Source organism: Talpa occidentalis, unplaced genomic scaffold, assembly GCF_014898055.3.
Source record: "Talpa occidentalis isolate TD23 unplaced genomic scaffold, MPIMG_talOcc4v2.1 talOcc4.9, whole genome shotgun sequence".
Classification (NCBI taxonomy): Eukaryota; Metazoa; Chordata; class Mammalia; order Eulipotyphla; family Talpidae; genus Talpa; species Talpa occidentalis.
The window spans coordinates 71,931,564-72,064,833 of record NW_023605305.1 but is presented as its reverse complement, the minus strand read 5'-3'; the positions used below and the strand labels follow the sequence as shown (position 1 = coordinate 72,064,833).

The 133,270-nt window shown below is 42.9% G+C and overlaps 3 protein-coding genes and 1 pseudogene across 10 annotated transcripts in view; 3 read left to right on the top strand and 1 right to left on the bottom strand.

Annotated features, from left to right (window-relative positions):
• Positions 1-390, top strand: part of CBY3 (chibby family member 3) — a 4,807-nt gene extending 4,417 nt beyond the window's left edge. Inside the window, exon 3 of the mRNA XM_037500774.1 lies at positions 1-390. This exon is cut by the window's left edge and continues 266 nt beyond it. Coding sequence (XP_037356671.1) covers positions 1-390 — 390 coding nt within the window.
• Positions 391-29,441: 29,051 nt separating this feature from the next.
• On the top strand, positions 29,442-38,743 carry HNRNPH1 (heterogeneous nuclear ribonucleoprotein H1). Of its 6 annotated transcripts, none has more exons than XM_037500098.2 (14): positions 29,443-29,507; positions 29,988-30,121; positions 31,442-31,597; positions 31,806-31,949; positions 33,454-33,592; positions 34,532-34,710; positions 34,793-34,864; positions 34,921-35,054; positions 35,192-35,327; positions 35,672-35,731; positions 35,825-35,884; positions 36,546-36,638; positions 37,080-37,129; positions 37,718-37,757. In XM_037500098.2, the coding sequence occupies exons 2-13, from the start codon at positions 30,025-30,027 to the stop codon at positions 37,127-37,129; spliced, it is 1,320 nt and encodes a 439-aa protein (XP_037355995.1). In that variant the 5' UTR covers positions 29,443-29,507; positions 29,988-30,024; the 3' UTR covers positions 37,718-37,757. The 6 variants fall into 6 exon arrangements, with proteins under 6 accessions (XP_037355991.1, XP_037355990.1, XP_037355996.1 ...); XM_037500097.2 differs by having other exon boundaries at positions 35,825-35,914; XM_037500094.2 differs by lacking the exon at positions 37,080-37,129 and having other exon boundaries at positions 29,442-29,507; positions 37,718-38,743.
• RUFY1 (RUN and FYVE domain containing 1) lies at positions 38,197-105,338 on the bottom strand. 3 transcript variants are annotated; one of them, XM_037500092.2, is made up of 18 exons: positions 105,296-105,338; positions 92,341-92,514; positions 90,865-90,982; positions 86,336-86,437; positions 84,885-85,008; positions 67,998-68,059; positions 65,909-65,974; positions 62,811-62,880; positions 59,528-59,629; positions 58,390-58,506; positions 57,579-57,746; positions 52,193-52,290; positions 49,603-49,722; positions 48,813-48,942; positions 46,579-46,673; positions 44,004-44,052; positions 42,786-42,863; positions 38,197-41,649 (listed from the first exon to the last, which is right to left on the bottom strand). In XM_037500092.2, the coding sequence occupies exons 2-18, from the start codon at positions 92,498-92,500 to the stop codon at positions 41,506-41,508; spliced, it is 1,803 nt and encodes a 600-aa protein (XP_037355989.1). In that variant the 5' UTR covers positions 92,501-92,514; positions 105,296-105,338; the 3' UTR covers positions 38,197-41,505. The 3 variants fall into 3 exon arrangements, with proteins under 3 accessions (XP_037355989.1, XP_037355988.1, XP_037355987.1); XM_037500091.2 differs by lacking the exon at positions 105,296-105,338 and adding an exon at positions 101,601-101,715; XM_037500090.2 differs by lacking the exon at positions 105,296-105,338 and adding an exon at positions 92,710-92,883.
• LOC119235830 (osteoclast-stimulating factor 1-like) lies at positions 81,401-82,433 on the top strand (annotated as a pseudogene).
• Positions 105,339-133,270: the final 27,932 nt, after the last annotated feature.

Below are 133,270 nucleotides of genomic sequence, written 5' to 3'. Positions count from 1 at the left end.
CTGGACCACCGGACGCGCCAGGCCGAGCTGGGCCTCAACTACGGCGCACCGCGCACGCGTCTCAGCGATGAGGCCTTCGTGTTCCGCCGCGGCCAGTGGCGGGCGGAAGGGCAGCCGGGGCGCTCGCCCACCGTAGCGGGCTGGAAGACACAGCTGCAGCAGGCCAAGGGCCAGGTGCTACTGGAGGAGAACAACTACCTGAAGCTGCAGCAGGAACTGCTCATGGACATGCTGACCGAGACCACGGCGCGCATGCACCTGCTGGAGAAGGAGCTCGACACCGAAGCCAGCCCGCCCCCCGCAGCGCGCACCTGGCAGGGCAAGATGCGCAGGCGCCAAGGCGCGGGCGGCGTGCTCATGATCGAGTCGCGCGCTCTGGAGTCGCGGTGACGTAATAAAACCCTGCGGCGCCTGCGCACCTCACTCCTAGCCGCCCGTCGGGGTCCGTTCGTCCGGAGCGGCGGCGGCGGGCCTGCGGCGCGGAAGCTCAAGGGAGGGGCGCGCCGCGTGCCGTCGGGCGACGGCGGGAGGCTTGTGTTCGGCCCGCGGGGAGCGCGGAGAGCGCCTCAGGCAGCAGCCCGCAGCACCCTGGTCAGGGCTGCCAGGCTGTGGCCCTCTCGGCCCGAGCGAGTAGGGGCGAAGTCCGGGAGCCCGCGAAACCTGGGCGCTCAGGTCTGGAGGGTGCCCTGAGGCGGGCGGGGCGGGGTTTCGGTCTAAGTTCAGGTTGAGTGTATTTTGCGACCAGGAGCCTGTTCCCCCGAAAGAAGCTTTGAGCTCTGCCTCCCCTGCTGGCTGTGGGGCCTTAGGCGAGTAGCTTCTCGGTTACAAGCTTTTTTCCGAGGCATAGAATGAACGGCCTGTCTGACAAACAAGCACTCTCCAGAGCTAATCCTGTACACTGATTGAATTTGTTCGGCCCACGTTTAAGATTTTGTTTTAGTTGCCGACGTTGAAGAATTTACAAGCTTCACATTAAAAAATCCGTATTTCCTGCGCCCTCTAAAAAAAGCAACAACCCTGCTTCCTCGAAAAATGAAGGCTTGGCCGACCTGGACGTCATTCTGTTCAGCAGCACTTGCCTCCAAATCAACTGTGTCTAACCTCCTGGTCAGCTTTCCTAAATCCTTAGGTGTCTCTTTTGTGTCACGTATTAGATTGTTCTAGACCGGTATGGTGTTCTCTCCCGGAACATGGGGAGTCTGGTTTCTGCTCCCCATCTCACTCCCCCCACAACACACACAAGGTTTTATATTAGGTGCTAGAGGGAGTGTGTTGTACTTATGAGTGACGTGAATTCACAGCAAAGGTGAGGACACCGGTCCTGACAATCTACAACCTTTCCCATGGAATGTGGACAGGCCATTTCACCATACATCGCCCATAGGACTGGGGCCCATTTCCCTAGGGCCTTGTGCAATTTGTGAGACAATGTGGGTGTTCTGCCTCAGCCTAACTTGCTTTCAGGAGCTGACTAGGACCTACTAAAGTATGCCTTAATTTATTGAATCAGCAAAACGACACAAAGCATGTTATTAGGCTTCCAAATGTTTCTTTTCGGTAGTACTCTTACCCGTTAACAATTCTTACATTAATATACATTAAAATTTTTTAGGTAGTTATGATGGTGGCAAGGTATAGTCTTTTAAAATAACCAAGTAGGAAAATAAAAATATTCAGAAAAGGAAATGAAAAGGTAATCAATTAGCACACAAGAAAATAATCAAAAGAAGGTACTATTGCAGAAACCATACTGAGAAGTCAGACACACAAAGGATAGTGTATTGTATCTTTGTATGGATCCACTTATATGAAATATCCACATGAGGCAAAACAATAGAAACAGAGCAAAGTGGTGCTTACCAAGGGTTGGGGAATTCTGGAGAAGAGAGTAACCACTTAACAGGTGTCAGGTTTCCTTTAGGGTTATGAAAAATGTTTTAGAAATATAGCAGTGATGGTTGCGCAACACTGTGAATGTACTAAAAAGCCTCTTAATTATATACTTCAAAATGGCACATTTAGGGCCTCCCTGGTGGCGCAAGGGATTAAGACGAAACCTATGAAGCTGTCCACAGCCACTGCAGCATGAGTTCGATTCCCGCCCAGGGAGATAACCACATGGTGCAGCAGATCTCTCCTCTCAATTTGTCTCACAAATTGCACAAGGCCCTAGGGAAATGGGCCCCAGTCCTATGGGCGATGTATACTGCTCTGCTCAGCAGTATATTTCACTCAATCTGCCTATTCTGTTTCCCACTTGGTCTCTGGTGAATCCTCTCACCCCCCACACCTCTGGCCGTTGCCCCAGTTCTTCTATAAATAAATAAATAAACCTTTAAAAAAAAGTCACGTTTTATGTATATTTTTCCACAATAAATGGATACTTTTTTAAAGGAGGAAAATGCTTTACATAAAAACATGATGTAGGGCCTCCCCTGTGGTGCAGCGGGTTGAGTGTAGCGCTGTGAGGCTCACCGCAGTCTTTGAAGCGCAGGTTCGATTCCCAGCCAGCCAGGGAGATACCCACTTGGTGCAGCAGACCTCTCCTGTCTCACCTGCTACTCCCCTCGGCAGAGTTTTTGGTTGTTTGCCTGTTCTGCTCCCGGCTCTGTCTCTGGTGAATTCTCTCACCCTCCCATGCCTCTGGTCTGCACCCTGGTTCTTGTATAAATAAATCTTTTTTAAAAATGATGTAGGGCCTCCCGGTGGCGCAGCAATTGAGCGCTGGGTTGCGAAGCTGCCCGCAGCCTCTGCAGCGCCGGTTCGATCCCCGGCTGCTCCCCGGCCACCAGAGGAGGGTCCCACATGGCGCGCAGACCTCTCCTGCCGCCCGCTGCTCCCCTCAGCAGTGTTCTTCGGTCCTTCTGCCTGCTCTGCTCCCCACTCTGACTCCGGTGAATTCTCTCGCCCTCCCGCGCTTCTGACTGTACCCAGTGCTTGTATAAATAAATAAATAAATCTTAAAAAAAAAAAAAAAGTGGATGTCCTTGTTTTAAAAAAATAAAAATAAAAATAAAAATGATGTAAAAGCTGTATGTGGTGTGGGGAAATAGCAAGACTCATAAAAAATGCCTCCCTGGTGGCGCAGGCAGTTGAGTGTCGCACTGAGAGGCTGTCCGCAGCCTCTGCAGCACAGCTTTGATCCCAGCCGGCCGGCCCACGAGAGTCCCACATGGCACAGCAGACCTCTCCTGTCTCACCCACTGCTCCTCTCAGCAGTGTATTTCGTCAGTCTGCCTGTTCTGTTCCCAGCTCTGTCTCTGGTGAATCCTCTTACCCTCCTGCGCATCTGGCCTGTACCCTGGTTCTTGTATAAAAATAAATAAATCTTTAAAAAAAAGAAATGCCTAAAGTTTAGGGAATGTTGTTTTGGCCAAACTGCTTGAAAAATAGTTCTAGGATAAAGAAAATTGTGTGCCTACCAGACCAGCAGCAGGCAGGCAGGGAGCCCCATGCTTAAGGAAAGGCATCCATGTGGATAAAGAGCCCGGATTAAATGGGGCAGGAAGGTATTTTAAGATATTTGACTTCGTTCTTTCTATTCTGGAATTTCACCTGCTCACTGAGGCAGCCAAGCTCATTGCCCCAGGATGGGGGGATGTGATAGAGCAGAAAGCAGGAATAAAGGAGTCTTTGTGACTTCCACCTCCTGCAACTTTAAACCCTTTGGGGAACAGCTTTGCAAAAAAATATTTTTGGACTTGTGAAGGGAAGTCAAAAGTCTGTAGATTTATCTACAGTGAGAGGAAAGATGAAATGGGAGTAGATATCCTGGTAGGTCTACCATCTCGGGAAAAATCCCTTCTTGATCCTACATTCCCTTCCAGCTGCTGCCTTTCTCTGTTTCTTAGACCTAAACTCCAAAAAAGTTACTTATGTTCACTGTCTCCAATTCTTCCCTCTTAGCTCTTAATGCTCAGTTTTTGATTTCTCAGCCAGCCCCCCACCCTCCCCACTCTCCTCAGCCTTCTCTTGCAAGGGGGTCCTGAATAGGACTGAATAGTTTTTTTCTAACTGTCCATCCTCCTCTTGGTCCATCAGCAGCAATTCAAGCCATTAACCTCTCCTCCTCTTCTCAGCACTGTCTTCCTTTGGTTTCTACGGCTCCACATTCTTCTGATTTTCCTCATACCTCAGCTGTTCCATCTTAGCGTCTTACTGATTTCACTTTCTTCAGGTCTCTACTTGAATGTGACCTCTATAGTGAGGTCTTCCATAATGACTCTAAGAAAGTGTGCCCTGGGCCTCCCTGGTGACACAGGAGGTTAAGACACAGCACTATGAAGCTATCCGCAGCCACTGCTGACCCAAATGGTGCAGCAGACCTCACCTGTCTGGCTTGCTGCTCCCCTCAGCAGTATATTTCAGTAGATCTGCCTGTTCTGCTCCCCACTCTGTCTCTGGTAAATCCTCTCACCTCTCCCCCCAGTCTCTGGCCTGTACCCCAGCTCTGGTATGCATAAATAAATAAATCTTAAAAAAAAAAAAGCATGCCCCTCCCAAACAACTTATGCCCCTGTCCTGCCCTTGTTTTCTAGTGTCTGTCACCACTTTATAATGCTGCTGTATGTTTTATTTATCATCAGTCTTACCTCCCCCACCCCTGTAAATGTAAACTCCATAGGGGTTTTTTTTTTTGTTCTGTTCTCTCCTCAGTGTAGAAAAGTACTTAACATTTGTTAGGTACTATCCTATTATTTCTAGAATGAACAAAGGTCCACAAGAACCAGGCATTTGAATCCCATAGAAGCAGATTTCTGATCCCCTAGGAGCAGGGAAGTTATAGTAGATACTTTTGGAATTTTGAGTTACATCTGATCAATCCACCTCTGATTTAGCCCCAGCTATTGTAGATGGCTCTGTTTATACTGCCAGTATCTCATTTCAGGTGCTTATGTGAGTTTCTTTGCTACTTTTTTTTTTTTTCCTTCAGGTCTTTCCCCTAAGCCTCTGAAGATTTTTCCACCCACAGGACCTGGGAATGCAAAGGCAACCTTCTGCCATACGGGACAGATGTCAGAGTACCCTTTGTTGAATTTTCTTGCTGACTGTGTCAGTCTTCCCACTCCCTTCTACCAAACAAACTATCCACATTGTAAGTTCTAAACTCAGGCTGTGTTTTGGAGGGCAGAACAGATTCAAGCTAAGGCATTCAGTAGGAAGTAGCAGAAGAAGGCTGATTATAGGGATGGGGATCTAAAACTAGATCACTCTGGGCCTTCCTTGTGGCACAAGGGATTAAGAGAAGCTATCCGCAGTGCGTGTTTGATCCCCTGCCAGGGAGCTGCCCACATGGTGTAGCAGGCGTCTCCTGTCTCGCCGTCTGCTCCCCTCAGCAGTGTATTTCAATCTGCCTGTTCTGTTCCCCACTCTGTCTCTGGTGAATCCTTTCACCCCCCGTACCTCTGGCCTGTACCCCAGTTCTTGTATGCATAAATAAATAAATCTTAAAAAAAATAAAACTAGATCACTCACTTAAGACTCTACTTTTGGGGATCATTTCTGTAGTTTGGTAGTAAATCTAGGTCATTCACCATTCAGAAGGTGACAAAGCCCTCCCACTACTGTAGGTGAGTGGGATAATGATAACAACCCCTGGTGTCCTGAAGCAGATTTTTACCTTTGGTAGATTATAGTAAGATAGATGTTGAAGGAAAAGCTTAGTTTATGCAGTAGCTTTGGTACTTGGCAGATAAGGAGGCAGCTCTAATTACAAGGATTATGGAACTGGCGAACTTTTCTAAACTACCTTAGAAGCTTTGAAGAATGAAAGGCTCAAGTTAGCTCACTCAACTTGGAGCATGCTGTGAAAGCTAGAAAGTCTCTTAAGGCAACCTGTAAAGAAATCCTCACTTCTGTGACCAGGAGCAGAGCATGCTGAAAATGAGGCCCAAGGTGTAATCATAAGGGTAGCAGGACTGCAGAAAAGACCTGTGTATCCTCATGAGTTTTCCTGTATTAATTGGGCCTTTAAAGGGAATAAACTGGACCAGAGGCCTGGCATGGGGATGTATGGGTGTATATACTGAAGAACCTTGAGCCCCCAGAGTCCGTGGCACCCTTCTTGCCAGCAGCAGTTGATTCTTTCCCTTGATAAAGAACATCCTCAGTTTGCCTAAAGACCTGAGGTGAATAATTTATAAGATGATGCTAATCCTCAAGATCCATCTCCTTTCATGCCTCCAGACCAGTAACTAGGCTCAGCTCTCAGCATAGCCCAAGAAATGAAAGACAATCCCAAAATAGCTCAATCACCCATTAAGCTGCAGGACATGTCTAACAGCAGGACCTGGGAGAATGTGTGGGAGAGGACCCTGAAGCTACCACACAGGGGTACATGATGGGTAAGACTGGTTAGGGAGTTAATTGTTAGGGAGTGTTTCTCATCTCTCAAGATTGAAAGTCCTGCCAAGAACCCCTGCAGCTTGTCCTAGTGTGCCACTAGATGACTCCAAAACTTGGACATGATGGTGGCATAATTAATGAATTGCCTTGGCTGAACTTTAAAGAAGGGGCCCAACGCTCAAGGAATTGGAGGTGTTACAATGGGAGAGACCAGATGATTTGCCATTGACTCTTCTCAGGAGGTTACTCTCTTCGCCAAGGCACAAGGGAATGTGACAGGAGGCATTGGTATCATTGGCATCATTGTTGGTGGCTCTCCTCTGTTAGCCAGGGTTGGCAGCAGGAACTGCTGCCCTGGAACTAGGCTCCTTAGGGCCATTGGGGAGGATAAGATTTCAATCATTCTGGAGAGTGGTGATTACCCATCAGAAGCCAGAAGGAGGCTTTCTTACCATGCTTTGCTTCAAGATTCAAAAGACAGGGCAGGGGGTGAGGGCTTGCATCTCAAAGATGTGTGACAATGACTAGAATAGTGTTCATGGAAGCAAAATAGTTGGGCAGTCAAAGGAGGCAGAGAGTGAGTGGGAGAAAGGACGGAAGATGCACCAGGAAAGATTGGACAATCTTGCTGTTAAAACAGGGGGTCTGGGGGCCTCCCTGGTGGCGCCGGTGGTTGAGTGCAGAGCTGTGAAGCTGTCTGCAGCCTCTGCAGTGTGGGTTCGATCCCTGCCGGCAGCTGAGATACCCACACGGCACGGGAGACCTCTCCTGTCTTGCCTGCTGCTCCCCTCAGCAGTGTATTTCAGTCAGTCTGCCTGTTCTGTTCCCCACTCTGTCTCTGGTGAATCCTCTCACCCTCCCCCACATCTGGTCTGTACCCCAGTTCTTGTATGCATAAATATATAAATCTTAAAAAAAAAAGAAAACAAAACAAAAGGTCTGCACAGTGTTGGTCTGCATTTCCATTGTAATTGAAGGGAAGCTCTCACACTGTGGGGAGCCTTTGCTGTCCGGCAGTGGAGGGGGATGTCCTCAAATTTCTTGCAACAGGAACCCAGTTAGGTGGCACCAACCTTGAGTTCCAAATGGAACAATACATCTACAAAAGGAAAAGTGGAGGCCTCCATAGTATAAATCTGAAGAGAACCTGGGAGATGTTTCTGATGGTTGTTCCTGCCATTGTTGCCACTGAAATCCCTGATGTCTGTATTTTTCAGGAATACAGGCCAGCACGCTGTACTGAAGTTTGCTACCACTTCTGGGGCCACTCACGTATAATTGATTTATGGAAGATACCTATATAAATTGTTCTTTACTTCAGAAATGAAATAGAAACAAACTTAACATCTAATGGTTTACTTTGAAACATGCATATCTTTAAAATTTTAATATTGTGGCTAATGCTTTTATTATACTTGTGTTTGTTAATCTGAAATAGCTCATGTTATCTAACAGATAACTTTAATTTGGTTTAAGTTCCCAAAATCTCTTTTGGGAAAATAGAAGATTTACTAAATTTAAAAATGGGAATTCATTAACTATCTAAATGATTCTATTGAAATATTAATCACTGAACTTTTAGGCTTACTTTTGGCTTCTTATTGCAGACTAAAACAATTTAATGTCTAGAGTGAAATGTGTCTATGTTACCTAGAAAGACAATTGAAACACATGTAGTAAAAATTATGAAACTTACTTGTAAGTCTCCTATGTAAAAGAGATAATGATGTAACAGTTATTACAATCGCCTAGAATTATAATTACAATTAGACCTATATTTCACTAATTTAGAAATTAGGAAAGGTTTTAAGGGCTAGAAGTTCTAATTAAAGTATGAAATCAAAGCTAGTAAAAATAAGGGAAACAGGGCATCCCTGGTGGTGCAGGGGTTAAAGTCACAGCACTATCAAGCTATCACCAGCCACTATGGCATGAGTTCGATCAGGCCCAGGAGCTACCAGGGAACTACCCACATGGCACTGCAGACCTTTCCTAGCTCACCCACTGCTCCCCTCAGCAGTGTATTTCAGTGGATCCATGTGTGCTCTCCACTCTGTCTCTTGTGAATGCTCTCACCCCCACACCTCTGGCCTAGATCCCAGTTCTTGCATGAATAAATAAAATAAATCTTTAAAAAAAATAATAAGGGAAACAACTCTGCATGTAAAGAAAGCAGGGTGTGTGTGTATGTGCACACATGCTTGGTTAAAAAAAGGATAGTATAAGGAATGAAGATATTTTTGTGGATGGGAAAGAGAAATTTAGTCTCAAGATGAAATTGGTTATTTTGAAACGAGACTTTATAAGTAAATAGGAAAGTAAAAATGTGGAAGGTTGTGAGAGAGGAATCTTAGGGAAAGCTTCCAACTGCTACAAGGACAAAAGTATTCTTAAACTAGTCAGATTTTAATAACAAACTGTAAACTGTTTAAGTAACCTAAAGATTTGGCAGTCTTTTAACCTCAGGCTTGATTAACAGAAAAAATTTAGATTTGTTAGCACTGTGTTGAGTAGTTCTTTAAAATCTTTGTCAGGTTAGATAACTAAGTATGTTTTGTAGAAATCTAATGTGTTTTTAAGTCAATACCTATGACAAAACTTCTCTGAAAATCAAAATTCTAAACTAATTATTTGATTAAAAGGAGAGGAAATATGAAAGGTCTTAGAGGGACTCCTAAGGCATCCCATAGGAATTGTCCTCTCTCCTTACAGAAAGGAAATCAAATGTATGAATTAAGAGGTATGAAATAATTTTGCTAGATTTTTGGTTGAATAGGTTGTCTTTTTTTTTTTTTAATTTTTTTTTTTAATTTTTTTTTTAATTTTTTTTTTTTTAATAGAGGCATGCTTTATTTATTTATTTGTTTGTTTGTTTGTTTTGTTTATACATGCACTGGGTACAGTCAGAAGCGCGGGAGGGTGAGAGAATTCACCAAAGCCAGAGCGGGGAACAGAGCAGGCAGAAGGACCGAAGTACACTGCTGAGAGGAGCAGCGGGCGGCAGGAGAGGTCTGCGCGCCATGTGGGACCCTCCTCTGGTGGCCGGGGAGCAGCCGGGGATCAAACCGGCGCTGCAGAGGCCGCGGGCAGCTTCGCAACCCAGCGCTCAACCACTGCGCCACCGGGGAGGCCCTGAATAGGTTGTCTTTTTAGTTTCTAGTTTCTCATAGGAAAAGTGGTTGCCACATTGATTATTATTTTCCTATGTTATAAGTGATGATGGTCTCAAAAATAGCCCAACACATGGAATTACGACAAAGATAGATAAAGATGTAGGTTTGACTTATCTTTTACAGATTGTATCACTAGGTACAGAGAAGAGCGACAAGGGGTTAAGGATTTAGATCATAATAATAGTTAGGAAGGTAGACGTGATCCAACATATCTCTTGAGGAGAAGTACAGGTAAAAAATGCAAGATGCAGGGGCCTCCCTGGTGGCACAAGGGCACTGTGAAGCTATCTGCAGCCTCTGTAGCACTAGCTCAATCCCTGGCCAGAGAAGAGACCCACAAGGCACAGCAGACCTCTCCTGTCTCACCTGCTGCTCCCCTCAGCAGTGTATTTCAGTCAATCTGCCTGTTGTGTTCCCCACTCTGTCTCTGGTGAATCCTCTCACACGACCCCCCGCCCCCGCCCCCGCCCCCTCCCCCCCCCACATATACACTGGTTCTTTCCCAAAAAAATTTATATATTTATTTATTTATACAAGAACCAGGGTACAGGCCAGATGCGAGGGAGGGTGAGAGGATTCACCAGAGACAGAGCGAGGAATAGAACAGGCAGACTGACGAAATACACTGCTGAGGGGAGCAGCAGGCGCGACAGGAGAGGTCTGCTGCCCCATGTGGGACCCTTGCAGGCCGGCTAGGATCGAACTGTCGCTGTAGAGGCTGCGGGACAGCTTCACAGTGCTGCACTCAACCACCTGCGCCACCAGGGGAGGCCGTGTACCCCAGTTCTTGTACTTATATTATATCACATAAATAAATCTTAAAAAAAAAATCCCAGTAGTGTATGTAGCATGTGGGTAGGGGAAGTCAGTGTGGGTACAGATGAAAATTGTTTGGTCATAATTTGTTAATTATACAAGCTGGGTGATAGGTATGTGAACGATAATACTAATTTTGTGTACAGTTGCTATTTTCCAGAATAAAATTTTTTCAAAAGACAAGTTAAAAAGGAAGTCTGAATTTTCCATGTAACCACTGAAGAGACTTAATTAGAAATACAATATCTACCCACAAAGAAAACTCCCAGATGGTTTCATAGGTAAGCACTACCAAACTGTCAGGGAACAGATCATTCCAAGCTTAAGGAGCCAACTTTTCCAGAGAACAGAAAGAGAAAGTACATTCCTCAGCTCATGGCCTGTTTAACCTTGAGATCAAAACCAAGGAAGGACTGTATGAAAAAGAAAAGCCCAGGCCATCCTCACCAGGAAGGGAGAAACAATTAGAAGTCAATAATAAAAAATAAATGCGAACGCTTTTACAAGTTAATAGCAAACCAAATTCAACAGTTTATTAAAATGACAATGCAATCATCAGTTTGAGCTTATCTCAGAAATACAAAAGTGAATTAGTGTTGGAAAATCTCTAAATATACCATATGAAAGATTTAAGGAGAAAAAAACATGATAATCTCAAGAAATGGTTGATGAAATTCAACCTCTACCTCTAAAAGAAATTTTGCTAAAAGCTAAAAATAGGAATTTCTAGTTATACAGATGATATCCTTCAAAAACATACAATATTCATTGTTTTAAAATTTTTTGAGGCGCAGCAGATCTCTCCTGCTGCGCCCGCTGCTCCCCTCAGCAGTGTACTTCGTTGGTCTGCCTGTTCTGTTCCCTGCTCTGTCTCTGGTGAATCCTCTCACCCTCCCATGCTTCTGACCTGTACCCCAGTTCTTGTATAAATAAATAAATAAATCTTTAAATAAAAAAAAAAATAAAATTTTTTGAAAGATTTACTTATTTAGTCATACAAGAAGTGGAGTACAGGCCAGAGGTGTGGGGGGCGGGGGCGGTGAGAGGAATCACCAGAAACAGAGTTGGGGAACAGAACAGGTGGATTGACTGAAATACACTGCTGAAGGGAGCAGCAGGCGAGACAGCTGAGGTCTGCTGTGCCATGTGGGTCAGCTCCCTGGCTGGGGATCGAACTCTCACTGCAGTAGCAGCAGATAGCTTCATAGTGCTGCAACGTAATCCCTTGTGCCACCAGGGAGGCCCTGTTTTTATGAATAGCTAACTATATAAAGTATATACTCTGATGAGTTTTGACATGTACATACCTATAAATCATTACTACTATCAAGATAATTAACATATTCATCATTCCCAAAGCTTCATTGTGCCCTGAGTAATTCTTCCCTCCTTCTTGTACCCCAGCTCACCATTGATCTGTTCTTTCACTATTGTATAGTTTTAAGTTTCTAGAATTATTCTGCACATAAAACACTATAGTCTGTACTTAAAAAAAAAACTAGTTTTACTCTGCATAATTATTTTGATAGTTATTTATGTTGTTCACATCAACATTCCTTTTTATTACTGAGTAGTAGTATATTGGATGGAAATACCACAGTCTATCCATTCCCTGTTGATGGAAATTTGGGTTGTACCCAGTTTTGGGTTACTATAAATAAAATTGCTATGAAGATTGTGTATATGTCTTTATTTAGACATGGTTTTCATTTCTCTTGGGTATGTTTAAACTACTGAGGCAGTCAAACTACTAAATTACTAATGCAGTTGCACCATTTTACATTCCATAAGCAATATATAAGGGTTCCCATTGTTCTACATTCTCACTAATAGTTGTTATTTTCATTTAAAATTATGGGGGTGTCCCTGGTGGTGCAAGGGGTTCAGACGCAACCTATGAAGCTATCAGCAGCCACTGCAGCACAAGTTCGAACCCCGGCCAGGGAAGTGACCCACATGGTGCAGCAGACTTGCCTGCTCCTCCCCTCAGCAGTGTATTTCAGTCAATCCACCTGTTCTGGTCCCCACTCTGGTGAATCCTCTCACCCCCACAACTCTGGCCTATACCACAATTCTTGTATGTATAAGTAAATCTTTTTTAAAAGTCAATCAATAATAAAAAATTATTATGGGCCTCCCTGGTGGTGCAGGGGTTAAAGACAGCACTATCAAGCTATCGCCAGCTACTGCAGCACAAGTTCGATCCCCAGCCAGCCAGGGAGCAACCCACATGGCTCAGCAGACCTCTCCTGTCTCTCCTGCTGCTCCCATCAGCAGTGTATTTCATTCATTCTGCCTGTTCTGCTCCCCACTTTGTCTCTGGTGAATCCTCTCATCTCTCACAACTCTGGCTTACACCCCAATTCTTGTATGCATAAATAAATAAATCTAAAAAAATTATTATACCCATCCTAGTGGAAGAAATTTGAAATATCACCATCCATGCCCCTCTCAGACCACACCTACTGAGATTGCAGAAAAGTGGATCAAACTACCCTATATTGACTATATTTTTAAAGGATTGTGTACACAATTACATGTTTCCAAAGATAAAAATTATAAAACAGGTGCATATAGACTGCATAAGGCCTTCCTTGCACCCCATCATTTCTACTCTGGTAACAAGAAAACACATGAAAGAAAAACCACCTTACAGCAGTCTATCAATTACTTATAAAGTAAACATGAAGACGAGATTAAAAGCAAAAAGTAGTAAAGTTAACAAAAGCCACAGTAGGTCCTCCCTGGTGGTGCAGGGGTTGAAGACACAGTGCTATCAATCGCCAGCCACTGCAGCATGTTCTATCTGATGCCAGGAAGCTGACCCACATGGCGCAGCAGACCTCGCCTGTCTCACTCACTGCTCCCCTCAGCAGTGTATTTCCGTAGCTCCACCTGTTCTGCTCCCCAATTTGTCTCTGGTGAATACTCTTCCTGCACCTCTGGCCTGTACCATAGTTCTTGTATGCATAAATAAATAAATCTTTAAATGGGACCTCCCCAATGGCACAGCGGGTTGAGTGCAGTGCTGTGAAGCTGTCCCCACAGACACTGCAGTACGGGTTGGATTCCTGGCCGGCCAGGGAGATACCCACACGGTGTGCAGACTTGTCCTGTCTCACCTGCTGCTCCCCTCAGCAGTGCTTTTGGTCTGTCTGCCTGTTCTGCTCCTCGTTCTGTCTCTGGTAAATCCTCTCAACCTCCTGTGCCTCTGGCCTGTACCCCAGCTCTTGCATAAATAATCTAAAAAAAAACAAAACAAAACACGGGGAAGGCAGTAAAAAAAAGTTTAGGAATGTGTTCAAAGTAAAGGAATTATCAACTCAAAACAATGTTACACACATAGGTTGTTCTAAGTAAAATAAGTCAAACATAAAAAGATAAACACTGCGTGATCTCACATATGGAGTCTGAAAAAACTAAACTCAGAGAAACAGAACAGACTGGTGGTTATCAAAGGTGCGGGTGGGTAACATGGATAAAGACGTGGTCAAAAGGAACAAACGTCCAGTTGTAAGTTCTGGGGATATAATGTACTGCTCGGGGACTGTAATTAATAATACTGTATTGTATATTTGAAAGTTGCTAAGAGACCTAGATCTCAAAAGACCTCATCGCAAGAAAAACTGAAATAATGTGAGGTGATAGATGTTAACTCATTGTAGTCATTTGCTAATTAAACATATATCAGCTCGTATTGTACACCTTAACCTCACATAATGTGATATGTCAATGATAACTCAGAAAAGTGTGGGAAGAACTATCAAGTGCACAATATATGCAACTGGATTTTAAAATTGAAAAAAATGTTCACACTAAAAATATTTTATATGTTCTCATAAAATAAAGATAAAAATGTACAAGGGGCCTCCCTCGCGGTGCAGGAGGTTAAGTCTCAGCACTAATGAAGCTATCCCCAGTCACTGCAGGGCGAATGACATCCCCAAACCAGGGAGCTGACCCACATGGCACAGCAGACCTCTCCTGCTGCTCCACTCAGCAATGTGTTTCAGTACATCTGCCTGTTCTGCTCCCCACTGTCTCTGGTGAGTCCTTTCAAGCCCTCTCCCCCTCTTTGTCCTAAATCCCAGCTCTTGTATGCATAAATAAATAAAATAAATATTTTTTAAAAATTTATAAGAAATCTATAAAAAGAAAAATCTTGCACATAAGGTGGTATGCTCAATCTTGCCCATACTAACAAAAATGCAAAATAAAAATGCACTAAGATGATGTTTCTCTCTCATCAGATGAGCAAAAAAAAAAAAAAGAAAGAAGGGCTTGCAACATACTGGGTTTGGCAAGCCTCTGGGGAAGCGCTCACAAAAATTGCAGGGACTATGCAAAATAGCCTAACCCCTGCATGTGAAGATTTGACAACATTTAGCAAAAGTACATGGGCCTTTACGTTTAAACAAGAGATCCCATTTGCCAGCATCTTCCAAAGACACCCCTTCCCATAAATGGCCTTGAAATGAAGAACTTAGTAGTAGTTGTGAGTGGGTTCCTTAGAGTCTCCTTGTTCCCTTTAGGTCCTTCTCTTGAACGGGTCTCCTGGGTCCTTCTCTCTCTTTTTTTTTTTTTTTTTTAAGATTTTATTTATTTTTATACAAGAGCCGGGGTACAGGCCAGAGGCGCGGGAGAATGAGAGGATTCACCAGAGACAGAGTGGGGAGCAGAACAGGCAGACGACAGAAATACACTGCTGAGGGGAGCAGCGGGCGATTTAGGAGAGGTCTGCTGCGCCATGTGGGATTCTCGCCGGTCGGCTGGCCGGGATAGAGCCCGCACAATCACTATCGAGGCTGCGGACAGCTTCACAGCACCGTGCTCAACCCGCTGCGCCACCAGGGAGGCCCTGGGTCCTTCTCTTGAAAGGACATGACCTTGCTGTACACCTCTTTAGACCTCTGTCTCTTGGTGATATTCCAAGGCCCTCTAGGAGGCCATCCTGGGCGGGCTTCAGTAACCTTAGCGCAGGTGCAACTGGACAGAATCTCCCTTCAGACTTGTACTAGAGGAAGGAATCAAAACACAAAGGATAAAATCCTTTTTTCCTACTCTGGATGGTTCTGAAACACATTCATGAAGTGGCCCACTGTGTGGGGAGAAGCCAGGAGGGAAGTGTTGACTTTTCCTCCTGCCCTGGCCACTTACGTTCCTCTTAGTCACCTCCCAAATCAACTCCCTACAGACTCTGATTTCAGGGCACCCAGACTAACTCGGACATAGAACACGCATTCCAGCAAAGGAAAACAAACTTCTGAATATGTCTAACAGTAGATTTAATGTTTCAAGAGCAGACTTTAAAAGAAAGAGCAAAAATCCTTATCCTGCCCCAGAACAATAACCATAAAAGGAACTAGTGATTAACAAATTTCAACAGCTTTCAACGCACAAAGTAAGGAACCCTGAGCTGAACCAGCTCCCCAGCTCCAGCCCACTCGCTCATCTCTCGAAGGTTCGGGTGGAATCGTGCGGATAGGGTGCCCCCTGCTGGTCACGCACAACTCGAGGAGGGCTGTGTCTCTCGGAGGGAGGCTCCTGTGGGCAGGTAGGGTTCGGGATTGATTTGCATGTTCCTGCTCCCGAAAGTGCTTTGAGCTTCTGGGAGACTCCGCTCCCCGATGTGCCTTACCAGCCAAGACCCCAAGGCTGCCTCCCGAGCTGTAGTCCTAGACTGTGCCGACTCTAGCGTTCTTTTTGATTGGTCCCCTTGACCGTCCCACCGGTCAGGGTAGTGAAAGAGGCATTGAATGTGGATGTGGCTGCGAGTCCTGTTCCGCTTTGCCCATTCGCTGGATCTCTGAGCGTGCATGTCTCTGAGTGTGTTTCTTGGAGATTTGGGGTTGTTGAGAGGCCCCAAAGAGACAGAGATGGTGAAACACCCAGCAATGAGGTCTGGCCCTGAAATAGTAATTGAAACAATTGCCTGGAACTGCATATCCCCCCTACCCCCAAGCTGGGTCTCCCGTTTTGTGACTGTTCCTCCCAACAGTTGAAAGGTGCACTCAAACCACCTCTTCCCATACCACTCTGAATTACTTTGTACTGCCCTTGGGCCTGACCATGGACTTCCCTTTATCTTTTGTATAGCTGAGCATCATAGGGAAGCTTGATTTTACTCAGGCTTATTTGACTCAGTAGTAACACAAAAATTATTGTCAAATTTCTGGACCAAAACACTAGTCTTATTAGTTGATAGACTCGGGTCTGAATGGGGGGTACCAGGGTGAAGGGTGTAAAAGGTGAGTGACCAGTGAAACCATCTGGGCATGGATATTACTTTTGGAGATGTTTCTTTTGAAGCAAGGGCTTTGGTGCTCTTTGTGTGTTACTGAAAGACCAGGTTCTCTGAGGACGTTGCCTTATCTCCCAATTGATTGGTGAATTGAGCAGGTATTGACTGAAGTGAATAAAGACTAAATGAAACTTGGTTGTGCCACAAGCAGATGCTCTGTTTTCACTACAAAAGGCATTTCCTTTTTGATGTGTGTATATAAACAGAGACACTCTAACTAGCATGGTCATTCCTAGTGTATATTGATAATTTTGGTTCTTCCAGGCACACGGGATGGTTTCATTTTCTGGTCTCCTGGGAACAGGTTTGGTTTTGTGACCTATTTGTTTGATGAACCGTTGGCAGGAGCATATGTGTTATTTCTTGGCAGAAGCCTTTAAGGCTGCAATGTTGATTCAAGATGTTGGAAGCTCCATCAACCTGAGTCCTTAAGGGAGGGAGGCAAGATGCCACAGAGCCCCCTGAGCTGAGATGGCTGTACAGGATGAGCAGTGAGAAATCAAGTTGGTCATGTTAAGCCCTTAAGATTTTGAGTTGTTATTTCAGCATAACCTAGTCGATCCTGTCTAGTGCATTCTAAAAACTGCTGAAACAAAACAAGGTGCAAGCAAGCTAAGAAAGAGGGGCCTCCCTGGTGGTGCAAGTGTTCAAGACGCAACACTATGAAGCTATCTGCAGCCCCTGAGGGACGAGTTGGATCCCTCACCAGGGAGATGAACTCCACCCTCTGAGAAGGTGCTCTTTTTCCTAGTTCAGGGATAAATTCTGTCTTGTCTGAGCCAATCACAGCAGTCATCTCTCTGGCCACCACTGGCTGGCATAGAGCACGGAGACAGACGTGGAGATATTTGCTATGGGGCTTGTTAAAAAGAAACACAGATAATGAGCACCTCCCTGGTGGCACAAGGGGTTAAATCTCAGCACAATAAAGCAATCCATAGCCACTGCCGCACAATCCCTGGTCAGGGACCTGGCCCACATGGCACAGCAGACCTCTCCTGTCTCTCCCACTGCTCCCCTCAGCAGTGTATTTCAGTGCATCTGCCTGTTCTACTCCCCACTCTCTCTGGTGAATCCTTTCACCCCCACCCCCAACACACCTCTGGCCTATACCCCAGCTCTTGTTTGCATAAATAAAATAAATCCTTTTTTTTTTTTTTTTAAAGAAAGAAACACAGGTAAAGAAAGAAATTCAATTTGTTGCCCGGACCTTCCCCAAAAGAAACATCCAGATGGTTTCCACTGGACAGTTTCATTGAGAAGACAGAATCAGCAAATTCATACAAACACTTCTAGAAAATAGATGAGGGGAACACTGATGACTTTTCCAAGGCAAACACAAACCTGTATGGTAACCCAAAGAAGTCATTACAGAAAGAAAACTACAGACCAATAGCCCATTAAATATAGATCTAAAGATATAAGGATCTATAGGTCTCTACAAAATATCAGTAAACCAACCCTTCTACGCTACACAGTGCTTCTACTGTTGGTGGAAATGTAAATTGGTACAGCTGCTGGGGAAACCAGTACGGAAATTCCTCAAAAAATTAAAATTAAAAAGAGCATATTTCACATCCGGATATTTATCTAAAGAATGTTAAAACACTAATTCAAAAAGATATCTGCTGCACCTCTATGTCCAAGCATTATTCACAATGGCCAATACGTCGAAACAACCTAAATACCAACCAATGGATGAGGGAGAAAGAAGAGGTGGCATACATATGCAATGGAATATATTTGATCATTAAAAAAAAAAAAAGAAATCTTGGCATTTGTGACAACGTGTGTGGACCTTAAGGGTATTATGCTAAGGGAAATAAGTCCATCTGAGAAAGGCAAATGCTAAATAAATTAACTAGTGTAAGACAAAGAAAAAAAGCAAATGAGTAAATAAAACCAAACCAGAAACAGTTAACAGAGAGCAGACTGGTGCTTACCAGAGGGGAAGAAGTTGGGGGTAGGATGAAATGGGTAAAGGGAGGTCAATTTATTTTTTATTTTTTAAAGATTTGTATTTATGTATAGAAGAACTGGGGTGTAGGCCAGAGGTGCAGGGTGGTGAGAGGATTCACCAGAGACAGAGTGGGGAGCAGAACAGGCAGATCTACTGAAATACACTGCTGAGGGGAGCAGTGGGCAAAAGAAGAGAGGTCTGCTGTGCCAAGTGAGTTGGCTCTGTGGCCAGGGATCAAACTCATGTTGCAGTGGCTGCAGATAGCTTGATAATGCTGAGACTTAACCCCTTGTGTCGCCAGTGAGGCCCAAAGGGAGGTCAATTTATGATGATGGGTGGAAACTAGACTTTTGCTGGTGATCATGATGTGATGTTTACAGATGTCAAATTATAATGAACCTTACCTGAAACTTATATAATGTTACAAACCCGTGATAGCTCAAGAAAAAATCATTTTAAGGGCCTCCCTGGTGGCTCAGGGGTTAAAGACACAGCACTGTCAAGCTGTTGCCAGCCACTGCAACATGAGTTCAATCCCAGGCCATGGAGATAACCCATGTGGCACAGCAGACCTCTCTTGTCTCGTCGGCTCCTCCCCTCAGCAGTGTACTTCAGCCAGTTTGCCTGTTCTGCTCCCCACACTGTCTCTGGTGAATCCTCTCACCCCCTATACCTCCGGCCTACACCCTGTTCTTGAATACATAAATAAATAAATCTTTAAAAAATTATTTTTAAAAATGTTAGCAAACAGAATACGGTATTTTTTGCAGCACGAGTTCGATTCCCAGCCGGCCAGGGAGCTACCCACATGGCACAGCAGACCTCTCCTGACTCACCCGCTGCTCCCCTCAGCAGTGTATTTCAGTCAATCTGCCTGTTCTGTTCCCCACTCCATCTCTGGTGGATCCTCCCACCCCCCACGCCTGTGGCCTGTACCCCAGTTCTTGTATGCATAAATAAATAAATCCTTTTTTAAAAAAAGTCTCACCAAGCAATTATTTTATATAACTCTTACATCATTTTTCATTTTTGCACAATGTATGCATTTTCATTTTAGTTATATTCCCCATACAATTCTACCCCCCTTATTTTGACCCTAATCCCTCCTCCCCCCCTACCCTCGTAGTGTGTCTCTGGAATATTACTCAACAATCAAAAAAGATAAACTCATGCAATTTGCAGCAACATGGATGGAGCTGGAAGGGATCATGCTCAGCGAAATAAGCCAGAAAGAAAAAGAAAAATACCGGATGGTCTCACACATAGCAAGAATTTAGGAAACCTTAATAAGGGACCAGGAAAAAGACTAATTATAATAAAGAAATAATCAAAATCAACAAGAAACTATAAACCAGAATATGGTATTTTATAAAAAGATTATGACAAGTAGGATTTGTCCCAGGAATGCAAAGTTGTTTTATTTTTTTTTTTTTTTTTTTAATTTTTTTTTTTTTTTCCTTTTTTAATAGAGGCATGTTTCATTTTATTTATTTATTTGTTTGTTTGTTTATACATGCACTGGGCACAGTCAGAAGCGCGGGAGGGTGAGAGAATTCACCAGGGCCAGAGCGGGGAGCAGAGCAGGCAGAAGGACCGAAGCACACTGCTGAGGGGAGCAGCGGGCGGCAGGAGAGGTCTGCCGCCATGCGGGACCCTCCTCCGGTGGCCGGGGAGCAGCCGGGGATCGAACCGGCGCCCAGAGGCTGCGGGCAGCTTCGCAACCCAGCGCTCAACCGCTGCGCCACCGGGGAGGCCCGCAAAGTTGTTTTAATATTTGAAAGCCAGTTCATGCTTTTTTTCTGGCACTCTGTATATTTGCCAGCCTTGAAAATTGCACATCTGTAAATTCTTATTCAAATTCTTCCACACACTGCATGCAGAATGCAGAGTTCTTGCAATTTTAGAAAATTATATGAAAATCTCTCAGCAAGCTCTAAAGCAGCACCTCCTAATCAAATACATTGATTAATGATTCTGCAGCAGAATATAAAAGTCTCACCAAGGGCCTCCCTGGTGAGGGAGGGGTTAAGACGCAAACTATGACACAAACCGCAGCCACTGAAGCACGAGTTCAATCCCCAGCCGGCCAGGGAGCTACCCACATGGCACAGCAGATCTCCACTGATTCACCCGCTGCTCCCCTCAGCAGTGTATTTCAGTCAATCTGTTTGTTCTGTTCCCCACTCTGTCTCTGGTGGATCCTCCCACCCAGGTCAAGGAACTGACCCACATGGCACAGCAGACCTCTTCTGCAGCATGAGTTCCATCCCCAGTCAGCCAGGAGCTACCCACATGGCACCTCAGACCTCTCCTTTCTTGCCAGCTGCTCCCCTCAGTAGTGTATTTCAGTCAGTTTGCCTGTTCTGCTCCCCACTCTGTCTCTGGTGAATCCTCTCACCCTTGCACCTCTGGCCTGTAACCCCAGTTCTTGTATGCATAAATAAATAAATCTTTTATTAAAAAAAATCAAGGTAAAACAAGTTAGACAGTCTTAAATATTTATTTCATCAAAGAAGACACAATTGTACCCGAACAAATGCTCAACACCACTAATCATTAGGAAAATGCAAATCAAATCCCCAGTGTGGGCCTCCCTTGTGGCGTAAGGGGTTAAGTCTCAGCGCTATGAGGCTATCAGCAGCCACTGCTGCATAAGTTCAATCCCTGGCCAGGGAGCTAACACACATGGCATAACAGACCTCTCCTGTCTTGCCTACTGCTCCCCTCAGCAGCGTATTTCAGTATATCTGCCTGTTCTGCTCCCCACTCTGTCTCTGGTTAAACCCCCCCTCCCCCGCCGCTCCCCTGGCCTACACCCCAGCTCTTGTATGCAGAAATAAATAAAATAAATCTTTGAAAAAAAACCCCAGTGGCATGTCATTTTATTAGAATGGCTGCTATAATAAAAACAACAACAGAAAATAACAAATGCTGGTGAAGATGCAGAGAAATCAGAAGCATTGTGCATTGCTGGTAGAAATGGAAAATAATGCAGGATCTTTGAAAAAGTCTGAGGTTCTTCAAAAAGTTAAGCATAAAAAAAAGTTAAACATAGAATTACCATATATTTCAGAAATTCTACTCCAATAGGTAGTCAAATAGATGTTTGTACACAAAGTTCAAAGCAACATTTTTCACAAAGTGAAAAGGTGGAACTAAGTTATATGTTCAAAAAAAGATTGGAATGGATAAAGAAAATGTAGCAAATACATAAGACAAAATATTATTCAGCTTGAAAAAGAAAGTCTGGCATGTGATACAACATGAATAGACCTCGAAAACATTGTGTTAAGTGAAACAAAAAAACCACAAAAGAACACATGTTTTATGATTCCGTTTATACCAGGTACTTAGAAGAGACAAATTCTTCGGAAGGCAGAGCACAACAGAGGTTGCCAGAAGCCGGGGGAGGAGGACTGGGGAATTAGCGTTTAATGGGTAGCGTTCCGGTCGGCAAGAGGAAAACGGCCCGGAGAACACAGCACGACATTGTGGGTGTGCTCAACGTCACCGAACTGTCCACTTAAAAATGGATAAAATGGTAACTTTCTGTATATCTTACAATAATACAAAAGTTGTTTCAAGTAAGGCATGGCATTGTTCAGCAAGACGTTTGGCACACATCGTTAACGAGTTCAACCATGAGTGTGTGACCTGGTTGACACCGTGGGAAGAGCCAGGGCCGATGCCCCAAACCGCCGACTGCCGCCTTCCGCCTCTCAGGAAATACGCTGAGCGAACAGAAGAGGGCGTGCTGGGGTGCCCGGGGGCGCCTCGGGGGACCCACCCACCGCGTCAGGAGCAGGCGGGAGCAAGGCGGGAGCGGGCGGTGGGGATGCCTTTGTTTCCACGCACGCACTGTCTGAATTCGCAGAGTAGTTTAATGGTTTCAGAGCCCTTGTCTCATCAGGAGAGCGTTCCTATTTAACACAGCCGCGACTACGCAACTGGAAGGACAGAGTCAAGCTGCACAGGTTTGGGGACTTGAAATGGAGGCGGTGCTGGGGATGTGAGGACGCTGGGCTGTGGTCCTGACTGCTCCTAGTGATACTACCACTCAGGGAATTGTTACGTTTTATGTCTACTGGAAATGAGTGTTCAGCATCAAAACAATTGAAAATGAAATGAAATAGTTAAAATTAAGAAATAAAAGAATAAAAGATAAAATTCACTCAATTTCCCACCACCTACAGGAAGAGTAAATTCCTGTAAACATTTGGGATTATGTATTTTCAATATATATTTTTCCATGTGTGTCATTATACATATCTCAGAAACTAAGCCATACTGTTTGGGTTGCACAAATTGCTTTTTTATTTTTTTCACTCAATGAATATTGTAAAATGTTTCCAATCAAAAATATGCTTTTAAGTTACCATTTAAAATAGCTTGGAGGATTTAATTACATAAATCAGTTTTTCTCAACTATTTTTTCGTACTTGCACCTAGAAGAGCTTTTAGACAATTTTTTCTTTAATTCTCTCTTACATAAACTTTTAATACCATAGATATAGGTATCTTTTTATGTTTGAAAGCCACAGACCATTGTTAAGAACTAAAATGTATTTGCTCTTCTTATCCCCAAAACTCAAGAACCCCCCTCTACAGCCCTGTGTCCCAGCCACAAGTTCGATCCCCGGGAGGTACCCCCATGGCGGGCAGACCTCTTTTGTCTCGCCCACTGCTCCCCTCAGCAGTGTACTTCGGTCTATCTGCCTGTTCTGTTCCCCGCTCTGTCTCTGGTGAATCCTCTCACCCTCCCATGCCTCTGGCCTGTACCCCAGCTATTGTATACAAAAAATAAATATTTTTTTAAAAAAAGAATGCATGATAAAGATGTACTACAATTTATTCAATATACCATTAGACATTTAAGTTGCTATTAACATTTCAAAGTTAATCAAATAGCACAATCAATCATATATGAGAGCTTTCTCAAAGTTGTAAGAAGTAACTGTCACAAAAGAATTGTACTAGAATTAAAAATGGGAAAGATTTTTCCATGCATGAAATTGAGTGGGACCGAGACTGGGAGGACTGGGGAACTGGAAAAGCTGACATGGGACAGTGATTTTATTTTTTCTATATGCATACAAGAGCTGGGGTGTAGACCAGAGGTGCAGGTGAGAGGATTCACCAGAGACAGAGTGGGGAACAGAACAGGCAGACCTACTGAAATACACTGCTGGGGGAGCAGTTGATGAGGCAGGAGAGGTCTGCTGTGCCATAGAGGGCCAGGGATCAAACTTGTGCTACAGTAGCTGCCTATAGGTAGATAGTGCTGTGTCTCTAACCCCTACACCACCAGGGAGGCCCAGGGACAGTGATTTTAAACTATAGGAACAGAAGGAACAACACAACTCTCAGGAAAATAGAAGTGTTTTGCTGCAACATTGCTAAGCTAGCCACCCCCTAGAGTAAGATCCGGTTACAGGATAATTAGGGAACAGAAAAACAACCACCAGAAACTCCCCGACCTAGTGCCTTATCAATAGTCTGGCACATTGGGCAACAGGAAGTCTGACAGTATAGACAGGGTAGAGTAAACGGGCATCCTCCCTTGGACCCCCTCCTGTTGTCAGGAGTTCTTTCCTCTTGCTTCAATAAACCCACACTTGCTTGCTCTCACGTTTGGTGTAGCAGCTGTTATTCTTCAGCCTGGACCCAGGAACATCAATTTTCCTAACAAAATGGTTGCCTACAGGGCCTCCCCATGGCGCAGTGGGTTGAGTGCAGCACCTTGAGGCTGTCCACAGCCTCTGCAGTGCAGGTTCGATCCTGGCCGGCCAGGGAGATTCCCATATGGTGCGACAGACCTCTCCTGTCTTGCCCATGCTCCCCTCAGCAGTGTCTTTGGTCCGTCTGCCTGTTCTGCTCCCCGCTCTGTTTCTGGTGAATTCTCTCACCCTCCCGCACCTCTGACTGTACCCCAGCTCTTGTATAAATAAATCTTTAAAAAAAAACCAAACAAAATGGTTGCCTACAATGGCATGTGTGAAGTGTTTCTCAAATTATGAGGTGAAATAAGATCTTACCAAAGATCATTGTTTTCTAAAGTTTACCTATATAATGCTGTAATAAAAATTCTTTTAACTTAAATCTGTGCAAGTGGAATGTGTCTAAGATGATGCAGATGAATATTGTGCGTGTATGTGTATATATGTATGTATATATAGTGTATGAACTTGGAGGTTTTACATGTAGATGTATGCGTATATATATACAATTACATATACAGATATGGTGCTTTGGTGGTCTTTCTAGATACACTATTTTTTCTTGCTTGGATGCATGTATTGTTAAAAAAATTTTTATTGTTCTTTACATCATTATTCCTTTTTTTTTTTTTTAACAATGTTTGCTTTCTTTTGTCAGGTGTAGTCCCCAGAGAATTTCCACCAACAATTCACCCCTGCACCATCACCATAGTCCCTTGTGCTCTTCCCGCCTTCGCTTTGGTCTCTTTACTTCTCACTCCCCTTTAGAATGTCTCTCATTTATAGTTGTCTCTTTATTGTTTTTTTTTTAAAGATTTATTTATTTATATAAGAACCGGGGTACAGGCCAGATGTGCAGGAGGGTGAGAGGATTCACCAGAGACAGAGCGGGGAACAGAACAGGCAGACTGAGGAAATACACTGCTGAGGGGAGCAGCGGGTGAGACAGGAGAGGTCTGCTGCCCTACGTGGGTTTTTTCATGGCTGGCTGGGATCGAATCTGAGCTGCAGAGGCTGTGGACAACTTCACAGTGCGGCACTCAACCGCCTGCGCAACCAGGGAGGTCCTGTTGTTTGGTTTTGTTGTGTTTTTTTTTATCGCTACTATTTTTTTCCCTTGGTCCCTCATTTGGTTCCCCTATATTCCTCCTATTAAGTGAAACCATCCTATATTTTTCTTTTTCCTTTTGACTTATTTCACTAAGCATGGTCCCTTCTAGTTCCACTGGATGTATATTTTGAAGACTTTCAATATATGTTGCAAATAGCTTTCCAAAGTGTACCAGTTGATATGCCAGCTACAATGTTAAGTGGATGGTAATTCCTTACATCCTTTCTAGTTCTGTTCATTAGTCTTTTTAATGGTCATTAGTTTGAAAATTAGTGGCAAAGTCATTGCATTGTTGTTATTTAATTCACATTTCTTTGGGTTACCACCAAGGGGATATTTTTGTTGTGTATGTATCATTTGCATGTCTTTTGCAAATCCTGTTCTTTGAAGCTGTATGGTGAGGGGTAGTGGTGGAGGGTGTTAGCAGACTCTTGGATCAATCCCCATTCCAGTGTTAATCAGCTATCCACCCTGAGCAAATTTATCTTTTTTTTTTTTTTGGCAGAAAAGTTAAGAAATTTATTATCAGATAAGGAATACTCTCTTAACAGTTTTTTTTTTTTTTTTTAAAGATTTATTTATTTATTTATATAAGCACTGGGCACAGTCAGAAGCGCGGGAGGGTGAGAGCCAGAGTGCAGAGCAGAACAGGCAGAAGGACCGAAGAACACTGCTGGGGGACCAGCGGGCAGCAGGAGAGGTCTGTGCGTCATGTGGGACCCTCGCCCAGAGGCCGGGGATCGAACGGGTGCTGCAGATGCTGCGGGCAGCTTTGCAGCCCAGCACTCAATCGCTGCGCCACTGGGGAGGCCCTTGAACAGATTTTTGAGCTACAGTTTACCTATTTGTAAAACAGTGATAATAATAGTACCTATCTCCCACTGAGTTTTTGGGGATTAGATGAAATACTGTAGATGCATAATACACTAGAAAAGAGTAGGTATTCACATGTGTGTCTATACTTATGGATGTATATATTTAACACACTATACATGTGTGTTTCACATATTCCAAATTTTTCTCAACTTGTCTTTTAATTCTCCCACTTTAATACAGGCTTAAAAAATTTTATGTAGTCACATGTATGTATTTTCCTTTGTGGTTATGTCTTTGATTTCGTGGTTGGAAAGGTCCTCCTCACCTCCAAAGTTTAGACATACATGCATTTTATTTTAGCAACTTTAGTTTTGCATATTTTTTAAATTAAAAAATTCTAATCTATTGAGAGTTTAATGTATGTTGTGAGACAGTTGTGTTACAGAGTAACCCAGATATAAAACTGGTTGCCTGACTGTGGGTCCTCACCCGCCTGCTTAAAGGGAATTTATTAATGCTAAACTGCAGACACACACAAAAGGTTGATAAAAGATTTATTTACAAGGGAAGGGGAAATGAGGAAAGGAATAACTCAGGGAGAAAAAGAGGGAGATAAATTCCTACTAGTTCTGCTGACCTCGAATCCCAATGACCTGCCAAGCTGGCGAAAAACCAAGCACTCCTTGGCCAAGAGAGAGATCCCCGGCTACATAATACCCTGGCCGGTTAAATGCTCAGAGAACATAGTTGCTTAACTCCACCCTCAGGTCCTTGCAACCTTCCCTTTGATGATCATGAGATTTGTAGTTCCCAGTGTCTGGATGGAGTGGGGGTGGCATCCACAAAGCCTGCATGGAGTTTGCTCAGGACTTCCTTTCCCCCTAACAGTTGTACTGCAAGTTTCTTCCAAATTGCTAGTCATTGGTTTTAACACCACTTATTAAAAATCCTTTGCATTGATATGTGACCTTATTTTTTTTAAGATTTATTTATGCAGATTAGAAATGGGGTGTAGGCGAGAGGTGCAGGGGTGTGTGTGTGTGTGTGTGTGTGTGTGTGTGTGTGTGTGTGAGAGAGAGAGAGAGAGAGAGAGAGAGAGAGAGAGAGAGAGAAGAGGATTCACCAGAGACAGAGTGGGAAGCAGAACAGGCAGATTGACTGAAACACACTGCTGAGGGGAGTAGCTGGCAAGACGGAAGAGGTCTGCTGCGCCATGTGGTTCAGCAACCTGGCCGGGGATGGAAATCAGGCTGCAGTGGCTGCGGATTACTTCATAGTGCTGCTACTTAATCCCGTGTGCCACCAGAGAGGCCCAAAAACCATGGTTTTTTAAATGCACTAATCAAAGGGATCAGGGCTTCACACCAATCAGAAACCAGTGTTCTTGAGTAATTTAGAAAGACCAGAGCTCTCAAATGCTGTCCTTGATGTCCTGAAGGAGAGCATCTAAGCACTGTAGTGGCAGCAACCCGGCGCAGAGGGGCAGGAGGGGCTGGGGACCCGGGAAGCTGGCCTGCCTCCCAGTCCCAGCAAATGTCTACTCCTTGGGCTTTCTCTGGCGGTCTCTCTAGCCCTCCTGCCGTGACCCTGCCCTCTATCTAGGCACAGGTGTGTCCACTTACGCACGCGCACATCGCACGCGCTCGCCACGCGCCAGGTGTCCACCATGACGCATGCGTGCCCCTGGCCGCGCTCCCAAGCGCCTCCCGCAATCCAGGCCGCAGGAGATAGCCTCAGAGGCCAGCAGCGGAAAAGCCTGGGCATCAGTTACCCCACAGGCATATTGTCTGAAACTCGGCTGTCTCACATCTTGTTGACTTCAGCCTTCCATTCCTCTAGTGCCTTGCAGTGGAGGACTCGCCCCTTCAATCTCTGTCCCACTCACACACAGCCAAAGCTTTCCTCTCCAAACAGCTCCTGTGGCTCCGCTGAAAACCCTTAGTAGCCTTTGGGCGCATTTGGAGTTAACACCCTCACCCAGATCCAGAGGCCGTTTCAGGATAGGCCTTGACGACTTCTGGGCCCCGATCTTGATCACCGTCCCCATCTTTCCTTTGGGGGTTTTTCCAGTTTTTTTCAAACCGGTCAAAACTGGGCCAAAACTTGCTTTCGCCCTCAGCTGCCCTTGATGGCGCCCCTGTGGCGCTGTCCAACAGTGCCCTGTTGTAAATTTACCGTCCGTGTCCACCAGGCCCGAGGTAGATTCAGGCGAGGGGAGGACCGGGAGGTTACGGGCATCATCCCAGTTTCTAGCGGAGCTGGTGGAAATCACGAACGTCACTCAGCCATATGTATGCACAGTGCGTGGCCCTGGAGTCTCCTCGAACTCAGAGCCTCCGCCTGGGAAATGCACGGAACGGCACCTACTTACTCTGGGGAGAACTAAGTGGGAAACGCTCGGTAGAGCAGAGCTGGGAGCGCCCACGAGGCGCGGCTCAGAGCCGCACCCCGCGACCCCCTCTCGTGAGAGCGCCCCGCGGCGTTCAGGGTCCGCCAACCCTGGGGAGGGCAAGAGGGTGGAGGTCGCTGGGTGCGAGTACGTTAGGGCAAAAGCGGGGTACGGGGTTGAGGTGTCGAGACCGCGCGTGGGCCGGGGCCCGAGCCCGACGGCCGCAGGTAAGGGCGAGTGGAGGCACACAGACTTGGACGAGCTCCAGGCGCCGGGGGGTCGGAGGGGTGGCTTCGGGCGCCGAGAGCCCGCAGCCCCCAGGCGAGGCCCGGTGCTCACAGGCCGGCTCTTGGAAGAAAGGGGGTTACAGGCGGCGGAGGGCGGGCATCGCCTGTCCTTCCAGGTCGGCCAGGAGAGCAGACAGTAGCGGGAGAGGAATACGCAACTTCACCACAACCAGGAGCCCGGGACTACCGGACCGTCCGCGTAGGAAGCGACCCAGCGCCATTCCCCTCCCCCACCTCGGCGGGTAAGACGAGAGAACGGTTTGAAGGAAGACGCATGCGCAGGAAACTAAATTATGAACCGCTGAGGCTCAAAGTTCAATAATCGCGGGCAGGCGCAGGCGCAAAAGAGCCCGGGGAGAGGGTTTATGGAGGTGGAGGTGGCTGAGCCCCAAACGCATGCGTATAACAACTTGATGGCTGGGGGGGTAGGCTGGTGTATGAAATTGCGCATGCGTCCCAGCTCTCTGTGACACAAGAGGGCGGTGCGGGTGCCGGGCTGCGCGTGCGCAGAGCTTGTTCGCAGGGCCTTATTTAGGTTGCGCAGGCGCCTGCTGGCCATTTCTTCTCAGCTACGCTGAAATCTTGCGTGCAGGTGAGTGTTTGTTCCGTGTTTTCCGCCCAGCGGCTCCCAAGGGTGCCACATTTTCGAGGATTGCTTGTCCCCAAACCTCCGAAGAGTCTCGGGAGGTCTTGGCAAGGCGGGGACAGGCGCTGGGAGCCAAGGAGAGGTGGCGGAGCCGTGGCGGGGCCGCGAGGCCTGCAGGCCGCGCCGACTCTATTGTGTGAGATGTTGGAGGAGGCGGAGCGGAAGCCGCCGCCGCCATTTCCTTGCCTCCATGCTGGCGCTAGGCCCTGTGCTCCTCGGCTTGGGCTGCCGGTCGGTAGTGCCCTGAGCGGCCTCCGGGGCTTCATTCGCTGGACATGGGGCGTTGGGTGTTAGAGAGTTGACCGGGGTTGGGGCGTCCGCCCAGGCTCGGCTCTTACTGCGACGCCGCAGGTCCGCGGGCGGCTCGCGGTTGGCGCTCAGTGTACGAGAGCGTTTCTCAGGTCCGCCCCCATTCCCGCCCTGCAGTTTCTTTCGACGCCAGGACCGGACCCACTAAGTGACGATGATGTTGGGCACCGAAGGCGGAGAGGGATTCGTGGTGAAAGTCCGGGGCTTGCCCTGGTCTTGCTCGGCGGACGAAGTGCAGCGCTTTTTTTCTGGTGAGTTTGAAGCGGAGGCGGGAGCTGGAGTTGGCGGCCGGGGCCGCCGTGCGGGCTTGCGGGCCGGGAGGCCGCCGGGGCGGGGCGGGCTGGGGCGCCCCCTGGTGGGGCGCGGGCGGCAGCCGTTCTTGCAGGGCTGCTCGCGCCGGCTGGCCGCTGTTACGCAATGGAAATTGCTAAAGCTCCGCCCGCCCTCCTGGCCTACTCTGGGGAGGAAGTGCGGCCTCTCTGGCGGAAATTTTGTTTTTAACTACCTTTTAGCGCTAACCCTTTTATAGGCTCTTTTTTTAAACGGTAAATGGGGATATTTAGGACTTTCCCCGTCAATCATGAGAAACTGCTGAGTAGTTGGGCAATTAACAGCAATATTTGAAAATTTAAAAGTAACAACTCTTCCAATTTTGATATTTCCTTGAAAAAGGGACATTCTACTTCGTGAAGGTTAAAATGTCACTTCTTAATTTCAGACAATTTTCCTAATCAAGATTTGGTAATTGAAGAGTTCTTGCTCATCTAATTCTTGATCTGGCTCACTTTACAGTTGAGGACACTGAAACCCAGGGAAGTTTTTTTTTTTTTTTTTTTTTTTTGCATATGTAGCTTTTTCAGTACAGTATGTAGGTTTCCTGAATAATTTCTGCCAAAATATCCTTGTTCTCATTAGTGTAAGATTAGACTGGAAGATACACTTAGGAGGAATGTACAGGTTGTGGAAGGACACTGATATGGTATTGACATACTGTCTGAATTGAGTGTTGGTAACAGAAAACGACCTGTAAAACAAGACCCCAATACACTCAGCTACCTTGCAGTGGGCAAGACTGAGTTTGGCTTCAGCTGTGCATCTTGGAACATTTTAGCTTGGTAATATTGATCCCCTTTCAGGTGAGTAATAGTCCTGCAATTTAGATTTGAAGGAGAAATTGTAATGTTGATGCTAGGTCATAACTTTGAAATTAAGTATGTTCAAAAACTGTAAAATCACAGGTTCCAGATTAAGCAGTTTGCTGCGAAGTTAGGAAATTTACGAGGCATTTGGGTAGAATGGACTGAGGCATAATTAACACTGCTTTGAATAATGGATTTTCTTGATAGATTGGAAATACATTCTCTAGGTAGTTAAGTGTGTTTGCTCTTGAGGATAACTGCTTAGTTACTGGAAAGGGACACCCTAGAGTTGGTGTAATACTTAGGTCGTTTTAATTCTAGGCTTTGGAAACGATCCACTTTGTAGTGGGGCAGGAATAGACATTTCTTCTATATCACCCAGAGGTGGTTTTAAGTTTTAAATTCTGTATTAAACGGTTGTTTTCTTTCCAGACTGCAAAATTCAAAATGGGGCTCAAGGTATTCGTTTCATCTACACCAGAGAAGGCAGACCGAGTGGCGAGGCTTTTGTTGAACTTGAATCAGAAGATGAAGTCAAATTGGCCCTGAAAAAAGACAGAGAGACTATGGGACACAGATATGTTGAAGGTTTGATTTACGTTGCCCTAGTAACAGTAAATAAAGCATTAAACACATAGAGATCTTACCCCTTCTGAATTTTAGGTATTTGACCGCATGGAAATGGTCATCTAAAGGGCGTTTATGGCAGCTCTTCCTAGATTATCTAAAGACCCAGGATGTCTGAACTTGAGTCTCTCATTTTCCAAAATTGACTAATTCTAAGCACCTCTTTCAGTATTCAAGTCAAACAACGTTGAAATGGATTGGGTGTTGAAGCATACTGGTCCAAATAGTCCTGACACGGCCAATGATGGCTTTGTACGGCTTAGAGGACTCCCCTTTGGATGTAGCAAGGAAGAAATTGTTCAGTTCTTTTCAGGTATGTAGTCGTGTTTGTTGGTGAGCAGTGAGTTCTGGTTAGCTTATGGCAACATGATTTAATAGACATAAAATTTGAGTAGCTTAGATATTTAAACAGTTTTGTGAGTATTTACAGATGAATCGTTATCTTCTTCCTGGAGACCTTCAAATAATTTAAGCCCATCTTAAAGGTGGAAATTAAGTACTTCCAAAATGCTAACTTTGCCTATATTTAGTATTATAGTTCAGAGTTAGATCTTTGAGGATTGTCCTCACAGTTTAACTGCTTACTTGCCTCACAGTGCTGTCAGAAAAGTACTTCAAGTTAAAGGTAAGATCCCTTTAGATTAGTATGAGTTAGGTTGTAATTTATGGCAAGTGTCTTGTGTTGTAAGACACATTAGGTCATGGAATCAGAAATGTCTAATGATCTTATTTTATTACTATGCATAAAACTATGCAAGAAAATGGTTTAGTGAGGGAATTCTATACTTAAAGACAGTATTAATACAGCTAGAATAGCTTATAGTCTCAGTATCTGAAATACAGAAAGTGTTTTGAAATTGTTTTGGGCCTAAAGTATTTGAATGTTTTTATGCTGAAGAGCTGATTGGTAAAGTTGCATGTTTTTAGCATAATGTTAGATAATGTATTTTATATACTATTAATATTTTGTGATGTGATAACCTGGAATTAAGAACAAACAAGAAATCCTTTCATGGTTTAGTGTAGTATGTATTAAAATCTTAACTAGTAAGATATGTATCAAGTCCTAATATTTTGTCAGAATTATTGAAATCAAGTCTTGTTTTGATTGTTTTTATCTAAATTGGTGAGAATTGAATGCTATCTGTCAACGTTAAATATGAACATAATTTCATATCTTCTAGGAAAGTGCTTTAAGCCCTTTTTGTAAGCTTGGGAATGTATCCACGGAAAGGATTTTTCATAGACGGAATTTCCAGAAGTGAATCAAACTACTGTTAGAGCATAAGAGTGCATGATTTTTGTGCTGTGTAGAACAGTTTGTTGAAAGTTTAGATTGTATGTTTGTCAATTATAGCACTTAAGCAATGTTTCAATTTGTTTATAAAATGTTTAAATGTGTAAATTTAATTTTAACTTGAAGTTCCACTAACTTAAAACTTTGAAATATGAGGTAAAAGGTGTTTTGATTTTAGTAAAACTGTTGTGTTTAATGCTTGAAACTTTTTAAGTATTTTTGTGTAATTCTCAACATTAATTTGCATAGATAAGTGTTAATAATTGTTAAATTCTTAATGCATCCTGTGTTCCGGTTTTTCCTTATATACTGTGCCATTGGGTGTGTTAAGAATTGAGTTATATTTTGTAATAATGGAACTTCATATTTCTGCAATGCATATTTAAAGAGTACTTGTTGAAAGCATACCATTCACCTAAAGTTAAAGTTCTGGTTTATTTAAAGCTTTAAGAAGAATCATTTCTGGGCTTGTGATGTTAATATTGCCCCCCTACTGGGGTTATTTGTCCTTGGGTTGAAGGGTTGGAAATCGTGCCAAATGGGATAACATTGCCGGTGGACTTCCAGGGGAGGAGTACGGGGGAGGCCTTCGTGCAGTTTGCTTCACAGGAAATAGCTGAAAAGGCTCTAAAGAAACACAAGGAAAGAATAGGGCACAGGTGGGGATGGATGGTTGGTTGGATTTGTCACTTTTCTTATGGTAAAAAATTAAATCCATATTCTCTCTGCTTAAAGGGAATTTGTCTTATTTTCCAGTCCCAACTAATTGTTGCTTTGCCAGTTTTAAAGCTTTTTTTCCTTCTCAGTCCCATATTACATTCAAAATATATTTTAGATCTCGAAATTGTCCCCAGTTAATTTGGTCTCCTACAATTTTGTAAGCTTCAAATTAACCTCAATCAATGGAGTTGAGAGACTATGGCTTTAAAAGAAAGTTAATGCAAACCTGGCTTTAGCTGTCATAACACCCACCTAGTAAATTAATATTACCATAAGAAAATGTGATACTTTCTGATCTTGTTTTTAAAGTTGAAATGCAACAAACTTTTCTTGCTGTATAAATATTCTGCATATGTATTAATAAGCATAGCTTTCAAGAAATTGTCACAAAAGGTTTTATTCTCTTTGCTTGTGACTATTTTTCATTGAAGCATGCGCTTACCTATGCTGATTTCTACTAAAAGCATAGGCTGGGGTATTGGCGAAAGGAAATGTGTAGTGTGGGCTAGACTGTTGGTGGAGGCTGGCTTTTTAGCTCACTTGCTATACATGCTGCCAGTGGATTTTAAGACAAAATGTTGAAAGTTGAGTGGAATTCTTTTCCCTCCTAAAACATGTATTTACAACAGTACTCCTCTACCCCTAAGGTTGGGCACTCTGCCTCAGAGGAGTGAGTTTTTGTCCTATAAAGTTTTGAATCTTAAAAATTGAGTGAATTTCTGGTCATTGCCTATGCAAATATAAGAAATCTGGCTTTTAAATATGTCAGTTTCATGGCTATGACCATTTTGTTTTCTTGTGTATCTAAATACCTGTATGAAATGAACTAATGTTTTTTCTCCCCTCCCTACTCCCTTTCCTCCTGAACAATGCTTTAGGTATATTGAAATCTTTAAGAGCAGTCGAGCTGAAGTTAGAACTCACTATGATCCACCACGAAAGCTTATGGCCATGCAGCGGCCAGGTCCCTATGACAGACCTGGGGCTGGCAGAGGATATAACAGCATTGGCAGAGGAGCTGGCTTTGAAAGGATGAGACGTGGTGCTTATGGTGGAGGTATGTGAAGATTTTCAGGGATCACAGAAAAAAACCTGTTCTTTGTGTTTTCATTTGATTGACTGTACTGTCTGTCTTTCAGGTTATGGAGGCTATGATGATTATAATGGCTATAACGATGGCTATGGATTTGGGTCAGATAGATTTGGAAGAGGTAAGGTAAGAATATAATTTCTCAGATGAAGTATACTTACACTCTTGTCCATCTAGACCTCAATTACTGTTTTTCAGGAATGTCTGACCATAGATACGGAGATGGTGGCTCTACTTTCCAGAGCACAACAGGACACTGTGTACACATGCGAGGATTGCCTTACAGAGCCACTGAGAACGACATTTATAATGTAAGTGCAACATGAAGTTCACAAGTTGACTGCTTTACTGTAGCAGTCAAAACTAAGTAAAAACAGAATGTTTGGAATTTTTATTTTGGTAACACTAGAAAGTTGATTGACATTCTATGAAATGCCTTGTATTTTAGTTTTTTTCACCGCTCAACCCTGTGAGAGTACATATTGAAATTGGTCCTGATGGCAGAGTAACTGGTGAAGCAGATGTCGAGTTTGCAACTCATGAAGATGCTGTGGCAGCTATGTCAAAAGACAAAGCAAATATGCGTAAGTGATTGCTCTCTTGAGACTCTTCCAGGTGGTTGAGTGATTAGAAGTTTAATGGGGGCGGGGGGGATGGTAGAAATTTGTTCTCTGAGAGGTTATTTTGGCATGTGTTAAGTTTGGGGTGTAAGTTTGAAAGGGGTTTTTGACACTTAGACTAGAGGTATATCTTAAATCAGCTGATGAAAGGAATGCAGTCTAAATGAATGTTTGGAAAACAAGTAAATCATTAGAAGTAGAATTTTATTTTTTACCCAAGAGTATTTGAAATTCACAGATCTACTTGTTTAAGAACTTTGTTTCCTTTCACCAACAAACATTTCCCAACCTTTTTTTTCTCATTTCAGAACACAGATATGTAGAACTCTTCTTGAATTCTACAGCAGGAGCAAGCGGTGGTGCTTACGGTAGCCAAATGCTAGGAGGCATGGGTTTGTGTAAATATCACTTTAGTGTCTTTTTTTTTAAGCTAACCTTGTATGCCTTTTCTCTCATTTCAGAACACAGATATGTAGAACTCTTCTTGAATTCTACAGCAGGAGCAAGCGGTGGTGCTTATGGTAGCCAAATGATGGGAGGCATGGGCTTGTGTAAATATCGTTAGTTTTTTTAAAAACCAAAACATATGTATATAAGTCAAATAAGTTACTTATATTTAAGGTGTTTAGTATAATTTAGGTACAGAAGTTTTGAGTTTGTATCTTGTTTAAATCTTAACTGCTTAAATAGAATTCTACATAGCTTTAAGAATTTTGGGGGGAGTATAAAAACTAGTTGAATTGTCTCATGTATGAATCTTAAAGTTAATATTTAGTGAAAAATCACAGGATCAAGTAAAGAGGGGATAATTAGGGTAATAATTGATAACCTGTGTATATTGCCATAACTTAATATATAAAATTATGGGGTGGGGGAACCTCACTAATTCCCAGTTAAGTGGTTTCATAAAGTTGTCAGAAAAACCTGTACTTTATGGAAATATGTGGACTTAGTCTTGCTGATGTGTATGCTGTTGACTATTTGGATTATGTTGGACTAGCTGAGATGGTGGAGAGAATAGTCTGGTCGTAGAAGGCAGAAGTGGGGGAGGCAGAGGGTTATAGATAGTAAGTGTATATAAGATAAAGATTGGAAATTAATAGGCTTAGAAGTACAAGCCCGGTACCACCAGGTACCACATTACTTATGGAGTAAGGGTCTAATGTTGTCTTAACTTAACAGCAAACCAGTCCAGTTACGGTGGCCCAGCCAGCCAGCAGCTGAGTGGAGGTTATGGAGGCGGCTATGGTGGCCAGAGCAGCATGAGTGGATATGGTAAGTTTTTTTTTTATTATTATTCTTAGAATAAGTTAGGCAGATTTCATTAGTGGGGAATATGCAGGCTCCTTTTTGATGAAATTGGGTCATTAAATACATGCTTTTGAGCCTAATGTTAATTGCTCTCAGCATAATTTTCAGAAGCAATCTTGGGAGGGGGGTGGTTTATAAATAATAGTCAATCTTACAACTTGGAATAATGTAGAGCCAGAAAATATCTGCCTCCATTTATTAAAATAATAGTTACCTTTTTTTGTCTTTGAGTTAGCATTAAATCAATTTTAGATGGAGGTAGTTTCAGATAGAATGGTGGTTGGGTTCAGACCGTATTTATTAAGTCAGTTATCGTAGGGTTGGTGTGTTTTTTTTTTTTTTTCAATTGGTCTAAAGAATGGTGATTTTGGTATTATAGTCTTACCCTACAAAATCCTTTTGCAGACCAAGTTTTACAGGAAAACTCCAGTGATTTTCAATCAAACATTGCATAGGTAAATATTTTCTCAAAAAATATAATTTAAATTCCCAATAGCACATACTGATATGTTGTAATAACAATATTTTTTATAGCAGTGGCTCTCACTTAACTCCATGAAAGCTGCCATTTTGGGCACAGTGAGTTTCCTTTAGTCCAACTTTGGTCTCACTGCCCACCATGAATAGGAAAAGCACGAGAACTGCCCCTATGCTCCCTATTCATCATGCCATTCAATGGACACATTGTGAATGTTTTATGGTAAATTTTTTTAAAATGCCTTGTTTAGCTTAAAAAACATGAAGTAATTTTGCAATTTTTGAAAAACACTAGTTTTCCTTTAAACTTAATTTTCCATGTTGATCCTGAAGCATCCACTTAAATGGTAGCACAAGAGTCTGGCAAGTTGGTACTGCAGAGAAAAGGGGTTAATTGAGACTTGTTTGGAGTCGGGATGCCCCTTTCCCAAACATGCTTCTCGTCATTTGGACAGCAGCCATTTGTACTCGTATACTTTTTTAAACTTTTCTTGGAATGCGGAATATTTTATTTGCCTGATAAAGCTGCTAACTTCTCCTAACTTTGCACATTGGTGTCTTTGCAGGCAGCCAAGGAGCAGTGAACAGCAGCTACTACAGTAGTGGAAGCCGAGCGTCTATGGGAGTGAACGGAATGGGAGGGATGTCTAGCATGTCCAGTATGAGTGGTGGATGGGGAATGTAATTGATCCTGATCACTGACTCTTGGTCAACATTTTTTAAAGAAAAAAAAGTTTAACAGTTCTGCAGTACAAACTTGTGATTTATGCTTACTCTAAGTGGAAATCAGGATTGTTTTAAAGACTTAAGGTTCAGTATTTTTGAACACAGCGGTCACCCAGGATGTAACAGCAAAGTTGAATGAAAGATAACTGTTAAACAATTTTCAGCTTTTCTCAAGTTAGTTATATTGTAGGATGTACTTAAGCAGTAAGTGTATTTAGGTTAAAACAGTTGAATTATGTTAAATGTTGCTCTTATACAATATTATATTGAACACTGTTTGGATGCATGTTGAAAGACATGCTTTTTTTTTTTGTAAAACTCACTATAGGAGCTGTGTCTACAATTAAAAGTGAAACATTTGGCATGTTTGTTAATTCTAGTTTCATTTAATAACCTCTTAAGGCACGTAAGTTTAAGCTTTTTTTTTTTAAGTTAATGGGGGAAATTTTGAGACGCAATACCAATACTTTAGGATTTTGGTCTTGGTGTTTGTATGAAATTCTGAGGCCTTGATTTAAATCTTGTATCGTGATTTCATTTTTAGGTGTATTGCGCTAAGTGAAACTTGTCAAATAAATCTTCCTTTTAAAAACTGCACTTTGTCTTGTCTGTGCTTCAGTGTCATGTGGACTGTTTCTTGGTGCTCTGTTCCTGCCTGGGGCGTAGGTGACAGTTGGCCCATGGCCCACGTCTCTGGCTGTGGCAGAGAGGCTCGGCAGTTGAGGCTCTTGTGTAGATGTCTTCAGACTTCTCTTCCCTACAGTGCAACTGAAGGTAAACTGTTGTGGGGCCCTTTTGGAAGGCCTGTTAATGCTGGGCCTGGCTGCAGAGGACCTATTTGACCGGCCTTTGACTTGTTAAACTTGCACCAGAGGGAGAGGTGCACGTGCCCTAAAATGCATGTCTGCATGTCCCTTGGGCATGGCTACGAGTCCCAGAGGGCGGTCAGGACTGCTTAGAAGCTGCCCTTCCTAGTATGCGGGGCATCTTTTGAATTTTGCTTAATAATGTGTCTTTTGGGAGCTTGCTTAGAGGACTTGGAGGTTTTTGGGTTTTTTTTTTTTTTTTTTCTTTTTCCTGCCTCCCTGCCGGAAGACCAAGTCCTACTTTTGAAGAAATTCCCTATATAGTTCCTGAGAGCAAAGATGATTGGTAGACTGGAACTGAAGTGACATGTCATGAAATCTGTCAATATGGAACACCACGGATTTGTGTCATCATGCAGAGGCCATGCTAATCTTTGTATCGTTCCAATTTTAGTATGTATGTGCTGAGTTAATCTTTGAACAGTTTTTAAAAGATGTAATTCCAGAAACCCTTTCTGTGTAGGTACTTCGGTTTGGGAACTGCCACTTTATCTCTCTGGTCTCAAGTTAGCTTGAGATTAGAAGCCCGCGGAGTGGATGGTTTGTGTGCTGTTTGAAACCAGGTGTGTGTAGGTGTTTACTACTTGGACAGTGCGATTTCTTGTTCCTGCATGAGGCCTAGGTTTAGGACTGAGGCAAATTCCTTAGAATCATAATCATGTTCTAAGTATGATGTAAACAGCTTGAAGGGCCCTGTAGGTCTCCCCTGTCTAGTCAAGGACTGGGTGCAGGCAGGCTAGTCTAGCAGTTTGACTGCTTGGAAGGAAAGGCCTGCAATAGGATGGGGGTATAGAAGTGTTGCAAGTTTAGAGAGAATTGGCAGGGAGAGGAGGCAGGGTTGCATGCTGGTGGTAAGACTCATGGAGGCTTCTTCTGAAGTCCTTAAGCTGTTTTTCCCCTTGAATAAGGAACATCTTTCTTGAAAATGTGGCCTGTTTGGGGAAAAGGAGGGGCTAGAACTAGAAATTTGGGAGTAAACTAATCCAGAACCTATTGGTTTTGTCATTAGATATTCCACATTCTGGTTCTTTGGAAGCTTTTGGCTCCATGGACTGGCATTTGGGAGTTTAGGTCTTCATTTAACGTGACCCCATATACCCAAATCTTGCCCCCGGTAAACCCTGTGCATTTAATCTTCAGAAAGCTTTTGCCTTAGAACTTGTTCCTCATTGCCCAGGTCAGGGCGGATTACCAGGCGAGAGCCTGAGGGTACTAAGGTTCCAGGGGCATGTGAAGGTGTAAGTAGAAAAGTCATCTCTTCGTGTTTAGGATTGGTTACTTGCACGAGCACCCATTACGAATGCTCACTGAAAACTTAACTGCCTGGGGGTGGGGAGGTGCAGTTCAAGGAGAAAAGTGGGTATGTTAGAGGAAAGAGCAGGGAAGAAGTGGCACCCTGGTGGAAACACTTGCTGTCGGAAGCGTCTTGAAATAGGGAGGTATTATCCCACTGCCTTTTTTTGTATGTGCAGATGAGAGCTGAGGCTGTGAAGTGACTTGCCCAAGACTCCCCAGCAAGTTGGAGTCCAAATTGGGTGCACTGAAAAGGTACAGCTGTCTAAGACTAGTTTGGGGGGTAGTGCAGTGGTATGTAGACTGGGGAGAAAGCTGGGTCCTGGATAACAATAAAATCTGCTCAGGGTAAGTGAGGGCAGGGAAAGGAGTCCTGTGGAGGAATATGGCAGAGAAGCTGGTCAGCTTAGAAACCTGGTTGCATAGATTTGTGTTATCGAATCTTGCCAAATCTGTTTCCCACCCACAAACTAGATTTCAAGGAGAAACAGGTGTGTAGTCTTGACCCACGCTGTGGGGGAAGACTTACTGCTGGGGAAGCCCAAGAAGGAAGTGCGCCAGGATCTCAAGGTGGGAGTAGGATGCTAAGACTAGGCTAGATGACTGGTGGGAGGTGGAGCGTGACAAGGTGAGAGTCCAGCTGAGGGTGGAGGAGGCTGAGACCCAGCAGATCTTGGTATTCATCTGGACATTATGCTTAAGGTTCTTGACCCTGAACATTTCAGATATTGACTCCAGTCCAGGAGTACGGGGTACAGTGTACTCAGGTGGGGCTCTGGAGGACTACGCTGAAGCAGTTCAGTTGCTATAGCAACACACGAAATAGCACTGGGTTTGAAGTTCCTTATCCGTATTGTAAGGAAACAGCTTTTGAGCTTTAGTGATCGGTTTCAGGTCATTTCCACTGTGCCCTTTCATGAATTTGACGGGCAGCTTGCATAACCTGTGCCGTGCAACCCAGCAGGCCTCAACACAGGGCCCTTACTGATGGGGTTGCTGAGTCCTCCAGAGACAGCTCCTGTGAAGTGGACACAGGCTCCTTTACTTTTTTCTGGCACTCGGATGAAAAATAAATGATTTTATTGCATGGCAACAATGATGGATTCACAAGGGTGAAATGGCAGATTTCTTGACTGAGGAGAGAAAGGAACCCATTACTGCACTAGTACAACTGCTACAAAATGTTAATCTGAAAAGTGAAAAATGAGGACAGTAGCAAAATCATGAAGTTATATCCTAACCAAAGCCAGTGACGGAACGAAGAAAGGTTGAATTCAAAGGAATTCTATACAATTTAGAAAGGACACGCAGCTTCCAATCCTAATGCCCTTGAAGTGGCTGCAGCCCTGGCCAGGTTTTACAAGCCCCTACCCCCCTGAGACCCACAGTTTGGCACTGGCCCAGGGCTACCACCCCCAGCCCCCGAGACAGAACAGCACGCGGTGGCATAAGGTCCTGTGGATGCCCACCTAGGAGCCCGTGGAGGAGCAGCGCTGCAGCAGCAGGGTGTGGCAGCTGTCACACACACGCACCGGCTTGGGGTAGGAAGGGAGGGCCAGCTCATTGCTGGAGCAGGTGTTGCAGAAGATGTGGCCGCAGTTGCGGCAGTGGTGCTAGGGGACAGAAAGGACGTGGTTGTAGAGTCTGCTACACTCCAGGCTGCCATACCAACCCCGAATGATCTCTCCCCTGGAGGCAGTTACTGATGTATTTGGAAGGGGTTCTTCTAAATCTCTTTCTACATTTGGTCCCTGGAAAAATCTGTGGGATTGCTTGCAGAGGGACATACGGATGTATGAGTATGTTTTTTTCCCCCGATTTGAAAGTTGTTTCCTGGACTTGACAGTCCTTGGAAACAGCCTGTTTCATTCCTAGTGGTTGCGGTGTTTCATGATGGTGACACAAGATTTCTATAGCTGGCCTCTTCCGAGCAGGAAGTCTAGAGGTATATGGCCAATGCCAGCCACTAAGGGCCTATATGGGCCCTGCTCTTGGCTCTATGCTACTACTCCTGCCTTCGTCAGGCTAGATGGTGAACCTCGTTATTCTGGTGGGGGGCAATCTGTCTCCAGCCTCCAGCAGGCCTTGTGTTCAGTGGTGGATCTTAAAGATGGCCCCAGGACAGCAGTTTTGCCCTTCAACCCTATTGCAAGGCACGAACTAAAATTTGGGAGTTTCACTTCCTCTTCCACAGAGGAGCAGAGGAGAGCAAACATTACATGGCAAGATGAGAACACCTGGCCCCTCTCCGGCCCAGTGGATTAATCGAGGCCCTGTCACCCTGAAACAAAGGCTGGTCCCATGACCAGAACTTGAAGGCAGACTACATAGGCAGAGGCATACTGACTGGGGCAAGTGCCCTGCTCAGATTACCAGTGAGCTTTTGGGGTTCTTTTTGATGCTTGTTTTGAGAGCTGCTACCTGCCCCTTAGCTTCCCCATAGATTATTTTTTTGCCTTAATTAGCCAGATCCAGGGTCCTGCTGCTTACAAGGAGTTTTCAGCGGCATAATTACCTAGAGCAGTTATGCACACCGCCACTCAACTCCCAAAGAAATGTGCCATTTAACGTACTGTGGAGACAAGGCCTGTGCCTGGGCAGTTCCTGGCTAGGGCCCCTGCAAGAGGTAATCTGGGAAGCTGCATAGACCATCAACCCAGTGAAAGGGATCGCAATGTGGTGGGGCTGGTGCATGTGGCTTTTCCCAGAGCCAAAGGAAGGGAAGCCCCAGCAGGTCACCCCAACATACCTTTCTCCGGGAGATGGAGAATTCCTTTTCACACTGTTTACAGTGCGTTGCTTCATCATCTTTCAGCCAAGTATGTCCCTGAGGAGTAAAGAATACCACAGGAGCCCATTTTAGAGCTCTTCCAGAGCTGGTGTCCTGGCCTAGCACCTACTGTCCCTTTTCACTAAAGGTGGCCTCGCAGGACTAGCCCTTGCCCTGGCAGCTGGAGCTCAGGCTACAGACAGCCTGCCTTCCAGGTCTTGCCTCCAAACTCTGCAGGTGGTTTCCTCAAGTTAAGATTTTTGCTACCCTAGACACCTACCCACCTCCTTTCAGTGGAGGCCCTTGGAGGTAACTAGTCAGGATCTGGGTGTTGCACATCAAACCCTGGGGTAAGAGGCTAGCCAATGAGGCCAGGTGAACTGGCAGGAGGGAAAAGGGCCCACTGACAGCCAGACCAGAACAGTGGCAACGGGGGTTACTTCACACATGCCAGACCTAAGCTGGAGGCAAGCAAGGCTTTCAAAGATGCCTTTTTGGAGGTCTCTTGAAGGAACATATTGGTGGTGGTGGTGGGGGGGGTGTTACCCAGTCTCAAACTGAACCCTTCAAAGGGATCGCAAACCTGATCCTTTCTGGCTCCTTCACACACTTAAGATAGATCTTGACACTTCCCATGCTTACAGCTTCCTGTCACATAGCTCCCATTGGCTCTAGAGTCCCACTTAGGTGGTTATCCTCCCTCTGGTACTGCTGTCATTTTGCGCCAACACTGTGCAGTGCAAGGGCTATGACAAGCAGACCACAGCAATTGTGCAAGGGGCTCAGTCTGTCAGGGGGGAGTAAGTGGACAGGAAGTCCAAGTTCAGGCTGCTGTTACTTGCTGTGACCATCTGTTACCTGTTACCAGGCAATTTACTTGTCAGATGCTTAAGAGACATCAGGGTTTCTGCTCCAGGCTAGGCTGGAGGGCCCCATGTGGAGGAGGGCTGCCCGTGTACTGCTGTCACCAGGAGCTGCGGCTCCGGACATCTCCCACCGGCTAGGCCAGCTTGGTATGCGCACACTGCTCAACATGTGCTCTTTAAGTGAGTCATTCTCCCCCTAAATGGTCCAGGATCTTGGCCCACCTTAGAGTTTAAGTGGTCCTCAGAATTGGAAAGGGATGCTTGACATTAGTGTGAACTGACTGAGCAGCCATAAGCAGTGATTCTTATGCTAATAATGATGTTTCAGTACCTTCAGTGCTTTGTTTACTTCTTTTATGTCTTCCATCTTCAGTTTTGACCTTAAAAAAAAATTCATAGCAGTAAGAGAGACTAAAACTCAAAGCAAACCTACAGCAATTGCTTAGCTTTGCAAGGGTGATGGGTCACGTGTGACAGGAGTACACCAACTGTTATACTTCCCACCTTTCTAGAATCCCAGAGATACCTCAACACATTGGCTCCCATATCTACTGTGGGATGGGGCTGAGCCTGTCCCAAGATTGAAGAAGACAAATGGTTGCAATCACTTAGAAATTGAGCGTTATCGCACAGAAGACCAGATTTCTTGCTTCTCTGTGCAACCATTCCTGAGTATGACAAGGGCTCGGGGGTTGGGGAGGCTGCCCCTTTATCAGATTTTGCAGGTTTTCCCCCAGCCCCTTTCCTGCTGCCTGTTCAGGCTAGAAAGTTGTACTCAGAACAGTTCCTCGATTATCCACATAAGAGGTGGAACATGGTCTAAATGTGCAGAATTAAATAGGACGAAATACCATTTTACTTATAATTCAGGGGGGACTTGTCTGAGTCCTTAAAAGCTGAGATTAGACTAAACTCACTAGATGAGCCTAATCAGTGTCAGAGTGGCAGGGCTTTGAGACATGGGCTATATTTCTAAGAGAGGATTAAGAAACTGAGCATCAGGGCCTTTAGGAAAAATCCTGTTGCCTTCAGTGATGACTGTAGGGCTCTTCCCCTACCTGGGCCAGCTGCAAAATAGGCCAGCAGGTGGACAGGACTGGAGGCTGCCCAGGATGGACAGACCCAGGGAAACTAGATCAGATGGCAGTCTGAACATGTACTTCCCTGGAAATACAGCTCTGGAAAACTCCAGATGTTCTCAAGATAAAGAAACGGCAGGTGTGTAGCTGGTGGAAGGCCCTGAGAAGAGCCTTTTTCTTCTGTCATCTGGTACGGGCTTGTAAGAGGAGACAGGAAAGAAGGGAAAATGCACAAAGGGAACTCTTTACACCGCTCTCTGGGGTCACAAAGTCCGGGACATGGCAACACTCTGGCAACTTGCCCGTGAGTGACATTCTGAAACCTAAGTCTGGTGGCACTGGGACCACCACTTGCAGAGGCGCTTTTTCAAGACTAGCCCATTGTTGTTCATCCAATGTGAAAGAGTGAGTGGAGAAGTGGTGCTAGCTGGCCACCTGAGAAGGGCACCCACATCAGGAAGCCGCCTCTCAATACCACCACAAACCCAAGAGGTCAGAGACTTGCTGGCCTCCACGCCTGGTGTTTTTTAGCCTTATGGGGCCCCTCAGCTGGGCTGTGCCCTGAATGTGGCAGACATTGACCTAGTCTGCTCTCAAGAAGCACCCCTCACAGCGGGGTCAGTAGCTCTGAGCAGGAGAGGATGGAATGGACATCATCTTCACCTCACACTATTTCAAAAGCCCACATTTTCATTAGAGTCATGACATTCTCCTTATTTTTTAAAAATGCTTCTGTGGCCTGGCCCACAGCACCACTCTAGACCTTCCAGCTTTTTAGACTCAGAAAATTCTGATAGTTGTGTGTACCTGCCTACTTCAATGTGTTCCTAGCCTATTCTCATTAACCTTCATTGCTGGGCCTTTTCTGGGCATGGTAGTGCTGGCCCTGAGCCATGTCACCCTGCACGGGCACTAGACTGGTGGGAGCAGTCCCCTGTAGAAATGACAGAGAAAGGGGAACTTGTATTCCTCTGACAGATGCCATCGGTACTGATGTCAGTCAACCTTACTGTGAGTTATGAAGCAGGCCGGTAGAGGTGGAAGACAGACTGATGCCTGATGCCATTTTTTGCTTAAAAATGGCCAAGTTTTACAATGTAACCAGTGTAACCATTAGATTGTCCAGAGCTACCTGGCAGGACTGGAGTAGCAGGTAGGAGAGCTGTCAAGTTGGGGGAGACAGAAGTACCAAGCTCTGTGCTGCTTTAGCACAACCAGCGAGACAGACAAGACTCTTCAGAGGCGAATCTCTAGTCCCAGAGCAAGCAGGTGATTCCCGTGCTTGCTCCAGGGCATGCTATGGCAGCTGAAATTTGGCTGGGCTGACTTCAGGCCCACAGAGCTAACTGCTCAACTCCCATCTGGCTCCCTTGGGACCTAGATAGCGCATGAACACGAGGGCTCCGGTCACTAGAAAAGGATATTCTTAATAAACTGCAGTCATGTTGCTTAACAGTGGGGATGGTTCTGAGAAATGTGCTGTTAGGTTGTGATGTGGGAATGTCCTGGAGTATAATCACACACACCTGAATGGCAGGGCCGACCCGAAACCTAGGGAGTGGGGTACAGCTTACTGGGACCACTGCCATACATGCGGACTGTCTGACTGAAACTGTTACATGACACGTGACTTTCATCAAGTCAGCGCTGTGTCCCCGAGACCTGATTTCCTGGGGGTCACCCCTGGGCCACTGGCTGTGTTTCTAATTGGCCCTTCCTCCTTAACGCCAGAATGCAAGTTTGGGGCTCGGGTACTGTGGCGGGCAGGCTGGTGTGACCCTCCCCAAGGTGAGGGGCCCATTTGCTCTGATGGAGCGGGGTTCTTACTGGCTGAGGTGCAGTCCCATTTCCTGGAGGGCTTGTTCCTGCTCATCACACACCTTCTGTAACTCTGCCTTCTCATCCTGCAGCTCCCGTAGCTCCTAAAATGAACAAACCAGTTGCTTGACACAGGATTTAAAGTTCTCTTTCTTTTAAGGCTTAGTAATCAGAACAAGTGGGTCAGAATGTTTTTCAAGAGCAAAAAGTATTTTTGTTGTGTTAATGTCATTAAAAGGGTTTTTTCACAGCTCATTTCCCATTAGCTTTTCTCAGACAGCTGGAGGTTGAGCCTCACGGGAGCGGTTCTGCAGCAGGCAGTGAACTGGTATGTTCCGTAGGCACAATCAAACATTTTTAACAGACGACTACCTCAAAATATACAGGTGACCCTTACACAAATGATATGAAATCTGCCAGTGTGAAGGCTAGTTTGAAAAAACTGGTTTTTTTGAAAAGGCTTGTCAAAATTTCCGGAGAATGAATGAGCAAGGCTGAGGTAAGGAATGATCTCAGTCACTGCCTAAGCAGCAAGACCTGATGGCCGAGAGCAAGCCTGGCAGCCATGTATGTGGAGAGTGGAGCTGCTGAGGACACACTGATGACAATGGTTTCTCACTGCAGCACCTTGAGAACAAAGGCTGGTGAGGGCCAAGATGAAGACCCAGAAAAGTCACTTGGGGTTCAGTGGGCAGCAGTGGGACTGAGACTGCTCCAGCCTGGGGACAGGCATGCAAGGCGCTCGGAGGCTGACTGCTGAACTGAGACAAGTCATTTTGTTACTTTGGGTGGATGTTGGGGTAGGGGGGAGTTCAAATTTTAGACCAATATATTTTGGAGTAAAGGAGACATGTTCCTTGACACAGCAGAACTTCCTAGACGTCCTCTTGCCTTCTGTTTCCCTTCCTTCCCTCTCTGAGCCTGAGCTGGCTTTTGAGGAACCTCTCCCATCCCCAGCGCTCCCCACCCCAGTTCTAGTGGACTCTCTTAAAAGGGGCTCTAGGAACTTTCCAACAGAAATCAAAAGGTCTTTTCTTACCTCAGATTGCATGGTAAATCCCCACTGCTATGTTCAAAAAGTGAAAGCAAGGCCTAGAAGCTGCCCCAGCCCAAAGGATCCTCTGGGAAAGGAATAAGCAGGAAGGCTGCCAATGGCGCGGCAGACCCGGGAGTCTGGTGCAGAGGCTATACCAGTTCCACAGGGAGGGGCTGTGGAGGCCAGATGCAACCCCAGCTCCCTGGGCTGCAGTCAGCTCCAACCACAACTGCTGGTACCCTCCTGCCTCCTGGGGAGGAGACAGCTTGATGATTTTAGAGTAGGAAAAAACTGTAGCCTTAGCTGTTTCCTGGGTAGTCTAGGTCTAGCTATAAAATCAGATGAAGATGCCATGCTGGCATAGCCGCATCCTCTCGCTTTTTGAAGCTTCACCATAGGATACAAGTGGGGCCTAAGATCACCCCAGGTGTAGACTAGATTCGGGTTTAGACCTAAGGGATGGAACAGACAAAGGTCTAGTCTCAGGGAGATTTGGGGATCTGGTTCAGTCAACTTCCCAGGAATGAGCCAGGAACTGTGGTTCTGGGAACCAGGATACCTGGCCCCACACCTCTGGGATAAGCTGTGGACCAGCATTTGCTCGAAATGTTTCCTGGTTACTCCAGTTCCCTCTTAGAAGCCTGCCATTCACCATGGAGTAGCTAGTGGTTGTCTTAAAGTGAAACGATCAGGTCCCTTAACAGCTTCCTAACATGCTTGGAATAAAATCCAAATCCTGTAAAGCTTTGAGGGCCTGTGGCTGGCACTCTGCCTACCTAAGGCTATAGCTCACGTGCTGCTTTCTTCTGCTCACCATACCTCAGTCAAGTGGCCCTTCTGCTCCCTCAGTGAGACACCCTCATGCTTCCTGGTGCCTCTGTCTGAGAGGTTCTTTGCCCAAATCTCTGTGTAACTCTCTCTCTCTCTTCCGAAGCTACCCTGCCCCATGTGGGGGCACTTTCCTTTTATTCTCTCTCTAGGGCACATCACTGAGTCCACCTGCTTCCTCACTGGTGCGTGATCTGTCTTTGCCTTTTCCTTGTCCAGCAGAAGCCGGAGGGAAGGGGAACAGAGCCCCAGCCCCAGTAAGCCACGCTTCCCTCACTGGGGTCATGAGTCATGAGTCGTGTGTGTGTCTCTCTTGGAGGCTAATTTAACAGGGGACTCTGGGGTCACTAGATGCTCTTTCTGGGACAGCCCTCTTTACCTTTTTTAAACCTTCTACTTGTTGCAGCTCTGTCTGGAGCAGGGAGGAGGTGTCCTTTTCATGTTGTAATTCTCGCTGAAGAGTTTGTCTCTGTTCTTTTTCTGATTTCAACTCTTTCTCTAGACTTGAGCTGTATTCCCAAAATAAACTTGAGTTAGTCTCCATGGGAGATTTTCATGGAAAACCCACAATCCAAATCACCAAACAGAAAATAAGGACTTCAAGGGAATCTGAATTGTCATATGCGCATCTGTCAGGCCCTTCAAGAAAGCATGGAAACAAGGCTTCCTCTCCCCAGGGCTGCCTGCACCTCCCTAAGAAACTAGAACTCAGAGGAGGAAGCAGTGCAGGCACACACTGGACATTTAACGCAACTGGAGAATGGAAAAGGCTCTAAAACAATTAGGATCCCACAGGTAGAAACGTCTACTGGGTAGGAGGCTGAGACCCAACATTGATGCTTTTTCCCGACCAGAGCTAGCTGATATGAAAGATATTTGGGGACAGTTGGGGAGAAAGCTACTGAAGGTCAGGAGTAAATCTCAGCTGAATCCTGATACCTGCTCACCAGCTAAGTAACCCTGGGCACATTACTGACCCCCTCGTAACGGGTTTCCCCCTTTGTGAAAACGAGTAGAGACATTTCTCTTCATTGGGGTTTTCACTTGGCACCCAGTGCCCTCCTCCTGAGTCCCGCCTTGTAGGGGTGACCTCTGAAGTGGGACAGTATCTGCCCCTGGTCAGAAGACGGCCTTCCAGTCCCCTGCTGCTGAGGCCCTGCCGCTCCTACCACTTCTCGTGCAGCTGGGAGAGCTGCCTCTGCAGCGCGTCGATCTTCCCACCCAGCTCCTGCTGTAGCCGGCGGCTCCTCTCCTCTGCCCCCTGCCTTGCCCTCTCGGAGTGCTGCAACCTAGACCAAGAGAACCAAACCTATGTGAGGAACCAGCCAGTCCCCATTACTTGTGGTACGGTTTGTTGATATTTTTGCTGACTTAGATTTTTCTTTCATATTTAACTTAAGATAAACACAGCACAATCGACCCTTGTATGTCCAGGCTCCTTGAGCTTCAGCACATGTAGAGATGGTGGCATCATGGCAATCAGGATACAGAATAGTTCTATCATCCCATGAAACTCTAGTGCTGCCCCCTGTAGCCATACCTTCTCCTCACCTCTAACCCCTGGCAACCACTTATCTGCTCCGACACCACAGCTTTGTCTTTTTGAGAATGTTTTATAACTGTAATAATACTTCATATAACCTTTTGAAACTGACTTCTTTCGGTGTAATGTTTTTGACATCAACCCAAGCTTTTGTGTGTATCAGTGATTCATTCCTTTTCCTGGCTGAGTAGTAGTTCATCATGCAGATGTACTGGTTTGTTTATCCATTCACCTAATGAAAGATTATCTTAGTTTTTGGCAATTAGGAACAGAGCTGCTATAAACATTTCTGTGTGAACTTTAGTTTTCATTCTCTTGCACAAATAGCTAGGAGTGGGATTGTTGGGTCAGATGGTAAGAGTATGTTTAGCTTTTTAAGAAACTGCTTTCCAAAGTGGTTGTGCCATTTTACATTCCCACCAGTAATGATGAGAACTCCAGTTGTTCCCGTACTTGGTAATGACATTGAAAAATGTGCAGTGGTATACGCTATTTTAATAGGTGTACTGTTTCTCATTATGTTTTGATGCATACTTCCCTAATGGCTGATGAGGCTGACTATCTTTTTGTATGTTTACCTGTCATCCATGTGTCCTCTATGGTGAAGAATCTTTTGTTCATTTTATTTATTTATTTTTTAAGGTTTATTTATGGATGCATACAAGAACTGGGGTACAGGCCGGAGGTGTGGGGTGGGGAGTGAGAGGATTCACCAGAGACAGAGTGGGGGAGCAGAACAGGTGGGACTGACTGAAATACACTGCTGAGGGGAGCAGCGGGTGAGACAGGAGAGGTCTGTGCCATGTGGGTCACCTCCCTGGCCAGCCGGGGAGCAAACTCATGCTGTAGAGGCTGCGGATAGTTTCAGAGTCTAAGACTTAATCCTTGTGCCAACAAGGAGGCCCTCTTTTGTCATTCTTAAAAGTGCATTCTTAGGGGCATCCCTGGTGGCCAGGAGTTAAATCTCAGCATTATCACTGCTATAGTCTTAGTTCAATCCCTGGCCAGGGAGCTGAACTACATATGGTGTAGCAGACCTCCCCTGTCTCATCTTACTTAGATAGCAGTGTGTCTAAGTAAATGCCTATTCTGCTCCCTACTCTGTCTCTGGTGAGTCCTCTACCCCCTGCCTGCATTTCTGACCTACACCCCAGTTCTTCCACACAAAAATAAATAAAATCTTTAAAAGTATAAATAAAGTGGATTGTTACATTTTAGAAGTTCTTTATATATTCTGGATGTAAGTCCTTTGTCAGATATGTGACTTGCAAGTTTTCTCCCACTCTATAATGTCTTTTTTCTTTTTTTTAAAGATATATTTATTTTTATACAAGAGCTGGGGTATAGGCCAGAGGCGCGGGAGGGTAAGAGGATTCACCAGAGATAGAACGGGGTGCAGAGCAGGCAGAAGGACCAAAATATACTGCTGAGGGGAGCAGCGGGCGAGAGCAGGAGGTCTGCTTCACCATGTGGGATTCTCACTGGCCGGCCGGGATCAAACCCTCACTACAGAGACTGCGGACAGCTTCACAGTGCTGTGCTCAACCCACTGCGCCATCAGGGAAGCCCTCTATAATGTCTTTTTGCACTTTTAGCCATGTATTTCACAAAACAAAAGTTTTAAATTTTGATGAAGTCCAAATTACCAAGTTTTTCTTTTATAGATTGTGTTTTTATGTCACCTAAGATCGCTGCCTAATTCAAGGTCATAAAGATCTTTTAGTTTTCTTCTAAAAGTTTTATACTTTTATATTTAGACTTAATATCCATTCTGAGTTCTTTTTGCATAAGATGTGAGGTACAGATTGAGATTCATTTTTTGGCTTACGGATGACTAATTGTTCCAACATCACTTATTCAAAAGACTATGCTTTCTCCATTAAATTGCCTTTGCACCTTTGTAAAGAATCAGTTGCCCATATTTGTGTAGGTCTATTTTTAGACTATTCCACCCCACGACTGACCTGGTATTGAAATGTGACAGTGACAGGAGCTCACTGTGTAATCCTCATCCTCTGAGAGGACAATCTAATGCAGTAGTCAAAAAGCTGATTAAGTGAATATAAGCATAAGCAAAACTGGCAAATCTGGCTTTCTGGGGAAGGCTATGGGCCGGCAGACAGCCATCCAAACCCTTCTGTACTTTACAGAGTGACTGAGTTTAAGTTCCCAAGTCCAACACCATCTATGGACTATCTGCTGTGGGACGTGATTACCTTTCCTCCATTTGTTTCATACTGGACATAGCTTGACTGGTTTTTTCTTCAAAAGACGTGATAGTGTCATTCTTCTGCTGTAAGTTGCTCTCTGCAGTCTATAAAGGCAAGGAAAAGCGTTCACACTCAGCCTCTCCTTTCACTTAAGTGGGGTTTAACTCTTCACCTTGTACTTTTACAAAATGTTCAGGGATATTCCTTAATTGCTGCTCTTCCCTAGAGCCCTGGAAGAAAACCAGGCCACAGTTCCTAGCTTTAGCAACAAAAAAGAAAGGCAAAGAGGGAGGTAATGAAGTCTTCTTCTTTTATCCCCTAGAACAGCCCATGCTTCTTTTTGTAAAGGAAATTCAGGGTTAGATCTGTCTCAGCACTACAGAGCTATTCTCATTTGGCATGCATATTTATAGCTCTATGGCAGGTGCTGTTAGCACCCACTTTTCTGAGCAAGAGAGAGAGAGAGAGAGATGTTCAAAATGAGGAAGCACCTGGGTGAAGCTAAGAGTATAATCTCAGGGTAGAGCTGGTTCATACACATGAGTGTGATTATCTGAGTCTAGGCTTTTAATCATAGCCTGTATGTCTGTAAGAGACACTTTCAAAATAAAAGAATACCAAAGGTCGAAGATAGAGTAAGACCTAGTAAATTCCTAAGAGATGATATAGGGACTGTATTTACTGATCTTAATAGTAAAATTAGACATTAACAAAAGAACAGCTAAAAAAAGTGGCATGTTATGAAAAAACTACTCACCCAAAAGAACAATCCAAAGAGAAATTATGAAATACTTAGAACTAAAGAGAATAAAAGCACTGTGATATTTCTGTGTACTAAAGTGAGTATAGGATGCATGCTAATTTTATTTTTTTATTTTTTAAAGATATATTTATCCATACAAGAGCTGGGGTGCAGGCCAGAGGTACGGGGGTACGGGGAGAAGATTCACCAGAGACAAAGTGGGGAGCAGAACAGGTGGACTGATGAAATACACTGTTGAGGGGAGTAGCAGGCGGGAGTAGCAGGCAGAAGTCTGCTGCGCCATGTGGGTCAGCTACCTGGCAGGGGATTGAACACGTGCTGCAGTAGCTGCAGATTGCTTCATAGTGCTAATGTGTAACCCCTCGTGCCACCAGGAAAGCCCCTACAGTATTTTTAAATAAATCAGTCAAGTAGGATTCTAGGGCTGTAAATCTATCAAACTATATCACAACATAAGTAAGGGAGAAAATGAACATGGTTGTCACTATCGATAAAATGAAAAAAAATTTACTGATGTTCAATACTTATTTATGATAAAACATCTGAGCAAACAAGAAACAGAAGGGAACTTTTTTGACTTAGTAAATATTACATAACAAACATCTAGCGACTATTATACGTAATGGAGAAACTTATGTATATTTCTGTTAAGGCCAGGGCCACAAGTTTGCTAACTATTTCTACTACTAATGTAATCTTAGAGGCCCTGGTGAATGTTATATGAAAAAAAAACAAGAAATAAATATGAAAATTTAAGAGTGAAGAGATTAGGGCCTCCCCAGTGGTGCAGTGGTTGAACGCTGGATTGCGAAGCTGCCAGCAGCCTCTACAGTGTCAGTTCGATCCCTGGCCGCAAGGCGAGGGTCCCAAATGGCGCACAGACCTCTCCTGCCATGCCCGCTGCATGCCAGCAGTGTACTTCATCAGTCTGCCTTCTCTGTTCTCCCCTCTGGCTCTGGTGAATTCTCTTACCCTCCTGTGCCTCTGACTGTACCCAATGCTTGTATAAATTTAAAAAAAAAAAAGTGAAGAGATTAAACTGTCTTTGACTATAACATGATCAATTACATCTAAAACCAAGAGGATCAACTGATAAACTATTAGAACTAGTTGGTGAGCAAGGCTATCAAACACAAGATCAACTTGAAGGTACACTAACACTTTTTCTACACCAGCAAGATCTAACTAGAGGATGTAACCAAAATAAGGCACCGCTCACATTAACAATTAGAACTATAAATTCATCTGCAGAAAATGCAAAGACCCTATGAAGTAAAGAGAATAACAGAAGATAAAGAATATCTGAATAAATGAAGAGTACCCCCTGCTACTGGTTGGAAAGATACAAGTCACATTTTTCACAATTTAATTTATAAATTTAATGTAATTCTTTCCCTTCCTTCCCTCCCTCCCTTTCCTACCTCCCTCCCTTCCTTCCCTCCCCCTTCCCCCCTCCTCTTTCTTTCTTCCTTTCTTTCCTTTCTTTCTTTATTTCTTTCAGCACTGGGTATAGTCAGAAGCACAGGAGTGTGAGAGGATTCACCAGAGCCAGAGCAGGGAGCAGAACAGGCAGAAGGACTGAAGTACACTGCTGAGGGGAGCAGCGGGCGCGGCAGGGCAGGAGAGGTCTGTGCGCCATGTGGGACCCTTGCCGGCGGCCGGGGATCAAACCTGCGCTATGGAGGCTGCGGGCAGCTTTGCAACCCAGCGCTCAACTGCTGTGCCACCGGGGAGGCCCTAATGTAATTTCTATTTATGAAATTCAACTGGATTTTTACACATGTATTCTAAAATTTTTATTAATAAAGGTTTACAATGGATAAGTCAATGTTAAAAGAGAAAAAAAGGGCAAAGAGGGCGGGCTTATCCCACTGTGTTGGGGGTTCAGTTGTATCCTTCCCAAATCCAAGTGTCTCACACAATGTGACCTTATTTGGAAAAAGGGTCACTGCAGACATTAGTTAAGATGAGGCCATACTGGAGTCGGTGCAGGCTTAACTCAATATGATGGGTGTCCTTCTAAAAAAGGGAAGTTTGGACAGACATGTACACAGGGGGAAGACCATATGAAGACAAGGGCAAAGATGGGGCTGAAAAGTGCTGCAGATGAAGGACCCAGAAGCCAGGAGAGAAGGTGGAAACAGATTCTTGCTCAAAGCCTCAGGAGAAACAAACTGTCCTGACACGCCTTATGCTCAGACTTCCGGTCTCCAGAACTGTGAGACAGGACATTCTGTTAAGCCACTCAGGCTGTAGCACTTTGTTAGAGCAGCCCCAGCAAACTCAGACAGCTGGCCAAACACTGAGACATGGTAATTAAAACATTAAGTAAGGAAAATGCAAATGAGTTCACCTAGGAAACAAGGAAGTACTCAAAAAATGGATGGCAACATCTCAAAAGAAATAGAAGCCAACAGCAAGGGTTTCCGTTGATTAACTCTGGGGCAATTTATTATTTATTTATTTATTTATTTATTTATTTATACAAGCACTGGGTACAGTCAGAAGCGCGGGAGGGTGAGAGAATTCACCAGAGCCAGAGCAGGGAGCAGAGCAGGCAGAAGGACCAAAGTACACTGCTGAGGGGAGCAGCGGGCAGCAGGAGAGGTCTGCGCGCCATGTGGGACCCTCCTCCGGTGGCCTGGGAGCAGCCAGGGATTAAACCGGCGCTGCAGAGTCTGCGGGCAGCTTCGCAACCCAGCGCTCAACTGCTGCACCACCGGGGAGGCCCTATTTTTTTGATTTTTAAAGATTTTTATTTATTTATTTACACAAGAACCGGGGTACAGGCCAGATGCACGGGAGGGTGAGAGGATTCACCAGAGACAGAGCGGGGAACAGAACAGGCAGACTGACTGAAATACACTGCTGAGGGGAGCAGCGGGTGAGACAGGAGAGGTCTACCATGCCATGTGGGACCCTCGCCAGCAGGCCGGCCAGGATTGAACTGGTGCTGCAGAGGCTGTGGACAGCTTCACAGCACTGCGCTCAGCTGCCTGAGCCACCAGGGAGGCCCTCTGGGGCAATTTAAACATCAAAATAAATACTGATTATTAACAGATTATAACCCATTGAATCAATTTTTGCTTCACAAATCCATTTGATGTAAATAATAAATGAGTTGAAAGTTCGACGGGGAAGAGATTTTTACAGAATTTCAGTAAGTTCCCACAATACACCTACTAACTACAAAGGAAAATGGGTAACTTTGAGTGCAGATGCTTGGCACACAGCTCCTTAATCGAGAGCCCCAGTAATGGGCTAAACTATAACTTTTCCCTGGATAGAGTGCATCAGAACACAGGATCCTTTCTGAGGGCTTCTGCCAAAGATGAATCATCTGAATGTGGGTGCTATGTACCATTAGGGAAACAAATTGATGAACGTTGTATAAAATAATGGACTTACAATTTTCATAAGTGTCAAAGTCCAAAGTCTAAGAAAGATTGAAAAACTACTCAAGATTAGAGAGGACTAAAAATGATGACAATTAAAAGCAATTTATGATTAGTAAATGAAATCTGCTTAAAAAGACATTGCTAATTACAGTGTATTTCAGTCCGTCTGCCTGTTCTGCTCCCCACTCTGTCTCTGAATCTTCTCACTCTCCCGTGCCTCTGACCTGTACCTTAGTTCTTGTATAAAAATAAATCTTTAAAAAAAAAAAAAAAAGACATTGCTAATTAATGGTGTGGTGAAGGACAGATTTGGACTTTCAGCAGTGAATTTAATGTGGTATACACACATGTTGATCCTCAACAATGAACACCTGAAATTGATATGTTATAATACAATGTTATTTTAACAAAAATCTGAGTACATATGAATGAACACACACACACACACACACACACCCCCCTAAAGACAATGCTGCGAAAAATGGCGAAATTTGAGTGGGACAGAATTAGATGGTGGTATTAAATGTAAAGCCACTTCTGTGGAGAATGAAGTGGATTGCTGTGGCAACAAAACAGCTAACAGAGCTTCAAAAAAAGAAGTTTTGTGAACAGAAATTGAGGTCTGAAAGACAAGGAATCTTTATAATTTTTAGATGCTATCTTTCAAATCTGGCACAACTGATTCTTTCTGGGCTACTTCCCCTTGACCACTCTGACATGACAGGAGAGGTAAGCAGTGAGCAAGTAGCCTGCAGATTCAGGAAGATGAAATTTATTAAGGCAACGCTTGAAAAGGCAGCACTAACTTCTACCCTTGCTTTATTTCTTGGTACAAGGATTAGTCACTAAAATTGATGGTAACAGCAGGAAAACTGGTGAAGGTACAACAGGAAAATTCAAGTTTGGATTCAAAAGACACAGTCTGCTTCTCAGCTCTAGTTACCAGCTGTGCCAGCAGAGGCATAAGATTTAGTCACTCTGTTCTGCCTTGTCACTTACATTTCCCTCCATTTTAGAAACTTTTCTCAGGGATTGCTGGGAGACTTAAATGCAGTCACGTAACAGGGCTGAGGACCACGGCTGACATGTATCAGGACGGCACAGCTGTGCCTATTCTCTCCCTCTACTGGAGGCTGAAGTACAACTGAAAGGCAGCACATCTTGAGCTCACCCCTTAGAGACAAGCAGCAGGGAACCAGACTGGGAATATGAACACGAAACCAGTGCCCACCTGAACTTTGTGAAACATCTGTAAATTAATCGCTTTGACTTCTTCCAGCTGCTGGCGGAGGGCAACTAGTGTGTCCTGCTTCTCATGGGTGTCCTTTTCCAGTAACTTCATTGCAATTTCCATTTCAGTTTTCAACCCGATTTGTAGCTCCAGTTCTTTTTCTAGTTCCTAGGAAAAAAAGTTGACTGTTGTTAAAGTAGATCACAGAAATGTATTTAACAGGAAATGCCTAAAATATAAACGGGGTCAGATTAGGTTAGGGAGGTTTAGAAAAGTCTGTTTGGAGCATAATTAGATTTTTTCTTTTTTTTTCATTTTACAATGAAAACTGGCTCTATATCAAGTCAACAGAAAGCTGGTAGGTGGTAAACATGAAATTACAGTCTAACAATCATGTTCTTCATAATCTGGGGTTTGTTTCTAAGATCCATACACATGGCTCAATAGGATATCTGTCTTGTATGTGAGTGCTAGAAGTGATCTGATATTGCCATGTCACAATTTCTGAATCGGTTTGTTAATTTATGGCAACAAGGAGTCAACCATTTTGAAATAGTTCTGACCAAGAGTTACCAGCTGTATTGTTAGAAAAAGCACAAGTTTGTCTCACAGAGATCCCTGAAAAATATTTATGAAATTGGGAAAAATGCAGAATTGAGTGGTAAATATAGCCTTTATTTATTTACTTAATAAGGTCAGTTTCTGACTTTGTGTGTCAACAGGTTTAAGTATGTGAAAATGCTTTTCATAGAAATAACTTAGAGGGCACCTGGGGAATTCTTTCTAAAGACACTCAGGCTCACATACTCACCAAATGAATTTTCTTCTCCTCTTTTAGCTGCTTCCACACATCACTATACATTTCATCTAGGCCCTGACGGGTTTGCTTGTAAGTCTCCAGCTCAACTTTTGTATCCTGTTTTGTTATCTGTATCAGACAAGAACATCAAGCTTACCACAAAATATTTTTTTTTTTTTTTAAATTTTTTTTTTAGAGGCATGTTTTTTTTTTTTATTTATTTGTTTGTTTGTTTTTTGTTTATACATGCACTGGGTACAGTCAGAAGCGCAGGAGGGTGAGAGAATTCACCAGAGCCAGAGCGGGGAGCAGAGCAGGCAGAAGGACCGAAGTACACTGCTGAGGGGAGCAGCGGGCAGCAGGAGAGGTCTGCGCGCCATGTGGGACCCTCCTCAGGTGGCCGGGGAGTAGCCAGGGATCGAACCGGTGCCGCAGAGGCCGCGGGCAGCTTCGCAACCCAGCGCTCAACCGCTGCGCCACCCGGGAGGCCCACCACAAAATATTTTAAAACAATTCTTTTTAAATGCAGTATGTTCTGTTTTTTAAAAGCATTATAGAGAAAGGTAAACATTTGAAGTTATTTTGAAATGTCTTTCAATTTGAAGGATGACCGCAAGTCAAAAAAGATTTTTTGAAAAGTTAGGTTCCTAAAACAACTTATATTTAATTTTCTTTAAAACACAACTATGGTCCTTACTGGTAAAGTTCCCAATGTAATCCACCGCTCTGTATTTGTTGAGCATGTTTTTAGCAGTGGGTAAATTTTGTGATTAATCAGATATGATCTCTACTTTCAAATCATCAGGTGAGATAACTACAAGTCAGCATTTCCCCAAAACAGTAAATAAATTCAGTAGGGAGGGAGATACAAAGAGCTGTGGCACAGACAACCTGGCATGTGAATGGAATTGAAGAGTGAATAGGAGCTTTCTTGTGCAAAGGCCCAGAGGCCAGGGAGCAATGTGCTTGGAAAGTTCCAAGTGGTCTAGGGCATCTGAGTCACATGTGAGGCCACAATGGCAGAGGCACTTTCTGGCATCAAACAAGGCATTTCTGCACCATCTGAGGTTATTATTTGGCCATGAGCTTGAGACTGGTGATGAACATGTCAGAGAAAAACAGATTACCAACCGTGAGGTTAATTTCTTACCTCGACGCTCTTTTCACTTCTTTCACGTATTAATTCATTTTGTTCTCTTAATTGTTGCTGTTCTTCTTGAAGTGAACAAATCCGGTCTGTTGCAGCAGAAAGCTGATTAAGAAAGAGTTTTACAATTTCTTAGCATCAAAATTAATCTCCCTGTTCAAATTAAAAACTGACAATTTGGCATTTTCACAATTTATAATGTATTTTGCATATTTGATCGTTTAATCTCCTTGATTTTTGATAGATTAATTTCCTTGTTTTGATTAGGTAATGCATATGTAAGGTTCAAATTCCAAACACACAGACATGTATATTAGAAAATCCTTCTCCCATCCTTGCCCCTAGCTATCTCTACCCTCCCCAAATTTTTCTCCCCTTTTATAAAAATGAAAGCATACTACTTAATGTGGGCAAAGATCTACATACACATAAAATTAGGATCAGTCTAAATGCCCAATATCAAATACATGGTTTAATAAATTATAATGGAAGCAGCAAACAGAAATGTGGTTATTAAAATATTTGCAAAAGTTTTTTTGATTTGAAAGCATACTTATGATACCAGTAGGGGGGAAAAACAGGTTATGTAGTATGTTCTCACTCTAATTAGAAAAAAAAAAAAAAATCGGGGCCTCCCTGGTGGTGCAAGAGGTTAAGTCTGAGCACTATGAAGCTACTGGCAGCCATTGCATCATGAGTTTGATCCCAGGCTAAGGCACTAACCCACATGGCACAGACGACCTCTCCTGTCTTGCCCACTGCTCCCCTCAGCAGTGTATTTCAGTCTATCTGTTCTGCTCCCCACTCTGTCTCTGGTGAATCCTCTCACTCCCCCACAACTCTGGCCTATACCCCAGCTCTTGTATGCATAAATAAATAAATCTTAAAAAAAATTAAAAATATCAATTACATTAAAATGTTTATGAAGAGGACTATATATATGCCAAATTATAAAATATTGTCACTTGCCTTAATTTTTTTAATGTTTTTTTTTTTTTTTTTTTAAAGATTTATTTATATAAGCACTGGGTACAGTCAGAAGTATGGGAGGGTGAGAGAATTCACCAGAGCCAGAGCAGGGAACAGAACAGGCAGATTAATGAAACACACTGCTGAGGGGAGCAGTGGGCGTGGCAGGAGAGGTCTGCGTGCCATGTTGAACCCTCACCAGTGTCCGGGGATTGAACTGGTGCCACAGAGGCTGCAGGCAGCTTTGCAGCTCAGCGCTCAATCACTGCGCCACTGGGGAGGCCCTCCTGATAATTTTTTCCTGATTTTCTACACAATGATATCATTGGAGGGAGAATGAAAGAATCTGGGGAGAGGAATCACAACCAAACCATTAAAGACATGCCGTAAGAAGTCACCATTCTCTCCCTGAATGAATTATTGTAGTTTAGGGAAAGTGTGTAGACGCAGGATGCCTTCACAGGCCTGATAAGGAGAGGCAAAGTAGAGGTGTGAAAACTCCTACCGGCCAGTCCTTATCCAGCTCCTAAATACAGCCTGCAGAGAGAAGGTGAGGCTGGAGATGAAGAAAGAAGCAAGAAATCTGTTCCTGGTTCTTGGCTGTGCTCTTGGCATCATTCATAAACAGGGGGACTTGATGCACTGAATTCCTTATCAGTAGCACCTTCTCTCTATCAGTAGCACCTAAACTCCCCAAGTTACTCCCCACTCAGGCTGAGAACTCAGGACTTAAAACTTAGAACCCAAATGAGAAATTTTACTGCATTAAAAGAGATGTTAGTTGCTACAGGGAAGAAGCAGGGAAAAATCATAAGCTAATTCCCATTCTACTCTCCTTAGATACAGAGAGCATACCCTGAAGAGAAGCATACAGCAAGTCTTCACTTAATGTGGTCAGCAGGTTCTTGGAAACTTACTTTAAGCTAAACAACGTATAATGAAAGTAGGTCCTAGAATAACTCTGGTTCAACATTGGTCAGGGTTTTTTCCTCAATGTTACAACAAAATATTGTTGACTGAAACAGTGTTAATCAAGAACCTGCTATATATTTCTCTAAAGCACATTTTCTAGTACAATTGTTTGCCTTTAATGAAAAATATGCTATTTAATGAAAAATATGCTATTGCCTTTAATGAAAAATAGGTTATTTAGTTTCAAAGGCTAAATTAGACCTTTACTGAAAGCATGCTACCTTGTCTGAGAGAATAGAGAGTGAATGTGCTTGTTCTAAACTCAACTACTCTTGAGTACCACCACAGGCCAAGTGTTATATGAAGCACGTTTATATATTAATCTAATTTAATCTTCACAACAATATTGTAAGATCTTCCAATGTGGAGCTGAGAAAAGTGAGGCTCAAAGACCTACCTGCCTAAAGTGAGGCCCAAAGGCTCACCCACCCAAGGTGACTCACCCAAGTCATCCAGTTCTAAGAAGTCTCTCCAAGAGGCCCATCTGTGAGTACTGTTTTTAAATTTCCTTTAACTCACACAAATCTGAGCTCCTCTCCTGAAAACTTTTCAGAATTGGCCCTCAAGAGAAAGCCACCAGTGTAAAGTGAGCCTTAAACTGGGGTCCTCCATTACGAGGGCATGCTCTAAGACACTCCTTTCAATCATAACATGACTTCACACCGTGGGGGTCACTCTCAGGCCCCTCTCAACACCCTCTTCCTTCCCAATGAGACTTGGTGGGGAAGCCTGAGCAGCCAGGGACCGCTACCTGTGGAAAGCCTCAGAAAGGCTGAGAAACCCCCCTCTTGCTAACAGGAGATAAGATGTGTCCACCAAGGAGACTGCCGGGCAGCCTGCAGCAAGCTTTCTTCCTCGGCCTCAGCCCTCCTTCTTCCTGTCCTTTCATTCTCTCTCTTCCTAGTGAGAAAGCAGAGAAAGACCATACTGTGGGGAGAATGGTACCATGCTCCTGAGATGCCCAAACACAAAAGGGGTGGGCGAGGATACTTTTACCTCATAACAGGCTGTGCCTTCCTGACAGCAGGGAGACAGACTATATCTTAGGAGAGTTGGGAAGAGAGGAAGAGAATAGCTTTTCCAATGAGGACTTGTCATCTATTGGATTACTGTGATAAAACCTAAGTCACTTAGAAATGGCTTGTGATCAGCTGGACTGGATCATGGGAGCCCTGGACAGGGCACAATACAGACATTCTGAGGATGTGCATCCCCCGTGCAGCTCAACCCAGGTTAGCAATTCCCACTCTTACTGGCAAGCAGCTCTGATCAGATATAACAACTAATCCATTTCTCTTAACTGTGGATCCTGATGTTTTCAGATTTCTGATGATCAGTTACAAACCTCTTCTTGAAGCTTTGAATTAGTCTTTTCCAAGCCATCTATCTTGGTTTGAAGATCCCCAACTGTGCAGCTATAGAAAATAAAACATTAAGTAAATGTGTACTTAAAAAGTGGACGATTTTCTCTACTTATAAGCAAAGTGAATAGCTATTCCTTGATTTCTATATGAAATGGAGTCAAAGTATCTCTAATTCAGAGATAAGAATTCTAAATAAATATATGTGTACATTTATTAGATGCATATGTGTGTTTCTACATTTATTAGCCTGCTGGAGAGAGTTTTTTTTACCAGCACAAAAAAGGGGAACCTCGGGCCTCCCCAGTGGCGCAGCGGTTGAGCGCTGGGTTGCGAAGCTGCCCGCAGCCTCTGCAGCGCCGGTTCGATCCCCGGCTGCTCCCCGGCCACCGGAGGAGGGTCCCACATGGCGCGCAGACCTCTCCTGCCGCCCACTGCTCCCCTCAGCAGTGTACTTCGGTCCTTCTGCCTGCTCTGTTCCCCGCTCTGGCTCTGGTGAATTCTCTCACCCTCCCGCATTTCTGACTGTACCCAGTGCATGTAAAAACAAAAAAACAAACAAACAAACAAACAAATAAATAAATAAAATAAAAACATGCCTCAATTAAAAAAAAAAAAAAAAAGAGGGGAACCAAAATGCATGGGCAGGCATGTATCTAAAGTAATATTAATAATGATATATTGATACTTAGTAGACTCCAAGGTGATTTTAAAATCTGCTTTTTATGTTAACCCATTTTTCATATATTCTTTAAGTGCTATGTACTACTTTCATACTGAAACATAAGTAAACGACTCATGTAGATTTGATAAATAATAACAATAAACATCCAATAATAGTAGCAACTTCCTTTTTGGCTGATGTGCTAGCCCTGTTTTAAGGCTTAAATGCTCCAACTTATATATTCCTCCCCACAATTCTGTGAGGTAAATCTTACTGTTAACCTGTTTACATACAAGGAAACCACAACTTTATACTGAGAAACCTACTCAAATTCATACCCTTGAAGAGGTGCCAGAACCTGAATCTAGACGGTCTGGCTCAGGGCCTGTACTTTTACCAAAAGGTCTTTGTACATACACCAAGTTGATGTTTTTTGTTGGTGAGGCGACCAGAGAAACAAACCTGGCAAAGCTAATGGAGGTTCAAGAATTGGGTAGGAGAAAAATAAAAATTCAAATACAAAAATGAAAAGGGGAAAAAACAAGAGATATTGAGGGAATTAAAAGTTTTAAGAGTATATATCCAATTCTATAACTTAGAAAATATCAAAAAAATTTGTATTTTCCTTCTTCTTTAAATTTATACTTTTCTTAGAAAAATATAAAATCCGGGCCTCCCCGGTGGCTCAGCGGTTGAGCGCTGGGTTGCGAAGCTCCCCACGGCCTCTGCAGCGCTGGTTGCTCCCCGGCCACCGGAGGAGGGTCCCACACGGCGCGCAGACCTCTCCTGCCGCCCGCTGCTCCCCTCAGCAGTGTGCTTCGGTCCTTCTGCCTGCTCTGCTCCCCGCTCTGGCTCTGGTGAATTCTCTCACCCTCCCACACTTCTGACTGTACCCAGTGCTTGTATAAATCAATCAATCAATCAATCAATCAATCAATCAATCAATCTTTAAAAAATCAATCTTTAAAAAAAAAAAAAAAGGAAGAAAAATATAAAATCCTTAAAATCATAAGGATAACATACATGTCCTTAAGAGGAGAAAACCTAGATGAAGCAACAACTAAGGAAAAATGGAAAGGCTAGCAAAGTATTGCCTCGAGGATTTGAACTTCAAATTTTCAAGGAGCAAGTAATGCTCATGACATGCTCAGAAACAAGGCAAAGCTTCCTAATTCATTTTGTGAAGCTGTGAAACCCTGATACCAAGCCAGAGGCAAAAAACCAAAGAACAATTAAGGTCATGCTATATATTAAGAGAAAAATTAAATTATTAAAACCATATTGAGAGCATAGTTTTCCCCTGTGATACAGAAATACATTAATAATGAAACACATCATAGCAACAGATTAAGAGATATGTCATGATCACCTTAATGGCTGCTAAAAGGCATCTGATAAAATTCAACATCTATTCCTTATATAAAAACTCTCCATACATGAGGGATTGATCACGAATCTCGCTTTCAAAATAACAGCCAACATTGCAGCTAAGGAAAGCTCACAGTAGCATTCTCTTGAGTACATTCTGAGAAATGTGTTTGATTATCTTTTGGGGTCTGAGACTGATCCTGGGGACCACTGCTAATGCACCCCCTGTATTTATTGCCAGAGAGCTCAGAAAGAGAAATTAACAAGTCTCCCAAACATTAGGCTGAGACTTTGCCTACTTCCTACCAATATCCCCAAAGACTAATGTTTCATGAAACACAGCATTAGCTTTCCAATTAACATGAAACTTCAAGACAAAGTTGCCTCTATCAGTATTGAATTGTTCTGGAAGGTCTAGTCCAGTGATTTTCCACCCTTCTTTTATGCCTCAACACATCAGAGGGATATGTGCTGACTGCCAGCAGCAATAGTTCTTACCAGTGATTTCAGCCTGTGGGTTGAGGAGCAGTAAGGTTTAATTTACTTATTCCATAAATTGTATAACTGTCCCAAAACCCCAAATAATTTCCAAAAACTGTTAATAAAGGAAACATACTTCTCCATCTGTACACACAAGCAGTTGAGCAGTTTTTTCTTGGTTTGGAAGAAAAGTCAGAAATATATGGCCACTCAAAAAAGTTCCATTAGGGCCTCCCTGGTGGCTCAGGGGTTAAAGACAGCACTATCAAGCACTTGGCAGCCACTGCAGCACGAGCTCAATTCTGGCTGGCCAGGGAACAATCCACAAGGCACAGCAGACCTCCCCTGTCTTGCCTACTGCTCCCCCTCAGCAGTGGGTTTCAGTAGATCTGCCTGTTTTGCTCCCCATTCTCTCTGGTGAATCCTCTCACTCCCCATACCTCTGGCCTGTACCCTATTTCTTGTATGCATAAATAAAATAAATCTTAAAAAAATTTTTTTTAAAAAGTTCCATTAAACAACTACTGAGTCCTAAGTATGTTATATGCTGGAAAATGGAGGGTGTCCTACCTTAAGTGCCGATTAAGTTCTTCCACATAATTTTTTTGATCAAGAACATCAGTAATTCTTTCGTGCCTTTTAAAAAGAAAATGAGAAATTCTTTTTACTCATGGTTAACACTTTGCAACTGTTCCCCAACCTTCCAATCACCTTACAGAATTACCAATGTCTTTAGGAAACCCAGAGGCAGTCAGAATTTAATACTGTCTGCACGGTCTGGCCACTGGGAAGAGGAAAGTCATGGGCATGCAAGATGGAAACCAACAGCTGCATGCAAATGGCCCTCGAGGTGACTGATGAAGTAAACCCTAATTATATTAAAAGGACAGAAAGCTACCTCAGCAAAGGAGACTGTAAGACTTTTCAAAACATGAAGCAGATCAGATCAGCACAGGTTTACAAAAAGATTTTAATATTTCAGGATTAGGCTCTTCCCCTTACCTCCCAATTCTTTACATACACACATACATGCGTATGTATAAAGAAATCGTTCTGCACAGGTTCATGCCACAGGTGTTGCATTTACTTTTCATTGCAGTCCTTTTTTTCCTTTACCTGTTCTGTCTTTTTTATACATCTCCCAGGAAACCCAGATTACTAGCCTGTTAGGCATCCTGTGTGCAGAGAATCATAATCTCTGTATGGGGATTTTGTTTACGAAAATGACATATAGTTCTTGCATAACTTTCTCACTTAATAACACCTTGTGGAAATCTCTTTGTCTACTATACCAGAAGGTCACATGTGTTCTTTCATTTATTTCTTCATAATATGCCACCACAGTATGGTATATTATGGATGTTCCAAAATTCATTCAATTATCCCCTTACTAGTAGGTAGTTTCCAGTTAAAATTTTTTATTTGATTTTTTTTTCTTCCTTAAACATTATATTTGTTCTTATTTCTAATTTTTTTTTTGATATTAAGTTTCTGTTCAAGTCTTTGACATTAAATATTCTGTTTAAGTTTCAAGTGGGCAAATCCTTGTACTCAGGGTACATGAAGCATTAATGGCATACCTGCTGGTCCCTTCCTTAGTAAGGAGCACCTAGACCAGGGAGACCCTTTTCGGAAGATGTTTGAAAGCAGGTAACAGATGCATGAGGTAAAATACCGAAATACGAGCCTGGGTTTACAGTGACCCTCTCTCCCACCCGGGTTGGTCTCCCGTCTTATTCCCTACAGGGAGCCACTTCTATGAGGTCTGTGTGCGGCTCTAGAAATGGTCCATGAATACAGAAGTACAATATATAAACGTGGATGTATACTCTTTTTAAATATATTCTCTTAACATAAGTGGCAGCATACTATACACATTTGTTTCTCTTTTTCCCCCCCTAGGATAAAACTTATTTTAAAAGAGTGTTCATATTAATGAAAATGAGGAAGAATTATATGTGTCATGAAAGACATTTGAGACACACTAGGTAGGGCCAAAGGCAGCTGATGCCGTATCATCCCATTTACATTCGTCCCATTTACATTCATGAAACAAAACATACCACCAACAGACAGACCTGCAAAGCCCTGGACAAAGGCTGGGAAGGAGGTAGGGGCAGCCTCTGAGGGAGGAGCAGGCGTGGGACTGAGAAGGAGGGGACAGTGTAAATGTAGAAATTGCATTTATACTCTTTATTCTCCTGAATCTAGTTCCTTAAATGGACACATTACACCTCTGTAATTAAACATAACAAAACTTAAAATTCAAACAAAGCAGGGCCTCCCCGGTGGTGCAGTGGTTGAGCGCTGGGCTACGAAGCTGCCCGCAGCCTCTGCAGCGCCGGTTTGATCCCCAGCCGCCACGCGCCGGGCAGGCGGGCGGGCGAGGGTCCTGCATGGCGCGCAGACCTCTCCTGCCGCCCGCTGCTCCCCTCAGCAGTGTACTTCGTCAGTCTGCCTGCTCTGCTCCCCGCTCTGGCTCTAGTGAATTCTCTCACCCTCCCGTGCTTCTGACTGTACCCAGTGCTTGTATAAACAAATAAATAAAAATAAATCTTTTTTTTTTTTTAAATTCAAACAAAGCAAAAACCAAAAGTAGTACTACTTATTGGAATTTATTAAAAATATAAAGAATAATAGCATAGAATGCAGTACTTACTCTTTGCCACCATCAAGATCCTGAATATCCTTAAGGTAGAGAGAAAAATCAATCACTCCAACCTGATGGAAATGAAGTTATACAAGTTTAAATAAAAAGTAACTTTTCTGCTTTCTATAAACCTTACAATTTAAATATTCAGGGTATTTATATTCCTATCTCTTTCCTACAAGCATTTAGTTGGACTAAACAGCTCTATAGTAGCATTAAATTGAAACAAAAAACCAGGGGAAAATAACCCCGCCACCGCCTAAATAAAAAACACTAAAAATCAGAATTTATGGGAATATTTTGAAATTTTACCACTTAGTTATGATCAGTTTTGCAATCTATTCAATAACGAAGTTGTTGATAAAGATCAACAAAGTTCTTTGGGTACAAAGTAACAACAACAGGGCCTCTCTGGTGGCTCAGGGGTTAAAGTCTCAGGGATATCAAGCTATCAACAGGGCATGAGTTCTATCCCCAGCCAGGAAGCTGACCCACAGGGTGCAGCAGACCTCTCCTGTCTCGCCCGCTGCTCCCCTCAGCAGTGTATTTCATCAGCCTGCCTGTTCTGTTCCCTGCTCTATCTCTGGTGAATCCTCTCATCCCCCGCATCTCTGGCCTGTACCCCAGCTCTTGTATGCATAAATAAACAAATCTTTTTTTAAAAAAAAAAGGAAGTCAGGGCTGGCAGCATTGGATGTTTGACTTGACAGCTAGGAAGGCAACATCACAAGGGGCGGTGCCGGACGTATCAGAGGCAGGGACCAGAGTTTTATGTCTTAGAGATGCTGGGCATATGCCTAACAGCAAACAGTTCTTTTTTTTTTTAAAGATTTATTTTTATTTATTTATACAAGCACTGGGTACAGTCAGAAGCACGGGAGGGTGAGAGAATTCACCAGAGCCAGAACGGGGAGCAGAGCAGGCAGAAGGACCGAAGTACACTGCTGAGGGGAGCAGCGGGTGGCAGGAGAGGTCTGCGCGCCATGTGGGACCCTCCTTCGGTGGCCAGGGAGCAGCCGAGGATTGAACTGGCGCCTCAGAGGCTGCAGGCAGCTTCGCAACCCAGCGCTCAACCGCTGCGCCACTGGGGAGGCCCCAAACAGTTCTTTTTGAGACACCTAGCACAGGGCCCCTGGTATTATTCCACAGGCAATGTTGGAAGCAGACTCAGAGGTCAGGTCTGCAAAGGAGCGCTACCAGAGGACAGGGGCCAGTGTCACAGCTCGAGAAGGTCTTTCCAGCAGAGTAAGACGAATCTGCCCGAATGACTTGAAGCGGGCTGGAGCCTAACTTACACACTCCTCACGGTGCCCAACTTTCAAACCTGAGGGGCCCATTTTACTTGAATGACACCCATGAGAGTGCCAATCAGATTGGTCTGTTTATAATCCCAGCTGTGAGGTGCTGGCTGAACTGCATCAGTGTGCCCAAGCTGACCAACATTGAGGTTGGGCTTCAAAAGCCAACATCAGGAGCCCCTTTCCCACCAGTGCAAACTCCAACCTGACTGGTGCCCACAGCAGCTCCAACCGGATTGATCTATTATCAACCCCATGTTGGACTCATGGGGCCCTCTGACAATCTCCCCACTTTCCATTCTTGTCACCATTTCTATGGTGACAAGCTCTCATTTTCACTTCTGTATGCAACATCTAGTATCATTAGATATGTGGAGATCCCACAACCTCCCCAGAAGGGGCACTGGCCTTTGGGAAGGGATTCTCCACTGGTGGGTTTGAGGCTGCCATTAAGTGGCAGTCCTCCTCTTCCTGTGCCTCCCCATTATCACTATCAATTTCACTTCCGAAAGGAACATTAACAACCAGAGGGGCACTACAGTGCCTTGGGGTAAGAATGAAGTACTCCTTGCACATTAGCGACCAACACAGACTGCACCAGAGGGGATATATTACTGGACAAGAGATAGATAGAAATATAAAGCTGGAAAACAGGAGGAAAAAAAAAAGTGAAGCTTGGAAGATGATTTGAAGAGGACCTAGTGGCAGCTTGAGGAGCAGTCAGATTTATCTGGAACCTGTAACACTGAACCTTGTCCTTTGGCACCATGCCATCGAAGGCCTGACCTCTGACATTACCCCTGACATTGTCTGCTGAAAGACACCATCAGCCTGTGTTAGGTGTCCCAGAAAGAGCTGGTTGCTGTTGGCTTTATGCCCAGCATCTAAGAACTACAACACTGGTCCCTGCCTCTGACACATCTACTACCACTCTCTAGTGATGTTGCCTTTGGTGCTGACAGGTCCAGTGTCCAGTGCTGCCCAGCCCGGCCTTCAGATTGTTGTTGTTGACTCGGATTGCTGTGGTGTCACCTCTGCTGAGACCTAAGAGACCTTCGTAACCCGAAGTCGTGACCTTCAAACCACTGCTACTGCCTCTAGCCCCGCCTCTAGCATGTTCCTCTCTCCTAACTTATCTCTCTACTTTGTAAATTAACCCTGTTGTTGTTAAACTCTGAGCCTCAGTTGTCTCCTGCAACTTTAGTAGTAAGCAGACAGGTAGAACCCACCAGTTGTGACATTTTGGCTCCCCCAGGCCTTGGACAGTAACAAATGGACTGAACTCCCTAAAAGGCACAAAGTGGCCAGGTGGATTAAAAAGCAAAACCCAGTTAAATGGTGTTTACAAGATGAACTTTAGCTATAAATGTCAGAGGAGTCCCATTCTACTCCCAGCCCCCACAGCTCCTGGTGTTCAGTTTTGAAGCCCAACCTCAGTACAGGTCAGGCTGGATGTGCTGATGCAGTTTCAGTTTTGAAACCATGGTAATGAAAATGGAGCTCCCATGGCACTAATGAAGTCTGAGCTTGCACCAGTGCCAATCAAGTAAAATAGACCAATCAGGTTTGAATGTGGTTACACTGACGGGGATATAAGTCAGGTTTCAGTCAGCTTCAAGAGACAGACTTGTCTGGATTCTCTCCTGGAAAGGCCTTTACAGACCTGACCTTGACTCTGCCTCTGGCACTAACTGCTGAATGACACCATCTGCCTATGCCCAGTGTCTTTAAAAGAGTCATTTGCTATTGGCTTGTGCCCAGCATCTCTTAAGAGCTGTAATTCTGGTCCCTGCCCTCTGGCATTACCACCTGCTCACCAGAGCTGACTGGCACTGGTGCCCTATGATCAGCATTGCTGGTTTCTGCCAGCATAGCCATGGGGCTAGGGGAGGGGGGCAGGGGACAGTAATGATGTGAAGGCACACATCCTTAATTCATAAGACACTCTTCCTAAGAGCTTTACTATTGTTCCCTGTCATATCCTTCAAGAATTTTGCTGACCTTCAAGACCTTTGCATCTGATCTCTGCTTCAAACCACTGCCTAAGCACTGCTACTGCCTCTGGCCCTGCCTCCCACTCTTTCCCTTCTCCCAGCTTCTTCATTTCTCTCACCTCTTTGTAAATAAACCTGTTGTTGCTGTACCCTAAGCCTGTGTTGTATCCTGAAATTGCAGTTGTAAGTGCACTGGTGAGGACCCACCAACCATGATATTTGCCCTCCCCCCTCCCAACTCTGCATAGTTTCATAAAGACACAGATTTAAAGTGAGTATGGAAGCTGGTACTCTAAGCCAATGGAAAAATTTCAAAGGCAGGAACCACTATACTTATTAGATAAAACAGATTTTTAGCCAAATAAGATGACAAGAGACAACATTACATAATGAACATTACATAATGATAAAGGGATCAATAAAACAGGAAGCTATAACAGTTATGAATATATATGGACCTAACAGTAGTATCAAAATATATAGAGCAAATAACAGACCTAAAGAGAGACACTGACAGCAACACAGTTATAGTAGCGGACTTAACAGTAATGGACAGATCATCCAGATAGAAAATCACTAAGGAAACAATGATCTTAAAATGACAAACTGAATGGACTTGATGGATATTTAAAGAACATTCAACCCCCAAACAGGGTACACATTTCTTCTCAAGTATTCATGGAACATTCTTAAGGAAAGACCATATGTCAGAACACAAAGTCAATAAATTTATGAAGGCTGAAATCATATCAAGCATCTTTTAAAATCATACAATTTTTAAACGAGAATTCAGGACCTCCCCTGGTGGCGCAGCAGTTGAGCGCTGGGCTGAGAAGGTGCCCGCAGCTTCTGCAGCGCTGGTTCAATCCCCGGCCACCAACGAGGGTCCCACATGGTGCGCAGACCTCTCCTGCGGCCCGCTGCTCCCCTCAGCAGTGTATTTCTTCGTCAGCCTGCCTGTTCTGTTCCCTACTCTGGCTCTGGTGAATTCTCTCACCTTCCCGCGCTTCTGACTGTACCCAGTGCTTGTATAAACAAATAAATAAATCTTGAAAAAAAAAAAAAAACCCCAAAAACTAGAAATCAACCAAAACCACACATTTGTAGAGAGTAAATAATATACTACCAAAGAACTATGGATCAATGAGGAAATCAAAGGTAAAATAAAAACTTCTTGGAGATGAATGAAATTGAAGATACTACTTATGAGGATTAGTGGGATGTAGCAAAGTCAGTACTAAGAGGGACATTTAAAACATCATAGGCCTACCTCAGAGAACAAGGAGAATCAAAATAAAATTTAAATTTGTCCCTAAAGGAACTAGAAAAAGCAAAACCAAAAGCAACAGAAGGAAGGAAAAATTAAGAGCAGAAATTAACAAAATGGAGATCAAAAAGACAATTCCGAAAATCTATGAAACCAAGAGATGGTTCATTGAAAAGATTAATAAAACAGACATACCTTCAGCCAGAGTCACAGAGAAAACAAAATCAGAAACAAAAGGGAAATTAAAGCAGGTACTATAGAAACACAAGGACCACAAGCGAGTATTATAAACAATTAATATGGCAACAAATTGGGCAACCTAGAAAAATTGAAAATATTCTGAAACATACAACATTCCAATATGACTAACAAAGAAATAAAAAAACCAGAACAGACCCCATCATGACTAAGGAAATTAACAGAGTAATCAAAAGCCTCCCCCCAAACAAAAGCCTGAGACTAGATAATGTAACTAGTGTACTCTACCAAACTTAAGAGAAAAATTCATACCAATCCTTCTCAAACTCTTCTATAAATTGAAACGGGAAACTTCCAAATACATTCTATTCTATGACAACATTACCCTTATTCTAAAACCAGACAAGGACACACACACACACACACACACACACACACACACAACTACGAACCAATATCTATGGTGAATATAAATGCAAAAATCTTCAGCACAATGCTAGCAAACCAAATTAACAATACATTAAAAGAATCATACACATGATCAAGTGGAATTTATCCCAGGGATGCAAGAATGGTTCAACAAATGCCAATTACCAAAGGTTATACACCATGTCAACAAAAGGATAAAAATCATATGATCATATTAATAGATGCATTTGGCAAGATTCAAATTTGACAAGATAAAAACCCTCAACAAATTGGGAATAGAAGGAACGTTTCTGAACATACTATAGGCTGTATATGACAAACCTACAGCTAACATCACACTCAATGGTGAAAAACTAAAAGTTCTTCCTCTTTAAGATCAGGAACAATACAAGGAAGTCCACTATCATCACTACTATTCAATAAGACAAGAAAAGGATATAAAAGGTATCCAAATTGGAAAGGGAGAAGCAAAACTATCCATTATTTGCAGATGACATGGTAATACATACAGAAAAATTGCAAAGACTTCATTACGAAGCTATGAGAAATAATAAAAGATGAAGTGGCAGACTACAAAACTACAAAATATATACAAGTCTGTTGCATTTCTATACTTAAATGGTGAACTAGCAGAAAGAGAAATCAGGAAAACATCCCATTCAATAGCATCAAAAAGAATGAAATACCTTAAAAATATATAACCTAAGAAATAAAAACTGTATGCTGAAAACTACAAGACATTGTTAAAAGAAACAGAAGATACAAAGAGATGGAAAAACATTCCATACTCATGGATTGGGAGAATTAACATTACTAAAATGGCTATATTACCTATAGCAATATACAGATCAATGCAGTCCTTACTAAAATCCCAGTGGCATTCTTCACTTAAATAGAGAAAATGATGATTTATTTATTTGGAACTACCAAGGAGCCTAAAAAGCAAAACACTCCTGAGAAAAATGAACAAAAACAGAGATATCACCCTTCCCAAATTCAAGCTATACTACAAAGTGACAGTAATTCAAAAAGCTTGATATTAGAATACAAACAGAAACATAGAGGGCTTCCCCTGGTAGTGCAGAGGTTGAACGCTGGGCTGCGAGGCTGCTTGCAGCCTCTGCAGTGCCGGTTTGTTTCCCGGCCGCTGGTAAGGGTCCCACAAAACAACAACAACAACAACAACAACAAAAACCAGAAACACAGATCAGTTGTACAGACTTGGGGTCCAGAAATAAAACCACACATGTAAAGATAACTAATTTATGACAAAAGAGTCAAGAGCTCACAATGGAATAAGGAACGTCTTTGCAATAAATGGTGTTAGGAAAACTGCACGGTCACAATAATGAAAGTCAAAAGAATGAAGCTAGATCACTATCTCACACATACACAAAATATAATAAAGACTTGGGATTAAAACCTGAAACCATAAAATACATAGAAGAAAACATGAGTGACACAGTCCTTTACTTCAGTCTTAGAGATGTTTTGTGGACTGGACTCCAATGGCCAAGGAAATAGAAGCAAAAACAAACAAATGGGAGTACATCAACCTAAAAAGCTTCTGCATAATCAAATGGCCAACAGGCATATGAAAAAATGTTCAACATCACTTGTCATCAGGGAAATGCAAATCAAAACTACCATGAGATACCATCTTACACCAGTGAGAATGGCACATATTAAAAAAACTAGCAACAACAAATGTTGGCGAGGGTGTGGAGAAAAAGGAACTCTCCTGCACTGCTGGTGGGAGTGCAAACTGGTCCAACCACTATGGAAAGCTGTGTGGAGATTTCTGGACCTACTAAACATAGAACTTCCATATGATCCAGCAATTCCACTCCTAGGTATTTACCCAAAAGACACAGAAACATCAATTCCAAAGAGCACCTGCACCCCTATGTTTACAGCAGCACTGTTTACAATAGCTAAGCTTTGGAAACAACCCAAATGTCCAAATATAGATGACTGGATCAAGAAGATGTGGTACATATATACCATGGAATATTACTCAGCATTCAAAAAAGATAAACACATGCAATTTGCAGCAACATGGATGGCGCTGGAAGGGATCATGCTCAGCGAAAAAAGCCAAAAAGAAAAAGAAAAATACCGGATGGTCTCACTCATAACAGGAATCTAGAAAACTTAAATAAGGGACCAGGAAAATGAATAACTTTAAGAAAGTGAAAATCAAAATCAACAAAAAACTATGAACCAGAGACACTTTTAGGGGGGCGGGGGCGGGAGGGGAGGGATTGGGGTCAGAATGGGGGGGGCTGCAATTGTATGGGGAATATAACAATAAAATTTATTATTTAAAAAAAAAAAAAAGCTTCTGCATAATAAGAAAAACTTGCATCAAGACAAAAAGACACCCTACTGAACGGCAGAAGATATTTGTACATTATATATTCAATGGGGGTGAATATCCAAAATATACAAAGAACATAACAATAAAAACATAAAACATACAATTAAAAAAAGACTCATTTTACAAATGGGTAGAGAATCTGAACAGACGCTTGTCCAAATAAGACAAGAAGCCATACGAAAAGATGTTTATTAACTCTTCTCATTAGTGAAGATTACTAGGGAAATGCAACTCAAAAACAATGAGGTACTACCTCTTACCTGTGAGAATGCTTTTATCCAAAAGACAAGAAATAAAGGTTAGACAGGATGTGCAGAAAAGGGAACTTTTATACAATGTTGGTGGGTATGTAAATAATTATAGCCATTATGGAAAGCATAACAACTGAAATTAGAAGTCCCAAATGATCCTGTTAACCATGCTTCTATTTACTCCCCAAGTACAAAATACCAATTTGAAGAGATAGACACATCCCATGTTTATTGCACCATTGTTTACAATAGTCAACAGCTTGAAATAACCGAAGTGCCTGTGGACAGATGAGTGGACAGAGAGGATATGGTATACATACACAATGGACTACTTCTCAGCTACAGAAAACATGAAATCCTTCCATTTGCAACAACATGAGTGGATGTAATACTTAGTGAAGTAAAAGAGACAGACAAACACCCTATGATTTCACTCATTTGTGGTAATACAGAGGAAAGAAGCAGGTGAATGAAATAAAACAAAAATAAATTTTTGGATTATAAGAGCAATTAGTGACACCCAGAAGGGAAGGGGAAAGGGGAGATGTGGGTAAATTGGGAGAAAGGGGACAATGGTATGGGGAAGGATAGACTGATGCTTATCAAGGCAATTAATGTAGTATGTATACATGCTGATTCTCAGTTACAAACACCTGAAAATCACATAACTCTATAATGTATAACTATATATCAGAAAATAAAAAAGTACCACAATAGCTATAAAACTATTCATAAAAAAAAGAGAGCTGGATCCGTAAGACTGAAGTAGGGATCGTAACTTATTCTCTTCACTCCTTCCTTCCCCAAACTGTGGTGAAACAGTCCAACCAATATTCCAGGGAAATTATCTGCCACTGTGGGGAACTAAGGAGAACCAAGATTCCTCATACATCTAAAGGGTGAAAGGCTTAGTGTGGACATAAAACAATTTAGAGTGAGTGAGTAAGGGGCCTACTCTGTCAGCATCCAGTTGGGCCCATCTATAGGTAAGTGTTTAAATCAAATGCGTTATAGCCATTAACACAAGCTTATGCAACCAGAACAAAGAATGCAGTGGTAGGGGCCCTTCCTGGTGGCTCAGGGTTAGGCTCAGTGCTATCACCACCATGGCCTGAGTTCAATCCCCGGCCAGGGAGCTTCCCACACGGCACAGCAGACCTCTCCTGCCTTGCCCACTGCTCCCCTCAGCAGTGGATTTCAGTAGATCTGCCTGTTCTGCTCCCCACTCTGTCTCTGGTGAATCCTCTCATCGTCCCCACCTCCCCCTCTGCACCTCTGCCCTACACCCTAGTTCTTGTATGCATTAATAAATAAAAAAGAAATCTTTTTTTTTTTTTTTAAAAGAGGACATACCTTTAAAAAAACAAAAACAAACAAACAAAAAAGAATGCAGTGGTAGATGTGTAATGATCTAAAGCTCTAAGATAAAATGTTAAGTCAAAGAGTAAGTATAGGGCCTCCCCTGGTGGCGCAGGCAGTTGAGCGCCGCGCTGTGAAGCTATCAGCAGCCTCTGCAGCCTGTGAGGGTCCCACATGGCGCGGTAGACCTCTCCTGTCGCGCCCGCTGCTCCCCTCAGCAGTGTATTTCAGTCAGTCTGCCTGTTCTGTTCCCCACTCTGTCTCTGGTGAATCCTCTCACCCTCCTGTGAATCTGGCCTGTAACCTGGTTCTAGTATAAATAAATAAATCTTTAAAAAAAAAAAAAAAAACCCAAAAGACAAAAACAAAAAAACAACAAAGAGTAAGTATAGTATTAACCCTTTCTTTATAGTATACCCTTTTATGCTAAAGCTAAAAGCTATGTGTAAAGGTTTTTTCAAATTCTCTGTTAAGGCCTCCCACCAACCTATATTCCTGACCCTTAAACATGGTAGCTTTCATGCCTATCTTGATGATAAGCTACAGAAATGATACTGTGACTTCTGCAGCTAGCTTAATAAAGGTAAGTCAAGCTTCTTCCTGACTTTCTCTTGGGCATAAACACTGAAGCTCTGAGCTTCCACAGAAGCAGTGTGGCTTTCTTGAAATCACCCTGATGGAGACCAAGTGGAGCCCCAGGCAGCTAGACATACCAGAGAAATCCCTATTGTTCCAGTCTTCAGCTCTAAGCCATCATGGCCAAAAGTCAGACAAGCCAGAAAGCAAGCGTCCAGGATTCCAGCTTCCAGCCCCTGCTCCCAACTGTCAGAAATCACAGAGGCTCTTAATCAGGAAGGGTCTACCTCAACCCAGTTAAGAACCCCAACTGTGAGAGATACAGTGACTGCTACTGTTCACTTGGCTGCAGATTTGTTACTTAGTAGTAAAAAAGCAGAAAAGATATAATTAGAAACAACCTATGTATACATAAATGCATAAAAATGGTTGCAGAAAAAAATTTTTACCACCAATTTCTACCATTATCTGTGGAGGAGGAGTGGGAGAGGCTGAATTTCAGTTTTCACTTTATGTATGCTCTGTACTACTTGAATTTTCAACAAGCTTGCATTTCTTTTGTAATAAAAAATTAAATAATAAGAAAGAAATATATGTTAACTAGGGGGAAAAAAAGCCAACAGGAAGAATGAGAATATCTAAAGCAGAAATTAATGGATTGGAAAGCAAATAAAGTCCTTTCTTCCAAAGCAGAATTAATCAATAAAGAGCTAGTAGTTCTTCAAGGTCAATACAGTAGATACTTCTCTACCAAGAATGATCAACAGCAAGTGCACAATATTACAAATGGTAAAAGTGAGATTTTAAGATGTGGTAAGACAATACTCCCATACCACCAACAAATATGAATCAAACAGATTATTTCTGAATGACTGAAAAATTGTCCAGCAACTTAGGAAGCCAACAAATTGACCAAATTCTAAAAAAAAAAATTAAAGTAGTCAATGAACCAGGTCCAAAAAAGGTATAAAGCTGAAGTGGTCTTACAAGTGAGTTCTACTAAACCTTCAGAGAAAAAATAATTCCAGTTCTAATAAACTGTTGTGCAAAATAAGAACTTATCCAGTTTATTTTATGAGGTTAATATAATCTTGATGCTGAAAAGTGACAAAGAAGGTACAGGAAAAGAAAAATCAGAAGTGTCACTAGTAACTGGAAATAAAAATTCCAAATAAACCACAGATAACCGCAGACATATTAAATCTAGGGTATACTAAAAGGATGCTTGACACAGGATGACCAAGCTGGATTTGTTTTAGGAATGCAGGAATTCACAATAGGAAACCTATGAATTAAATCAATTATATTTATGGGGTAAAAAAGGATATGATCAGGCTGGGCAGAATGGGTGGTGAGAAGGGCCATTCTGCTATCAGTGAGGTAGTTACCAGAGACATGCCATCAACATTCACCAGAGCAGCCAGGGCATGGGCTTCAAGAAGCGTGCCCCTTGAGAACTAAGAGATGAGGAAATTTACAGTGAAGGAAATGGGCACTCCACATGTGCACACCAGCACCAGGCTCAACAAAGCCATCTGGGCCAAAGGATTAAGGAATATCCCATACGTTATGCACATGTTGTTGTCCAGGAAATGAAATGAGGACGAGGATTTATCAAACAAGCTATATACACTGGTTACCCAGGTACTTCTTATAGACTTTCAAAAATCTAATCAATGTGGTGAGAACTAATCACTGATTATCAAATAAAGTGATAAAACTAAAAAAAAAAAAAAGGGCCTCCCTGGTGGCACAAGGGATTAGGACACAACCTATGAAGCTATCCGCAGCCCTGCAGCACGAGTTCAATCCCCAGCCAGGGAGCAACCCACATGGCATAGCAGATCTCTCCTGACTCGCCCGCTGCTCCCCTCAGCAGTATATTTCAGTCTATCTGCCTGTTCTGGTCCCCACTCTGTCTCTGGTGAATTCTCTCACCCCCCTCCATGCCTCTGGCCTGTGCCCCAGTTTTTTTTCCTTTATTTTTGTGCCCCAGTTCTTATATGCATAAATAAATCTTTAAAAAAAAAAAAAGTGCATGACATTTCAGAAGATGCCAAAAAAGACATCTGATAGCATTCAATGTTCACTTTTAGTAACAATGTAAAGTGAATTAGAACAGAACAGAGGATCTCTCAGACTTCAACAGCAAACATTTATTCCTTATGGTGGATGATGGCATTTTGTTAAGGAATAGACAAGGGTCAATCACATCTATTATTTAATAAAAAATCTATTTTGGAATTTAACAAAATGGTATTCAAGGTCATCTGGTAGAATGGATAGCCTGAACTATATTTGAAAGAGGAGTATAATAAAGTAGACAGGAGTGGACAGCCAGAGCATAAAACATACAGTGGGTCCTCATTTAAAGTCACTGATAGGTTTTTGAATCTACAACTTTGACGTGAAATGACGTGAAACAAAATCAATTTTATCACAAGCTAACTGATATGAACAAGTTTTAAGTATCTAAGGCACATTTCTGATGACAAAACATCACCAAACTTTATTTTAAATAAAGACCCCAAACATTTCTAATATTCAAAAATCACTTTTGAATTTGTAAAATTGAAAGCACTTGTATTCATTCATTCATTTTTAAAAAAAAAAAGATTTATTTTTTTATGCATATAAGAGCTGGGGCACAGGCCAGAGATGCAGAGGGGTGAGAGGACTCACCAGAGACAGAGTGGGGAACAGAACAGGCAGACGGACTGAAACACACTGCTGAGGGGAGCAGTGGGTGAGACAGGAGAGGTCTGTGCCATTTGAGTTGCTCCATGGCCACCAGGGATCGAACTCGTGCTGCAGAAGCTGCAGATTGCTTCATAGTGTGGTGCTTATTAACCCCTTGCGCCACCAAGGAGGCCCCATTCATTCATTTTCTAATCCACTTATTCCAGTTCAGGGTCTTGGGTGGCTAGAGCCTATCCTGGTAAGTGAGGGTGAAAGGCGGGAAACCCACCGGACAGGATATCTTTCTATCCCAGGACACATCACACACCCACCCATACTCACTCCCACTGGGACCTGAAAAACACGAATGAACCTCAAGTACACATCTTTGGGGTGTGGAAGGAAACCAGAGTGCCAGAGAAAACCCATGTAGACATGGGGAGAATGTACAAATGCCACACAGATGGTCCAGGTATGGAGGGCTTTTTCCGCCATCATTCTAATGCAATGATGTCGAGAAGAACATCATGTGAGGTATCCAATACTACATTTTTCTGCTAATGAAGAATATGCGATGGCATAGGAATTAAGAGATCTGGGCCTAAACACAAGGGTCCAGGGGAAACCTTCACATATTATGATTATTTCACAGATGATATAGGTAGAATTTCAAATCAGTACATACAAAAATGATATAATCTAATTCATGATATTGAGAAAATTGGTTTCCAGCTTGTAAAAGAAATCTAACTCCACTTCATATTATGTCACAACAAATGGCAAGCACAGTATTTCAATTTAAGAAACACATAGTTGGAGAGAAGTGGCTGTGCCTGCATCTGACCGCCCATGGCAGGGTGGTTGAAGATGTACCACTGTAAACCAGACAAAAAGAAACTGGGCACTGGGAGTGCAGGCCGGTGGGGAGATTGGTAGGCTTCTTGTACATGGCCTTTAGGATCAGCCACTCCAGGAAGCAAGATGTCGAAGTCGCCACCCAAACCAGTCAAACCAGGAGAAGTTAAGGTATTCAGAGCGCTGCATGTTTTGAAGCAAGAACTCCAGGTGAATTATACTTTGAGGAAGGTGATATTATCTACATTACTGACATTGCCTTTGGAGAAAAAGCACCTCCAAAGGCAGGACTGGACTAATCCCAAGGCTGAGTAGGCAGAATTCATCGACAATCTTTTGCATGAAACTGCAAAAAGGCAACCTGAGCTAATTCAGAATGTTTGGATAATCAGAATTAACGGCTTAGACACAGCTGGAAGCACTGCCTTATCCTGGGCTTGTCACAAAGATATAGAGGAATGCTATTTATTCAACCAACATTGAACTGAACCAACAGAACAAGTTTGGAGACATAGCCTTGCATGCTGCTGCCCAGAGGGTTATGCAGATATTGTCCAACTGCTTCTAGCAAAAGGTGTTAGAACAGACTTAAGAAACAATGAGAAGGGGCTTCCCCTGGTGGCGCAGCAGTTGATGCTGGGCTGTGAAGCTGTCTGCAGCCTCTGCAGCGCCCGTTCGATCCCTGGCCGCCGGCGAGGGTCCCACAAGGCACGCAGACCTCTCTTGCAGCGCCCGCTGCTCCCCTCAGCAGTGTATTTCATCAGTCTGTGCTCTGTTCCCGCTCTGGCTCTGGTGAATTCTCTCACTCTCCTGTGCTTCTGACTGTACCCAGTGCTTGTATAAATAAAATAAAAATAAAAAAAATGAGAAGGAAGTAGGCTAGCACATGGTCACTAATGCTGCCTGTGCATCTCTCCTGAAGAAGAAACAGGGAACAGATATAGTTTGAACATTAAGCAATGCCAAGGACTACCTAGATGACGAAGACTCAGACTTCCCTTCCAGAGTTTTAAGATCTAAAACTTCTATTGCTTTTGCCATTCTAAACCTTGTCTTTGCCAGAAGTGTTGGTGACCAAAGAACAAGACAAAACAAAACAAAACAACTAGATGACTGTGGCAATAATGCATTGTGCTTGAGTAGAACAACATGTAAATGAATAGTTCTTATCTTTGGTTGGCCAGTAAGGGACTGGATACTTTGCTGTATAAAGTACATTGTTTCACCAGAGTAGAACAAGCAGAGATTATTTCCATTTATCAAACTAAAGGAATCTTAAAATGTTTTTCTTTAAAAAAATCAGAATGGTGGAGCCGCCTGGTGGCACAGGGGTTAAAGGATCAGCGCTACCAAGCTATAGCCAGCCACTGCCCCTGAGTTACATACTGGCCAGGGAACTAACCCACATGGCACAGCAGACCTTTCCTGTTTCACTGGCTGCTCCCTTCAGCAGTGTATTTCAATTAGCCCTCCGGTTTTGCTCCCCACTCTGTCTCTGGTAAATCCTCTCACCTCACCCCCCACACCTCTGGCCTGCACTCCAGCTCTTGTATGCATAAATAAATAAATCTAAAAAAAAGAAAAAAATCGGGCCTCCCCTGGTGGCGCAGCAGTTGAACACTGGGTTTGCAGCGCCGGTTTGTTTCCCGGCCGCTGGTGAGGGTCCCACAAAAAAAAATAAATAAATAAAAAATCTATGCACAATATTTTTGAAACTATAAAGGGAAAATCTGATTTGCAAAAAAATTTGATTGCCATTTTTTTCAAGACACAAAACCAGCCATGACAAGGCAGAAAAAAATCATAACAAAAATTTCAAAACCAGTCAGTATCTCTGATTTTTACTCATGCACTACCTAATGATATTTCTGTCAATAACAGGCCACATATGAGACAGTGGTCTGCAAAATTCCTATTGCCTGGTGATGTAGCACACACTGCCAACGTATTACAGGAGTAAGAAAAAGTCAAAGTTCCCTTCCAAGATCCCCCCCACAATTAGTCTGCCAGCGAAATGGTGAAGTAGTTTGGAAGGTAACATATGTTCTCTGATAGTTGCACAACAACAAAATCAATATAAAAACCTACGTATCTCCATCGTTGACACATGACTACCTAATAAAGGAATGGAATAAGATATAAAATTCAGAAAAATGGCAAAGAACATGAATAAACAGCAATAAAAGCTGAACCACCGATGGCAAAGAAAACATGTAAAAAAAAATTGACCTTTCTAGTTCTCAAAATTATAAACTTGAGATGAGACTGAAAAAGACCAAGAATGTCTATGTCATCACAACACTCATGCAGGATCTGTATATTTCGCAGTTATCCTAATCCCAAAAGTTACCCTAAAGAAAATGAACAAGTGTATAGAGAGGTAGAAGGATGTTTATACAATATTATTATAATATGGAAACACTTAAGTTAATTAGCTATTTGTTACATATGTTATGGCACATTCATAAAATGGAATACTATGCATTCATTTAGAATGGTTTACATCTTTGTTGACATAAAGAAGTATGTGAAACAAGATTAAAAAAGAAAAATACAAAATAGTGTGCTTGGAATAATTACCTTTTACCTTAATAAAAAAGAAAATGTTAAACATCTCTTTTTAAAATATATGAACACAGACACCCTCTCTCTCTAACTCACACACCCTTATTCATATACTGGAAGGACATGTCCTAAAATTTAACACTGGGTTAGCTGTTTCTGAGTAATGGAATTATGTCTGATGTTTACTATATTTTCAAAAATACTTCTCTATATTTTTTGAAAAATTTCAACATGCAAAAATAAAACTAATAAAAAAAAAATGGGGTAGAAGCTGGCCTGGGACTGGGCCTCAAGGCATAAGGGAAGATTTTGTTTCTTCAAGTCCAAACATGTGGCAGGAAGGCAGCTAGGCAAAGGCCCAGCCACAGCTACAGATAACCTGAAGAGGGGTGGAGGTGGGATGGATCAGGTGACTGCCTTCTAGATACTCAGAGTTCTCATCTCTAGTTTAGCCTCAGCCCTGGACACCTGCTCCCATGCAGGAAGGAGCACCCACCCAGGAGGGCCATCCCACTCCACATGGCATGCAGCACGTGTTGCCTGCTGTCATTTTTATCAATCTGACTTCTAAAATCCCTCCTTATTATGTTCTTATGGTCCATCCAACCTTTTGGGATTTCCAGACTGTGTGCTCAAGGTTTTTGTAGTCTCTGTTCTTAGCCGCTTTTAATTCAGGACTGAGACAGGTTGCTAGATTGATCTTTCTCAAGCCCAGGCCCGGGCATTTCCGTGTATACTGCCTAAAGACCTCCAGCAGCTTCCCATAGCTCAAAGGACAAAGCTAACCCTTTACTGTGACTGATGGCTAACAAGTAGGCCCAGTCTCCGGCTTTTTGTGTGTGCCTTTGTCCATGCTACCTCTTTACCTTTCTTTGAGATCTTCCCTGGCTGATATTCCCTTGAGTCAGCACAGCACCTTGCACAGCCCCCCACGGACACTGGCAACCACCTGTCCCTTTCTCAGGCTTAGCACAGCTTGCAGATCCTATGTAAAATCCTTGCCTGGAAGAAGGCATTCCATCTAGAGTCAAAATTCCCACTTTACCTGAGAATCTAAGTCTTCACCTTTTAAGCACAGATTGGCATCAAGAACATTGAGTCCCACCAGCAGACCAACAATCACCATCCCTTCTTCCTCCATCATTAACGCCTCAGGCTCATAAAACTCACTGAAAGAGAAGGACATGACAGATGAGCTGCTCATGAACACCTTCACCATCCCTTTGCCCCAACCTCACTTGCCTTTTTACCTCTCAGGTGATGGCCTGGCTGCCACCTTCACCCAGGAGTGAGAAGCTCATTTGTGAGAATTCCTTCTGCCTTTCATTTTCCTCTCTTGCTTCCAGCGCTACTGTTTCTTCTCTGGCCTTATCTCTCTTCCTGCGGCTTAGAATGGGTTGCCCCTTCCTGCTACCTATGGTTAGATCCTGTACCACAGTCATCCTCATCTTCTCTTGGCTCCTGCATTCCTAACCATCACACTGAACCTCCTGTTCCTGCTGACTCTTCGTCCACACTGCTATGAACCACTGTGCGCTCATGTCAACAGCAAGTGGCATCAACAGCCTCCCCACATCCAAGAACAAAATTCTTTCCTCTTCCCTGTGTCCCACTGAGCTACACTGGCAACTTTCACTACCTTAAGTACCAGTCACCTAGTCGTTTGCAGTGGTGACCCACCCCCTGCCTTTCTTGTGCTGGCGTACTGTGTGTGTATGGGAAAAGCTGAGAACTTGCTGTCTTAAAAATTAGTTCATTAGAAGAAAATCTATACCTCAAAGTTACTCAGTGTAACTGAAAGTACAAAGCACATAAAATATTTGAAATCAGTATTTATCATGTATAAATATATTCAATAAATCATGATTTGAAAATAATGAAATTTTTCTGAGTGACAGGCCATTCTATAAAACATTTTTATTTCAGTGAGACAAGAGAATTAACTCTTAAATTCTTCACTTGTAAATTCTCATATTCTCGAGAAAATTCCCTTTATAGTGATTATTCTTGTGTATATAGTTATAAATACAGAAATAGAAACATTCATAAAATTCAGGGATGGCCAGTTGGTCTTTACTGATGCTAAGAGATGCAAAATTTTACAATCTGGATACAGAATCCTAAAACAGGCAACAGAGGTATGGTCCCTTCAAAAAGCAGGGTTTTACCCACTGCATCAAGTTGTAAAGCAGTCTGTTTCCTTTATCATCCAAACTAATAAATATCACTTTGTTGAAGCAGTTACCTAATCTTAGGTATTTTTGGAGAATTATCTTCAAAATGACTTTTCAAAATTAAAATATGAATCTTAAGTTCAGTATCAGTGCTCAAAAGATGAAAGATTGCTATTTTAAAACTAAGTCACAGAATATTTACTATTAGTAGTGTGAATATAAGCTGCCTACATTATACACTCTTTTAATTCAAAATGAATTACAGAACTATGTTCTAATAATTTATACAGCAAAAGGCAAGCAAAGGTAGGTGATGAAATACCTTAAGAGATGTTTATTATCTATAAGCACTTTCAGATAATCTGCGAGTTTCTTTTGCATGAGAGCAAGATAAAGCCACGCTCTGCCTCTTCCCACAGCTGTCCTAGAATTCAGAGAATCAAACTGTTATGGTGTAACAATAACATCAAAAAACAAAGAGAAAAAGCCTATTCTTTCTCTCTCTCTCTCTCTCTCACTCATACACACACGCACACACACACACACACACAGATGTGGAGAACATTTTAACAATAGTTGCATTTGTGGGTAGGTAGAAGGAGGTGGGGTGAGTGGGGTTCACTAGGAAGGTAAAGAAAACAGCTCACTGAAATCTTTGGATACTGTCTGAATTTTGTATCATGGGCATGTATATAAAAAATTTTTTAAGCCACAAAAATCTCATTTCTGGAATATAATTAGACACAACTTTGTTTATATTGATAAAATTTCACAGGGAGCCAGGAAATACCAGACTAGATTTGTGTAATATCTAAAGACTCTTTCAAAAGATCAATACATAGAATACAGTGCTTGTTAAAGTGTTTTGGTCTCATGCCTCCCTGGAGGCCTAGGGGTTAAGTCTCAGAGATATCACAGAGATGGCCTGAGTTTGATCCCAGGCCAGGGAGGTAATCCACACATGGCGCAGCAGACCTCTCTTATCTCGCCAGCTGCTCCCCTCAGCAGTATATTTCAGTAGATCCACCTGTTCTGCTCCCCACTCTGCCTCTGGTGAATCCTCTCACCGCCCCCCCACCTCTGGCCTACACCCCAGTTCTTGTATGCAAAATAAATCTTTAAAAAAAAATCAAGTGGTGTCGTTTCACAAAGTTTCTAGTTAGTACAAAGATGCAATTGTATTTTTCACTGTGATAAAAGACACAAAGCATAAAATTTATCTTTTGAAGCAACAGTTCAGTATTGTTATATATAATCACACTATCACAATCCCTTCCAAAGGTGCAACTTTGAAAAGGCCTCCTTAAAACATTAGAATAAAATAAGCCTCCTGACTTTAGACCTAACACTTTTAAAGGAAAAATGCTTTTGCTCTAAGCAGAATAACTGCTGTGTGACACCCAGGAAAGCACTAGAGATACCACTGGAATCAATATCCGCCTCAAAGGAACTCTCAGGGCTGATGGCCAGGCTGGTCATTTCAGGAGCCAGGCCAGGAAGAGGTGACCTAAGTTCTTCAATGCAAAAGGCTTTCAACCTCCTTCCCCTCTGCTGATAAACGATGCTCAACTAGAGTAAAAATGGAAGGAAATATGGTAGAAAAAAGATTAATTGATGGCATGATGTGGAACATGGCCATTGACACATGCTGTTTTGGTGGGAGTGTAGTAAATGGCAATAACCCTGACAGCCCTTCCAGCAGGCAACCTAATGGCAGGAGGTTATCGAAAATCTGCATCTAGTCGTGTATCCTAAGGACACAATTTAGGATGTTAAAGATGTTGGGGGATGATCACCACTGCACTATTTGGGTAATGGGAATCTGAAGACAACAGCAAAGCCCAAATAAGCTACACAGCAGAATGCTTTAGATTCCACTGGATGGATGGATGGGTGGATGGATGGATGGGTGGATGGATGGATATATGACATGGAAAGAGGTATAAAATCTAATATGAAATGCAAAAGAAAGGGCTACAATACTGCATGTATAATTTAAACCTTAATTTTTCACAGTTCCCCTTCACAAACATTAATATATTGTTCTTAGTTTAGGTTTTCTTACAAAACATTTTTAATCATGTATATTCAAATTCTTCTCTACCCTCCTGACCAAAAAAAAAAATTAATGTTACACATGCTGTTCTGCTACTTGCTTACTTCACTGAATATTTGTATTCTCGAAATTCTTTCCACACACAGAGAAGAATTTCTCCTTTTTTTTTTTTTTTTTCTTTTTTGTGGGACCCTCGCCGGCGGCTGGGGAACGAACCGGCGCTGCAGAGGCTGCAGGCAGCCTCGCAGCCCAGCACTCAACCGCTGCACCAGGAGGGGAGGCCTGAATTTCTCCTTTTTTTAAGGTTTATAGTGTTTAGTATTGGACTGCTCCATAATTTATTTAGTAGATTTTTTAGGTAGGCTATTTCTACTCTCCTGTTATTACAAATAAAACTGCAACAGATGGTTCTGTACATGCATCATTTTCATGTTGCTAGATTTGTAGGGTAATCACCAAAATGGGGTTGCTCAGTCCAAGGACAGATGCACTGGTAATTTTGAAGGATAATGGGTAAGTCCTTCATCAATGGACTCTGATGCCATGGTGGGAGGTATAAAAACAGAATCTTATTCGTCTGTCTGAGTAGGCAATGAATGGGTCTAGAAGGAAACAGACTAAGAAATTAAATGTAGGATTCTTTTTTTTTTCTGAGTAGTGGGCTAATGGAAGCATTTTTTGATTTGTTTTTATTTCCTAATCAAAAAACAGGTAATTTTAAAAAAAGGTAATTTCTAATTTTCAAAAAAGAAAGACAGCGTCCCTGACCTTCCTGGTGGTGGTAATGATGGTAGGAAGTTTGTGAAGATTTGATTTGGCTGGTTAAAAGATGCACCAAACCTTACAGAAAAGAATTTCAGAAGATTGCCATGGCAACAAGCCTATGCATTGCTACAGGATTTGCTATAATGGGATTTATTGGTTTTTTTCATGTGTGAAATGACCCATAACCCTGTTAATAACTTCATTGTTGGTGGCTGAATACCTTTTCAGAAGAGTGTTTTTCATCTTGGAGAGTGGGGAACAAGTGAGGATTTGAGAAATTCATGGAGTAAAAATGTGCCTACACATTTTGTGTTGTTCTTTCATTTATTTTTCCTTCTGAGAGGTTTTCTACTTGTAAATTAAAATAATTAAAAAAAAAAAAAAAAAACCAAAACAGCAAGTGAGAGAGAAGCCTTGTCTGAGTTTAAATGTCAATACGTGAAACAAAATTCATCGTGTAAGGTATGATCAGTAACAAACCATGGCATGAAGACAATGAATAATTTTGGATGATAGACAACACTGCAAGAGACATTTTTATCTTAGCTAGAGGAACTATACTCTAGAGAGTCTTCCCAGGATGCAAAATTATCCTCCAAGTTTCAAACCACCTAGGATAACCAGCCCCCAACTCTCCCCAACGACTAGACCTAAGTTCCAAAATACTGTAGAAGTTTTAGAGCTTTTGCTACTATGTAATAGTAGAAACACTGCAATTACATAGAACAAAACAGCAGCCCTTTCCCTCCCATAGGGCCACCAACAAGCCTACTCCTCTGAGAAATGAAGAGATGGGAAAAACTGTACACTTCAGTTTTGGCATATGGGGGAGGATTTCCATGCTTAAGCTTGCCTGTTGCTTAGCATCCACAATAATGTGGAAACAGGTGGGGGTTCAGCCCACAGTAGTTCTGATTAGTATAAGAAGGCTTCAAATTTGAAAACAGAAGCCTGAGAGCAGGAGGAGATTGCCCTGCTCCTCTCCAATCAGAATGCACCTTGCTCTCAAGGGAATGAGCTGGTTGGAAGGGATGGACAATCACATAAAGAACAACTAAAGAAACAAGGCTCATAAGAGGTCACCAAATAAACATTTGGAAGGCTATCACATGTAAAAATTTTCACTTTATGTAGAATAGGCCCAGAGAACTGAACTAGGGACAGGAGCAGAGGGATAAATTCTGTAACGAGAAGAATGCATGGGGCTGGGATTGAGGGTTTCAGAGTTCAACACACCTGTGTTCTCTTCCTGGCTCTACCACTCGCTAAGGGTCCTTGGCAAATTACTTAACTCCTCAGCCTCAGATCCCACAGAACAAATATTTCTTATGTTTTGGCTGTGGAGGGTTCAAGGAGATAATGAAATCTCTTTAGCCCAATGCCTACCATGTGGCAGGCAGCATGGTAAATGCTGGCTGGAACAGGCTGTCTCAGTAGGTAACGGGTCAAATAGAGGCTGGAAGCGGGGCTCTTCCTCATAACCCAAACCTCTCTAGTGCCCCTCCTAAATCCCATGCAGATCCCATGATGATGCTTTGTTGGTATTCTGTTCAGTATTTTTATTTTGAGCCTATGCATGGAGACTCCAAGGGCAAATCCAGACATGGCCAAAGATTCATGAGTTCGCATTTTCACAAATGTCTTGTCCTAGAATCTCTAATCTGGACCAACTATATTATGCAGAAAACTGTCCAGACAGATACACCTGAAGCAATGACTCCAGGAGTGTAAAAATGACTCCCTTTCCACCTGTAACTTCTCCTGAGGCAGTATCTTTCAAACTGTTCCACCTTCTCTGACAGACATGGATCACTGTCTCCATTTTAAAGAAGAGGAAGCTGAGGCTTCAGAGAGGAGCAAATCTTATGCAAGGTTATGTAGAGAATGAATAGCAGAGCTGAGATTAAAGTTTAAGCAGAGAGTGGGTCATGCTAATTTGTTCCAAGGTTTTCTCAGCAAGGAATTAAGAAGTGGGTAAATATGAGGGAGTTAAAAAAAAAATCAAATCAGTGTGACGACTTCTCACTCACTTTAGTTCTGGCAGATTTCTGACACTAGTGGCTATATCTGATGCTTCTGGGCAAAGTTTCTCCACCAGCTCCAAAGGACCAAAGAAAGATTTATTTTGGCCAATAAAACTCTTCTTAACTAAAAGGGAAAACAAAAGTATTATTCATAAGGATAGGTTGCAAAATTTCTTCAGGGACCCACAGTCACTCGCCCAAATGAATGTAACAGAGTTCTACCACTGAACCTTTCAGGTTTAGTCTAAGGGATTGAACAAGTAACTGACAAGTTACAAATGAGGGTTACAGGGTCTCTCTGATATAGCTACTATGTTCTTTCTCCAAATATTTAATGGACACAACGAATAACAAATTATCAATAATAAATGTTGATAAGTATGAAATAAAGCAAATAAAGTACCTCATAATCACCTGTGAAATCCTTTCCCTTTCTTCTTCATACCTAATGCCAAAATCAATGCTTGGTTTAAAATCATCCCATATCTGACTATTGCAATAACATCAGAATGGGTCTCCCTGCTCCTAGTAGTCACCTTCCCTCCCTTACAACCTGTTCTCTCCATAGTTGGATATTCTTTTTTAAAATGTGAGGTCATGTTTTTCCCTTGCTCAAACTCCTCCAAATACACTTGGAATAAAATCCAACTCCATACCCCGACCTATACAGGCCTATATGATCTAGCCCTTCCCACCCCCTCCACGCCCCCACCCCTCCCTAATCTCATCTTTTCTGCTTCATCTCTTCATGCCTGCCTCAGTTACTCAGTGTCCTTCTCAAACTAAGGTTGGTTTCACTAAGGACCTTTGCATCCAGGACCAAGTTTTCCTTTTTTCAGTTTTTTGGCTAGGAATGCCTTCACCGCCAGTGCCTGCAAGGTTGATGTCTCCTTTAGGTATTGCTTACACTTCATTTTTCTGGAAAAACATTCCTTCTCACTCTAGCTGAACGTTTTTTTCCTTGATTCGCTATCATTTAATTCATTTTGCTTCCTTGAATTTGTAGCATTTGTAATTGTGTTTGTTTTCCATTTGTCTGTCTCATCCTCTAGAGCTGTGCTGTCCAAGGTAGCCATCAGCAGCATGGGCTACTGAGCACTTCGAATATACTGGTGCAACTGAGATGTGCGCGAAATGTAAAACACATAGCGGATTTCCAAGCCTTAATGTGAAAACGAAGACTATCTCATGTCAAAATGATAATATTTTGGAAATCCTGGAGTCAATGAAATACACTATTAATTTAACCCCCTTCCACCCTTTAAACGCACTTACTGGAACATTATTAAATCTGCATTTGTAGGGTGCATGGCCTTTCTATTGGAAGCACTGCTCTAGAATGTCGCGCCTTGTGGGCAGGGACTTTGTCAGTTTTGTGCACTACTATTATTCCAGCACCCAAAACAATGTTGGGCATCGATGAACGAATGCAGACTAAAACAGCCCGATTTTCCACATCCCCGGACGCCCCCTCAGGCTCACCTTTAAGCCCATGTTTGAGGCAGTGCTCCATCACTACAAAAAACTGCTGCAAGGGAGCATGGTCCGCATCCAGGCTGCGGCCTAGGCTCAGGGCAGACTGGAGCAAGACCTTGATGCTGAGTTTCATCATGTGCATCAGGTTGGCACGCTCCTCCATCATCTGGCACTTGGAAGCTGTTGGGGCAGAGGCAAGGACAACTTCGTTAGTGGCCTGAGTGTGGTCCGAGGTGAGGTTGGACGCGGAATGATGGAGTAAAGACCAGCCAGGTAGGGGGCCAGGCAATGTGCTCAGAGCGCGGATTCCCGGCAGGCGGATAACTGGGGTTCGCAGTCAACCACCCCCTAAATCCCTGGAGGTCATTGCCGCACCTGGGGAGCCAGGGCTTTGGATCAGATGCCTCCCAAGACCTCTCCCAGGCGGCTCCGCGTGTTGCCAGGGCGACGGCTCTACCAAGACTCGTCACGATTGGCCTCTACCACATCCGGTATTCCAGGTTTGACCAATGGAAAGGCGAAAACGCCAGTAAGCCCAGCCCGAAGAGGGCGTGCCGCGAGGGGGTGTCCCGCCCTAACGCTCCTATTGGACCAGTCAGCTCGAGGCCACGACCACGGAGCTCACGGGGGCCATTTTGCGGCCCTCATTGCGGGCGGGGAGGACCCGACCAGGCGGCTGTCCGCGGCTGCCTTTTTGGCCGTCTGTGCCAGCCGGCGACTTCGCGGAAGCGTCTGCTTCTCGGTTTCAAGCTCAAATTCTCGTTGTTGGCCATCTTTCGAACACAATTAGTGGACATATGAACTTGACACCTTTCTTGTACGTAAAATTGTTAAGTCAAACTCATTAAATTCCAGCACCGTTTATCTTGCCGCTTCGTCTTCAGTTAAAAAACTGGTCTGCACTCAATGTCAGGGAGCCATGACAAATGCCTGCCGAATGTCCCCTCAGACCCAGGAAGCTGCCGCTCTAGCTTTTAATTTTAAACACGCAGACCTCAAACTACAGAGGTCTCACGAGAGAATAACCCCAGGGGCGAGGCGAGCGCCCGCCCACGCGCGGCCGCCAGTGTGTGCGGATCCGTGTGGGGGCGGGGCGGGGCGGGGCGGGGCGGGGGGCGGGTCTGATTACTACTAAGGTCACGTCGCTTTCATGTTTGTTTCCTAGTTCTTTGAATTGCCTGCTAAACCTCTTTCTGGTTGAATTGTTTGCCTGTTTTCTTATTGACCTATATTCTGGATAGTAATTATTTACTTGCTTTATTTCATGGGCATTAATCAATGTGGACATATAGTTTAGAGCACATACACGTACACATAGCTAAGTCTAAAAGCAGGGCAACAGTCTTGGCTTCAGCCACCGGGGTGCCCCTCTCTCGTAACAAGTGGACATTATGACAATGATTTTATAGCAAATGTATTAAGTGAATACTATTGTGGGTTAAAAAAAAGAAAAAAAAAAAAAAAAAAGCCCAGCACGAGAAATTGTAAATTCGCTAAGCAAAACCCAAGGAAAGAAAAAAAAAAAAGGTCTAAACAATTCACCTTGGTTGTGGAGAGAAAAATGGGTTAGGTAAATCATTTGGGTGGGGAAACTCTACTTTTTTTAATTGAGAGGTTCCTATGTATTACATTTATAACTTTGAAATGATGAAGTGGATGACTGGCAAAGGAAATAAAACTTGTAAAACCTCAACAAGAGGAGAGAGAAACCCTGACCAGACTAATAAAACCATAGAAGCAATTTATAAATATTTACCCTTAAAGACACTGAGCCCACCTCTATAAACTAGTGGTCTTCAAATGGGAATACATCTGCAGGTAAGTCTTGCTAAGGATGAGATGAGACATGCCCAGATGTTTCAAAGAAATCTATATCCTGATCCTCAGGTTTCACAGGCTCTCTTGACCCACGCTAAGGAAGAAGGGCAATTCACTCCCTATCCAGTAAATTCCTCTTAATGCCGTGATGATGTAGAAAGCAAGAAGTCCCAAACCCCAAATGAAGTCTCCTTTCTTGATTATTCAAGTCCCTAAAAACTTAATTAAGGAAACCTGGCTTTGGGGAGAAGGTGCTCTCTAGCTCTCAGCTGTGCACTTTCATATTAGAAAGTTAAAATGTTCCCTTCACCTCCCACAAATACAACCATTTTATTATTTTCTCTCAGTCTAATCCTTATCACTAGGATGTGTGGTTAACTCGATGGCATTTCCTATCAATTAAATGAGCCAAAATTGTAGCTCCAAGTTTTTGATGACAATGGATTGGAACTACTTGTAAACTAAGTCTTTTGATCAGAAAGTATTGTATTAGCAAGGTGTAATGGAATAAGCAATATTCAGATGTTCTCCAACCATTTGAGAGCTCTGGGTTAAAACAAGATAACTTAGTGAAAGAATCACAAGTGTAGTTATAGTTATGTAAGTCCAGAACTTCCAGGGTTGAGAATAATATGACCAGGTTTCATCCTTCTGCCAGTTAGGTGATTTTCATTTGCTTTGAACAAAAATAATGGAGCAACAATGAATTTTTTTTTATATAAAATCATTGTCATTTGGGGCACAAAAATCAGAAGAAGTTTAGACTTCAGCAACATTACTACAACAGAACTGCCCATTTCCATTTATTTATATGAACCAGATTTCTCAGGGAATCACATCTACAAAACAAAAAGAATAAAACTGATGCTGTTTTATCACATTTTATCAGTAAATCATACATATCCATCCACAGATACATGCTAATGTTAAGTTAGCGCCATTCAGAAGCTCATTAAGAGAAGTAATTCTAAAAACAAGCAAAAAAGAAGCAATTATAAGAAAAATTTATGTATAATAATTACAATTTTTTTTAAAGATTTTTTTTTCTTTATTTATACAATAGCTGGGGTACAGGCCAGAGGCAAGGAAGGGTGAGAGGATTCACCAGAGACAGAGCGGGGAGCAGAACAGGCAGAAGGACCGAAATCACTGCTGAGGGGAGCAGCAAGCCAGACAGGAGAGGTCTGCCATGCCATGTGGCAATCTCCCTGGCTGGCCAGGAATCGAAACCATGCTGCAGAGGCTGCAGACAGCTTCACAGCACTGTGCTCAACCTGCTGCAGCCACTGTATAATAATTATTAAAATTATATTCCTTTTATTAATTTTGCATTACTAATACTTTGAATGGTAATTCATTTCAGAAGAAAATGTTTTAATAACAGAGCTCTAGTCACAAGAAAAATTAGACTTTAATGGATTTACTTGTTTTTTTGCTGAGATGTGCTAGGATGACAATTATTTCAAAATATATCAAAATGGAATTTCTCAAGTTCAAGGCATTAAAAGGAAAATGTTAAATTTTCAAATATTAAATGACTTGTTACATATTTTAAAACAGATAGTGGTGCTTATCAAATCATTAAGGTATTTATATACCACTTGCTACACCTAAAAGAACGATGTAACTTTTATTTTTTAAGTCGATGTTTACAATAAACCAGAAAATGAATTGTGATAAAAAATTTTATATGTCAACTTTAACATTGAAAATATTTTTAGGGGGTTATGAGTGTTTTAGGCCATCAGAACTGGGAGGCAGAGGCTCCTAGCCCCATTTCTGGGAATCTGGTAGTGTTCGGAGGCCATGTCACCTATGCCCCGTTTCCTTAGCCACCTATTCCTCATTTGGGCTCAATTGAGAGTTACGGAAAATTCTAGCTGGAAGACTCGAAGCCTTTCTATCTGTCAATTTTACAAACTTGAGTTTGTAAGCCAAGCCAGTTAAATTTTTAAGTTTCATTAATACACAACACACAGAATATTACAAAATTCTACACTTACTGCATTCCAAATAAATTGTCTGAGCAGCAGAGCTCTCAACTTTGACTGTGGCAGGTCTGTAACACAAATGGGTAATGCTGTGAGAAAGTGAGTAGGAGAGAACATGTAGCCACCTTCTTGCTGAAAGAATACTGGTCCATAGTGCCAGATTGACATTTTCAGAAGCTGGGTGTTGGATTTTTATGTAAAACCTGCTAATTACCTAAATATTAAAAAAAAAAAAAAAGCAAACAAAAAACAGCAACAAAGCTTTTGTACTGTGCAGGAGAGGAAACAATGCCACTACTAGCCACAAACAGGTCAAAGGACAGGCAGTTTGCTGTAACCTCTGGATGTGCTATGGACTCTGCAAGATTTCTGTAGGGTTCTGATGTATAGAGAAGTGACTGGAGTCTTTATAACTCTAATTTTAATTTTAAGTAGCTCTTTGATGTCTTGGAAGATCTTATAATCCAGTATGGCATTATCCTGTAGAGCACATGAAAGACAGGAAGTGTCTTTATATTTCCTGAATTTTCACTTACCATCTCAATGGCTAACTTAAGGATTTTAGCAATATGAAGTGGAAATGTTAACAGGGTGGTCCCCAGGAAAAGGAGAGGTTCCAGATTCCCTGCCCCACCCATCGGAAGGTGAAGCTGAGCAGGGAGTAGAAGAAGCTGGAGAGGATACTGGAGAAGGAAGGAAGCAGGATGGAGAGCCAGGAGACCTGGAGGAGGCACAAGGAGCAGAGAGACATGTGAAGAAACTGTGCTTGCTTCTTGGTCCTGGATGATTGAAACAGATGTGGGTGAGACACCCATGGGGAGGTTAAATATGGTAGCTTTTATCTTGGTTTTGATTTTGCTCTTTTCCTCCCAGACTTGTTTGACCCTTCTATGGGTCCCCGCTGGAAGGTGCTTTAGACTTGTGGCAGGCTTTCGGGCCTTGCTTTTGGCCATTCTTGTTTGGCTGAACACTTATCCGCGAGGGCACGGGTAACTTTGGGTGCTTGATTTGAAAACTGTATTTTCTGTCTTGCACACTAATTGTATTAAAATTCCTTTCTATTAAAGGTCTTACATGTTTTGTCTTGATTAGGTGGATGGCAGCACCTATTTAGAGCTGGCAGGTTTGGGGGTTCTGGGGTGCCTCTCTCCCTGCCCTGTAACAGATAGTTATTGTGTGCTTCATTTTGGAGGGGGTGCACCAGTTGTGCAGGGGCATTTTGACACATGGAAAATAAAATTTGCTGTGGAAGAGAACAGAGAAACGCATAATACACACCACCACTGAATGGCAAATGAGGCAAATTCTCACTTAAGGTCATGTAGGTTCTTGGAAAGTGCTACCTGAATGGAAACAATGCAAGTACATAAATAACACAAATAACATCATTTCATTTAGTATCAGTTGGGGCTGTTTTTTTCTCATCAATGGCATTATCCGAGGACCTGCTGTATATATCTATATAATGCGTTCTTCGGTGAGTGCTATGTGAAAGTGATTATGCTAGGCACGTTCATTTGTAGGAACTTGTACATTTTGTTCTTCACTCTTTAAGAGGAAGACTCACTCTAAATAGCAAGATGTACAGCCTTGTGTTCTATGGCTTGTGTGAAATCTGTGTGTGGAGAGATGAAAGCATGTGCTATATGCGCAGATATTGAGACAACAGGATTGGGGACAGTTTCTAGGAAGGAGGTCTTTCTCTACATTGAATGTTCTTTCGTATGGTTTGATTTCTTTTTATGATGTGCATTTCTTACTTGAAAAATAAAAACATCAACAAAAGATAAAAATCATGTAACATCCATAGATGTAGAGAAAGCATTTGATAAGATTCAGCACTCATGATAAAAACTAAAAAAGATGGAAATTGAAGGACCCTACCTCAATACAATAAAGGCTATACATCAAAACCCAACAGCCAATCTAATGATGAAAAACAAAAAGCTTTCCCTTTAAGATTGGAAACAGACAAGAACACCCATTGTCACCACTTCTCTTTAACTTGGTACTAGATGTTTTGGCCAGAGTTATAGGACAAGCAGGAAATAAAGGGAATCCAAGTAGGAAAAAAAAAAGAGAAACTATCACTATTGGCAGATATAAGTATATACAGAGATCCTAAAAACTTCATCGAAAAGGTAGTAGAAACAATAAATAGATACAACAAAGTGGCAGTTCACAAAATTAACATACAAAAATTCATAGCCTTTTTATATACAAATAAAGAACAAGAAGCAAAAGAAACTGATAAAATTATTCCATTTATAATTGCCTCAAAAAGAATTACATATCTCAGAATCAACCTAAGGGGTAAAGAACTATACAATGAGAACTATAAGAGGTGACTAATGGACTTAGTGGCATGAAAACATAGTCCATGCTCATGAATGGGGGGAATCAACATAATCAAAATGACAATCCTATCTAAAATAACATTTATGCAGTTTCCATCAACATACCAGCAATATTTTCCAAAGAAATTTAAAAGAAAATATTGACATTTGTATGTAACTGCAAAAAGCTTAAAATTATAAAGCAGCCCTAAGGGAAAAAAATAAAGGGCCTCCCTGGTGGCACAAGGGTTTAATCAAGCACTATGAAGCTATCCTCTGCAGCCTCTGCAGCATGAGTTCAATTCCCAGCCAACCATGGAGTTACCCACATGGCACAGCAGACCTCTCCTGTCTCGCCCGCTGCTCCCCTCAGCAGTGCACTTTGGTCAATCTGCCTGTTCTGCTCCCCACTCTGTTTCTGGTGAATCCTCTCACCCTTCGCACCTCTGGCCTGTACCCCAGTTCTTGTATGCATAAATAAATAAATCTTTTTTAAAAAGGAGAGAAATAGAGCTATCATGTTGCTTGACCTCAAATTTTACTATAAAGCACAATACCAAAAAAATATATTGGCACAAAAACTGATACATGGATCATTGGAATAGAATTGAAAGCCTAGAAATAAATTCATGTATATACCAGCACCTCATTTATGATAAAGCGGGTATGACTATAAAATAGGGAAAAAGTAGTCTCTTTAATAAATGATGCTGGAAACTTGGAAAGCCACATATGAAAGAATGAAGTTGGATCACTCATTAACCCCATACAAAAAATGAACTCCAAATGGATTAAAGGTTTAGATCTAAGACCTGCATCAATAAAATACATATAGAAAACATTGGCAATATATTCCATGACATCAATAAGGATATTTTTGGTGACTCAACCTTTATGAGAATGTAAATAAAAACAAAACAAATATTTGGGATACCTCAAGTTAAAAAGTGTCTATATAGCAAAAGAAAACAAGATGATTAAGAGGGCACTCTATTGGGGCCTCCCCTGGTGGCGCAGTGGTTGAGCACTGGGTTGCGAGGCTGCCCACAGCCTCTGCAGTGCCAGTTCGATCCCCGGCTACCGGCGAGGGTCCCACAAAAAAAAAAAGGAGGGTACTCTATTGAATGGGAGAAAATCTTTACACAATACATAACTGATAAGTGATTAAAGCCAATATAAAAAAATTCATACAATTCAACAACAATTAAAAAAAAACAGTAACAATTAATAAATGGTGGCACATATGAATAGACAATTCACCAGAGAGGATATCCAGAGGGTCAAAAGTCATGAAAAAGTGTTCATGATCACTTCTAATAAGAGAGCTGCAGGTTAAAACTACAACAAAATACCATATCACATCTGTGAGAATGGTGCATATTAAGAACACCTCCACAACAAGTGTTAGAATGTGCAGATAAAAGAAACCTATTGTACTGCTGGTGGGAATATGAACTGGTGCAACCATTATGGAAAGCAATCTGGATTTACCTTAAACTAAAAATGGAAATACCATACAACCCTGAAATCTCACTCTTGGGCATCTATCCAAATATGAAACCAACATAAAACAATGTTCTCACAGGATTGCTTTGGCTACTCGGCGTCTTTGTGGCTCCATATAAATATTGCACTGGGCATAGCAATTGCCTTAGTTAGTATAGCCATTTTAACAATGATTATTCTTCAAACTATGAACACAGGATATCTTTCCATGTCTTCTTTTTTTAAAAAGATTTATTTATTTATTTATTTGTACAAGAATGGGGTACAGGCCAGATGTGCAGGAGGGTGAGAGGATCCACCAGAGACAGAGGGGGGAACAGAACAGGCAGACTGATGAAATACACTGCTGAGGGGAGCAGTAGGTGAGGAAGGAGAGGTCTGCTCGCCATGTGGGACCCTCGCAGGCCAGCGGGGATGGAACTGGTGCTGCAGAGGCTGCCGACAGCTTCACAGGGTGGCGCTTAACCGCCTGCACCACCAGGGGAGGCCCTATCTTTCCATTTCCTTGTCTTCTTTTACTTCCTTTACCAGTGTCTTATAGTTTTCAATGTATAGGTCCTTCATCTTTTTTGTTAAGTTTATTCCCAGGTATTTCATTCTTTTTTGGTGCAATTATATGTAGGATTGTTTTATCAGTGTCTTTTTCTTATAATTCACTATTGTATATAGATATGTAACCGATTATTGTACATTGATTTCATGTCCTATCACTTTACTGTATTCACTTATTATTTCTAGTAGAGAAATGTGGTGGTAGCTAGATGGATATATGGGGCCAAGGAAGTCTTTTTTTTAACGGAAGATACTATGCTAGAGAATGTATGCTGATATAAATGGGAGATGATCCAATGGTGAGGAAAACCTAAGGATGCAGAAGAAGGTAGAGGGAATAATTTTAGGAGGAAGATCCTTGCAAAAGGCAAAAAGGGGTTAGCTCATGGCCTATGGGGAGGCTAGCCTTCACCCACCATCAGCATGGGCACACAGTGGAAAACTGGTAGGTCGGATCGCTATTGGGACAACTGGGAAGGGGAGTTCCTGACTGATGGCTCTTGTTTTCTCTATAAAGAAGGTGATGAAGGCAAGCTGAGAGTCTCCAGGAGAAAAAACAAGTGGGAAATAAATGTTTTAGAAATGTATCTGGGAAATAAAGAAATATCTGGGAAAGCTGCCATGGGCTGTTCAGTGCCCATCTGAGACTTACGGTGAGAATTTCAAGGGAGGCTAGGGCATTGTTGTGTGTTCATCTCTAGCTGTGTTCACGCAAATCTTGGAGTAGAAGAGTATAGGGTCGGGATGTTGCCAAGCAAAAACAATGGAGAAACAGGGGGCAAGGGAGCAATTATAATAATTAACATGGAATCTGAGAGTGAAGAGGAATTAAGGGCACAACAGATGTTTAATAAAAGAGAAGGCAATAAATGAAAAAGAAAAACCACAAAAACCAAAGAAGACAACTACGGACAACACCGTTGCTATGGTATTCTGTGCTATCTGGCCCCACGTTACGTAACATTTTAAAGCAAGTATTCGAAGAGCTACATATCATACTCCACCATTTTCCTTTAACCTGTGTCACGCCAAACAAATTTTAACTAGTGAGAGTGCAGCTCACATCTAACTTCTGCTCCTTCACAGTTCCCTCTGAAAACTCTTCCTGTCCTCGCTGCCCGGGTCCGCAGATGAACGAGCCCCAGCCGTCTTACGGTGGGAGCCGGAGCCGGCGGGACAGCGATGTCCTCTCCACCCTGCTGCCCCACCACGGCCAGCGGCTCCTCAGCGCCCAGGAACTGCCTTTGGAATGGACCAATCAGGTGTGAGCCGTGAGCTGGTTGGTGCCAAAATGGTCCAATCAGACTTGTGGGTGAAAGGGGCTATAAGCCAGGGCTGGAGGGAGCTAAAGTGGGGGGAGAAGAGGACAGGGAGCCCTCAGAGGAAAGGGGACAGCGACCAGCGCCCCTGAAGGAGAGACGACTCCAGGCCCTGAAGAAGAGAGGATGGTTCCGGCCTCCGAAGAAAGAAGAAAGCAGCCTCCCGCCGCCGCCCTCTGAGGAGGGGCGAGAAGCAGAAGGACTCTGGCTCGGACTGGGCGTCTGTCCTGTCTCCGACGGCGCCTGAAAGGAGCCCCAAAGGCCCTGGGCCTGGGGCCTCTGAGAGCTGTCTGTGGTTGGGATAACCCACCAACTCACAAAGAGCTGTTAACACTGGGTGTCTCTGACACCGCCTCTGAGGGACCAGCAGTGGCCATCGCTACTGCCAGTGCTGTCCAGCGCTCCAGGTGACCGGTGGCGACCATCACTGATGCTGTCTGGGTGAGCAGCCGCCACTTGCGGATACAGTGAGCGCTTTGTTTCCCCTGTTTGTAAAATAAACCCTGCGCGGTTGTTCCTGGAGCCTGAGGTCTCTTGCAATTGTGTGTGCGGGTGAGAACCCACAGACAGTGACCTGTCCTCTTATCAGCCACTGTCCTTTGTTAGTCTGTAGCTCTTGGTTTCGGTTTTTGGACTTTTGGGGTTTTTTGGTGGCTCTCTGGTCTGAGAGCCTGGGCAGGTGGTGGCTGTTCCATCCATCCGGCCTTCTGCCCCGTGAGCCGCTCTTGAAAGCCTCTCTGCCCCTGTTTCAAGGCCTGGCCCCGCCCTGACTGGAATGGGGGCCACTGATTTTTCCTGACCTGCTTTCTAGGCCCACGTGAAGTGTGCTGCGGAGGGTTCATTTTCTTTTTTCCCACCTTCACTCCTATTCTACCTGATGCTTCAGATCATGGTTACCTTTGGAGACTGGCCACACAGCTCATCCCAGCAGTCCCTCACATTTCATTTAGCCCTTCATAAACTATGATCACAACTTCTTACTAGATCAGAGTGGCAGTTATTACTTAATATTTTCTTTAAATTGACTAATTAGGGCATCCCTGGTGGCCTAGAAGTTACATCTCAGTGCTATCACCACTAAGCCCTGAGTTGGATCGTTAGCCAGGGAGCTGACCCACATGGCACAGCAGACCGCGCCTGTCTCACCCACTGCTCCCCTCAGCAGTGTATTTCAGTCATTCTGCCTGTTCTGCTCCCCACTCTGTCTCTGGTGAATCCTCTCACCTCTTCCCCCATACATCTGGCCTACACCACAGTTCTTCCATGCATAAATAAATAAAGTTAAAAAAATAAATCTACTAATTAAAAAATTCATATGATAATATCATGACATTTTACTTATAAAGGTATTTGACAACATCAAAGTGTTGTGACCAAGTGCTCTGGCTCAAGATACAGACTATCTTGGTTCAAGTCTCTACCACTTTTTATTTACTTCTAGTTTACTTGATAGTTACTTCTCTTTAGTTCTGTTTTCCTACTTATCAAAATATATAATAATGGGACCCATCCTACAGAACCAATGACAATGGGTGGGAACACAGAAGTCAGTCTCCCCTATCCACAAGCCCTATGGGATTGCAATTTCCTGCAGCAATTCAGTCAATATCTGGATGGGTGGGCAAGAGGGTCCTGCCCAGTCACCTGCTTAATTGGTAGGCCATGTTGCTGTGGCCAGGGGCAGGGCAGCCGACACCCTGCCTTGCCCTGAAATTTAGAGGGAGTGACCCTAACTTCCTCTTGTTCAGAAGTGTGGGGTGGTAGGTGGTAGGAGAGGAACCAGGCTAACCTGAGTGAGCCAGGGCAGCTGAGAACTTGTCCCGGAGAGGCAGTGGACATAGGGTCCACACATGCACCTCTGCTCCATCAAACTTCACTTAACAAAACATAAATTCAAAGATCAAATTAATTAGGATTTCAAATGTGGAGACTTCTGAGTTCCTGGCCCTGTGTGACCACACTGATCAAAGCCTGTATTGACTGCACACCATGAAGCCAAGCCATTCTTCTAGCACCAAGAGTTATTGTGAGGATTAAATGAATTAATGGATGTACAGACCTAAGACATGGCACCTGGGAAGCAAAATATCACTATTGGCTGTTATTTAAAGCGGTACGGTAAGTGGAAAACAAAAACTTTTTTCAAACATGCACGTATTCAACAAATACTTATTTTTCTGTGCTACACACTGGCACATTTCATCAATGAACAGCTAACATTTATTACTTGCTTACTCCCTGCCATGAACTAAGTGGCCTCCAGAAGATTCCTTGCCTTCACCGCAAGGGCTGACCACCAGCAAGTGGATAAATAATGAAATGACCAAACGCCAGTAGCTACTAGGAACTGGATTCCTGGTTGAACAGGAATGACTCTTTAGTCATTACTCTTTAGTCCTACTTTCATCAGCAGAATCTCAATACAAGTCAGTTGTTAAACTTTTCTCTAATCATTCATCATAACAAATGAAATTCTCACAATTCACCATTTGGAATTAGCACTGACTTCTACAGCACATTTACCATGAAACCTCAACTGCACACTTAAATGCTTCGTAAGAGCACTGCAATCTTTGGTCAGCTCTGGTCCATAGCATTTTCTAGAAAGACGAAAATGTCCTCTACATGGGATCCAATGCAGTAACCATTGGCTACATGTAGGCTACCAAACACTGAAAATACGCAGTTGTGACTGAGGAACTGAAATTTTAATTTAATTTTAATATTTAAATATCAAGTGTGGGTGGCGGCTCCTGTATTGGTTACGACTGTCGTCATATGGCTTTCTAAGCCACAATCTTCATGTCACAATCACTTGAGGTTTCCATCCATCTCACTGATATGCGGAAACTATTTTAGATGACAAGGATTTAAGTGGACTGTACGAACTCACCCAGTCAATTAAAAAAAAACCCCTAATTTACAAGTTGGGACGTTGACTTGTCTCCGTCACACTAGGAGTTGGCGGGGGAGATCTCCTGGAACCAACAGCCCCGGACTTCCGCCTGCGCGCCCCGCCTCCGGGAGCCTGGCCGCGCCGTGCGGTCTGAGGTGTGGGCGAGGCTGTATTCATCTTCAGATTTCAAGTAGAACACAGACCTGGATTCACTGCTTAAGTACTTTTAAAACTGATACAGACATACGAAGCGTTTCTTAATCTAAAGCCCACTAACCAGAACAAGAACGCTGTCGGGGAACACAACTATTGACGGGAGCGAGGCGTCACGTAGAGGAGTCGCCCAGCCCGGGCCCTTCTCGCCCCCGAACCTATCTCGGCTCGGCCGCGCGGAATCGAGACGGCCGAGCAGCTGGGCGCGTTCACAGGTTATTCTAACAACTCCCCTACCGGGCTGAAGAGGCTACACTCTTGCCAGCTCGGCGCCCACAGTGAAACGGCCTGGGAGCCCAGGACGCTGAGGGCGCGCCCCGGCGGGTCTACCTGGGCGAGCCGAGCCATCCGCGCCGCCATCCGCGCCGCCGAGTCCCGCGGCCGCGCGCAGCGCGCTCCCGCAGCTGGCCGACAGGTTGCCGGTGGCCTTTCGAGCCAGGGTCAGGATGGGCGCGGACCAGCCCTCCGCCGCCGCCCGCGGCCTGTTCGCGGCCTGCAGCTCGCTCGGACCCGGCAGCTGGCTCCGGTCCACGATCTCGAACTCGCCTCCCGGCTCGGGCCCCGGCTCCCGCCCCGCCGGGCAGCCGTCTCCCCCGTCGGCCATCTTGGCCGCGTCACGTGGGCGCGGCGGGGGGGGGCGCGCGGCGGGGCGGGCGCCCGGGTGCCCCAACCGCCCGTCGTGCCCACCCTCTGCGGGCTCTGTGTGCTAGGTCACCGCTTGCTCGCCTTTCTTTCTCTTTGGAAAATATTCGGGAGCGAAAGAAGTGAGAAGACGCACTTCTACCTCAGCAGTCGGGAGTTGTTTCGGTGAAAGTTTGTTTGGGCTCCCTCCCTTTAAAGTGGGTGCACCCGCCCGGGAACACACCCCCTAAGCTGTAGTTTTCCTTGTGACACTATTTCCTCTTTTTCAATTTTCATTTCATAGTTTATTTTTTCTACTTCGTCATTTTTCCACAGCAGTCTTCAGAACAAAGACTGATACGGAAGGGCAAATACGGAAAGTGGGACAGGACAGGCAGGAGCGCCGGAGTGAGACAAAAAAGGACTGCAGCAGGAAGGCAGGCACTGTGGTGGACTGGGAACCGGAAGGTCCGGATTCTGCTACTAATTAGTTAAATGAGGTTAATTACAGACGTTTCCTCATTAGTAAATGAGATCTTGCTGTAAGGAGCACAGGGTTGGAGGATGTTAGCAATGGTGATCACTGGCTTTCCTCTTCAGCCGTGGGATCGAGCAAAGCACAGTTTACTTGTCCAGCTTTACTCACCATGTGTTTCTTTACTTAGAAAAGAAGTATCCAATGAAATAGAAACTCAAATTTCACTAGTATTTAGTACTTTGCAAAGTGCCTCAAATACTCATCAAGCCAGCAGGAAGATTTGTTGACATATGCAGTGTTTAGAAATGTTTAAGTTGCTACAGACATTTAAACCTATGTTAATAGGTTTAACATTAACAACAACACGTGAATTTTCCCTTCTCTTGAAACATTGGGAGATTTGGAAAATTAAAAGTTCCCGGGGGTCTGGGATCCTAGGCGCCAAGTTACATGAGCTGCTTTACGGAGGCCTTTGGGCAGGCAGTGGTGGTTTCCAGCCTCACAGGCCTGGGGTGGGGTGGTGTAGGGTAAGTGAAGTATCAGGCTTTTCTGCCCTCCTGCCATTAGGATTGATGATGGATCCTTGCAGTCCTGAATTGCATGCCTGATGGCAGGTGCTTGGAGTAGGTTGTGGACATATGTAGATGGGATTCACCTGGGCTGAGAGACTGAACTTATAAGGGCAGCGTTGCGGGGACGCCAGAAGAACGAACTGGAGAGCGAAGAAAGATGAACCACGAGAGAAGCAGAGAGAACTTGCGAGAAGGCCAGAAGGCCCAGAGTGAAGACTTGCTGGGTGCTGGGAGGCCTACCAGCCTCAGTACCTCTGCCTGCTGTGTACTTGGTAGATCCCAATAAAAACCTGTAAAAGCCACTGAGGGCTCCAGGACTCTCTCCTCTTTCGCCTTTCGCCTGTCTGCTCGGATCTTAGAGATCCTGCTCAGTGTCCTATCTTGCTGTTGCAGGTGGCTTAGCCTGGCCTGATGTCAGCCAGGGGCAGCAAGCCAGGCCTGCAAGGTGGCTTTGTTGGGGCTGAGGTGCCCTGCTGGCTCGGCCCTGCTGTCTATGGGCAGTCCCTCCCAGGGCCTCAGCACATGCAGACTGCCTGCCTGCACAGGGTGCAGGTGCTGTGAAAGCAGTAGTAGCAGAGGAAATGCTTACTACGGCGAGTGTGAGTGGCCCCACTGGGGCTTTGACAGCTGGCCCCAGAATGGCTATCTGCTAGCACCACCCAGGGGATTTCTGCAGTGGCAAGGCTCATCTTGCCACATAGCAGGCTGGCTCTGGGGCTCTAGCAGTGGAGGCCACCCAAGCCAGGAGACTTCTGGCTGCAGGGAGGAGCGTTCGGCCCTTCAGTCTCACTGGGGCAGCACCCTGGCTGCTGCAGCTCCTTGGAGCCTTAGCAAGAGAGGCCAGTGGAGTGCCAGGCCCACATGGTGAGGTCCCAGGAGCAGCTCACCCTACAGTTATTGGAACTTAGGTCCCAGCACTGCTGCAGAATCCCATGAATTGTAAAACCTCTGGCTCCCACTGAGGCAGACTCCAGCCCAGGAGTCTTCTCTGACCTCAGTGCATGTCTGGCCTAAGCAGGGGCTGGGCTTTTCCTTTTTATGTCTTGCGCCAGGATCATAAGTGGATCAGCCAGGTTAGCGCTCTCCAGCTGTCACTCATATGCTTGAGCTCATGCTGTGGATTGAAAATGGTAACAAGTTGATTGGTGCTTAACTGACACCATTTTTTTTTTTTATAGAGGCATGTTTTATTTATTTATTTGTTTGTTTGTTTTGTTTATACATGCACTGGGTACAGTCAGAAGTGCGGGAGGGTGAGAGAATTCACCAGAGCCAGAGCGAGGAGCAGAGCAGGCAGAAGGACCGAAGTACACTGCTGAGGGGAGCAGCGGGCGGCAGGAGAGGTCTGCGCACCATGTGGGACCCTCCTCCAGAGGCAGGGGAGCAGCCGTGGATCGAACCGGCGCCGCAGAGGCCGCGGGCAGCTTCGCAACCCAGCGCTCAACCGCTGCGCCACCAGGGAGGCCCTTAACTGACACCATTTTAATAGGAGTGAAAAATGATCCAATCAGGCGTGTAGGGTGGGGACCCTGACGAGGATATTGGAAGAGCAAGCAACCATCTTGATTCATTCAGTAGGTGGCCTCTGAAGTGAGAAGAATTCACCAGATGACTTCCTAAGAGAAAAGCTCAGCAGACGGCCTCCAAAGAAAAGTTATTCAGCAGACGCGTTCCAAAGAAGAAGTATCAAGCAGGTAACTCCATGGGATTCAGCAGACTCCAAGACCTCTGCAGACTTTGCAAACTTCAAGACTTTCTCAGACTTCCAGACTTCTATAGACCTCCATAGAGACCCTGCTGTGGCACCTGCTTCCAGCCGTACCTCTGACATCCCAGACAAGGAGCACTGCTAGCCTCAGCCTGGTGTCTCAAAGCACTGTTGGCTATTGGCTTATGCCAGTAGCTCACAAAGAGCTGTAACACTGATTTCTCTGACTCTGCCCTCCTGGTGGTGTTGAGTCAGGCATTGTCTTGTCTGGCATCTGGTGCTGTCTAGGATGGCTTTCAGACTTGCTGTGGGCTGCTATGGTGCAGCACCACCTGTGAGCACCACAAGCTGGTGAGTTAGATCCTGGTCCATTGCCTACTGGTGTGCCACCATCTCCAAGGCCTCATTGACTAAACAGTGCCATCTTGCATAAGTGGCCTTTAACAAAGGTCTGCTGGACACTGTGGACCCTATCTGGGGTAAGAGAGCCTGCCACTTGTGGCCATGGAACCTCTATCCTTTCCCTGATCTCCTGTTTGTTAAATAAACCCTCTTGTACCCTGAATCTGACAGCAACCTGTCCCCCTCCTTTGCACTAATTTACTGCTGCTTTAACATGGCCTCCAACTGGCAGAGCAGATGAGGGCTTTTCCTATACAAACTCAGGTTCTTGGGGCATCTTGGTCCAGCCCGGTTCACTAGTTTTCATGATCTATCTGATCCCTGAAGACAAGTTGTTTTTTTAATAAGGCAGCCGGTAGGGTGGGAGTGAATGGGGAAATTGTGGGAATGGTGTTTGAGTGTTCGCAATGATTGAGGGTGTGATAGTAGTCTTTACCTGAGTGGGTTGGACAGGGGTGTTATGTATAACAGAGTGGTTCTCGACCCTTTCTATTTCTAATACCACTAAGTGTTAATTGATGGGTACAGAGAAAAATTCCTTCTGAGTTTTTCTGAGGCTGAAAAATAAACAACACTCAAAAAAAACAGTAGGAGAAAAAGACTAGATTTGATAATACATATATGGAGAATTTACATGGCTCTACATTCTAAAATGAATGGGACAGACTGTGGGTTTATATCTGGTGTCGGGGGTTGGAATGTTGAAGAGAGGAGGGAGTTCCAATCTACAAGGAGGGGATGGCTTCATAGGACAAATTCTTGTCTCTAGGTGTTTGCCCTGCCTTACCATAGGTTTCTCACATTCTTTAAGTGATGGTAAGTTTCTCTTGAGACTCACAGAACCTGAATTGACTAATTCAACATGCCAGTGTGGCACATATTGGAAAAGGCCTACTCTGGAAACAGTTGGAAAAAGCCTGCATAAACATTTTTTGGGGAGACTGATATGTAATGTTTATAATGATCAGAACCTGGAACCTATTTATGTTTTGCATAAAAACATAAATTCCTTTTTTGGAATATTTTTAGTATTGTGCCAGGCTAGGTTATGCTGTAGTAGCAAATAACCCCCAAATCTCAATGGCATTATATAACATAAGTGTTTCTCATCATGCTTCACTTGGGGATCAGGTTGTTGGAGCTTCTATTACTTGGAGCATAATTTTGCATAAATATTAAATGCCCTTTTCCTGAACTGATACATTCACTTATACATATTTAATTGGCCTAAGCAAGCCATAAACCATCTCCTTTACATTAGAGTTAGCTCATTGTATTAATTTATATATTAATTTTTTATGTGATATATTAATTTTTTGAAATTTTGAGCATTTAAAAATTTTGTAGGTTTATTATCTGCATTTCATTTTGGACTAGACAGGGCATTATAAAATATGTATTATTAGAAAAGAGTGATGGGCCATAAGGTGTTCAGAACAGGCCTCCTCAAGGTGTGCCTCTTTGGCAAGAGGATCATTTCTTTTTTCTTTTTCTTTTTTTAAATTTTTTTATATCATTGTTCATTTTGTACAATATTTGATTTCTCCCCTCAGGTGTAATTCCATAAATTTCCCATCACAACCTCACCTGTGAACTGTCACCATAGTCCCTGGTGCTCTTCCTTCCCCGTTTTGACACCCTCCTCCCCTATCCCTGCTGTATGTCTCAGATCTATAATTTTCCTGTTAGTATTGTGTTTTTTGTTTTCTCGGACACTTTGGTTTCTCTATATTCCTCCTAGAAGTGATACCATCTGATATTTTTCTTTTTTCTTCTGGCTTATATCGCTGAGCATAATCTCTTCTAGCTCCATCCATGATGCTGCAAATGGCATGAGTTTATCTGTTTTGATTGCTGAGTAGTATTTCCTTGTTTCTCTCTCTATATTATCATATCATCTGCAAATAGTGATAGTTGTACTTCTTTCCCTACTTGGATGCCTTGGATGTCTTTCTCTTGTTGCTCTGGCGAGGACTTCCAGTATTATATTGAAAAACAGTGATGAGAGTGGACATCCTTGTTTTGTTCCAGATCTTAAAGGGAAAACTTTCAGTTTTTTCATCATTGAGAATGATATTGGCTATGGGTTTGTTATATATGGATTTTATCAAGTTAAGATATGTTCCTTCTATCCCAAGAATTTCGATGGCCTTCATCATACAAAAGCTTTCTCAGCTTCTTTCTTGTCTGTTGATGTGGGTCTGTATGCAAGTGGATCATTTCTATCTGAAATCAGTCAGGGCCCTGCAGGCTTGAAAGAAATTTTACTACCCCTTAACCACCTACAAGAATGTAATGATATGATCATATGGTTTTTCATTTTCTTTTTGTTGATGTGTTGGATTACATTAATTAATTTTTGGATGTTGAACCATCCTTTCATCCCTGGAACAAATCCCACTTGGTCATGGTGTATTATCCTTTTGATATATTGTCGGATTCAGTTTGCTAGGATTTTATTGAGGATTTTTTCATCTGTATTCATTAGGGAGATTGGCCTGTAGTTTTCTTTTTTGTGCGCTGACTTTGTTTGGTTTTGGTATTAGTGTGATGTTGGCTTCATAACATTTATTTGGCAGTATTCTTTCTTTATTAATTTTTTGAAAGAGTTTTTGTAGGACAGGCACCAGTTCATCTTTGAATGTTTGGTAGAACTCATTTGTGAAACCATCTGGTCATGGGCTTTTGATTTTTTTTTTTTAAGATTTATTTATTCATGCAACAAGAACCAGGGTACAGGCCAATATGGGGTGGTAAACACATTCTAAATGTTAAATATAAAATAAACCAAACATTTTCATTTTTTCATTATTTAAAATAAAATCTGTATCAAGTCTTTTTTTTTTTTTTTTTAAAGATTTATTTATTTTTGGGCCTCCCCTGGTGGCGCAGCGGTTGAGCGCTGGGTTGTGAAGCTGCCTGCAGCCTCTGCAGCGCCGGTTCAATCCCTGGCCACCGGCGAAGGTCTCACATGGCATGCAGACCTCTCCTGCTGTGCCCGCTGCTCCCCTCAGCAGTGTGTTTTGTCAGTCTGCCTGTTCTGCTCCCCGCTCTGGCTCTGGTGAATTCTCTCACCCTCCCGCACTTCTGACTGTACCCAGTGCTTGTATAAATAAATAAACAAATCTTTAAAAAAAGAAAAAAATTATTTTTGCATTCAAGAACTGGGGGCCAGGCCACATGTGTGGAAGTGTGAGAGGACTCACCAGAGACAGAGCGGGGAACAGAACAGGCAGATCCACTGAAATACACTGTTGAGGAGAGCAGCAGGCGAGACAGGAGAGGTCTGCCTCTAGCATGCGGGTATCTCCCCAGTTGGCCGGGATGGAACCCGTGCTATAGAGACTGCGGACAGCTTCACAGTGCTGCGCTCAACCGGCTGCACCACTAGGGAGGTCCTGGGCTTTTGATAACTGTTTTGATTTTGCTGCTTGTAATTGATTTGTTTAGGTGTTCTATTTCTTCTTTATCCAGCTGTGGGTGATCGTGTAGTTCTAAGCATTTTTCCAGCTCTTCTAGATTGTTGAACTTGTTTGCATATAATTGTTGGTAATAGTTTTTGATTATTCTCTGCCTCCCTTTTTTTCTTTGTGAACCTGGCTCCATTTTGTTTGTTTTTTCGAAGAACCAGCTTTTGGTTTCATTGATCTTTTGGATTGTCTTTTTTATTTCTGTTTCATTTATTTCTGCTTGGACTATTATTATTATTCCCTTTTTCTACTGGCTTTTTTTTTTTTTTTTTTTTTGGTTCTTTTGCTAGTTTAATTAAATTGTTTCTTTGGCTTCTTTCTTGTTTGTTGATGTGGGTCTGTATGCAAGCGGATCATTTCTATCTGAAATCAGTCAGGGCCCTGCAGGCTTGAAAGAAATTTTACAACCCCTTAACCACCTACAAGAATGTAAATTAGGGGTCTCACCCAGAATTAGGGTTACTACCAGAAATAAACTTTCTATCTGAATAATCTGTTTATCTGCCAGGGCAAACATCTAATTACAAAGAATCTGGTCTTTGTCATGAGAGTCCCCCTTCTCTCTCCTTGAAGTCCCAGGCCTTATCCCATTCATTGGTTTATGATATATACCCTTATTTTGCCCCATTGGTTTTTCTAGTGAGCAGACTGAGGGGCACCCTGGGACTCTCAAAATTGCATGCTCTAAATGGGTTCTGCCATCCACTGCATAAAGACAAATCATGTTCTTAGTGTGTTAGACCCTTAATAGAAGAGATTTAATAGAATTAATGTGCAATAGAAAGAGAAGAGAAGAAAGGATAATTGTTTTCCAATAAAATACCCAAAGTTATCCATTCCCCAGCCGAAGAGTTGATCCAAAGCAGGGCCACTGAGGCCCAGAAGCTTGCCACAAGTCTAAGGCACCTTTGGTGGGGAATCAGGAAAGGGGCAGAAGGGGCCTGGAAAGTTTGGGATGAAAGGAGCAAAATCAGGGAACAAATCAAGGAAATAGTTGCCATTGTCAGCCTCCCCATGAGTCACCCACGTCTCTTCCAAGTGTCTCATTCCATGTCCCCCAAGTTCCTGATCCAAGTTCAAGGCCAAGAAATAAGTGTGGCTTCTTCTTCACATGTCTCTCTGCTCCATATGCTGCCTCCAAGTCTTCTCTTCTGAGCCCTCTCTCTAGCCCTCTCTAACTTCCCCTCACCACTCAGCTCCACCCTTCTTTAGGTGGGGCAGGGATCATGGGACCTCCTCTTTCTATGGAGATTGCACCATTACAGTTTTAGAATCCACATCCACAAAGATTTTCCATATATGTAGGTACTTAAATTGGGTTTTTCTCCTACTACTCTGTCTAATGTTAATTTCATCATTCAACTAGCATGAGAAGAACCCAGAGGGATTCCACTCCTACACACACAGAACAAGCTTCAAAACAGTATTGTTTGTTAGAACTCTCTGAGGTGATAGAAATATTCTAGGTCTATGCTTGTCCTATATGGTGGCTACAAGCCAAGGAGGCTACTGAACACTCACAACATGGCTCCTGTGATTTAGTAATGAATTTTAACTTCATTTAAATCGAAAGGCTCTATGTGGCTAGTGGTAAATGAATTGGATAACACAATTTCAAGTTTACAGAAAACAGGGGAGTGAAAGGACTTGTAAACAGTGAGACACTCCCAATGGGGTATCATCCCTTGAACCTGGCTGAAAAGGCAACCCTGGTGAGACCAGAACTACTGCTGGGAAAAGTTTTTGTCGAGTTGAATATAGGTTGGATGTTAGATGACACTTTGGAATGTTTGTTAAGTGTGATAATGGGTTTGTGGGACTGTAGGAAAGTGCCTTTTTATTTTTAGATCTGCGTTAGAGTATCAAGTGGTAACATGTCATGATGTCTGTAATTTAAAATATTTCCACCAAAGAGAAGAGAAATGCAAATATGGCAAGAGCTTGTAAGTTTTTAAATTAGGTAAAAAGTATAAGAGTTCTGTATCATCTCCACTTTTTTGAATGTCTGGCTTTTCATAATAAAAAGTGAAAAGATTTCTCTATAGGAATCCCTTCTGTAGTGGCAGGGCAGGGACAGAGCAGGTTTCTAAGATCCGAGCAGACCGGGTAAAGGAGAGTCCTGGAGACATCAGTGGGTTTCTCAGACTTTTATTGAGCTTTTACATGTAGTGCAGCAACCAGGTACATGGCAGGCAGGGGTACCAGGGGGCCAGGAGGCCTATAGGCCTCCAAGCCCGGGGCAAGTCTTCACTCTGGCCGCCTCTGGCTTCTTTCTCCCCTTCTCTCCCCTGCCTCTGCTTCTCTCCTGCTTCTGCTTCTCTTGGGGAATATCTCAATACTCCCCACATGGCCCACAGAAGTAAACAACACAATAATGTAACAACTGCAGGTCCCCCATCAGTCAGGGCAATCCTAATGGTGGGAGGGCAGAAAAGCCTGAAAACTATGTATGCCTTCAAACCGGAGTCAATGTTTCATGAACAGAAAAATTCCCATAAAGACTTGAACAGGGCCTCCCTGGTGGCACAAGGGATTAAGATGCAGCCCTATGAAGCTATCCTCGGCTGCTGAAGCATGAGTTCGATCCCTGGCCAGGGAGGTTACCCACATGGTGCAGCAGACCTCTCCTGTCCTGCTTGTTGCTCCCCTCAGCAGTGTATTTCAGTCGATCTGCCTATTCTGTTCCCTACTCTGTCTCTGGTGAATCCTCTCACCCTGCACACCTCTTGTCTGTTCCCCAGTTCTTGAATGCATAAATAAATAAATCTTAAAAAAAAAGACTTGATACAGATTTTATTTTAAATAATGAAAAAATGAAAATATTTGGTTTATTTTATATTAACATTTAGAATGTGTTTACCACCACGTACTAGTATTTAGAATAAACAAAGAACAAGTGCAGGTTTTTTTCCTCCACTATTTCTGAAAAATCACATGATGCATCTATCTTACAGTGGAGACGCTAAATGTGTTTTGAAACGAATATATGGTATAATTTAATTCTTATGTAATTGTTTTTTAAAAGGTAGGTTCAGGATGAATTTTTAATTTTCTATGATAAAGGCTTCTTCAGGTATTTCTGTTTATTTTTAAATATTTTATTTTATATAATTCTTACATCATTTTTCATCTTTGCACAATGTATGCATTTTCATTTTGGTTATATTCCCCATACAATTGCACCCCCCCTTATTTTGACCCTAATCCTTCCTCTCTCCCCCTCCCCCTTAGTGTGTCTCTGGTTTATAGTTGCTTGTTGATTTTGATTTTTACTTTGTGTTAATTAGTCTTTTTCCTGGTCCCTTATTTAGGTTTTCTAAATTCTTTCCAGGTATTTCTTGAACCAGTATTCTCATTCTTAAACTTTTTGGTATATTTATTCCTTTATCAGAACTAGAGATTCTCATTCTTTAAGGAGTGTGCTAAGATCTTTTCTACATCATGATCCGCCTAGAACATGATAATGTTTGTTGAATACAGCATTGTTAATGGGTGGAGTCTGCTTGCTACAGAGGTAATACTTGGGGAATCTGGCTTCCAGATTTTAAGTGGTCATTCTTGGGCAAAGGGAATCACTGTACAGCTAATAGCCCAATAGCTACACTAGTCAGGAGGCTTTGCTTTTTTGCTCTGAGAAGAGTTGAAGCTTTCTCTGCTTCTCTTTGAGGGATATCATAAATGCTTTCAAATTTATGCCAAAAGAAATACACACACACACACACACACACACACACACACACACAGAGCTATGCAACAAGTACTAGTATTTGGCTCCATCTAATGGTCTAAAGTGGATTTGGGTTTCTAACTGTCCAGTATTTGACTCCATCCATCCATCCATGTTTATGCATCCTTCAGTCCTTCTATGTTTATTCTACCACCCATCCATTCTCTTTTCCATCTCTATCCATCTATTTATCCTTATCCATCTTTCTTTTAAAAACATTTTTTAAAGATTTATTTATTTATGCATACAAGAGCTGGGGGATAGGCCAGAAGTGTGGGGGGTGAGAAGATTCACCAGAGACAAAGTGGGGAACAGAACAGGCAGACTGACTGAAGTACACTGCTGAGGGGAGCAGCAGGCGAGACAGGAGAGGTCTGCTGCGCCATGTGGGTTGCTCCCTGGCTGGCCAGGGATCGAACTTGGCTGCAGAGGCTGCAGATTGCTTCATAGTGCAGTGCTTAACCCCTTGTGCCACCAGGGAGGCCCCTTTATGCATCTTTTAATTCATGCATAACCAACCATCCAGCCATCCACCCACCCATTCATCTTCCCATCCATCCTTCATCTATATCCATTCTTAAATCCATTTAACCATCACAACCAACAAGACCCTCCATAATATGACCCCTGCCAATCTTTCTGACCCCATTTCATATCATTGTATGTGGATTGGTTAAGTGCCACATGATTTCTTTCTGTTCCTTAAACACACCAATCTTATTTTTTGCTTATGGTCTCTTGCTTGTAATGACTTTACCCTAGTCTTAGCCTGAATGACTTTTTGTTTTCCATATTCAAATTATACTCAACTTTTCACAGAAATATTCCTTAATGTGTCTAAAATGCATACCCTCCCAGCATCCAATTGCTCTCGTCACTTTAGCCAGTTTTGTTTCCTTCACGGTATTAACCAGTTCCAGCTATTTTCCCGTTGCAGTTTTAGTTGGTATTGTCTGCTTCCCCTCACTGGAATGGAGCTTGTCTGTGTTGTTCACTACTGTAGACCAGTGCTCAAAGCAAACTATGCCCCTTTTCTTAGTGACTTTAAACAACAAAAGATTCCCTCATGCTCACACCGCAGTCACTGTGTTGTCAGTTGCTCCCTATCCTTCCTACTTAGATGGCTCCGATGGCTGAGCTTCCACCCTCTGGAACGTCCTTTTTCATTTGAGTAAGGGAAAAAACAGAGAATAACAACCTGTGCCTAAGGGCTTCCTCACAGAAATGACCTTTCTGTATCACTGAGAGCAGAGTCGGGAGTGGGCTGTGAGTGATGAAATGGGTAACGTTGATCTGCGTGCAGGTCTTGGAGCATGCTAATGAGACTCTAAGAAGTCTGGACTTTATCCATAAGTATCAGGAACAATGAAGCTTACAAAACATGGGTGCATCATGCTCAGAATTGTGCTCTAGAAATTAAATGTGGTGCCAACAGGTGTATAAGGCCACAGACAGGCAAAGCAGTTGAAAAAATGCTTATGGTCATTCAGCTGAGAGATGAGGAAGCTTCCACTGAGGCAGAAGCAGTGGGGGAGTGGGGGTTAGGAAACGGCGTCTATAGCCAGAGACGTTTGAGAAAGAGAGTTGAGAGAAATTGGTTATGGGTGAGACATGGCGTTGAAGGCGGGGAGGGGGCAGGGGGGCGGAGAATTGAGGACATGTCAGCTTTCTGGCCCGGGTGAGTAGACAATGGAGGTGTGGGGAGAAAGAATGTTCAGTGTGGACATCCAGGTGGGACAGTCCAGGAGCCGAAGGGATGTGAGGACACAGAACTCAGGAGGGCATGGCCTAGTGCGTCTCCTTTCACATGAGCAACAGTGGTGGAGTGCTGGGAAATGCCAATACCAGTTCTCTTTGAAGGAGATGAACTGTGGGAGATGACACGAACCCCCTGAGGCCCTTCTGTCAGGGCTTCTTTACCTGGAAGCAGCACAGGCCTGGGTTCTTTTTCCTGATCTCTCATTGCCTCTGGTAACCTTGGGTGGGCCACTGAACCCCCTGTCCTAGATTTGCTGTCCCACCCAAGGAAACCAGCTTTGTGAATTTGACGGGGGGTGGGAGGGGAGGCTCACGTGGTAATTTTTTTCTTAAAAGAATTACACATAGTTACATGTATATAAAGTATACAGGTATAAAAATATATAAATATACAGTATAAAAAATAAAAACACTGAAGAGCAAAAGTCCCATAGCTTACCTATCTTAAAAGGTGTATTTTAAAGTAAGTTGTTGCCATTAGTATACTTCAGCCCTAAACTCCTTGGCATACAGGGACTTGCACCAATCTGGAGTGTCCCTTCTACCCGTTTTGACAAGTGAATATACTGTTGTCACTCAAATACCTATTAAGGATGTCGTCATCCACTTCCTGCCTCCTGGTCAGCCCCTGTGGACTCCAGGTACAGGCGTCCATTCTCTTCTCCTTCCCCTCTTTCTTCTTTTTTAGGTTAGGTTAATTTTTCCTGCTCTAGAGTTTTATGTAAATGGAATCACATAGCATTTACTTTTTTATGCCTGGCTTTCACTCAGCATAGTATTTTGAGATTCATTCATGAGTGATGTATATTAGTAATTACTTTTTAAAAATAAATATTTTATTGTAATATTGATTAATAACATTATTTCTGGTGCACAAGATATAATTTGACAACTATATATCACACACTGCAGTAAAGGTCTAGTGTCCATTCATCATCATGTCCCTAACTGCCTTCCCTGCTGATAACCACCAATCTCTTCTTTCTATCTAAGGGCTTGTTTTAATTTAATTTTGTTTGCTTACACTTCAGAAAACAAATCAGTGACCTGACAAATACAGCAATGGGCAGAGAGTAGAAAATGAAACTTTAAATAAGGAAATAAAAGAGATTAAAAAAAGAAAAAGAAAATAACAGATTCAACATGTAATAAGCTCAGAAAATGATTTGAATGATTGTAGAAAATGAGCCCTTTATATTCCACATATGAGTGAAATCATATAGTATTTGTCTCTCTGTATCTGACTTATTTTACTTAGCATAATGCCCTCCAAGTCCATTCATGTTGTAACAAGTGGCAAGACTTCATTCTTTTTTACAGCTAAGTAGTATTCCACTGTATATGTAGGTTGTTCCTATATCTTGGCTAATGTAAACACGTTGGAATGGATACAGAAGAGCAAGTAGTTACTCAAAAAATGAACAGCTTTATTGAGGTATGATTGACATGCAGTAAAACTGTAAGCTTTGCTATGTGCAAATACCCATAAAATACCCATAAAATTATTACCATGATCAAGATAATGAACATATCCATCACTCCCCAAAGTTTCCCAAAGCCTCTTTATAATATTACCTTTCTATCTTTGGGAAACTTCTGTTCCCTTCTTATTTTGCAACAGTAATTCCCAGGGAAAGTGGAGGCTGCAGGTTGCCTGCCCCACTCAGGGAAGGTGGAGCAGGGGAGAGAAGCTAGAGATGACAGAGAGAAGGACGAAACGTCAGGAAGAGGCCCTGGAGCAGACACATGGAAGAGAGAGACACGAAGAAGCAGTGCTTGCTTCTTGGCCTTGGACTTGTACCAGGGACTTGGGGCACATGGAAGGAGACACTTGGAAGAGACAGAGACATGGGTGAGCAGCCCACGGGAAGGTTTGCAACAGCAGTCTTTACCTTGACTTATGTTTTTGATTTTTGTGCCTTTTCTTACAGACTTGTCTGCCTCCTTCTGCCCCTTTCCTGAGATTCCCCACCAGAAGGCACTTTAGATTTGTGGCAGGCTTTTGGGCCTCATTGGTTGTGCTTTAGGCCAACCCTGTTTGGCTGGACATTTACCCACAAGGGGATGGGTAACTTTGAGTGCTTGATTTGGAAACTATATTCTTTCTCTTTTTCTTCCCTTTGTCACACATTATTTGTATTAAGATTCTCTTCCATTGAAGGTCTTATGCACTAAAGTATGTTTTGTCTTGATGCAGCAGATGGCAGAACCTATTTAGCAGATGGCATGCAGGTTTAGGAGTCCCGGGGTGCCCCTCACCATGCCCTCACCATTTAAATTTTTTTCTTTGGAGGGGGCGGAGCAACATGGCGGCGAGGAGACGCTGCGAGTAAGATCTCCCATTAAAAAAAGTGAATAGGGAGGAAAAGCGGCAGGTCCCAGTGAGAACTGGGACACGGAAGATAAACGGGTGACGCCAGCAAACTACCCGAAGAAGAAACTGGCCATAAAAGAGGACTAGAAGGGAGGGAAGCGCAGAACCCTGCTCCCCTCCCCCGCCCACAGAGGCGGCACTCTCCTACCCCGCAGAGAGGAAGAAACAACAAACCAAAACGGCCAACAAGAACAAACAACGCAGCAAGCGGGACTGTGAGCGGAAAGGAACTATTGCAGCCACCACACCCCGTGAACAGGAGCTGAGGCGAACCCTGCAGGATTCGCCGCGGCGGTGAGCGAACGGCTCCGGGCGCCATTAGAGAAGAACAAAGACCCCGGGAGACGCGCACACAGCCCGGGCTGCCGGTAAGCTGGCGCGGAAACGCGGAGTGCTCGGCGCGCTTGAAAAGCAAGTGCAGACCTGGATCGCGGCTGCCCAGGTCCCCGCGCCTGCGACCTAGGCTTGCGGGGAGACGACCTAGGCTTGCGGGGAGACGCGCGGAGGTCCTCACTGAGGTGAAGGTCCCTCCCTGAGTAAGCAGGATCCAGGCACCCAGGCACGGGAGCGGTGCAAAAGGCACCATTCCTGCGCCACTGAACTGGGCTACAGCCCGCGTCCTGGAACTGAGGGCTTTGAACTGAGACCCGGGGCACGAAAATTCGGGGCGTGGTTTCTCCACGACGGTGGGGCACAAGGCAGACACAGCACCCCAAAGCTGTTGAGGTGTACCCTACCATTCCCGCTCTGTTCTCTGTCCCACGGGGTGGGGGGAGGCGAAAAACAGCCCCCCAAGGACACTAGGAGAGATCTCTGGCGCCACCTAGCGACCAGGAAAAAAAAAGTCACTAACACCCTATAAAACAGGACATTTCTTAAGACTGCTTGAAAAGGGCAGAAGGTTTCTGGAGGACCCAGTGGCCAGCCGGGAAGTTATTCCACGCCAGGCCCCTTCCGACCAGCAGTCTGAGCCCACAGAGGGAGCAGGCACCCACGTCCGGGGCAGACCGGGTGCGCAGAAGAGTGTGCCTGAAACCGGAGGCGCAGGGACTGCATCCCGCTTCGCCATTTGAGAACAGGGACATTTCTTCAGTAAAAACTGCCTAAAACCAGCAGAAAGCTCCCCCAGAAGACAGAGATGGCTCCTGGAAGAGCCAGAGGGGAGCGGAGAAGTTCACCCAAGATGTCAGTCAGTCCGAGCAACACAGTGTCCCAACGCATACGACAAATTAGAAAACAGACAGTAGGGAGTAGAAGAACCACACGCAACCTAAAAACTCCTCAGGAAAGAAGCACACCACAAAAAGAAAACCACTCCCCAGATTGCAACGACAGCAACTTGGAAGAACTTCTGAGCCTTCCAGAAAGAGAATTTAAAATTGCCATGATTAAAAAAGTGATAGATCAGAAGAAGGAAATTGAGTCCCTAAAGAGGGAAGTAAGAGAAATGCAGGAGATCAAAGAATTAATGGAGGAACTAAAGAACTCTGGGAAAAGCAATGAAAGCAGAATAGATGAAATGGAAGAACGAATAAGTAATCTTGAAGACACAGAAATAAAAAGAACCAAAACAGAAAAGGAAAGAGAAGTACGAAGGAAAAAGAATGAAGAAAGACTTCGGGAACTATCTGACTCCATGAGGAAAGGAAATATAAGAGTTATAGGAATTCCAGAAGGAGAGGAGAGAGATGTAGGAACAGAGAAAATATTCATGGATATAATTGAAGAGAACTTCCCAAATGAGAAGAAGGAGCTGAAAATTGATATACAAGAAGCAAGAAGAACACCAAACTTCCACGACGAAAGGAAAAACACAGCAAGACACATAATAGTAAAGCTCCCAAGAATCCAGGATAAGGAAAAAATAATGAAGCTGACAAGAGGGAAGAAACAGATAACATTCAAAGGAAAACCAATCAGGCTGACATCAGACTTCTCTGAAGAAACACTACGGGCAAGGAGAGAGTGGAGGGACATAGTCAACAGACTCCAAGAAAACAGATGCCAACCAAGAATACTCTATCCCGCAAAGCTCTCTTTCCTCCATGAAGAAAGAATATGGACCTTCCCAGACAAAGAGAAACTCCGGAATTTCATTGCGACTAAACCCCCACTCCAAAAATACTACAAGGAATCCTAAAGCCAGAACCTCAGAGGGACGAATAACAACGAAAGAAGACCAAAAAAAAAAAAAAAGTTATTAAAAGAATAAATAAATAAAATCAAAGGAAAGACAAACATAATGGCAAATACAGATGCTAACATATCAATATTAACTCTAAATGTAAATGGACTAAACTCTTCAATAAAAAGACACAGAGTTGCAGCCTGGATTAAGAAACAAAACCCAACCTTTTGCTGTCTCCAGGAAACACATTTAGCTACAAAAGATAAAAATAGGCTCAAAGTCAAAGGATGGAAAACAATCCTACAAGCAAATGGGCCAAAAAAGAAAGCAGGAACAGCTATACTTATATCAGATAAAACAGACTTCAAACTCAAAAAAATAAAAAGAGACCCCAATGGTCACTACATTATGATTAAGGGGACAATACTTCAAGAAGAAATAACACTCATTAACATATACTCACCAAACGAAAGAGCACCAAAATATATCAGACAACTGTTGTCCTCTCTGAAAACAGACATCAGAGAAAACACATATGTAGTGGGAGACTTCAACACACCACTATCAACAATGGATAGATCAACAAGACAAAAAATAAATAAAGAAACTAAAGCTCTAAATAAGGACCTAGAGCATTTGGGCTTAACAGACATCTATAGAACACTAAACCAAAAAAAACGGAGTACACATTTTTCTCAAGCGCACACGGATCATTCTCCAGGATCGATCACATACTGGGGCACAAGACAAACATCAACAGATACACCAAGATTGAAATCATACCAACCATCTTTTCTGACCACGAAGGCATCAAACTAGAAATAAATCATAAAAAGAAGGCAAGGAACTATCCTACCTCATGGAGATTAAAAGCCACACTACTGGAAGACCACTGGACTAACGAGGAGATCAAAGAAGAAATTAAAAAATTCTTCGAATTGAATGACAAGGAGGACACCAATATCCTAAATGTATGGGATGCAGCAAAAGCAGTAATAAGAGGAAAATATATAGCAATAGAAGCTCACATCAAAAAACAAGAAAGAACTCAAAGAAACAACCTAATCTCGAAGCTCAAAGATCTAGAAAAAGAACAACAAAAAACCCCAGAATCAGTAGAAGAAAAGAAATAATAAAAACCAAAGCAGAAATAAATGAAATTGAAACTAAAAAAACAATCCAAAAGATCAATGAAACCAAGAGCTGGTTCTTTGAAAAAATAAATAAAATAGACAAACCCCTAGCCAGGCTCACAAAGGAAAAAAGGGAGAAAGCACAAATACACAGAATCATAAATGAAAGAGGAGAAATCACAACGGACACAGCAGAAATCAAAAGAATAATCAGTAACTACTATGAACAGTTATATGGAAACAAGTTCAACAATCTAGAGGAGATGGACAAATTCCTACAACTCTACAATCACCCAAAGCTAGATAAAGAAGAAATAGAACACCTAAACAGACCAATTACAAGCAGCGAAATTGAAATGGTAATTAAAAACCTCCCCAAAAACAAAAGCCCAGGACCTGATGGATTTACAAATGAATTCTACCAAACATTCAGAGACGAATTAGTGCCTATCCTTCACAAACTCTTCCAAAAAATTGAGAAGGAAGGGACAATACCAAACACGTTCTATGAAGCCAATATTACACTAATACCAAAACCGAATAAGGACAACACAAAAAAGGAAAACTATAGGCCAATCTCCCTAATGAACACTGATGCAAAAATCCTCAATAAAATTTTAGCTATCAGAATCCAACAATGTATCCATAAGATAATTCACCACGACCAAGTTGGATTCATTCCAGGGGCACAAGGATGGTTTAACATCCGAAAATCAATCAACGTTATCCAACACATCAACAAAAAGAAATATAAAAACCATATGATAATATCAATAGATGCTGAGAAAGCTTTCGACAAAGTGCAACACCCATTCATGATAAAAGCCCTTGAAATTCTTGGGATACAAGGAACATACCTCAACATCATAAAGGCCATCTATGACAAGCCAACAGCCAGTATCATTCTCAATGGTGAAAAGCTGAAAGCAATTCCATTAAGATCTGGAACAAGACAAGGATGTCCACTCTCACCACTGCTTTTCAATATAATACTGGAAGTCCTAGCCAGAGCAATAAGACAAGAGAAAGACATCCAAGGAATCCAAATAGGAAAAGAAGAAGTCAAACTATCACTATTTGCAGATGATATGATAATATACATAGAGAACCCCAAAATCTCCACAGAAAAACTAATTCAACTCATCAATCAATTCAGTAAAGTGGCAGGATACAAAATCAACACGCAAAAGTCAGTGGCCTTCCTATACACAAACAATAAATCTGAAGAAGAAGAAATCAAAAAAACCACCCCTTTTATTATCGAAACAAAAAAAATCAAATATTTGGGAATAAATCTAACAAAAGAGGTAAAGGACCTATACAAAGAAAACTATAAAACACTGTTAAAAGAAATAGAAGAAGACACAAAGAAATGGAAAGACATCCCCTGCTCATGGATTGGAAGAATAAACATTATTAAAATGGCCATCCTACCAAAAGCAATATACAGATTCAATGCTATTCCAATCAAAATCTCAATGGCATTCTTCAAAGAAATAGAACAATTATTGATGAAATTCATATGGAATCACCAAAAACCCCGAATAGCCAAAGCTCTACTGAAAAAAAAAGAAGGAAATGGAGGCATCACACTCCCAGACTTCAAACTATACTACAAAGCCATAATCATCAAAACTGCATGGTATTGGAACAAGAACAGACATACAGACCAATGGAATCGAATAGAAAATCCAGAAATAAACCCACAGATTTATGGTCAACTAATCTTTGACAAAGGAGCAAAGACTATGCATTGGAGCAAAGAAAGTTTGTTCAATAAATGGTGCTGGGAAAACTGGGTCGCTACATGCAAAAGAATGAAGCTTGACCACTACCTCACACCATACACAAAAATCAACTCAAAATGGATTAAAGAACTAGACATAAGACCTGAAACCATAAAATACATAGAAGGAAATATAGGCGAAACACTACGGGATTTGCACATCAAAGACATCTTTACAGACACATCACCCAAAGCAGTGATAGTGAAGAGAAAGATAAACAGCTGGGACTACATCAAATTAAAGAGCTTCTGCACAGCAAAAGAGACAATAACAAAAACAAAGAGAAACCCCACCAACTGGGAGAACATTTTTGCACCCAACACTAATGATAAAGGACTGATCACAAAAATCTGCAAAGAGCTGATGAGACTCAGCAACAACAAAGAAAATAATCCAGTCAAAAAATGGGCAGAAGAGCTAAAAGAAACTTCTCTGAAGAGGAAATGCAAATGGCCAACAGATATATGAAAAAATGTTCAACATCACTTGTAATCAGGGAAATGCAAATCAAAACTACCATGAGATACCATCTCACACCAGTGAGAATGGCACATATTAAAAAAACTAGCAACAACAAATGTTGGCGAGGATGTGGAGAAAAAGGAACTCTTGTGCACTGTTGGTGGGAGTGCAAACTGGTCCAACCACTATGGAGAGCTGTGTGGAGATTTCTGGACCTACTAAACATAGAGCTTCCATATGATCCAGCAATTCCACTCCTAGGTATTTACCCAAAGGACACAGAAACATCAATTCCAAAGAGCACCTGCATTCCTATGTTTATAGCAGCACTGTTTACAATAGCTAAGCTTTGGAAACAGCCCAAATGCCCAAAAATAGATGACTGGATCAAGAAGATGTGGTACATATATACCATGGAATATTACTCAGCATTCAAAAAAGATAAACACATGCAATTTGCAGCAACATGGATGGCACTGGAAGGGATCATGCTCAGCGAAATAAGCCAAAAAGAAAAAGAAAAATACCGGATGGTCTCACTCATAGCAGGAATCTAGAAAACTTAAATAAGGGACCAGGAAAATGAATATAAGAAAGTGAAAATCAAAATCAACAAAAAAACTATGAACCAGAGACACTTTTTGGGGGGTGGGGGGCGGGAGGGGAAGGATTGGGGTCAGAATGGGGCGTTTGCAATTGTATGGGGGAATATAAAAATAAAATTTAATATTTAAAAAATAAAAAAAAAAAAAAAAAGAAAACCAATACTAATCACTCTACCAAAAAAAATTATAGAAAAAAAATAAATGAAAAAAGTTGGAGGGCACAAAATCAATACACAAAAATATGTTTCATTTCTATATGTTAACAGTGAATTAGAATAAAGAAAAATGAAGAAAAAAAAAAAATTTTTTTCTTTATGGTATTGTTATCATCTAGATATTGACACTTCCACTTTTGAGACAGAGAGTAAGAGAAGTACCCAGTAGGATTGATACTGAGAGTAAGATAAACTCCAGTAGGTTTTTGCTCACGGAGACCCCTGACCAGATTCACTATCAGAGGAAAACATCTGCTGACCAAGGAGAAAGACAATAGGAGAAAAAACAACAGCTGGAAATGAAGTAACAAACATCATAAGGGCTTGATGCAGTGGGAAGCCCGAAGCCACCCAAAAAGAATATATAGAGTAGCCGAAGAAACTACCTCAAGGGTATCTCACTGGAGACCCCGCCCTGCGGGAGCTGTACTCTACTCTCTTCCTTAATAAGTTCCTACCTTCTTTCCCTCGCTCAGAGTTTCTGTCCTTCCTTATTGATAGCTGTGGCAGCTCCCTTCATTCTTTGAAGTTCGTTCAAGCTTCCAAGAAGTTATTTGGACAGATTTGTGAAACTTCTCCTGTTTCACCTCTATCCTCCTAATCTCTTTCTATTTCATTTAATGTTTTCTAACTTTTTTCCTTTTCCTTCTTCCTTCTGGAAGAGTCCTTACTCTGATATTCTGGTTGAACAATTCTCTCCTCAGTTCTCTCTCTCATTGTTTATAATATCTATCATGATCTTTTATTCCTACTATTACATTATTGATGCCAGAATTTTCCATTTATTTTTTAAAATTACTTTTAAAGTTCTTATTTCATGTTGCTAGTATAGTCTCTTATTTATTTAGGCATATTATTCATGCTTATTCAAATTCTCTGTCCACTCTTACATCTCTGATTCAGATGATTATGTTATCTGTCTCTATGGTATATCTTGGTATCTTTCTTTTGAGAAAGATACCCACTCCTTGGATTGTTCAACCCCATGGGAAATGAAGTGACCTGGGTGTGAGTCCTCACCTGTATGCTTAAGAATTAGAGACAAATCCAAAAGCAGACACACAGAAATGAAGGGCAAATAAAAAGGTCATTATTTACAAAGTCAGTTAGAGGAGGGAGAACAAGGAAAGGAGAGAGAGAGAGAGAGAGAGAGAGAGAGAGAGAGAGAATTGTTCAGCATGTAGTCAAATACCACCTGACCTGCTGACAAGCAGTGATAGGATGCAAGTCTAGCTGCAGAAATAGGAAGAGTGTTTTGGGCTCCCATGTGCTCAGTTATATACCAAGGTTGGCTGCTTGATCCTGCCCCTAGTTTCCCTGCTCAGGAAGTGAGGTTTAGGCACCCCACAAGTGTGATCCAAGGTGGCTGTGTATAAGTGGGGGCAAGATGCATGGCAACTTCCCTTAAAGGAGGTGTACCTGTAACAGGATGTTTAGCTATTTGAGAGTTGCATACAGTTAGCTGGCCATGTGTAGTGGGGAAGGAGTGATTGAAGGTGAGGTCTTAGCCTGGTGATTAAGGAGTGAAAGAACATTGATTTAAAGATGGAGCTTCTAAATCTCCCAGAACTGCTACTGATCACAAGTACTTCTGCTTAGGCTTCTATGTTCAAATACCTTGTTTGAAGGTAGCATCAAGGAGAAGCAGTTTCAGGAGGTTCTATTCCTCCAGCCCTGGGCACTGGAGGGGAAGGGTGGGCTTGTACCTTCTTCATTCAGACTTTTATCCTAGAAGTATTTTTTTAAATTTGAGAACAAATGTATGATATGATATTTATCATTTTAACTTCTTGTAATTCTGTGGCATTAAATATATTCACAATGTGATGTGCTCAGTGCCACTATCTATACCCCGAACTTTTGCATCTTCCCTAACCCATTAAATACTAACTCCCCATTCCTCCTCCCTCAACACCCCTCACCCCACCCTGTAGCCTCTATTCTACTCTCTGTTTTTAGGAATTTTGTAGTCTAGGACCCAATATAAGTGGAATCATACAATATTTGTCCTTCTGTGTCTGACATATTCCATTAAAGATAATGTTTTTTAGGTCTATCCATCTTGTAGTATAGATCAAAATTTAACCAGACTTATTGTGGCAATCATTTCACAATGTACACATATGTTAAATTATTATGTTGTATACCTTAAATAAAAACAATGTTATATATTAATTATACCTGAATAAAAGTGGAAAAAATTGTATTCCTTTTTATTGTGGAATAGTATTTCTGTAACTGAGGCTAAATAGTTAAATGGCTTTCAGTGCTTAAAGAGCACAAAAGAAAAGAAAACATCTACATTTTTCTCTTTAGATGTCTTGTCCTTACAGATGAAACTTATTTGATATCCTGAGCAAGTAAAAACAGCCAGCCTTGACCTGAGCTCCTGCTGGGAACTGTGAATTCAGGGAAATAAAGGGGCCACCTGGAGGAGGAGGGCCCCTCAGTATCCCAGCTGAGGTCTTAAGCTTTGAGTACAAAGTGCCCCATGACTAGTCAGTACATTTTAGCCAGGTCCATATTTCTTTGCCCTAACTCATTTAGCAACTTCTTTTGACCTTTGACCCTGAATTGCTTTGTATCGTGATTTGCCTTGTTTAGTTTGTCTCCAGAAGGCTGAAAACATTAAAATTCTCAGTCATTGAAAAGGAAGGATGGAAACAATTGGGATTACTACCATGTGGTAAGCAGTCATGTCTTACCTTAGCTAGGGGAAGGTTCTGCTCCTCTCCGGGCCCAACTTCTGCCCCTCCTCAGCAGGGTGTGGTTCCAGGGTGTAGTTCCCATTGTGCTGCACCTCCCCCTGCAGTGACCCTTAGGGCTAATGGCTTTCGCCACAGTCCCTAGGTCCGACTGGGCAAGGAACCAGCGCGCAGGGGGAGAACAGCAAAACTCCCTGAAGCAGGGGGAGAACAGCAAACCCCCCCCCAAGACATAGATAAGACGGAAGCCTGTTGAAAGATAATGACCCCAAGGAGCCACTACAGGAATGCTGACCACACGGAACCTTATCTCACCTTCTCAAAGCCCACAAACTTTATTCTAATACAACTGTCTCTCTAAAATCTTTTCTCTTTCTAAAATCTTTTCTCTTTCTCTGTCTAAAAAGGTCATTGGTTTGCTGATTAAAAAAGAACATACGAAATCTAATAACTAGGCTAATTCAAATGAAACGTTACTAAACTCTGTGTATTAATAGAACTGTTAGCTTAATAATTTCTCTGTTGTATGCTTAGCCTTGCTAGTATTAATCTTAATGATAGAAATATTACATTGTGAAAAGTAAAACTCACCCGTGCTAATTAATAGTAATTTAGTGGTAGTGAGTAGTTAAAACAAAAAAGTAATCACATAAAACAAAAAGAAAAATTAATAGTTTAACTACTTAGGAATGAGCCTGGGTCCAGATATAAATCACTGCCGTGTCAATGATAAGCTAAACCTATAAGCAAGCTGATTTCTTCACTGATGTTTGCCATTCCTATGCCTTTAGAAAAACATATATATATACTGGTCACCAACTCAAAGAAAATTACACTCAGATTTACACTCTCTTGAAGTGTGTCTGTTTGTCATTTATTTGCCGAATCCCTGACCACCCTGCGCAGTCTCTCAACCCTGAGACGGCCTCATCGTTCACTGCTGTGCTAGTCTGCGGCACCATTGCCCCTCAAGAATGAGGAGCAGGGCCTCTCTAGTAGCAGAGCGGTTGAGCGCTGGGCTATGAAGCTGCCCACAGCCTCTGCAGCACCGGGCCGCTGGCAAGGGTCCCACATGGCGCGCAGACCTCTCCTGCCGCCTGCTGCTCCCCTCAGCAGTGTACTTCATCAGTCTGCCTGTTCTGTTCCCCGCTCGCCTCTGGTGAATTCTCTCACCCTCCCACACTTCTGATTGTACCCAGTGCTTGTATAAATAAGGTCTGGAGTAAAGGCTCTCATGCCACTTGCCTTTCATCAAAACTTCTGACTTTAACTTTAGTCTCTTTGGGGCTTTCTCAGGGATATTTTTCATTCTACAAGATTACAGCCCTATTGGTTTGTCAGTTGGGCAGGAAGCAGGGTCATTGTGGTCTCTGGATTTTTTTATCTTTAAAATTTCATCTTATTTTATTTTATTCTTTCAGTTTTATTAGATGTAATTGACATACATCACTATACAAATTTAAGGTATATAGCATAATGACCTGAGTTACATATACCAGAATTTAATTAGCATAATAAGTTTAGTTAATATTCATTATCTCAGCCAGGGATTCACAGGGCACAACAGACACTCATCAATGTATATGCACCAAATAAAGGTGCACCAAAATACATGAGGCAATGACTATCAACTCTGGAAACAAATATTGGAAAAAATACATTTGTAGTAGGAGACTTTTAACACCCCATTCTCACCAATGAGACAAAAATCAGTCAGATAAAAAATAAATGGGGACATAATGGTTTTAAAGAAAGGATTGGCCCATATGGACTTAACAGATATGATTAGGACACTGCACCCCCCAAAAACAGAATATACGTTTTTCAAGTGCACATCGGACATTCTCCAGGATTGACCACATATTGGAGCATAAGAAAAATATCAATAAATTCATAAAAATTGAAATCATACCAAGTATATTCTGAGACCATAAATCTATCAAACTAGAAATCAACTACAAAAAGAAATCAGGGAAAACTTTTAATACATAGAAACCAAACAACACATGACTGAAAGATCACTGGATCAATGAGGAAATTAAAGAAAAAATAAAAAATAAAAAATTACCTCTAGATAAATGACACTGGGGACACAACTTTCCAGAATGCATGGGACACAGGAAAATCAGTACGAAGAGGGAATTATATAGCAACCTAGGCCCGTATCGAGAAATAAGAAAGAGCCCAAATTAACAACCTTGTTCCTTGATAGCAAGGAAGTAGGAAAAGAAGAACAACAAAAAATTTAAAAGCCAGTAGAAGGAAGGAAGTAATAAAAAAATGAGAGGACAGATAGGTGAAATAGAAATGGAAAAGCATTCAAAAGATCAATGAAGGGCCTCCCTGGTGGTGCAAGGGGTTAAGCACCGCACTATGAAGCAATCCACAGCCTCTACAGCACGAGTTCGATCCCTGGCCAGCTAGGGAGAAACCCACATGGCGAGGCAGACCACTCCTGTCTTGCCTGCTGCTCCCTTCAGCAGTGTATTTCAGTCAGTCTGCCTGTTCTGTTCCCCTCTCTGTCTCTATTGGATCCTCTCACCCCCCACGCTTCTGGCCTGTACCCCAGCTCTTGTATGCATAAATAAATAAATCTTTAAAAAAAAGTCAATGAATCCAAAAATTGATTCTTTGAAAAAAATAAACAAAATAGGCCAACTTCTACCTTGGATCACTAAGAAAATTTGGGAGAAAACTCAAATAAATAGGGCCAAAAATGAAAGAGAAGTGACAACAGACACTGCAAAAATTCAGAGGGTAAGAGATTACTATGAACATTTACGTACAAGTAAGTTCAAAAATCTGGATGAGCTCAACAAATTCTTATAATTATACAATCATTCAAGACTGACTAGGGAAGAAATAGAAAATGTGAACAAATCAATTATAAGCAAGGAATTGAAACAGTAATAAAAACTTCCCCAAAAAACAAGTTCAAGCTTCACAATTGAGTTTTACCAAACTTTCAAAGATGAAGTAAATTCTATCCTGCTCAAACTCTTTCAGAAAATTAAGAAAGAAGAAATAATTCCAAACACATTCTATGAGTCCAACATTATGCTAAAACAACCAAACCAAACAAAGACAACACAAAAACAAAAACAAGAATGTAGAACAATCTCCCTGATGAACACAGATGCAAAAATTATCAATAAAATCTTAGTAAACTGACTTTCCAACCATGAATTAAAACAATTATACATCATGACCAAGTGGGGCTTATCCTAGGAATATAAGGATGGTTCAACATCCAAAAATGAATGTAATTTACCACATCAACAAAAAGGAAAAGAAAAACCATATGATCCTATCAACAGATGCTGAGAAAACATTTGATAAGATTCAGCAGCCACTTATGATGAAAAACCCTTGAAAAATGGGATAGATGGAAAATATCTTAACATAATAGAAGTCATATATGACAAACCTACAAGCTAGTATCATTCTCAATGGTGAAAAACTGAAAATCTTTCCACTAAGATCAGAGACAAGATAAGATGTCCACTCTCACCACTACTATTCAACATAGAATTAGAAGCCCTAGACAGAGCAATTAGGTAAGAGAAAGCTTTAAAAGGAGTCCAAACTGAAAAAGAAGTAAAGGTTTCATTATTTGCAGATGATATAATGTTATACACAGAGAATCTCAAAGACTGCACAGAAAAACTAATTAAAACAATAACTCAGTTCAGTAGTGGCAGGGCACAAAATCATCAACCATAAGTCACTTGCCTTCTTATGTATAATCAATGAGCTGGAAGAAGAGATTCGGAAATCATCTCATGTACAATCATACCAAACACAAGACACAACACTAAAACCTTGGAAGAAACCTAACACAGGGGGTGAAGGACCTAAACAGGGAAAACTATAAAACATTATTAAAAGAAATAGAAGAAAATACAAAGAAATGGAAAGATATTCCTTGCTCATGGATTGGAAGAATCAACAATATTAAAGTGGCCATCCTACCCAAAGCAATTTGCATTTTCAATGTTTTCCCAATAAAAATCTCAATGGCACTCTTCATAGAAATGGAACAAATATTACTGAAATTCATATGGAACCACAAAAGACCCCAGTAGCCAGAGCTGTCCTGACTGAAACAGGGGGAAAATAGTGGTATTATACTTACAGACTTCAAACTGTACTATAAAGTG

Excerpts from the sequence above, each read along its gene's own strand:
- RUFY1 (XM_037500092.2), bottom strand. The coding sequence starts at position 92,500 with ATGATGGAGGAGCGTGCCAACCTGATGCACATGATGAAACTCAGCATC. Across the intron at positions 90,983-92,340 it reads CCTCAAACATGGGCTTAAAG|TTAAGAAGAGTTTTATTGGC; the intron begins GTGAGCCTGAGG and ends TTTCCCTTTTAG. Across the intron at positions 85,009-86,335 it reads GATAATAAACATCTCTTAAG|TGAGTTTTATGAGCCTGAGG; the intron begins GTATTTCATCAC and ends CTTCTCTTTCAG.
- HNRNPH1 (XM_037500093.2), top strand. The coding sequence starts at position 30,025 with ATGATGTTGGGCACCGAAGGCGGAGAGGGATTCGTGGTGAAAGTCCGG. Across the intron at positions 33,593-34,531 it reads AAGGAAAGAATAGGGCACAG|GTATATTGAAATCTTTAAGA; the intron begins GTGGGGATGGAT and ends ACAATGCTTTAG. Across the intron at positions 35,915-36,545 it reads GATGGGAGGCATGGGCTTGT|CAAACCAGTCCAGTTACGGT; the intron begins GTAAATATCGTT and ends TTAACTTAACAG.